Here is a 144,179-nt window from a genome sequence, read left to right on the forward strand (position 1 = left end):
ATCTCTGTCTCTCAAATGAATAAATAAAATCTTTTAAAAAATAAAATAAAAATAAACACAGACCTTACCACCCTTCACAAAAATTAACTCCAAATGGATAATAGACCTAAAGATAAAATATACAACTATAAAATTCCTAAAAGACCAACATAGGAAAATACCTAGGTATGGTGGTGCCTTTTTAGATACAACACCAAATACATGATACATGAAAGAAATAATTAATAAACTGGACTTCATTAAAATAAAAAACTTCCACTCTGTGAAAGACAACATCAAGAACATTTGAAGACAAGTCAAAACCTGGGAGAAAACATTTGCAAAAGACACATCTGATAAAGAACTGTTATCCAAAACATACAAAGACCTCTTAAAACTCAACAATAAGAAAACAACCCAATTACAAATTAGGCCAAAGACCCTAACAGACCCCCTCATCAAAGAAGATATACAGATGGCAAATAAGCGTATGACTAGATGCTTCACGTCATATGACATCAGGGAAATGCAAATCACAACAAGATACTACTACATGATTAGAATGGCCAAAATTCAGAACACTGACAATGCCAAATGCTGATGAGGATGAGCAAAAGAGACTTTCATACATTGCTGGTGGGAATGCAAAATGGTACAGCCACTTTGGAAGACAGTTTGGTGGTTTCTTACAAAACCAAATACACTGTTACCATACAATCCAGCAACTGTGTTCCTTAATATTTACCCAAAGGAGTTAAAAACTTCTGTCTACCCAAAAACCTGCACATAGATGTTTACAGGAGCCTTATTCATGATTGCCAAAACTTGGAAGCAACCAAGATGTCCTTCAGTAGGTGAATGGATAAATGAACTTAGTACATCCAGACAAGGGAATATTATTTAGCACTAAAAGGAAATGAGCTATCAAGCCAAGAAAACACATGGTGGAAACTTAAATGCATATTACTAAGTGAAAGAAGTCCATTCGAAAAGGTTACATACTGTATGATTCCAACTGTATGACATTCTGGAAAAGGCAAAACTATAGAGACAGTAGGAACAACAACTGATCGTGGGGGTAGTTAGGGAGTATACGGGCAGAGCACAGAGGATTTTTCGGTCAGCAAAAATACTCTGTATAATGATGGACATATGTCACTGCCCATTTGTCCAAACCCAAAGAATGTATAACACCAAGAGTAAATCCTAAGGTAAACTATGGATTTTGAGTGATTATGATGTTAACGTAGGTTCATCCTTGGTAAAAAGTGTACCTTCTGGTGAGTGATACTGATGATGGGCTATATATGTGTGAGGTAAGGGGGTATATGGGAAATCTGTACGTTCCTTTCAATTTTGGTGTAAACCTAAAACTGCTCTAAAAAAAAAAAAAAGCTTAAAGGGAGGGGCCCCTGGCTGGGTCAGTCAGTAGAGCATGTGACTCATGATCTCAGGGTCATGAGTTTAAGCCCCACGTTGAGCACAGAGCTTACTTTAAAAAAGAAAAAAAAAGACTTAAAAGGAAATCTCTAAAACACAATAGTAGTATCTCCAGATTGCAAGATCATGGGTAAATATTTTTCTACAGCTTTCAATTTTCTATAATTGTATTCTATAATATATATCACTAATTTAAAAAATATAATAACTACCCTTTGAGGGGGAGGCCTATGAAGCCTCTCATACTCATTACGTCAACCTCAGACTCCTATGCAGTCTCTTTATGGTTGCAAAAATTGCCCTTTGCAAGTGCATGTCATCTGAATCTAACATCCAGGTCACAGGTAACATTCCTTACCATGCTAGTAGAGCCACCTTCTTTGGTGTTTTATGTGTTAAATACATTGCCCACAGATTAATAATTAGAAAAGTCACACTGCAACCAAGTAATGATGACTGTCTGTAGACTCTGTAGTTAAGTTATCACCTATGTTGTAAGACTTAGAATGGCCTTTCACTTTCCATTCCTGGTTGGGAATTATGCCCTGCTCCCTGATCAACCATCTCTAAAGATATGGACTCTGAGGTGGTTAAACTTGATTACATTATCACTTTGTGGCTAATTTAAATAACACCATGAGCAACATCATACCAAGTAAAAACTGCAAATTCTTTAGAGTAACTGCTTGTGGCAACTGTAATTACGCTCCATAGGCTGAAATGAATACATAATGAGAGCTTCCACACCAGAGGCAGTAGTGTCCAGGACTGTATCTCCTGACCAAGAAAGTCAGTCCTACCCACAGTGAGGAAAAGAGATTCCAATGGACTGGGGGCAGAGAATGGATGTCCTCTACACTGGGAGGTGAAGTAGATACATGATTCACAGGAAGAGCAGCACGATTTCCTTGACAAAGTGACTGTGCATCTCAGTTCGTCTAAGTGATTTGGGGAATGGGCTATGTACACTTCTCTTGCCATCGATTTATTTTGGGTCTTTAATTTCAATTAGGTGCTCCCTGTTATGCCACATCCCATGCTTCTAGCATCCATGACAATGACCACTCACTTTCTTGGGTTCTATCAGAAGGCTGACACCATCCATACCATGGCAAATTTAATACAACCCAGAATTCTCACTTCACATCCAACCTCTCTCTGCTTTATCCCTATATTCCCCAGCTTCTGAATTAAAGTAAAATCAGGTATTCTCCCCCCAATTGTGAAGAACAAAGTAATTTTTAGAGTGAAATCTGAGTTAACAACTCCTACAATCACAACCTCTTGTTTGCCAACCCAGCATTATAAGCTGCCCATCCCAGAAGAAAAAAAATTAAGAATTTTGTGGTGTTATGAATTGAGCCTGACTACAGACTCCAAAAAAGCTAGATCCGGTGTGCAATGTCCATCTTTGGTCCCATGCCTATCTCCTCATTCTAGCAACCAACCAACACCAAGGAGTTAGTGTTTTTCCCTATGCTTACTACTTCAGATAGATATACATGCCAGTGTCATAAGATGGACACTATATTCACACGTCCATTTAACAATTGAATCCACCTTTAAGTAACATTGGCCAACAGAAGGTAATACTCTAGAAAGGAAATCCGGACACTATTAAGGTCTTTGTACCAGTTCTTGGTGTCTTTGGCCAATATGGTGATGCCATGTGCCACTTATAATTAGAATAGATACCACTGTAGCCTAAGCAACTTGTTTATGCTGGTTAGGTGTAACCCTTGCCAGTGCTATGCTGTCTCAGAATACTGATCCATGTTGAAACACAAGTTCTCTAGCAAGGAGAACTTGCTGGTCTTTAGGACTGAAGTGACTTGGCCTGCTGTTAGTGGCTGCTTTATGCTTGGGTAGTGGCAACACGTAGTCTCAAGCCCCACAAAACACATCATCCCAGCTACCTTCTCTGATTGGACATGAACCTAGTGTGTTATTTGAACTGTCTATGCAAGTACATCCACTTTAGAATTTCATAGGGTGGAGATGATCTGTCCTTTTAATGTATTCATGTTCCTTATCAAATATTAACATATTTGGTCTATCTCTGAGTGCAGACTCTGGCTCCAAAATGGAATTTATTAATGGACAATCTTGGGCTTTCCATGGTCCAAATTACTCAGGCAAACCCACTGCAACTGTTTTGAGTCTGTTGAAATCATCACCTGGGGCACTGAGTTACACCTCACTTGATACCATCCAGGATGCACATAATTTTGCACATTAAATGAACTTTCTAGTTCCCCAGTGAGTAAGCATTTTTCTGGATTGATGATGCATGATATCTATCAGTGTTTTAAGTCCCTGATGATACTGAGCAAATCCATCAGCAAAAGACCATACTGAGGATTGCTTTTTTTTTTTTTTTGGTAATAAATCTTCAAACACGGAGATTTATGCTATCCAGCATGGGGGGACCTTAGGCAAGGTCTGAAGTTTGTTTGTTTTTAAAGATTTTATTTATTTATTTGACAGAGAGAGACACAGCAAGAGAGGGAACACAAGCAGGGGGAGTGGGAGAGAGAGCAGCAGGGTTCCCGCTGAGCAGGGAGCCTGACGCGGGGCTCGATCCCAGAACCCTGGGATCATGACCTGAGCCGAAGGCAGATGCTTAATGACTGAGCCACTGAGGCACCCCAAGAGGTCTGAAGTTTTAAAGGGATTTCAATACTTAGCAAATTATCCACATCATTATATAATGCATAAAGTAAGTGAATAAATTTGACCAGGCTCTGAATTTTTTTCAGGTTGACTTCCTAGCCCAGCAGCTAAATATGGATTACTACTATATTTACAACAGTGGTTTTTCAACCCTGGCTGCATTAGAACAATCTAGTAAGCTTAAAATTTTAAAACAGAAGCAAACACCAACAAAGAAACTATACTCGAGACCTACCCTAAACAAATTAAATCAGAATTTCCAGGAATGAGATTCAGCCATTGGCGGTTTTATTATGTTTGCTTTGTTTTTTAACCGTCCAAGTGATTCTAATATATAGCCAGGGTTGAGAATCAGGAATCTAGAGCAGTGGTTTTCAAACTTTAGGCTATATCAGCATCACCTGAAGGTGATCAAAATGGATTGCTGGGTCTTGCCTATATCTACAGTTCCTGATTAGGTCTGGGGGGAAGCCTAAGAATTAGTAGGTTTCCAGGTGATACTATGCTGCTGGTTCAAGGACCACACTTTGAAAACCACTGATCTAGAGCATGTTTTTCAAATTTTAATGTTTACAAATTATCTGAGACTATTAAAATACAGTCTAATTCAGTAGGTCTGGGGTGGAGTTTGAGATATGCATTTTTTTTTAAAGATTTATTTATTTGGGGGGCGCCTGGGTGGCTCAGTCAGTTAAGCGTCTGCCTTGGGCTCAGGTCATGATCCCAGGGTCCTGGGATTGAGCCCCGCATCCGGCTCCGTGCTCAGCAGAGAGCCTGCTTCTCCCTCTCCCTCTGCCTGCCTGTCTGCCTACTTGTGATCTCTCTCTCTCTGTGTGTCAAATAAATAAATAAAATCTTAAAAAAAAGATTTATTTGAGAGGGAGAGAGCGCGTGCATGCATGTGTCCAAGTGTACGCGCGGGGGAGGCCAGAGGGGGAGAGAGGGAGAGAAGGAGACTTCCCGCTGAGCGCAGAACCCCAACACAGGGCTCAATCCCATGACCCTGAGATCATGACCTTAGCTGAAATCAAGAGTTGGACGCTTAACCGACTGAGCCACCCAGGCACCTTGAGATCTGCATTTCTAATCAGCTCCCAGGTAATGCTGAAGCTCCTATGAGGCCCACACCTTTGAGTAGCAAGGAGCTAGAAATGACAGTCATGTGCCATCTATCACACAAACTAAAAGCTGCTGGAAAAATCCTGAAGAAGGCCAGTTTTGTATACTAATAAAGAAGTGACTCATTTTGACCTCCTGCTCATCCCTGTTCCAGCAATCACCTGGACATAGTCTCCTGGAAAGTCTTGTGATTATAATGTAATTATTGTAAAACAGCTAGCATCTCCACTAAGGTGAAGCATTCCTCACTTTACTTGATATAGCTGATCACTTCCTTCTCTTGAAATACTCTTTTCATTTGACTTCCATGACCCCACACTCTTTGGTTTTCCTCCTGCCTCTCTGGTCACATTTTTTTTTTATCAGTTCTTTTTCAAGTTATACATTTAAATGTTGGAGTGCCACAGGAATCCATTTTTTTTAGATCTTTTCTCCATCTATACTTAATCCCTCAGTGATCTCATTCAGGTTCATGGCTTTATTAAACATTACCTATATACCAATAACACCTAAATTTATAGCAGCCTAGACTGCTCCCCTGAATTATAGACACATGTTCAACTGCCTAATTTACAACTCCATTTGATTGTCTATTAGTATCTCATATGTAACACTTATAAAACAGAGCTCATGATCTTTCTTTTCTCCCAAAACAGAAAATTTGCCCTTCCCACAGTCTTTCCCAATTCAGTAATAAGAAATTTCATTCTTTCAGTTGTTTCAGCCAAAAACATGATTATCATTGACATTTGTTCTGCTGTCACAAGTTGTATCTGATCCATCAGCAAATCATATTGCCTCTATCTTCGAAATATATCTGACCCTTTCTCACTACTTGCACTGTTACCACTCTGGCCCAAGCCACCCATATCTCTTGACTAGATTATTGCAACAGTCTCCTAAATGGTCTTTCTTCTTCCATCCTGCCCCTCTCCCTCAGTCTGTTCTGAACCTCGGAGCCAGAGTGACCTTGTTAAACCATTAAGGCAAATATGTCACTAACTTGATTCAAGTGTTCCAATAACTTCTGGTCTCAAATGGGAAGGCTAAAATAAAATCCTCTCAGCCCAGGAAGTCCTATGTAATCTGCCCCACCACCATCACTTCAGCAGACTCATTTCTTACTAATATCACCCAAATTCACTACACTCCAGCCACACTAGCTTTCTTACTTTGCCTCACACACATGAGGCATTCCACTTCAGGGCTTTTGCACATGATAGTTCCTTTGCTTGAAATGTCCTTCCTTTAAAATACCCACACAGCAGCACATTCCTTTATCTCCAAGTCTCTACTCAAGTGTTATACTTCACAGTGAGGCCTTCTTGACTACCATATCTAAACTCTTCCCAGTAGTCTCTAGTCCCTACCTCACTTTCCGGTTTTTGTTTGTTTTTTTAGCCCTTATATACAATATACACAGTTGGCCCTTGAACACGGATCCACTTATATGCAGATTTTTTTTCAATCAATATACTACAGGGCTGTATTTTCTCTTCCTTAGGATTTTTAAATATATTTTTTAAAGATTTTATTTATTTATCTGAGACAGACAGATGTGGGGACCAATCCCAGGATCCTGAGATCATGACCCGAGCCAAAGGCAGACACAACCAACTGAGCCATCCAGGCTCCCCTTCCTTAGGATTTTCTTAAAAACCTTTTCTCTTAGCTTACTTCATTGTAAGAATATAGTATAAAATACATACGACATACAAAATATGTATTAAGCAACTGTTTATGGTATTGCTAAGGCTTCTGGTCAATTTGTAGGCTATTGGTAGTTAATTTTTGAGGGAGTTAAGTTACATGCAGGTTTTCAACTGCATGGGGGGAGTCAGTGCCCCAACCCCTGCATTGTTCAAAGGTCCATCCCGACCTTTGAACAATGAGTCACTTCTTTATATATATAAACACCATATAATATATATATTATATACTACACAAACTATATATGTATATAACATATATGTATGTAGTATATATATAGTATGTATAGTATATATATTATATAAAAATATATATACACCAGATAATATATTTCTTGTTTATTCTGTATCTTCCCCCAGTAGATATAAACTCCATGAGGGTAGAGAATTTCATCTCTTTGGTTCACTGCTGTATCTCTAATGCTAAGAATAGCCCCTGGTAAATAATAGGTACTCAATAAATATTTGCTGACAGAATAAGAAATACACATTTCCATGCTAAGATGTGTCCCAAATGCCACTGAAGAAAGTGTCTTAAGAAGGTGAGAGTGACCAACTGTGGCAAATGATGATGATAAATCAAAAAAGATGAGAACAGAGAGTTAATGGATGTGGCAACGTGGAGATCATTGGTGACCTTGACAAGGGCTGCTATGGTGAAACAGAAAGGACTAAATGGGAGGAAAAGAACTGAAGGGGCACCTGGGCGGCCCAGTCAGTTGAGCTTCTGATTCTTGGTTTCAACTTGGGTCGTGATCTTGGAAACGTGAGACTGAACCCTGAATTGAGCTCTGCACTCAGCGTGGAGTCTGCTTGAGATTCTCTCTCCCTCTCCCTCCATCCCTCCCACTCTCTCTCTCTCTAAAATGGATAAATCCTTAAAAAAAAAAAAAAAAAAAAAAAAACTGAAGAGCGTGAGTACAAATAACTCTTCCAAATATTCTCTCTTAACATGAGACCACTGCATATGATGCTATACCTTCCCAGGATGCTATACTTTCGCTCATTTCTTTTGATGACATTTCCTCCTGTTTTCCTTAAAGACAGTTAAAGTACTATATTCACTAAGAAACATCATTTTGAACTGTTATGTCCCCATGTACATACCAGATTACAAGTATACCAGTGCTATCCCTAGTACACACAGTATCCTAAGTAATTCTTTACTGGACTGATTGTGTCTTTAAACTCAGAATATCTTCAGGCAGGATCCTTACACAAAGTTAATGCTCAATAAATACAGGTATCTCCCGTTTTTTTGAAAGTTCACGTTACGCCACCTGCTTCACAAAAGGCCTACATTAGAACCTGTTTTCACTAACTGAAAGGAATCAGAAAAGGAATTTAGCTTTTACAAAAAAAGGCGAAAAGCAAAAACAGCGTTTTGTTTTACTACTGCAAGCTGTTACAGAGCATAGACCCCAAGCAGGGAGAGTGGCCCCACCAAAACTCCTTGCTTGGATCTACACTCAGCGTCCCGGCATCAAGCCATCACAGCTCTGAACTGTGTCTGTGAGCACGTGTGCTTTGTATCTCAATTTAGTTTGTGCATCCATTAGCAAGATGTGTCCTAAGGTATCAGAAAAGCTAAGAGAAGTTATTTTGGGGGTCTAGGAATGCACAAAAATTTTTCCATATAAATTAATGGTAATTGCTTCTTTGCTTTATACCACTGTGGCTTAAAAAAGTTTCATGGGAACATGCTACTTTCAGATAGTGAGGAAACCTGTATTTCTTTGAGGTGTGAAAAGGCCTTGAACAGTAAGTTCTTAATGGTTCTAAGAATTTATTATTCTATGTTTTCTTTCATTTATATCCAAAATATACTTTGTTAGTTCCCTGCATATTCAATTAGACCTTATAAAACAATAGTAATTATAATGCAAATCTAAAAATTTGACTTTTCCCTTAATAAAGATACATTTTACATTTATGACAACTTGAATTATTCCAGATAATTCCTACCTTTCCCTGAAAACATCTTTTAATTTTATCCCTTAAACTATGCACTATTTATAAAACAAATAATAAATATTTTGATATCCAAACACATAAGAATACAATACAATAAGAATATAGAATACAATCATTATATAGTTTGTGAAAGTTAAGCTCACCAAATTCTAGTAACTTAAACATAGGAACATTTTACTAAATCTGTATATATTCTAATATATTTGGAAGTACTGCTTCTAGATATTACACAGCGCTTAAGAAAATTACGGTATTAGGTTTCAAGGGAGGGTTTATATCCATTTCTCAAACTGCTTATGTTAAAAATTCTAAGCATGCATGTTTTGGGATACAGACTGGCAGTGAGCTTCCCAAACAATCATCTGGGACACTTCAAAAAAAAAAAAAAAAAAAGATTTCTGGACTCCAACCCTAGAGGATTCTTAGTTCACCTGAGGAAAAGTCTAGAAAATTGGCAAAAAACACTTTAAATGATTCTGATGATCAGCCAGGTATGGGAAATATTGCCCATATATCTGAAAACATAAGTAGACAACAAGTAGATTTGTAGTAATTCCTTCCAGACCTTAAAAAGTTGCACCTTGAACCCATCCTTGAAAGAAAACACAAAAAAATATTAATCCACCATAAATCAACAGACACTCTGAATTGTTTTCCAACTACAATTTGACTTGTATTATTCAATTCCTATACCACAAATAGAGCTGTTAAAAACCACTTTTACTAGATTACAGTGAAGCTTGATCAGTTTTTTGTTTTCTTCTTTCCTTTCTTTTCTTTTTCCCCACTGAATCCATCAGAGTCCACTGCTTGGCCACCGCTGGGGAGGGAAAGCCATGAGGTTAGGCTTCTCCTCACTCACCAGGTTCTTACTGGTCAGTTAATTAGTTTTCTTTCTCAAGAACACCACCTACCACAATTGAAGAAAAGAGCTACTATACTTTTCATTTTGTCTAAAGAAAAAAAAAGTCCCATCCAAAAGGAATGAATAATTATCATCATTCTAACCTGCAACCATATAATATGGTATGCTCCCCAAAGTATCTCAGATGCATTATGTAATTTAGGCTCAACACTAATTTGTGAGATACTTTCACTATGTTTAGAAAAAAAGGGGGGGCGCCTGGGTGGCTCAGTTGGTTAGGATAAGTGTCTGACTCTTGATCTCAGCTCAGGTCTTGATCTCAGGGTCCTGGGATGGAGCCCCCCCTCGGGTTCCCTGTTCAGCAGGGAGTCTGCCTGTCCCTCTCTCTCTGCCCTCCCCCTACTCACGCATGCGAGTGCTCTCTCTCTCTCTCTCTCTCAAAACAAACAAACAAACAAAAAACACAAAAACACTTCAATTCTATACCTAGAAAATACAGAAACAATGGGCACAGGCAGTTCAATATGGAGGTTCACTTGCATAAGAAAACCAGAATCAAGTACCAAAATGCACCAAGCTAACAATAGTCCATCAGTGGTCTTCACTGGTGATAAATAATTTGAAAATGGCCAATAATATCCACCACTTCAAGAACGAACTTGACAAAAAAGTGTTGGGAAGTAACTAGAAAAATAAATTTTAGGGGTGCCTGGGTGGCTCAGTTGGTCAAGTGTCTGACTCTTGATCTCAGCTCAGGTCTTGATCTCAGGGTTTTGAGTTCAAGCCCAATGCTGGCCTCCATACTGGGCGTGGAGCTTACTTCAAAAAAACAAAAAACAAAAAACAAAACCTGAAGTTATTGCATCCTTTGGGAAGACAATTGGGAAAAGTTTCAAAATATAGACCAAGCTATAGATGTGCATCCTGTGCTAAAACTAGTAGCCTAGAATTTTACAATTTTATAATTTAAACCTGTAACAAACACTTAACAGCTGGAGAATTTTATCAATAACTTGAAACACACACACACAAAAAAAACAAAGAAAAATTGACCCCAAGATTCCTGTATTATTCCTGACAGTGAAATGAATTTCTACATGATTCTGTAGTATTGAAATAAATATAACTAAAGGATAAATTACTAGAGAAGTATATACAGATACATGGCAAAAAGAAGACAACTACAAGCAACACAGATAAAATGGTAAGACAAGTCAGGTGGCACCACTATTGGCCATACGAGATGTAGTAAGATAGGAGAACGGTAAGCAAATGACAGTCTTTACAATCAATATAGCACCTACATTTTCAAAACCTAAGGACAACAATCTGCTCATTCTGGAATAATCTTAGCTCCAGACTAAGTCATATTTGACCAATAAATTCTACGTAAGTTTCAACCAAATATGGAACAAAACATGAAAAAACAGTATTGACTTTTTATTACTAAAGCTAACATTACAGCAACATTGTTTTCCAGCATGTATCACATTTATGAGTATTACATTTTTTTGTTGTGACATAATCGCAAAGTTACTGGAGTAGTTTCTATACTTACATTTCAAACCCTACATTGAAAAAAACTGAAAGGTTTGAAAATTTGATTTCACAAACAAGAATGATCTGTGTCATTATTGTTTGAATTAAAATTTCCAGAGCTCTTTCACTGATTTTTAAGTTATAATCTCAGTACTGTATTCAATACATGCCACCAATTTCAAGATGCTACATGATTCAGATTTCACTACCCCATTGCAATTTGGGGGGAAACCTTTTTGTTATAAATTATTTCAAGGATGAATCATTTGCATAAAATCATAAGCATGTATCCAATTACGGCAAAAATTAGAGTAGTTTGTCATTTTGAGATACATGTAAGGGCTGTGCAACTCTATATACCAAAAAAAGACAAACGCATTACCTTCCTTACAGTCTACTAAAACACAATTATAAAAATTCAAGCAGTGTGACATATAGCTTTAATTGCTGCTGGAAGAATAAACAAAACATAATTTACCCCATCAAATAAATCATATCTAGTTTCAGAAAGCCTTAGTACTACACTGCTCTCAAATACCAAGGAGCAAAAACAATAGAAGTGCACCGTGAGAAGACTTCAAAATCCTTCACACGTACCCCACCTACTGAATTCAACCCAACAGACAGTATCTGGAAGAGGGCTTCAGTCAAGGCTGCTTCAACTAAGTAAAACTACCCTCCCCTGTGGGGAGACCTAACTTCAGGAAAAGAAGAGAGAAACTGTAAACGACTGGGGAAAAGGACAAAGAACTGGGGTAAATTCTACTCTTGGGGTGAATAACAACCAACGAACAAAAACACCACTTCATTCCCTATTCCATAATTTCAATTTTTGCTCTCCTTATCTTTAGTCCATCTTGCTCTACCTTTAGGTCTCCTTTTCCCTTTTAAAGACCACAGTTGTACAGAGACACCACAAACTAGAACAACTTTGTTATTTACAGAATGTAAGTACCAGAGCATCTTGCCTACAAGATATCAAACAAAGATATTGGACTCGAAATGCCCAATTAAATCCTGTGAAACATAAATAAAGGAGTAAAACTGAGCAACCAAGTCAAATCACGGAATCTCTTTTAAAAACCCAGAAGCAGCACACAAACACAAAATTCTCAAAATGTTTTTAAATATATCCTCCTGTCAAGGACAAAAATGTTGTGCTTGAAGCATAATCAATGGCCTAGAATCATTTCTGCAGCTTTTAACTTTGTCAAAAAAGTTCCGCTGAGACACTGATTGGAAATTAAATTTCAAATATACCGCTCACTAAAATGTAAACAAGCACTCACAATTTTAACACCCAAAGAATACTTAAAATGGGGAAAAAGGTGATTTAAGTAAAAAGCACAAAACTGAACTTATTTAGGAGTCCTTTAGAGAAAACGAGGATTGGAAATCAATGGAATCATTTTCAGCTGCTGCTTCAGATTAACCCCTACCAAAGTGCCCTTAGGTGTGCAAATTTTTAATTTCCAATGAATCACCTGAAGGCTGCCGGGGTTTCTTTTCTATCTGCTGATAACAGTAGGCAGGGAAACCTGAACTCACTATTATGGCCACGAGGTGAGTGCCCTCCAGGATGCCACCTGGGCGCACATCCCAGGTCCTATGTTTTAGAGCGGACAGCTTGCGGTGCTTTTATCAGTTTCCTATTAGGTAAAGGATTTCCCCCTTGGCTCTTTAAGAACTCGTTTAATAAGAAATCTCTGGCGGGATTTAAAGGAATAAACTGCTTATCAAAAGAACCTTTTTTTGCAGTTTTCATAAATTTGAAGGAGGGAGAAGGGCACAAAGCCATAAAACCGAACGCCCAGGTGTCACCGCACCGACCCGAGGGAGAGACTCCAGAACACGGAGATGGGGAAAGGCGTTTGTCGGGTGTCACCAGGTCCGGGACAAGACACTGGCGGGTTTCTGTCTGGGGCGATGCTCCCTGCAGGAGCCGGTCACGGCAGGCGCCCAGAACGACGCGCAAGTGCCAACTCCGCGAGCGGTTCGCAGGGCTGACGGCCGCCCCCGCCCCCCGTACCTGATGATGTCGTCGCTGTGTCCCCGGTAGAACTTCTGCCGGTGCTCCCGCGGGCTGTACACCACGCCGACGCCCGCCACGAAGTACACGATCTCCTTGGCCGCCGTGTAGTAGAGGTTGTTGCGGCACTGGTGGCCCCGGTAGCCGTACACCCACTCGAGCCGCAGGTGGCAGTTCGGGGCGCTCCGGGCCGCCATGTCGGGGCGCCCACCCCGCCGCTCCGGCTCGGGCCCGCGGCGGCGGCAGGCGGCCGCGGCCCGGCGAAGAAAGCCCTGCCGCTGGCGGCCGGGACTTCCCGCCTGCCGCGTCCTCTAAGCCGCGCCGGGCAGGTGCATGTCGCTTCTTCTGGCCGCCGCCGCCTTAGCCCACGGGCGGGAGGAGAACCCTCGCCTCGCGGAACATGCTGAGGGCCGCGGGCGCCGCCGGCCGTCAAGTGGGGTGCCGCGCGCCCTGCGCCCGCCTCGGCTCGTCTCCGCGGCCCGCAGCTCCCAGGCTGTGAGCCGAGCCGAGCGAGGTCCCGCCCCCCGCCTCCACTCCTCAGCCGCCGCCCGCGCAGCCGGCTCCCCGCGCGGGTCACCCGCGGCGTTCGCGCCCGGCCGCGACCTCGTCCCTCAGCCTGGCGGGCCCGCGCCGCGCGCCCCCGAGCCGAGAAAAGCGGCGGCGCGGCCTCGCGCGGCCCCGCCCCCAGCCGCCGTCGCCGCCGACGCCGCCCGCGCCCGTTTCGCCCCGCCCTTGCCAGCGGGGGACCGTGAGGGCGGCTGGAGCAGCGGGCGACCACCGCCGGCCCGCAGCGATTGGGTCCCTACCCCCTCACCCTTACCCCGGCCGGGCTGGGCGTCGCCTGCCGGTCTCAGGCGCTGAGCCCTCACTGAGCCCCTCAGACCCCTGGCGGACCCTCGGCGATCCCCCGCCTCCTGCTGCTGGGAAACGGGGAAGCGCCACTGTCTGGAAAGGCCCCTGCCCGACCAGGGCTACGTCTGTGTCTGGGAGAATTACCACCAGGATGCTAATCTCATTTTTTTCCTGGTACTTCCTGTGTGTGTGTTTTTCTTGCTGCTTCATACTGCTCACTATACCAGACGTTGGGGAGAAAACCCGACTTTCTAAGTGTAGGTTTTCTTCTTTGTGCAGGTGACCTTAAAGCAGACAGTAGGATGTAGATCATAAAATGACACTCTAGGTCCGATTTCTTAATAAATAGCTATGGTACCTGAATTTATTTTTTTTAATTACTATTTCGAATACCAATAAACTGTTGATATTTCTTGCATTGTAGTAATGGTGAAGTAAGATGGCTTGAGTATTGTGATCCTGGAGAATGTTCCAGAAACAAAATTACTGGGAGCAATGAATTCCTCACTATGTCAGTTCAGCTCCTACCCAGCCCCCTTTCTCACAGGATTATGCAAAGATTTACCAATACCTGTAAAAGTAATTAGAAATCCATATTTTAATTTTTATTTTTTTATGTAGGCTCCATGCCCAGCATGGAGTACAATGCGGGGCCTGAACTCAGGCCCCTAAGGTCAGGATCTGAGCTGAGCTAAGAGACGTTCAACGGACTGAGCCACCCAGGTGCCCCTGAAATCTATACTTTTAAAGGTTTTAAGTGCAGGATGATAGCCACAAACAAATACTAACCCATAAAATACTGAGAACTCCATGTCTAAAAAATCAGTTTTGGTTTCCCTGGAAAATACCAAAACTTGGAAATCTGACAAAAACTAGAACAAACTTGTATCCTTTCAAGAAATGTGTCTGCACAAAAGTGTTGCTTTCTATAGGATACCCATACCTAGGAATGGATGTTACCCAGTCTCTACTTCCTCAAAGATGTAAATTACCAACTTGAGTCCAGAGGATAGCTTTCTACCTTTTGATTGTGACTTCTAGTCTACAGGAAGGGAAGGGTCATCTCATAGCAAGGAATTTACATAAATGTCATGAAAAGTAAACTCCAAAGGTGCAAGCAGATTTGGTGAACTCCACCAGAAAGGCTGGAAGTAAAAATCAAATCCACTGTACTTCCCAGTATGTGATCATCTAAACAGGGCAGTGAGGAACTACGATGCAGGAAAAACTGTGCATAAGGACTTCATATAGTTTCTAAGCTTTCAGATGTCCTCAAGCTTATTATTTTTGCTATTTCCAGAGTGATTAGCTGTAAAACTTTTGTAATGAAAAGGGCCCTTGTCCTAATTTCGAGGAGCAGCCAAGAATTAGAAGGGGGTGGTGAGCAAGACTGGGGGAAACGTGCCCCACTCCACAGCTTGTCTTTGACTCGGGATAACAACAATCTCAGGAGAAAAGAGGGATTCAGATTGAGCACTTGCTGAAGAAAAAAGAGAACCCAGACCTGAGAAGTGGCTCTAAGCCATAAAAAGGTTCTCTGGACAAAGGCACATACAATTTCTCTTTGAGGCCTGTATTTGTTTTTTTGTCTTTTTCTTAAGAATATGTTTGCTAAATCACTCTAGTGAGTTCCCTGAAAACCCCTGGTGAGAAAAAGAAAAACTTATTATTTAAATTTAAGCCATGAACTTAGAAAAGATGAAATATTTTGTTGCCATAAAGTTGTGGTACATTAATTCCTAGTTACATGTAATTTTTTATGATGTAGGATGGTGAGGAATAAGAAATACTCTTTTCCGTTTCAGATTTTTCAGTACAATGTCTTATGAATCCCATGATACATATTTAAATACTCATATTAATAAGAGATTTAAATAATTTATTTTTCCATTATCATATTTTCTGTTACAATTTTTAATGACCCAAGGGTGAGTGTGAAGCAAAAACATGCTTAATTAAAGCATCCTCAACTGACAACTAAAGACCAAAAGAGACAGCTGAGACAGCTGGCTGAAAAATGAAGCATTCATGAATGCTACCAGAGAAAAAAATAAACCTGATTAGTTCTTCCCCCTACAATTTTATTTTTATTTTTTAAAAGATTTTTATTTACTTATTGAGAGAGAGAGAGAATGATAGAGAGAGGGCATGAGAGGGAGGAGGGTCAGGGGGAGAAGCAGACTCCCTGCTGGGCAGGGACTCGATCCTGGGACTCCAGGATCATGACCTGAGCCAAAGGCAGTCGCTTAACCAACTGAGCCACCCAGGCGCCCCCCTACAATTTTATATAATCTGCTATTACTAACATCATATCAGAGAGTTTAATCAAACTTTTATTACTAGATGAGATTGCACCATCAGTAACCTTTGAAAATAGTGCAAATAAGGATGCAGGAGAAAGACCCCCCAAATTCTATACATCAACAGGTGGACATTTGTGAGACATTTTAAATAAAAGCTCTAATACCCTTTGGTAATCTATATCATGAAACTCAAGTTCCTAGTATGGATTTTTATATTCTAGACATCTGAAATATTTCTAAAATTCGACTAAATAACATTATTTGCTGGCCACTGATTTTGGTTAGCCTCAGGTCGGCAAAAGAAATATAAGTCAAAGTATATAAAAGATAAAAGCCAAAACTCATGATAATAATTCTAGCTAGCTAATTCAGCCAATTTATAAATTGTAGTGGTATTTTAACAAGCTGTCCGTAAATATATTTCTTTAACTATACCTTTAATTAACCTGTTTTATATGCAGAGCATAACACAGTGCCTGGCACTACAGAAGGTATTCCATACACACTTGTCGGCCACTAAATATAAAAGAGAATACATGTGTAGTCACAGTAGGATTCCTTTTAGTTTTATCTTTTTTTTTTTTAAGAGAGAGAGCATGAGGGAGGGGGTTGCGGGGGTGCGAGGACCAGAGAGAAAGGGAGAGAGAACTTAAGCAGGCTCCATGCTCAGCATGGAGCCCCATCCTGGACTCTATCCCACGACGCTGAGATCACAACCTGAGCTGAAATCAAGAGTCGGTTGCTCAACCACCGACTGAAGCACCTGGGCACCCCCTCTTAGTTTTTTCTTAAATAGTTGAAACTTTTGAAAAATGGAACATTTTTCTGATCCCCCATACTGTATTAGTCAGGACTTCTTTGGTTGTACATGACAGAAACCCATTCAAAATGGCTTAAGATAAAAAGGGAATTTTAATGCCACATAGGATTGAAACCTAGAACTGGCATCCTAGGACTCAAGTGAGGTTTTCAGAACCAGGTCATCAGTTCTATTTTCCTTTGGGTTGACTCCATTGGCAGACAAGAAAACTAGCTGCCAACATCTTCAATTCTACATCATATTCCCTTGGCAAATCCCTATGGAAAGAGCTTGTTTTTTGTTTGTTTGTTTGTTTATTTTTTTCTCAGCAGTTCCATTGGAAACTCCTAGACTTCAGCCCCATTGGCTCTGATTGGCTGAGTTTAGATATGAACCCACCCTTGGATCCATAGGGTAGTGCCAGGTGACTAAAACCCAGGAAGGGAGAATGGGAAAGAGGTGATGCTCCCAAGGAAAACTGAAGTGGTATTACCAGAATAAGAAGGAATGGAAGCCAGCAGTGTCTACCCAGTGACTTGGATGCTTTAGTACTACCCAACCTCCTTTTACATAACTGAATACACATGCAATCTAAGCTTTTGAAAAATAACAGGTGTTTGCTAAATAAATGCAGCTTTAAGACAAAACTTCTAACCAGATTGCCACCCAAATACCCTCCTCTGAAAAAAAATTCTAAAGCTAGCCCCAGATGCCAGGCAGACCAAAGCAACAGATGCTGTCCGTCAGTAACCATATTTTCAAGTACCTGTTAGATTTCACCTAAAGCCTCTAAAAACTGGTATATGATTTAAGTAAAAGAAGTCTCAAACCAAGTTGTCATCCACACTTCTACATACCTCGCCATTTTCTTTTTCCATATTAACAGCATCAGTATTCCTCCATGTAGGCAGGTTGGAAAGCTAGGCAGTTGTCTTTGGTTCTTTGCTGTTTCCCACCTTCCATATCCAGTTACCAACTCTGTTTGACTCCATTTTAGAAATATTCCTAAACTCCATCCCCATCTCTACATCCACACCTTCTCAATATCCATTGCCATAGCTTAGTTCAAATTCTAATGATCCAGTCCCTAGATTCTGCAGCCCGAGTTATCTATAAAAATCATGGATGCCTCTCCCATTTCAAGAAATTTTTCTAGAAGCAGTTTAGGCATCTTGCGCCTTGAAAGTTCTTATCTGAATAGCCAGGGGAATTTTGAAAAAGAAAACCAAAGGTGGGGGCATCACAATGCCCGACTTCAAGCTGTATTACAAAGCTGTGATCATCAAGACAGTATGATACTGGCACAAAAACAGACATCCCAGAGGGAGAACACAGGCAGTAACCTCTTCAACCTCAGCCGCAGCAACTTCTTGAAAGACACGACTCTAAAGGCAAGGAAAACAAAAGCAAAAATGAACTCTTGGGAGTTCATCAAGATAAAAAGCTTCTGCATGGCAAAGGATACAGTCAACAAAACTAAAAGGCAGCTTACGGAATGGTAGAAGATATTTGCAAATGACAAAACAGATAAAGGGCTGGTATCCAAGATCTATAAAGAACTTCTCAAACTCAACACCCCAAAAACAAAAAAATCCAGTCAAGAAATGAGCAGAAGACATGAACAGACATTTCTCCAAAGAAGACATATAAATGGCCAACAGACACATGAAAAAATGTTCCACATCACTAGCCATCAGGGAAATACAAATCAAAACCTTAATGAGATAACACCTTACACCAGTTAGAATGGCAAAAATTAACAAGATAGGAAACAACAATTGTTGGTGAGGCTGTGGAGAAAGGGGAACCCTCTTACACTGTTGGTGGGAATGCAAACTGGTACAGCCACTCTGGAAAACAGTATGGAGGTTCCTCAAGACGTTAAAAATAGAACTACCCTACGACCCAGCAATTGCATTACTGGGTAGTTATCCCTAAGATTACAGATGTAGTAAAAAGAAGGGGCACATGCACCCCAATGTTCATAGCAGCAATGTCCACAATAGCCAAACTATGGAAGGAGCCAAGATGTCCATCAACAGATGAATGGATAGAGAAGATGTGGTTCATATATACAATGGAATATTACTCAGCCATCAGAAAGGATGAATACCTACCATTTGCATCAACATGGATAGAACTGGAGGGTATTATGCTAAGTGAAATAAGTCAATCAGAGAAAGACAATTATCATATGGTTTCACTCATATGTGGAATATAAGAAATAGTGCAGAGGACCATAGGGGAAGGGAGAGAAAACTGAATGGGAAGAAATCAGAGAGGGAGACAGACCATGAGAGACTCTGGACTCCGGAAAACAAACAGAGTTACAGAAGGGAGGGAGGTGGGGGGATGGGGTAACTGGGTGATGGACATTAAGAAGGGCACATGATCTGATGACCACTGGGTGTTATATGCAACTAATAAATCGTTGAACACTACATCAAAAACTAATGATGTACTATATGTAGGCTAATTAAATTTAAAAAAAAAGAAATGATCTTATCCTTTGACTCACTAATTTCTCAGCTAGTTACCTGTCATAGTGTAATAATAAAAAAATGCAGATCAAGACACATGTACCAGAATATTTACTATGGCATAATTTAGAACAATAAAATTAAGGAAACCTAACCATCCAACAATAGATAAAACTTTAAGTAAACAGATTCAGCCCATATGAAAAATATTATGAAACCAAGAAGATGAGGTTTTCAAGTAAATTTTGGCAACATTAGAAATTTCCCATAATAGGATATTAAAGTTTTTTTAAAATCAGGATTTAAAAAATGTAGAAGAAAGAGGAAGAAGGGAGGATTTATTTGTCCAGCTCCATCCTCTCCCGTTGGTTAAAGTTTACCTCTTGGGGAGTTGGACTTAATGCCCACACTTCCAGGTTGCATCATCCAGCTTCTTCTGCGATCTCTGGGCCATGGGCTCCCTGAGCCCCAATTCCCAGGGGAGTAACGCAAAGAGTCCCAGATGGTAATTACACACACAGTGAGTTTCATTAAGGAAAGGAATTTCAACCAAGGTCAAAGAACCTAAGTCTTTTATAATGGGCAGTAAGCTTCTTTGACTCTTGTCCACAAGGGAGGCATCATCTTTATTCTACTGGACAATAAATAAACCTGCTTTTTGTTCCAGAGGGAGACACTATCTTTGTCTTCCAAGGTTGTTCCAACATCCTTGAGAAGATAGTCTGGAACAAAGGCAGTCAGTGCCTGTGCAAACAAGATGTGCAGAAACACAGGAGACCCATGGAACATTGTCTCCTAACATAGATCCAACCTGCAGCAGCCAAGTGCTTACTTCCTGAGTGCAAATGCTATCAAACTGTGATCAACACGTAAAATATATTTCTGCAGCAACTGAAAATATTGACTTAAGCTGGTAGTGCAACATATTATTGTCAAAGACAAAGCTATACACTTATTCTGAGGACAGATTTTATTCAGTAATACTAGTGCAATAGGGAAGAGGGTCCAGTGGTCATTGAACTCATCTTCCCTGAAACAAAAGGATAGAGATTTTTCAAAGGCTGGGTGTGCTAAGGAAAAGGCAGGGTGTTAAGAGGCATTAGTCCATGTGACTAGGACACCTGGATTTGTTAACTGAAGCTTATCTGGAGGAGAAATAAACTCAATCTTTATGGCAGGAGTCAGTGGTGCACGTTGAAGCAAGGCAGACACCAAAGTTAGGTCCTTATCCTCCATTTAGCACTTATCATATTGAATTTTAGGAAATCGTTTATTTATGCAGATGCAGGGACAGAGGGTGAGAGTTACCTCCCTGAAGGTTTGCATTTCAAAGAGACAGCTTTCCAGTCCTTCAGGAAAAATTTTAGGTGATAGATTTATATCTCAAAGGGCAGAAAATAGATTTATAATTGCAAGCTTTCTAAAGTAACTGCTCTAAGAGGGAGTTCACAGCCCTCTTACAAGGTTTTGGCTGGAACAAATGGTAAATTCTGCTGGCAGCAGTGATCTTTCTCAGGCAGGCATTTTAAGGGAGCTGGGATAATTCTAGGATCATGGCCTTTAGTTACTAAAGTTATGCTAGAATTTGTCGAGTCTCTTAGTGCAGAGGTTTAGATGGAGTTATTACATGCCAAGCATTCTGTGGTCCTCAGTACAGCGGTGTATAACTAGCTACCAGTAGGAAGTAAGAAATATATCTTAACATCAGTCTAATAAAGAAAAAATGAGACAATTTTGTTCAATGAACTTTTAATAGAACACCTTCAAGGCCATAAGATGCTTGCACAAATACTGAAAGATGTTATTTTATACTGTAGTAGTGATTCCTCTGTAATTATTGTTGACTTGTTTCAAGCTGCTTCATGTTTATAATGCCTTCAAATAGATCACCAAAGCTTCTACTATTTGAAAGCATGCCACAGAAAGAAGAAGGTTAAGAACCACCACCATAATCATTCCTAAACATAAATTGAGTGCCCACATGTGAATCACTGGGGTTGGTACTATGGAGGAGTAATCAAGGAAAATGAACCTGCAGTCTGTGCTTTGAAAAATTTATGTTCGAAAGAAGAAAACAAGATAAAGATATAGCTCCCCAGCAGCTATAAGCTCCTCGAGGACTTTCACGATAAAGAAATCAGAGCAAGGGCAGAGCAGGAAAACGGAGAATGGCCCCCTTCGTGGTGCAGGCACACAGGCTTGCTCGGTGATCCCCTGCTTCTGGGGGATAGGCAGAGAACTCTGCCCACTTACGTGGACAGTAGGATTCAGATAAGTACTTTTAAAAACAAGTGAAAAAATATATAAACAAGTGAATTAAATATAAATATATACACACATTTTAATAGAACTAAACACCATATCTTAAAAATTACAAAATAATTATAGAGTGAACATGCTCTTATCAAGAGACTTTTTTGAATTCTATTGATCATTAACACCTACTATATTTTTTAAAAATAATGTAGGAAAGATAAGAGACAAAAGTAGATTTACTATAGGTTGTGCAAAAAATTATAAACTTAGGTAAAAGTATTTATGAAAAGATAAGTCTTAAGCTGATTTTGATGTAGGAGGCTAATTCCTGGAGATGCAACCACAGTTTAGTTGTAGATAGTACAGTTCCAGAAAAAGGAGATACGATAATTGGAGCTAAAAGAAGATAAAGCCAGGATATATAAAAGACAAGACAGTAGTAAAATACCATATATATTTCAAAGTCACAGACTTTACTATCCTAGGAAAGTATTTTAATCAACAAATAAAACACTATCTCTAAACAATATCTTTACATTTTGTTATTTTCATTTTTATTTTGTTCTACGCACCCTATGAGCATTCAACAAATATCTGATTTACATATTTTGTAGCCCTTTAAAACTAAATATACTTGTAATAAATGTTCCTGAATACAGATTTACACATAATTTATTTTGCAACATAATGCCATGTATTTAAATGTGACTAAATAAGTTAATTTAAAATTTCTTTTGAATTACAACTTATATCCATCTAATACAGTGTAGACAGGTCACTTGCCAATAAATACAAAATATTGGCGTTATCACTGAGTAATTCAAATGTTATTTACTCTCTTATGTGTGGTTCCTTCTGGTACAGTCTGGTTTATCTTCAAGAACTTAAAGGCTTTAATATGCTAGCATAATAAAATTAAAAAAAATAAATTAAAAAAATACAAACATTGTAGGATCTCAACTGTATGTTGCTTAAATATTATTCTTTGCAAATCAAGTTATAGTTACTCCCCCTACCACCACCAACATTAGAAATTCTCCAGCAGCTTCCCACTGCTTAAAATTAAGACTAAATCCTTAACCAGGCCAAGAAGCCCAGCGTGGTCTGGCTCCCGTCTCTCCACCTTTATTTCTCTTCCAGCTCACTCGGCCTCCTGCCACCCTGGTCTTCTTGTTTTCTTTTGTTTCCTAGAACATGCCCTATTACCCTGCCATGGGGACTATTTATATGTTGATCCTCAGGTGCTGGGAGCGTGGCCTGCCTCTAGGCCCCTTAGCAGATTGACTGGTACTCTGTCGCCATTCTTGAGTCAATCCTTCTTGAAGAGGCTACTCTTCTCATACACTCTTATAACACCGGGTGTCTCTTTCTTAATACTTACCAAAGTTGTAATTTTATATCTCCCTGCATAATTCATTTATGTCGGTCTCCCCAGCAGCTATAAGCTCCTCGAGGACTTTCATGATAAAGAAATCAGAGCAAAGGCAGAGCAGGAAAACGGAGAATGGCCCCCTTCGTGGTGCAGGCACACAGGCTTGCTCGGTGATCCGCTGCTTCTGGAGGACAGGCAGAGAACTCTGCCCACTTACGTGGACAGTAGGATTCAGACAAGATCCAGTGCTGAGTTACAAAATCCATTAGTCCTTAGGGAGGGGCAGGGAATCCTCTTGGGCCCAGGAATACCATATAAATACCAACACAAAGCAGAGGTCTGATACTGCTGGGCTGGGAACAGAAAACTACCCCCAGAAAGACCACACAGAGATACAAGGTAGCATTTGACTGTCACGGGGAGAGGGCAAGAGTGCGAAAAAAGCCTTAACTGCCCGGGCCCAGACTCACAGACCTGCCTAAGCTCCAGAGGCTGGACAAAAAGGACCAAGAACATCTTTCCATTCCCACCACAAGCTTAAGAGTAACAAGCTTCAGGGGTTGACTGGGGCAAGGGCAAGAACATAGAGAGAGACCCCGCCTGATCTGTTACAGTCCTGCAGGGTCTACTGAAAACAGAGGGTGAAGCAGGAGCAAATTAACATTGATATAGTACCATTATTGAATCTACAAACCTTATTCAAATGTTGCCTTTGTCCAATTAATATCCTTTATAGGAAATATTTTAAAATTTCAAGATATGATCCAGGATTCCATTCACATATTACATTTTAGTTTCTATGTCTCTTTTCATCTGGAAGTTTCTGGGTCTCTCTTTATCTTCCATCATTTTGACATTTTGAAGAATGCAGATTATTTTGTAGAATGTTCTTCAGTTGGGTTTGTCTGATGTTTTTCCTCACTACTAGATTCATGTTATACGTTGTTGGTAGGAGTACAAAAAGCAATGTTGTGTCTGTCTCAGTACATCAGATCCAGAGGCAGATGATATCTATTTGTTCCATTATTGGTTATGTTAACTTTGGTCACTCAGTTAAGTTGGTGCCTACCAGGTTTCTCCACTATAAAGTTATAATTAATTAATTACTATCTTGTGGGGAATTAATCAGAAAATTCTAACATAAAATCTTGATTCATAAGCATTGAAAAATAAATTGATAATTAATATTTGCAGTTTGGTTCACATAATCTTTCAAGGTATGCTGTTCATGAAAGGTGTTTAAGGGATAATAAAAAGATTATAACCTGCTGATTTAGAAATATCACTATTTTGACCTCTGATTGATAAAAATACATGTGACAATATTTTTAGTCTGTTCATGATGTTCATTAAAGTCTGTAGAGAATTTTCTATGAATGCTTAGAATAAAAATCTCATTCTTAAGAGTAATTGGCTTTGTTCAAAGGACAGTCACTAGTTTATTATGCACTGAAAAAAATTTTAAAGGTCACAATGAGGCATTTTGAACACTGGCACATCTTTTTTTTTTTTTTTTTTTTAAAGGATTTGTTTATTTATTTTAGAGAGAGAGAGAGAGAGAGAGAGAGCACAAACAGGAGGAACAGCAGAGGGAGATGGAGAAGCAGGCTCTCTGCTGAGCAGGGAGCCCGATGTGGGGCTCGATCCCAGGAGCCTGGGATCACCACCTGAGCCGAAGGCAGACGCTTAACCGACTGAGCCACCCAGATGCCCCTCATGACCCCAAGATTATGACCTGTGCCAAAATCAAGAGTCGGACGCTTAAACAACTGAGCCACTCAGGTGCCCCTGAATAATAGCATATCTGAATGCATATTCTTTCCTCCAAATTAACTTTTGTTGTTGAAATTTTTTATCCTTTTCTATTAAATTTTAAATATCAGCTAATACACAGTCCCATAAATAAAAATCTAATTATGGAAAGCAAACATTATGAATATTTTATAATTTATGTTGATCCATATTCTAACAGGGTTGACACAATGACAGGACTCTTGGAAGACTTCAAGAGAAATAGGCTCATTTAAATCATTATTCAAAGAGTTATTTGAGTCCTTTCCTCTTTCCTCCTGAGCAAGACTGGGGAAAAAAGTTAAAATTAAAACTTCAATAAATGTGAACAATAATTTAGAGCATTAGCCTAAAAGTAGAGAAACAAGCAGAAACTAGACAGAAGGGGGAAAACTCTAAACAATTATGAAATTAGATTCTGAAATTTATCCGTAAGAAAAGCAGTGTTAACATTATAACATTGCTGCAGAAAGTAAGTAGTCAATTAAGAAGGCACATATGCAATATGCTCATTTCACAAGAGTTGTGGACTGGGGTGCCTAGGTGGCTTAGTGGTTGAGCGTCTGTCTTCAGCTCAGGTCATGATCCCAGGGTCCTGGGATTGAGCCCTACATCGGGCTCCCTGCTCAGCGGAGAGTCTGCTTCTCTCCCTCCTTCTCCCTCTGTGTGTGCTCTCTCTCTCTCTCAAATAAATAAATCTTAAAAAAAAAAAAAAGAGTTGTGGAATAGTCCCCCAAAAAGCAATCATTTGGCTAACTAATAATCCTTCTCAAAACAGGAATTAAATGAAAAAAGGATTAATTAAAATAATTCAGTAATTCAATGGCATTGATTGATTTCTTTGTTAGACAATAAATGAACTTTAATTGGGTTCCAGTGAACTGGAAGATCAAAAAGAAGACCAGCATCTCCAAAGGTATTATATAATACTTATTATTACATTGTTGTGGTTGTTTTTATCAGATGTGAAGAGTAAAGATTGTTTTAAACAATGTCACACACAGGGTGCCCGGGTGGCTCAGATGGTTAAGCGTCTGCCGTCGGCTCAGGTCATGATCCCAGGGTCCTGGGATCGAGCCCCACATCGGGCTCCCTGCTCGGCGGGAAGCCTGCTTCTCCCTCTCCCACTCCCCCTGCTTGTGTTCCCTCTCTCGCTGTGTCTCTCTGTTAAATAAATAAATAAAATCTTAAAAAAAAAAAAAAAAAAAAACAATGTCACACACAATGGTAATACATCTGCAGGAAAATCTGTGCCACAGAATGAAAGTTCATATTGGTTACACATAACCATGGGATTGGCCTTCTGGAATAACAATAATGAACAAATAAAAAATGGGATGGGTTAAGTACGGATTTCAGAAAAAGTGTCAGAAATAAAATATTCTGTGGTAGGAGGAAAACATGGGAAGGCTCTCAACTCTGTAATCATAAATTAAGGGGTTTATAGCCTTTGAACACAATACACCTTTAAGAAAGATTAGGAAATATACTGTTAAATCATTGACATCATCTCATACAAATTTTGAACATCATTATTTTTCTAATACTTATTGCCTCATATCTTGTGAAATATTGTGTAGACAAATTATAAAGGAGATAGAAACAACATGATCATAGAGAGTGTCTTACTGCATGTAACAGAAATATAAAAGTAGTTTTATGTTTATGTTTTATATAAATAAAAATTAGTTGTCTTCTTTTTGTGTCAGTGGCTTAATGTACAGTTGATAAAGTGATAGAAAAATATGTGTTAGCTTTGAACCTTTCCAAATGTTGAATGTTGTAATGCTCTGTTGTTTTGAAATTCCAATAACAAAAAACCCTGCATTTTCATTTTGCACTGGGGAAATTATGTAACTAGTTTTGGTGGTCAGGAATGATCACTCTAATAACATTTGATGTGGAACATGAAGGAAGAGAGGAAGCAATTCACATGGACATCTGGGAAAAGAGTCTTCCTGCTAGAGAAAAGAGTAAGTGCAAATAACCTGATACGGGACCGTGTGTGGTCCATTCAAGGAATAGCATAGAAGCCCATGTGACTTGGGTACAATGAGCCAATGTAAGGGGGCATTAGATAAGTTTAATCTTATCTAATGAGGTGGGTGAGGGGGTCTTATGAGTTAGCGTTCAGAACTTTGGCTTTTAAATCTGAATGAGATGGCCAACACTGGAGGGGTTTTGAGGAAAGAAGTGACATGATCTGACTTAGGATATTTTGAAAGAATCACTTTGGCTGCTGGGTTGAGTAGTGTCAATAAAGGGACAAAGACTAATGCAAAGCTCCCAGGAGCCTAAAGCAGTGATTGATATAAGAGATAAGGATAGTTGGGGCAAAGTGGTTTGGTAGAGGTGGATTCTGGATCTATTTTTGAGGTAGAACCAACACTGGGTTTGCTAATGAATTTGCATGGGTATGTTTGAGAAAGAGAAGATAAGCATATATGTAAGTCTTTTGGTCTAAGCAACTGGAAGGATGGATGTACCATTTTCTGAGATTGGAATGACTTCAGAAAGAACAGGTTGGGTAGCGTAGGGAGGAAATACCATGTTTATGATATGCTAAATCATCACATACGTGTAGCCATTTCTGGCTTTTCTATTCTATTCCATCAATCTACTTTGTGAACCTATTCTGGTACGACCTTGTTTTGATTATGTAGCTTCAGTGTACGTTTTTGATATCTTGTAGGGCAAGACTGTCCTTATCATTATTCTTTCTCAAATTTTGGGGGGGCTGTTCTTCCTGATGACTGTCAGATTCAACTATTCTAGTTATTGAAAATACACTGAATTTATAGGTTAATTTGAAGAGAACTGAAACTTTCCACTATATAATCTCCCTATCTAGGAACATGATATTTGTTTATGTTTCTTTTTATATGCCCTTCAGTAAAATTAGTAGTGTTCTTCATGTGGGACTTCTTCACATCTTGTTAATTTTGTAGAAATGGATATTTGAATTCTAATTATGGGAGAAAAAGGATGAGTATGAAGATATTAGCTTTGCTGCAATAAATGATCCAAGCATCTCAGTAGCTTACAATAACCAACATTTCTTTCCCATTCACATTGTTTGTAGGCAGTTGTAGGTCAGCTACTGTGATGTGGCTTAGCTGTACTTTGCTTTACACCTCTTCTCATTCTAGGTCTCAGGCTTAAGGAGCAGAGGGAAAAGGGCAAAGCCAACCACAGAAAGGCACTTAAAGTTTTAGAACATGTAGTGTACTTTTTCTGCTCATAACCCACTGGTCACAGCAAGTCATATGGCCAGGTTCAATGTCAATGGGGGCCAACTCAATGTCAAGTCACATGGCAACAATGGGTGAGGATGTTTAATCTTCTTGCAGGGGAGGAGTGAATGAATAACCAGGGATAATAATACAGTCTGCAACAATATCCTGAAGGAAAAGGAGTCATGTAATGGAATTCAACAGCCTACAAATGCTTAGAACTTTAGAACTTCCAGAGTGGGGGCACCTGGGTGGCTCAGTCGGTTAAGTGTCTGCATTCGGCTGAGGTTATGATCCCAGAGTCCTGCTCAGTGGGGAGTCTGCTTCTCCCTCGCCTTCTGGTCCCCGCCCCCCCCCGGCTTGTGCTCTCTCTCTCTCTCTCAAATGAATAAATAAAATCTTAAAAAAAAACAAAACAGCTTTAGTGTGAAGTGGACAATTTTTTCAAGATATTGAGGAAGGGAAGGGGAACGCTAGTAAGTGTAAATATGACACTTTCACAAGAAGACAAAATACGTTCCACCATGCAGCTCTAGACATTCTCCTCTTCTCAGAGCCAGTGCGGGGTCAGGGATGGGTGGTCAGGATGTAAGTGAGAGGAGGCAGTCTGCTGGGCAGATGACTCTTCTGGACTCATTCTTCATCACGTCTGTGCTAAATTTGTCTAGTAATGAATACCATGAGGGTAGCACTCTGCTATTGACCCTAACAGCAAAGAGAGGGCTGAGGCCAGAGATTATGAATAGAATGGGATAAAGACGCAGAAGTTCTTGAGATGACAATTTTCTGTTTGGTTTTATGAGAAGTATAGATATTATGTTCAATTAAATAATCCTTACTACCAAGTGTCAATATTTATCAAAATGCTAATCAATAGTTGGATCGTTAAACTCAAATAGTAACCTACAACTTGTATTATTTAGTACAGTATTATTGGAAAGAAAGCAATTCATTCAGCAAATATTTTTTTGAGGACATATTATGTGCCAAGCGCTATTCTAGGCACTGGGGATACAGCAAAGTGTCAACTCTTGGTGCTTGCGTTCTGGGGAAGAGAAGGTAGGGGCAGACATAGATGATAATGTATAGGTGCATACTTACGAAATCTGTTAAGGGTAGGTACTACAGAGAAGAAAGTGGCAGGGAAATGAGATGGGCTGGTTTGTAGGGAGGACTTCTTTAATGAATAACATTTCAGTGGGGATCTTCCTGAAGTGACAGAGTGAAGGGAACTCTTCATTAAGTGACAGAGTGGGTATGTGGGGGAAGAATGTGGCTGTCAGCAAAGACTAAGAGCAAAATCGCCCTGCTAAGCCCAGTCAAAGACCAGCAAGGGGCCAGTGTCGCATGAGTGGAGTAAGCAAGTTGATAAGGGGATGAGATACTGTCAGAGAAGTAGCCAGGAGCTACAGGACTTTTGAGTCTTTTTTTTTTTTTTAAGATTTTATTTATTTTTTAACAGTGAGAGAGACAGTGAGAGAGGGAACACAAACAGGGAGAGTGGGAGAGGGAGAAGCAGGCTTCCCGCTGAGCAGGGAGCCTGATGCAGGGCTCGATCCCAGGACCCTGGGATCATGACCTGAGCCGAAGGCAGACACTTAATGACTGAGCCACCCAGGTGCCCCCTGGACTTTTAAGTCTTGCTGCGGAGTTTGGATGGTGGTGTTAGAGCATTTCTGGAACTTAATTTTTTTAAAAATGAGCAGTACTCTAGCCAAATCAAAGACACTTGCCCTCCTCCCATACATGTATGTAACTGACCTTGTGGCAGATCAGAGTAGAAGGCAGCGATGTATTAATACAGCATGTACCGCATTTCTAAAATCTGTACTTTTATTTTGTATTTTTAAAATTTGAAATATATTGAAGTATAGTTGACACACAATGTTGCATTAGTTGCAAGTGTACAACGTACTGATTTGATAACTCTATGTTACACTATGCTTACAAGTTTAACTACCATTCATCACCATACAACACTATTACAATACCATTGACTTGATTCCCTATGCTGTACCTTTCACCCCTGTGACTTATTCATTCCATAACTGGAAGCCTGTATCTCCCACTCTCCTTCACCCATTTTGCACATCCCCCTACCCTTGCCCCTCTGGCAACCATCCGTTTGTTCTCTGTATTTATGAGTCTGATCCAGCTTTTTATTTGTTTGTTTTGTTTTTTTTTTTAGCTTCCACATATAAGTGAAATCACATGGTATTTGTCTTTATCTGACTGACTTATTTTATTTAGCATAATATCTTCTAGGTCCATCCATGTTGCTGCAAATGGCAAGATCTCATTCTTTTTAATGGCTGAGTAATATTCCAACATATCTATACATATTATATGTACACACACACACACACCCCCCACATATTCTTTATCCATTCATCTATAGATGGACACTTAGGTCACTTCCATATCTTGGCCGTTGTAAGTAATGCTGCAGTAAACATAGGAGTGCATGCATCTATTCAAATTACTGTTTCTGTTTTCTTTGAAATATCCAGTAGTGGAATGACTGGATTAAACGGTATTTCTATTTTTAATTTTTTTGAGGAAACATCATACTGTTTTCCACAGTGGCTGTAGCAATTTACTGTACTTTTATTTTATATTTTAAATATTTATACTAGGATTCTCTATATGTAAATGTCATATGATAGGTAGATTTTGTTTTGATCCTTGTCATTTTTTTCAGTGAAAAGAATCTAGGTCTATTTTTCTTTTTTTTTAAAGATTTTAAAGAATCTGGATGACCCCTTACCAGTGAATAGAAATAAGGTACTCTTTCATATCATGTCCAACTGCATGAGGACAAGATGGAGTCAGAAGTGGTTGTCTGTCACGTAAATAGAATTTACACCAACAGAGGTCTAAGCCTATTTCAATTGTTAAGAATTAACTCATTTTTCAGACTTCAGAATCTGATTTTCAGAGTACAAGAAGCTTGATGGGAAAAGCAATTGAATGTAATCAGGCTCTCTTTATGTGCTTGGTTTAAAATTGTTTAGGCTGTCGTATGTGATATGAATCAAAGGGAATTGATAAATATTTCTAAGAACACCTAGATGGCTCACCTGAGTGGATGCATAATTGCTTGTGAAATTCAGACTGAAACAAGCAAATTTAGAATAAAAGGGAATGTTTAATAATTGTATTTTCACTTTTTTAAAGCCTTTGCCAAAATAACAGGTAATAGCTTCATTCAAGAGCCACAAGAAGAAAATAGATCCTGGCAGATGGTCAGTAATTTGAGGTTAATGGAGGGCAGCTCAGGTGCAGAAACTGAGAAGCATTATCTTTATTTTCAAGGAAGTCACTGGTTTTATAGGGCTTTTTTGATTTGGGGTTTACTATAGTAGCAGCAGAGTATTAAGAGAATATTTCCCAGTAGGTTAGGAAAAATTATGGTTCAAGCATTTGAAACATCAGTAATATTGGAGTGTGACTACCTTTCATAGCATAAAATAGCTTTTCTATGAATAAAGGCTCACGTAAGTTTGAAGACTTGGACAAGATGTGTGAAGACTGTGAAAAAAGATTTGTAAATAGAGCTACAGAAATTAAAACTGTGCTATACTTTCAAAAAATATTGACCTCATGTCAATGACCCTGAACAGACCACCCAGAAACAGTATTCCTTCTATTCTAGAATTTATCATATAATGAAGGTAGCATTCCAAGGCACTGATTCAGAGTGTGCAATAAGTTACAGAATATGAAATATTAAAAAAACAAGAACTTTACAAATAACAAAATTTCCTAGAAAGACAATTATCTGCAACTGGCAAACAACAACATTTTGGCTCTGCCTTTCCAATAGCCAAACTTCTTTGTTCATTGCATTGACTATAATTTTCTGAACAACATTAAATAATAGTAGTGCTAGCTGTCTTATTCCAGATTTTACTGGGAATGTTTCTAAGGGTGTATCGTTGAGTTGAGTATCATGATGTTGGCCATGGTTTAGGATAGGTATATTAGTAGTTTACCAATAGTTGTAATCTCTTCTCCCATCCATGATAGGACAGAGCTCTAATAATCACTGTACCCATAGCTTAGAAAGTGTCTGGCACAGGTAGGCATTCAATAAATGCTTGGTGAATAACAAATTATCAAGGGGATTGTATCAGAAGCTATGTGAAGTGTCAAAGAAATCTGAAAAAAATAAAAAAGCTTATTTGAGATTTTAAGAAAAATTTATCTAGCAAGATTGGAATTACACATATAGAAAAGGATTAGAAAAAATACCCACTGGCTTAAAACAAACGAACTTTTTGATAATTTGTACTATATATATATATATATTAAAATATGTAAAAATCTTTAAATTGATCATTTTAGAAAGTAAAGACCAAAAATCAGTTTGATAGACTTTTAACCCTTTAAGGATTATCCCTTTTTAATTCTTTTTGAAAAGAATCTTCAAATTGCTTTAGGTAGACTATATTTATATAGACTGATCTTCAAAGGCTTTGGCATTTTAACGAAAACAAGTTGTATAGCACTAAGTTTTGACACGGTCAAAATTAGTTCCCTAAGCATTTAGATAGATGTCAAAATGCATATTCAAACATTAAACTATTTATTTCAAAATATAACTGTCAATTTTGAATTTGGTAGAAAAGTATAGTATTCACTGAACTTCATTCAACGAAAATCTATGAGATGTCTATTATCATGCATCCACATGTGCTAGGCTTTTGGGAAGGTATGGATAACATTAAAGTTTACTAGGGACAGGGATATTAAAATGTAGCACAACAGGTTTTATATAAGAGGAGTATTGAGAGTATCCTATAGACAGGTCTTTGGAGAATCGGTAGAGTTCTAAAGAGAGTTGAATTTTGGCTTTGATCTATGCCAACCAGACAAAAGAGATGGGGGAAGGAGATAAGACACTGCAGCTATGGGACATCATATGCAAAAGCAAGGAAGGCTGAAAGTACATGAAGTGTAGAGGGAATAGGAGAAATTCGGTGTGGCTAGAGCATCTTGTACACTTGAAAAAATACAAGTTGCACATTTGGTGGGGGGTGTGGGATCTTGACTAAATATGAGGTCAAATCTTGGTTCCGCCGCAAACTAGCAGGATGACTCAGCAAACAACTAAGTCTAAGTTTCCGTTCTTTCTTTGTAGAATGAGGACAATAATAGTACCAAGCTTGCAGGGTTAGGGGGGAGAGTTAAGAGCATGTATAGAACCTTATATTGTGTCCAACCCACCCAGAGTGAGAGTTCAATAAGTGATAGCCATTGTTATATTGGTAAATAGATACATCTGTTAGTGACTACTCTATTTTTTTAAAAGATTTTACTTACTTATTTGAGAGAGTGTGAGAGAGACAGAGAGTGAGAGAGTGAGCGAGCATGATTGGGCAGGGGTCGGGGGAGGGCAGAGGAAGAGGGAGAAGCAGACTACCCCCTGAGCAGGGAGCCTGATGTGGGGTTCAATCCCAGGACTCCAGGATCATGACCTCAGCCGAAGGCAGATGCTTAACTGACTGAGCCACCCAGGCACCCCAGTGACTCCTACTTTAATACTGAGTAGCATTTGCTTATATATTGCTGAGAATTGTTCTAGACTCCATGGCTTTTTTTTTTTTAAACTTAAAAAGTAGAATAAGTACCATCCTGGTGCTAATAATGAGCTCACTTTTTCAGTAGAGTCCAGGAGTATAAAACTATCACTTCTCCCTGAGCAAAAACAGGGTAAACATGTTACTTCAGATCATATCCATTTTAGAGAAAAATTTCTACTGCAGAATCTAGTACAATATATGCAACTATCAGTAGTAGAATCCTATAGCTTAAAAAAATCTTACAGTATCTATTATATGGTGAAACATCATAAAGTATAAACTTCTATTCATTCAAGCATATGCATGTGGCTTTGCAAGTATTTTAAAATCATTTGCATGAGTGACTGTTCCTTGAAAAGAATAACCTAATATTCCCGTGTCTATTTCTTAGGTCTGATTCTCACCTCAGCCAATTGCACTCAGATTTCTTTGCCTGTTCTCTCTTGACTCCACTGAAGTATCACTGAGAAATATTGTAAATAGATGACTAATGGCCAAATCTGGTAATTTTTTTTTTTTTTTTTAGTTCCCATCATCTCTTGCCAGAATTTAACATGGTTGAACTGCTTCTTCTTTTTTGAAATTCTCTCTGTACTTTGGCTTCATGATGCCACACTATCTGGTTTTCTTGTATCTGGTTTCTTACATGTCTGATCGTTTCTTCTTGCTATGTTTTATCTTTCCTCTTTCATTACCTGTCTGTTTTTTCCTTTTTTTAAAAAAATTAGTTTCAGAGGTAGACTTTAGGGATTTATCAGTTGCATGTAACACCCAGTGCTCATTACATCCAGTGCCCTCCTTAATGCCCATCACCCAATTATCCCTTCCCCCCGCCCACCTCCCCTCCAGCAACCCTCAGTTTGTTTCCTAGAGTTCAACATCTCTTATGGTTTGCCTCCCTCTCAATTTTCATCTTATTTTTCCTTCCCTTCCCCTATGTTCTTCTGTTTTGTTTCTTAAATTCCACATGAGTGAAATCATATGGTATTTGTCTTTCTCTGACTGACTTATTTCGCTTAGCGTAATACCCTCTAGTTCCATCCACGTCGTTGCACATGGCAAGATTTCATTCTTTTTGATGGCCGAGTAATATTCCATTGTATATATAGACCACATCTTCTTTATGCATTCCTCTGTCGATGGACATCTGCATTACCTGTCTCTTAATTTTGGTAATCTGCAGCGTTCTGTCTTTGGTTCTTTTCTTTTCTCATTCTACTAACTCTCTATGGGGGGTAATCTCATCCTCTCCATTGCCTTCAATGAGTAGATACAAAATTATATGAGTCTCAAATTTTATCTTCATCCCCGACCTCTTTCCATGGCCTCTTACATGCATCTATTTCCAGTTACTAACAGAGTATCTCCATCTGGCTGTCCCAGAGACAATAAAATCATTATGCCCCAGACTGAATTTAGTATCTTTTTTTTTCTCAACCCATTCCTTCTCCTTCACTCTAATCTTGATGACTGGCCCCCCATCCATACACTCACAACCTAGAAACCTGGGAGTTAGACTAGCTTTCTCTCTTTCCTTAGCCAAATGCCCTCCACCTATCCAATCAGTGTCCAGGTCCTACTGATTTTATTTCTTTAACTTTTTTTTTTTTTTTTTGCCTCTTCTGTCCATGCCCATTATTTCCAGAATCTTGTACCTTAACTATTGCAATAGTATCCTAAGTGATCTTTCTGCCTTTACTATAAGTCATTCAAGTTGTTTTTATTTCCTGATAAAATTTTCCTGGTGGCTTTTCATTGAATGTGCAAACTCCATTATGTGATATTCCACACTCTTTTATTTTTTTAAAGATTTTATTTATTTATTCAACAGAGAGCCATATATATAGAGAAAGCACAAGCAGGGGAAGCGGCAGGCAGAGGGAGAGGGAGATGCAGGCTCCCCGAGAACAGGGAGCCTGATGTGGGGCTTGATCTCAGGACCCTGGGATCATGACCTGAGCCGAAGGCAGACGCTTAACTGACTAAGCCACCCAGGTGCCCCCATAAATTTCAACCTCCAATTTCTTTGGTATTGTCTCAAAGTACTCTTTCTCTGGCATGTAATAAATGTGTCTGACTGAAAATTGAGGTGATCCCTGGTTACATACATTGTTGGTTTCCATCCCAATGTGTTTCTGTGTTCTTTGAAAAGGTGATGTAATTATGCCTTACCTAAATTAAATTGGCTTGATCTCTATAACCATCCCATAAGATAGTCACTACGTCATCATCATCGTTGTTGTAGTCATCATCGTCCCCATTTTATATGTAGTGGAGAAATGCCATGGTGGCCTCTAAGTACACAAACTTGAAGGCTAGCCCAGAAGTCCTGGAATTGAAAGGTTCATAGACCAAATTAAAATGCTCAAACCAGCTAGTTTGTTGAATCAACTTAAAATCTACAGCAAAAAGCAAAGGGAAAGGTTAAGAGTTTAGCGCAAATAGGTGGAAGGACCACATTGCCTGTGGGTCGCTCAAAGTTCCTATGTCCTGACTCTCTTTGCACCACTTTCCTTTACTGCAGATGGTGTGGTTACAAGGAGCAGAGTTAAGGGCAGGCAAGAAAGTTTAAAGATGGAAGAAGCTTTGTGGTGCCAATACATGCTTGCTCTGTTGGAGAGATGAAGAGGCTTCTAAAATATGCATGGCTATGGCTGTAGCTCTGTGATAACCCAGTGAGCAGCAGTATGTATTTTAAGCAGAGGGCAAGTGTGCTAGAATGTGTGATACCAATGGGTAGCCAATTTGAGTTGATAAAGCTGATCCATGCTTTATGAATATTTAAGGTTTATTTTGCTTTCCATCTCTTTCTATCCGCAAGTAACACTTTCATTTTTTTCATCCTTTCAGTGTGTTTAACACATAAATGTCTATTCTATGTTTAACATGTCCTATAGTTCTATAATATACTTACTATCTATAGTTAACATTTCTTATGAGTTTCATCCATCCCGTTTGTTTTCCTTGTCCTTTAATGCAGAATCAAAAATTCTTAAAGAACGCAGCAAACACACATCATATTATAGATGAAGCACATACGTGCGGCACAGGACTACTATACCACTTGCCCAAGATCCCCACATTTAATGTCTGGGAGAGTCAGGAGTTCAAATATAGGAAATGCCGCTCCACAGCCCACTTCTTAACCAGCAACCTATATTGATTCCTAATTTGCCTGAGAAAACACAGCTAGTAAGTCTGACCTCAAATCCAATGCTCTTTCCGCTAAGTACCCTTGGGGCTGGAGGCCCCTTTTTTTAATCTCTGTGTTTTCACCAAGCATAGGGCCTACGCAAATACTTGTTGACCAAGAGAAGATCCCATTTTAACTTTGCTTTTCTTTTGGGTTAAGTTTAAATGGCCCGAATAATACCCGTTTAAGGTTGAAGAAAATTTAAACTTTGGCGTTTAAAGTTACATTATCTTTGGCATTTGACTTTAAACCGAATTAACCTAAAGAGATACCTAGTTGCTGGAGAGCAAAAGATAAGGATCCATGAACTGAGATCTAGCTCTGATTGTGAAACTGACCCTTTCAAAGGGATTAAGGTATCTCTCTGCTTCATTTTCTTCAGTACGAAAATGGCTCTAGTAATTCCTATCTACCGCTTTCACTAGGAACTGTTACATTTGCTATTCTTCCCGTTAGTTGCATGCCATTTAAAAAAATGGCTTCTGCATTATGGATTAGAAATTATAAAAAATGTAATAAAGTCTATCTATACATTCATACAATTGATTAACATATTTACATGATTAAAAAATAACAAATGTTTATAACCTTTTAAAGGCACAGTTTATGCTACATTTGGACATGTTTCACATCCAGCAGTTTGCTAAGTAATCCACAATTTTCCTCATCCATTTGACTTCTCTAAAAGAAAAACAAATAGCAGACTTTTGAAAGAAGCTAAGATGAATTATTAAGGCCCTAAAATATTTTTAATGCCTCTTTTTAAATTCCATACTTATTTATATATTTATGTATTTATGTATGTATGTATTTATGTATGTATGTATTTATTTATTTATTTTCCCACTTACAAAAACCTCATTCCTGTGTAGGAAGTTGGCAATAATCTCAATATATGCAAGACCATGTAGAACTCAACATGGTGTTCAACACTGGCTGCTATTAGGATCGACTGGGAAACTTAAAAAAAAAAATACTGATGCTTTAGCTCTATATCAAACCATTTATTTATTTATTTAACATCAAACCATTTAAATCAGAATCTCTAAGGATGGAAATCGGGCATCTGTTTTTAAAAGATTTCCAGACATTCTACAAAATACTTGACCAGTACTCTTCAAAACTGTCAAGTTTATTATAAACAAGGTCTGAGAAACTGTCACAGACCAGAAGAAGGAAGGGAGACATAATAACTAAATGAAATAACATATCTAAAGTAGGATCCTGGAATGGAAAAAGGATATCAGGGAAAACCTACTGAAATCCAAATAAACTGTGGAGTTAATAGCAGTGTGCCAATATTGGTTCCTTTGTTGTGATTTTATGTACCATAGTAATATAAAATGTTAACAATGTTAACAATAGGGGAACTCTAAAATAAAAAATTTATTTTAAAAATCTAATATGGAGCTGGAGTTGAGAATTACTTATATAGCATCTGCTTATACTGTATCAGAAAACAAAAAGTCCCTTTGAAATATTGAGCTCAAGTGCAATTGGCAGCATGTGTGGTCCTAAAACCTGACTCCCAGAAACAAGAGTCTGCTTAAATACATTTCTAGAGGCACTTTGAGGGAAACAAAAATGGACTAATTACAATAAACATAACTATTTGCTTCTGAGATGCAAAAATTCAAGAAAGACTGCTTAGTAAAGGAGAAAAAAAACCACCCTCAACCCATTTCTCAGGTTAGAAAGGTAGTTTTATTTTGATATCTATGAAAGATATAAGTATCTGGCTTAAATATAATGTCTGCATTATGGTACCCTAGTAGTTTGAGAAAATTGTGAGTGATTTATCTTTGCTAAGAGTTGTTGTTTCTTATCTATAAAGGAGATTTAGACCTGACCAGAAAGTTCTTCAGTATTAAGTTAATTTTTCCTCTCTTGCCTCTCCCGCTGTGGTAGGAAGGAGGCAAGGAAAAAAGATCTGCTAGTCCTCCATAATGAAGTCTACCTGGATTTAGCCCGGTCACACTTCTTTTTTTCATAACCATTAAAGATATTTGTCATCTGTGTAAATCTCTAGAGGGAAGTCAGAATTGTGTCTAAAGAAATCATTCTGCACAAGTAAGCATTTGACAAACAGCAATTGTTTGGAGATGGCGTTTCAAAAAGCTCCCTTTTAATTTTTTGTGTTGCATTATTTTGTTTGCAAAAACGTCACCAATTTGTAATCCAGAATCTGCATGCATCGTTGAATAAACGGTATTAACAGCCTGTAGTCACCCAGATCACAGTCCAGCTCCCTAAATTCATGAGACTTCAGGTAAATAATTTCTCTCCTCTGAGCCGATCTGTTTCTCACCTGTAAAATGCGTCGGTTGGACTAAGCCGTATTCAATGCCCCCTTCTATTCGAACACAGATTTTTTTGAGGACTTGAAACAAACTAGGTCTTTGGGTTCTGGTGGGCAGTATGGTATTGAAGAAACTATTCTCATGCTTGTGTTTCTAGAGTCTGAACGGTAAATGACAGGAGCAAGGATGCGTACACGGGAAGAGTAGGACAGTGACCCGTATGAGGGTCAACTCCTGAGAATCTTAGATTCGCTAAGTAAGCAGAGCGTTCGGCTGCTAGGCAACCGCTCCTCCTTTGCGAGAGTGGAGGACCCCAGTCGGAGGTGTCTAAGTCACTACCTCTTAATTTAGCCATGGTGCCTTCTTCTCGAAATTAATGAAATATGTATCCTTTAAAAGCACACCCTTTTTGCAATCAAGGTTTGACAAGCCTTGTAGCTGAGTTCTGCTCGTGCTGGGTTTTCTTTTTCCTGTTCTCAGGCGCGATGCGGGCACCTCTCAGGCAAGGCCCTTGCCGCCGAGCGTTGCCCGGCAGAGCTGGACGCCTCCCGCTCCCCGACCCCGCCCTCCCTGGCCCGGGCCCCGGTCGTTCGTGGGCCGCGCTCCGCCGCCATGGGCTCGGAGATGGAGCCGCTGCTCCTGGCCTGGAGCTATTTTAGGCGCAGGAAGTTCCAGCTCTGCGCAGATCTGTGCACGCAGATGCTGGAGAAGTCCCCTTATGACCAGGTACCAGCCGGACCCCGTCAGCCCTGTGGATCCCAGCGAGAGGCAGAGGACACTGGGGGTGCCGGGTGGGGGCTCCAGGGAGGAAGGCCCAGGGCCAAGTTGACCGTGTGGTCAGCACAGGCATCTGGAACGAGACCCCCTAGGGCCGTGGCCGGCTCGTCCCTGTCGGCGGCGTCCCCGAGTCCCCGCGGGACCCTCGAGTGCTGTGTCTTGGCCGCCCCCTCCTCAAACTTCAGCAGCTCCTTTCCTTTACGGGTCCCTTAAAGGAACACTTAAAAAGTCACCGAATTTTACTTGGGTGCAGAACTTTGATAATTCATTTATACTTGCATATGGATGGACTCGGAAGCTCGCTGCGTGTGCGTTATTAATTTCTAAAACAATGATGTATAAACAAAAATCTGTAACTTCTCATCTCTTGTTGAAATAGCTAGTTTTGTTTTTTGTTTTTGATCAAACGTTGTGATCTCTCCACTTCATCTTTTTTTTTTTTTTAAAGATTTTATTTATTTGACAGAGAGAGACACAGCGAGAGAGGGAACACAAGCAGGGGGAGTGGGAGAGGGAGAAGCAGGCTTCCCGCAGAGCAGGGAGCCCGATGTGGGGCTCGATGTGGGGCTCGATGTGGGGCTCGATCCCAGGATCCTGGGATCATGACCTGAGCCGAAGGCAGACGCTTAACGGCTGAGCCACCCAGGCGCCCCTCTCCACTTCATCTTAAGATTGTTGTCCCAAGAGTGAAGGAGGCTTTGATTCTGGGACATGAGTGCATTTTGAGGCAAATAATACAAGTTAGAGAAATGCGAATCTAGGAGGGGAAGAGATACATTTACTATTAGGAGTGGGGAATGGGGGAAAAAAAGACCCCCTAAAGGAATGATGACAATGGTTTTAAGAAAACTTAAACTTTTACTGTACTACAATAGTAAGATGAATTAAGATATTAAAGAGAGAGAATGGTCATATACTCCCGTGGTAGGTAGTTCCTGGAAGAGGCAAAAAGGAGAAAAAAGAATAAGAGCAGAGCTGTGGCAGTTTGTCAGTGCTTCTAGTAAAAACTGGTTCTCCAGCTTTTCCTCTAGTGGTGTTGCCTCGGAGATGTTAGGAAAAAGGGGCAATTGAGGGGAGTTACATAAGTGGAGGCATATGTGTGAAGACTGTTACTAGGCTCTGCCTTAGTTCCCAGCAAGGGGATGGAGGATAACCTGTTGAGGTGAACGTTTTGACTTTCAGATAGAACAATCCACGTTAGTGGGAATACTAAGCTAGATTCTTTTTTTGTGTTAGTTCATGTTAGTTAATAGGACTGCGTTTTTGTTGGAGAAGCTTTTTTTTTTTTTTTAATTTAAGATTTATTTCAGAGAGAGAAAGTGAGAACATGCAGGGGGGTTGGGGTGGTGCAGACAGAATCCTCAAGCCGACTTCCTGATGAGCGGGAGCCTGATGCCTGGCTGGGTCCCAGGACCCTGACCATGACCCCAGCAGAAATCAAGAGTTGGTGCTTAACCGACTGAGCCACCCAGCTGCCCCAGGAAGCATTTTTCTAAGTGTTTCTTGCCACAGTAGTCCCACAGATGCTGCTCAAACCCCCCCCCAAAAAAATTCCACAATCAAATATGTCTGGGAACGTTACAAAATCTTGACCCCTTTACATTTGTACAACAAAAGTTTGTTAAAACTCTATGTGATGTACCAGACATTGTTCTAGGCACAATGGTTTGCAATGTACATGCTGTACAATGTAAAGTACAATGTAAAGTACATGCTATTTCTGTTTTTCCATCGATTTAGGGCAGTTTCCATTCTGTGTTCCACACAGCAATAGTCCCAAGAACTGTTGTTCAGTGAAAGGAAGTTTCCTCATTCAATGCATTTGGGAACTGTATATTCCCTACTGAGAGATTCAAGATTCATACTAAAGGCCCTGGGTTCTGAAGAAAAGAAACTTAATTTTGCCTAATTTTGATTAATACAATAGTTCTGAAACTTATTTTTGGTAGTGGGCAAGGGTCAGATATCTTCATTGTTATCATACTAGGGAGACATAGTCTCCTGGGGAAACACTGTTATAGGCAAAGCAGTACTATTTTTATTAATGGTTAAGATCCTATAATCTTGGGGCACCTGGGTGGCTCAGTAGGTTAAGCGTCTGCCTTCGGCTCAGGTCATGATCCCAGGATCCTGGGATCAGCCCCACTCGGGCTCCCTGCTCAGCGGGAAGCCTGCTTCTCCCTCTCCCTCTGCCTGCTGCTCCCCCTGCTTGTGCTCTCTCGCCCTTTCTCTCTCAAATAAATAAAAAAATCTTTAAATAAAAAGATCCTATAATCTTAGTAACATAATCATAGTGCATTCAGTACAGTACTGTGCCTGTGAATCCAGATTTAGTTTGTGCTAGGCACTGTGATCAGAATTTTATATGTGTTCAATTAAATGACCTTTTGTTGAGTGCTTATTACTTGCCAGGCATGAGTTGTGTGAATTATATGGATTTCAATGCTTAGAATAACGTTGCAAAGTAGGTGACAAAAATAATAGCTAACATTTATTATTTACTCTGTGTCAGGCTTGGTTCAGAGGGTTTTATAAGTCATCTCATTTAATCCTCAGCCATCTTAGGAAGTTGGTACTATTTCCCCCATTTTACAGATTGAGTACACTGGGGCACAAGGTGAAGTAATTTGTCTCAAATTACAAAGCTGGTACACCCATTCTCTTTATCTATATTATGCTGCCTCTTTGGCCCTTACGTAGCCAGATTTTTCAAAATGGTGTGTTTCTCAACTTTTCTCAGTACATTTTCCCATCTACTGTGCCTTTTTCCAGATTTTAGCTAAATGGTAAAGAATTTTGACATATTTGTGTACTTGTATTAAAGGCTCTGGAAAGTCCTGAAGGAAGGAAACCTAACCAATTTTGATTGAGACAGTATTCTGAAACTTACGTGATCTCTGGTGCCTTTTTTGGAGGCAGAGGGACAGATCTCTCCCTTATTATCTTGGAGAGATCATTTTGGAAAGTGCAGGGCAAAGCAGCAGTGTTTTCATTAATGGTTTAGATGGGGCTGTAGAGATCTTCTTGCTCCTTTTTATCTAGGAAGAGTAAGATAAACAGATTAAGGACTTTGTCTACAACTCCTGAATTAGCAGCTAAATAAGGTAAGGGCTTGGGTCTTTTTATTTGGTTTCTTGTACAGCTATCATTAGGCCTTATGGGCCCTCTTGGCAGATTAAAGACTTGTTACAAGGTATGTTTGGCGGAACTGTGATTTTGATAATGATAATGAAGAAAAAGACACAGGTTTATATAGGGAAATATTGCTGTTGGCATTGGTTAACCATTTGACATGGTTAAGATCATCAGGGTAGTAGGTCTTGTTAGGTCCTGGCCTATTCTATTGGCTTATTTGTTGTGGATTTCAAAGAATAGTCTATAATGTGATACATAGTTAATGTCTAATACCACAGACATTAAAAAATCTTATTCTTTGTTAGTATTTTCTTGTTATGAGCAGGGGTTGATAAGTTTAGCTCCTACAAATATCAGAGTAGGCCTAGGAGAATCAGTACCAAATCTAGAAGAAATTTATGATATTCTTTTCCTTTCTAATCCTTTTTATTTGTTTTGCTGAGGTAGTTAAGTAGGAACTATATATATTGCCAGAATAATGCAGTATTTTGTCAGGAATAGAAGTTTAACTTGAGTTACCTTACCAAACTGGGCTTTTGATAGCTGGATAGGGCTGCTGAAAAGTTTATAGGGTTCATTCATGTTAGTTATTTTTTAAAATTTTTTATTTATTTATTTGACAGAGAGAGAGCACAAGCAGGGGGAGCAGCAGGCAGAGGGAGAGGGAGAAGCAGGCTCCCCGCTGAGCAGGAAGTGGATGCAGGGCTCGATCCCAGGACCCTGGGATCATGACCTGAGCTGAAGGCAGACGCTTAACCGACTGAGCCACCCAGGTGCCCCTTATGTTAGTTATTTTTTGACTCAACCTTTAAACACTATGCTTTTCCACTGTGTGCTTTTCTTTTTTAAGTAATTATTTTTAATTTTTTAGTATGAGTATAGTTGGCACACAACGTTACATTAGTTTCAGGTGTACAACATAGTGATTCAACTTCTCTATACTATGCTGTGCTCACCCCAAGTGTAGCTACCATCTGTCACCATACCGTGTTATTACAATATCACTGACCATATTCCCTATGCTGTACCTTTTATTCCCATGACTTATTTATTTCATAACTAGAAGCCTGTATCTGGCACTCCCTGTCACCCATTTTGCCCACTCCCTGCACCCCTTCCCTCTGGCAACCATCAGTTTATTCTCTTTATTTGAGTCTGTTTCTGTTTTCTGTTTGTTTGTTTTGTTTTAAATGAAATCATATGGTATTTGTCTTTTTCTGACTTGTTTTACTTAGCATCGTATCCTCTAGGGTCCATCCATGTTGTTGCAAATGGCAAGATCTCATTCTTTTTTATGGCTGTGTAATATTCCATTGTACATATATACCACATCTTCTTTATCCATGGATATGGTTGGTTCTATATCATGGGAATTGTTTTTTTTTATAATTTTATTTTTTTTAGAAGATTTTATTTATTTATTTGACAGAAAGAGAGACAGGGAGAGAGGGAACACAAGCAGGGGGAGTGGGAGAGGGAGAAGCACTGGCTTCACGCTGAGCAGGGAGCCCGATGCGGGGCTCAATCCCAGGACCCTGGGATCATGACCTGAGCCAAAGGCTGACGCTTAACCGACTGAACCACCCAGGTGCCCCTATATCATGGGAATTGTAAATAATGCTGCCGGAAACATCAGGGGTGCAAATATCTTTTCAAATTAGTGTTTTCGTTTTCTTGGGTAAATACCCAGAAGTGGAATTACTGGATCATATAGTATTTCTATTTTTAATTTTCTGAGGAACCTCTATACTGTTTTCCACAGTGGCTGTTCCAACTTACATTCCCACCAACAGTGCATGAGAGTTCCTTCACTGTGTGCTTTTCTTATCACAAATTTGTGTATTTTGTACCCATATGTTATTTCATTTTGGAAATATTTCCTGGTATGATCCCCCCCGGTATGTAGAAATCTTCCCTTTTTCTTATTTAATTAAAACATTTAAAAATATTTATGTTGGAGTGATGATACAACTAATGAAGAGCCTTAGGAAGCTTAAGAAGTTTCCTTTGATTAAAAACTTGAAAATTCTCTTTCCTTTCCTTACAACATGAATCCAGGATGGCGTATCTGCCTGGCTATGGCACAGAGACTGGTACACAGGGGCTCTCATTAAGTATCTGCCGAATGAGTGTATTGATTGTATTAGTGTTTATGTGTGTGTGTGTGTGTGTGTGTGTTTTAAAGATTTTATTGTTAAGTAATCTCACACCCAATGCGGGGCTCGAACCTACAACCCCGAGATTAAGAGTTACATGCTCTTCTGACTGAGCCAGCCAGGCACCCCTATTGTGTTTTGATGGCATTATCCATGTGTACCACCTTCCCTCCTGTTTACAAAGATCATCTTAGTTGCCTGAGGACCTTTGTGTCCTTCCACCCCCATAGGTTCCTAAACATATATTTACCTTTTCAAATAAATGTAATTGCATTATGGACATTCTTAACTCATTTCTTGATTTGAGGGTCAGTTTTTTGTTTTTGTTTTTATTATTCCCACTACAAAATAGAAATGATAATTATGTGATGTGCTAGAGGTGCAAACTATCACCATAATGGTAGTCTTCTTACAATATATAAATATAGCAAGTGAACATGTTGTACACCTTATTATTTATTATTATTATTTTTAAAGATTTTATTGATTTATTTGAGAGAGAGAGAGAGCATGAGCGGGGGGGGGGGGGGGGGAGAGGGCAGAGGGAGACAGAGAAAGAAGCAGGGAGCCCGACGTGGGCTCGATCCCAGGACCCTGAGATCATGACCTGAGCCAAAGGCAGACGCCCAACCAACTGAACCACCCAGGCACCCCCACCTTATTGTTTTTTAATCAGTTAAGAAAATTCTTCCTAGATTCCTCCACGAGAGTGTTTCTGATAGTAGTTATCATCACTGGCATTTCTTATGATACTCTCATTGTTTCAGTGGAGGAAGTTAAATGATGGTGAGACTCCCAATCTATGAAAAGCTAACAGAAATGTGATCAGAGAAGAAGCAGATGGTCCTCAGCTCTGCAGTTAGCTGATTTATCTTCACATGCTCCTTTAGCCTCATGGGCTGTTTTTTTTGAGGCTTCTACATTTTAGAGTATTTTTTCCCCACTTTGAATTACCATTCCTGTGCCACCAAACTGATTTTAGAACAAATGAATTACTTTGAAGCACTGTCTGGACACACGGAAGAGCAAGGAAGTTAAAATATTTTTATGTGTGCCAAATGGATTCAGTTTTGCTCTCCCAAGACAAAAATAGCTTTTGTTTTGGATGTTATTTTTCACTTTTGGTTTTGCTTATTTTTGTCCCAGGTGAGGAGAACCTCTCTAAAGTGATTTGTTATTTGTTAATCTTTCTTTAAGCTGGTCCAGGGAGCTTCTCAACCCATTTTGGTTCTGATACATCAGGCTTTTAGGATAAGCCCACCTCTGAGACTATTCCTTTTACATTTATTTCTCCTTTAAGAGATACAATTTTGGTATACTATCATCAAAAATATTTAAGTTGTGCCTTGTACTTTCCATTAGGACATCTGGATTTTATTCAGTTCTGATTCTTGCCAAAGTCAGGGTAGTTAGGCTAGTCAGGGAGGTATACTATGGAATAGCATGTTTCCTTAGAGTAATACATTTTAATTTGGACACAAAAGGACTGAAGGATAGGTTGACTGTAATAACATGGTATTTGGTAATGGGGAAAGGTTCTTGAAGAAGATGGATTGTGAACTGTTTTTCCCAGGTGCAGAGTAGTGAGAAATAAGAAGGCAGGGTCTGTAAGCATGACTTTAAGGTTCTGATCTCTTGAGAAAAAAGAAAGAAAGATAACTGGTTAATTTATTGTAGCCTCCCTGCTTGATAAAATACAGTAAGAGCAAGAAATTCATAGAGAGGCATTGTCTTTTTTCAAAGTGTTCTTTAAATCGTGATTGAAAAAGTGGTTATAAGTTGTAAGATATAAAAGGGAGAAATGCAAAATGGTCTTCCTTCCACACAGCAATGTGACCTAGAGGGAATGCTTGCTGTTACAGCTCATGTCCATCATCCTGATTAGTTCCTTAATCTGATTACTGTTCTTTGTGTTCCATATGTCAGATGCGTGGCTTTAAAACCAGCCCCAGTTTTTTTTAGCTCCATTATAATTAAACAGTTCATAAAACATGCAGGTTTTTCAGGCAGTGAGGTTTTTAAAAGACAGTATGCTTTTATTATAGGGTAGATTTCTGATAGATTTTCAAATTATTAAAATCAGTGATTCTGGGAGTGGGAGTGTTGGCTGTATATCAGAATGGGAATTCACATTCTCCTCCCCAATCTCTGCTTATAATGAGAGATGTTACAGAGAGGAGGGGATTATTATTGTAAATGATTTGAAGATAGAGAAAAGGCTGAAAGCCACTGGCTTAGAGGAAAGACATGGAACCAGGGGTCCCCAGTGAGCTACATCTTAGCAGTTGATTGAGACAATGATCTGGTGCTCCAAGCCTAACAAAACAAAACAAAACCATCTTTCTGTATAATTATCTAATTTATTTCCTCTTTGGGGCCATGGAGACAGCCAAACTTAATCTTTTGATTCTTATACTCTGTGGAGCAGTTCATTTAATGAATTTGTATTCCCGCTGAATTATAGATTACATTCCTACTTGGCTACTTGGTCCCTAGATCTCCCTAAACCTTCTGACATCCATCCATTTCTCTGTTCTCTTACATTTTTTTTTTCCTTCTTGTTACTGTTAACTTCTGAATAATGTCTCAGTGGTTTCAGAGCAAAGCCGGGTCAGACTCATTAGCCAGAGTAAGTATTGGTGGCAATTAAGAAGTCACATTCAGAATTATCTAGAGATTTGATTCCCTGAAGTAATAGCAACAACCTAAGAGAGAGAGCCTTACCCTGGGGAGGAAGGAAGGAAGCAAACTGATGTGATGCTAATTAGTATTTGCTGGTTCTAGGCAGTGTCACTCCGCTCCCGTCCTCTCACTCACTCACTTTGAAGCAGAGTCAAAGGGAAGTCTTAATTTGATGTGCCACGACTGGGAGTTAGTTCTGAGTTCTGAGAGGGAAGTAATAGCGAGTTTGGTGCTTTTCTGTTCATTATAGGATTGTTTTTATAAAGAAATTCTATGTGACTGATACTTCTTATTGAAAGTGATAGCACCTTACTTTTCTTTAACTATGATAGCATATGTGAAAAGACTCTGAAAATTATGAAGTATTCTTAAAAATGCAAGGTTTTCTTTTTAAAACTATCCTATAGACACTATTGCTCCAATTTGAGAGGAGGACTAGTTTACAGAGGTTGTATGATTTGTTCAAGGTCATGCAGCTAAGTGACTCCCTGAGGATCAAGCCTAGCTCTTCTGACTCTAGGGCTAGGCCTGGTGCTTCCTTTTTTCTTTTTTTTTTTTTTTTAAAGATTTTATTTATTTATTTGGCAGAGAGTGAGAGAGCACAAGCAGGGGAAGCAGCAGGCAGAGGGAGAGGGAGAAGCAGGCTCCCTGCTGAACAGAGAGCCCGATGCGGGGCTCCATCCCAGGACCCTGGGATTATGACCTGAGCTGAAGGCAGCCGCTTAATGACTGAGCCACCCAGGCACCCCCCTTTTTTTTTTTAAGAGGGAGAGAGAGAGAGAAAGTTGTTGGGGGAGGGGGAGAGGGGAGAGGGGGAATCTTAAGCAAGCTTTAGCAGGCACTAGCATGGAGCCTGACACAGGGAGCCTGGCACGGGGCTTGATCTCACAACCCTGACCTGAGCCGAAATCAAGAGTTGGACACTTAACCAACTGAGCCACCCAGGCTCCCCTAGGTTCAAGTGTGTTGATACCCATGGAAATAATCTGCTAGACCAAATGAACCTAACTTGTGATTCCCTATTTGGGTGGATTAATTTAAATAACAGACTATAATTGAGAGACCCAAAGATGAAAGTCCCAGTGATTAAAAAAAAAAAAAAGTTTTGCCCTATCTTTAAATTAAAACATCCTGACTCTTCCTTCTTAGTCCTGCTACTCCTGATGGATCTCCAGTCCAGACCAGCCATACCCGGCCTTGGTCTCCCTCACCATATAGTAGCCAGCTTTCATGCCTTGCTATGATCTCACATACTCAGCCAAGTGCAGGCTCTTGACCCGGAGTGTCTGGGTTCAAACACTGCCTGTACACCTTGACCTCAGGGTTTCCTCATCTGTAAAACGGGGATAATAATATGCCTCAAAGGGTTGTTGTAAGCGTTAAGTTCAGTAAGTGATCACAAATGTTAGCTGCTATTTTCTCTATATAGCTAGAGATATTTGCAAGTAGGATTCTCTCATTGATATTTTTCTGAAAGGATTGTTGGTAATCTGGGAAGCATCTGTGAGGAAAATGTTCAGTGAAATTGATGATAAAGTGATGTTGAATATAGTTCATAGATCCCTGGCACTCAGTAATTTCCAGAATAATCTCTCCTTCCCTTTTCTCTGACTCCCTTATCTCCCATGTATTCCGTTTTTCCCCTCTCCCTCTAAGTCATCTATAACTGGCCCCTAATTTGAATATAGCATCTGATACATTGTATTGAAATTTATATAATTCTGTGCCTTCCTCATAGAATGTTTTAAGCACCTTGTGGGGTGCCAGGGATGTCCGGGGCATGTTGCGGAACTAACGTGTTCTCTGCCTCACTCCTGGTTCCAAGCCTTTCTCCTTCTTCCATCTAAGCAACTTCACCTGTCTCTCCACCTTCCCATCCTCTGGGCCTCTCATTGTCTTCTCTGACCTTCTCATTGCTTATCATTTCCCCACATGCTCTTTACCTGCATGGTAAATCACAAATGTGTTCCTGTGGGGCAGAACCACCACATGGAGCACAAAGACCTTTATCAGTGAACGGAACACTGAGGCTGAGCTGGCAGTTTGAGTTTGGGCCACTGGAAGCATCTTCTTGCCCTTGGCAGGATAACAGGCTTCCAGCTTTTACTTACGATTAGAGGCTTCTAGCTCTTATACCTGTTTTGTGTTCCTTTTCAAGTACTGTCTGGTCAACGTTTTTTTCCCTTTCTGTATGGAACTTATCTTGTACCTCTCCTACACTTTATGCTTCAATCCTGCCTTATTATGTCCAGCTCATTTTTTAATCTCCAAGATGCACTGGCAAGGAAGAGCTCTGGCTTCTTTGTGTGACCTTGAGCAAATTATATGACCTCTCTGAGCTGGTTTTCCTCATCTGTCAAATGGGTAAGAACACTGACTTGCATCCCTCCAGTGGTTGTCTCGAGACTCAAATGAGAGACATGTCTCATACAGACATGACTACAAATAGAGGAAAGAATAGACAGGTTATTTCTTCCGTCGTCTCATTGCCTGTATCGGTATGTTTAAGTATGGACTGTGGGTTCTAGGCAATCTGTACTTTTCCAGATCTTCCTTATACACACTGGAATTGAAAACCTCCAATTGCCATGTATTCTTAGCTGCTGTTTTGTGTTTGGTTCAGCTGCTTGCCAAATATTCTCTAAATCCCACCCTCTGAGGCCTTCACTTTTTCTAGCCTAGCTTAGCCTTTGCCTCTCATGTTCCTACTGTGTGTTGTGCTATCATTGTGCTGCTTATCATTGTATGGTGACCAGATGGCTTACACATTTCTTGTGCACATAATATATTCTTAAAAAAATATTTAGGGTATTCTTCTTGGGTTTTAGAGCTGTAGAAAGCAAGGCAAGGAAGGATTTTTTTTTCTTTCTCTGTTTTGTTTCTTAGTAGCTTCCCTAATAAAACATGCTGCCAATTAAGTGTTCAATGCAGGTTGCTAACCGTAGATATATAAATGTAGATGTTTTGTAAATAAATTTGTTACAAGTCTGACTTTTTCCTAGTGGATTTCTATTTAATTTGGACAGAAAAAAACGCTGAGCTTATTAGCACCTGACACTAATATATATGACATAGTCTATTTATAAACATTTCTCAGAGTACATTACAGTCAGAATTAATTTTTTATCTTCAGCCACTAATCCCATTATATATCTGTGGAGCAGAAAGGTTTATAGTATGTGGATTTTCTTCCTCCTCCCCAAGTGATTAAAGTCTGAATGTTTTAACCACCATGAACTTATTTTTGAGTATAAAGAAATGTTTCCTTGGTATACTTGTAAAATTATTTTAATTTCTGAGAGTTTGTGTCTTCATTAAACAAGTAGTTAAGATAACTTCTCTGTGCTTTAAATGAGGTTAGAGTAATTAGAATTTCCTACATGTAGAAAATCCAGCACTCTTCAGTGTATATTAGTTTTACACTAATACCAATATTAGTATTAGTATATCTCAAACTCTTGAAAGCAGTTGTGGAGAAAGATTAAAGTTAATATTTGGATTTTTATTGAATGAGTTTGAGTCCACCTACACATACCTAATTCGTCACTAAGACTTTTTATTGTAGAAACTGTATTTCTTAAAAATGTTTACTACCTTCTTAATGCTTTCCAGGAACCAGATCCTGAATTGCCAGTGTCTCAGGTAAAGGTTTAGCTGCAACCTTTAGTTTAGAGAATACTATAGTTCCAATTGCTTACTTGTTCCTGTAGATTAGAAAGCTTGCTGCATATCTATTAATGCCATTATAAAAGTAGCCATCTCTACCAGACATTCTGTACCTTTTTATGTAAAGTATTATATTTCCAATATTTTTATGTCTATGGATGAGTAGTCTTATGTTCTTAGGACTTGGAGCTTAAATAGAAATGACCAATATTGACCAGAGGATGAGAAAAATAGAGGAGGAGGCAAGGGGAACCAGGAGCTTAGAAAGGGAGCCAAGAAGTCAGCAGAGCCCCAAGTGTCCAAAAAGTCCGTGATGGATAGGACAATATGTTTTGAGTAAAGAGTGGGCTGACTCTGCTTGGGAAGGGCTTGGTTTTAGACAGTGGTGCCCGCCACCACGAGGAAGAAAGGAAGGGACACTGGCCAGATAGCCATGTCTACTAAACCATTGTGGTTAGAGATAGGAGGCGGCCACAGAGACCTGCTAACTGGATAAGACACAGTGAATGAGTCTGGAGGGAACCCAAGGAGAGGAGGTGAATCTTTTAACTCAAGAGGGTTTCCAGTAAGTCTGGGAATAAGGCAAAGGGATGAAAGTGCTACAAATCAGAGAGCTTAAATATTGCCAGGTGTTTGCCCTGTCACATAAGAGAGAATTGTAACAGTAGTTTTTAGGTAAATAAACAGTTTGGAACCTCATATGTGGTTCATATGAGTAATCATCCAACCTTTTAGAAGAAAGCAAGATACAAAGTACTCTGATAGAGGTCTGTGTGGCATTAAACAGGCACCGTAAATAGGTTAAAATGTAGCACTCTGTTCTTGAAAAGGATTTAAACATTGTCTACAATGTTCATAATCATGATTTCCAAATTGATAGATGGTACAAAGCTGTTTTTTGCATAATATATGTACAATTCGTTTGAGAAGGACCTAAATTATAAATAGAGTAAGTAATGTGCTTTTTGTTTTCAGTAATTTTGGAAGATTTTGTTAAAATTAAATTAAAACACCAGTAATTGCATTGTTGGTATGGTTTTAAAACTGTAAATGGTATTTGAAAGTTTCCATCCAGCGCAGGGACTTGATGAAGGATCTGTATTTAGTATTACTTTCCTGTTCTGTTACCGTAGACTGAATTATCCACTGGATAGTGATGTAAAAGAATAAAAAGGGAACAAGTCTGACAGGATTCTTTTGAGCTCATTATTTACACATTTTGCCTTCCTCCTTTGCACATTTTTACAATTTCAAAATAAATGAGGCTTTACAGTAACAATTTGACATTTTGTGTCTAAGTTTTCATTTTCATAGAGCAGGCAGAGTGTCACATGTTACTGATTCTTATGATGGCTCAATCAGGTTAGACAGGCTGTTCTTTGGAGGCCTTATTCTAATAATAACCTAACAAAATTGTTTCTTTTATGTCTTAAACTAGTGGCCTCAAATTCTGTCTTAAAAGGAACAGGACAATTTAAACGTGTTTTGCTCAGTCACTAGAGTTTTTACCTTTTCATATATTTATTTTCAAAAATTGGATCAACCTCACAGAAGATAGTACAAGCAAGGCATTATATCCCTGATGATATTGCCTCAAGAGTAATGTCATGTAGACTGCCTCAGTAGGTGAAGGAGATGGGATTATGTTTCACAGACAAAGAAGGACATAATTGACATGATGATTACTCACTTAGATGAGGAGAATCTATGCTTTTCCCTTTAGAAAAGTTCCTACACTTCTATGATTTTTGTTGATTTCACTATACTTCCAATGGATAGGTATTCAAATGTATTTACTACATGACCCTATCATTTAGTAACAACCTAAACATATCTGATAGCACCAATTTATATTTTTATTCAGATGCAAGGGGCAGTTTGGGATCATCCATTGTGCCTTGTTATGCATTTTACTCTAATCACTGATTAGTTTTGAACTTTTTTTTTTTTTTTTTTAATTTAAACAGGATTTTAGGGCTGTAAAACATACTTGGCTTGTTTCCAAAATAAAATAAAAAACTTTTTTTTAAAAAAAGCCAAAGCCCCATCTGCTGTTTTCATCAAAATCCTAAGAATTGTTCACATTGCCAAGAGCAGTTCTTGAATACAGTCTGATGTTTAATCAGGCAGTGATATGTGATTTTCAAGGTCAGTTTTGTTAGGACAGAAGGAAAATCAGGAAGATTAATATTCTCAAATACTGATGAAATTTAAAATTAAGTAATGGTTTAAGTAGATTTTACTATAGATCTTTAAATATACAAGATTCCCACCATTATTTCTACTTCTGAAGAATTAGGTTCTAGAAACTGAAATAAATATAGATCTATTTACCTTTTTGGAAAAGTGAATTCTTATGGAATAACATTTTTAAAAAAATGTGAAGCATTTATTCATTTGGTGGGTAGGGAACAGTGGATTTACTTTGTTTTGCTTAGCCTAATATTAAAAAAAAAGTTGTACCTTCTTAATATTTGAGAGGTTAGTAGGCAGATGGATGTCAGGAAGCATGATGGAGTGGACTATAACAGTAGATACATGCAAATTGTTAAAAAGATATGTGCAGGGATAATTAATGCCCAGCTATATAAATGATACTATAATAATAAAAACTTGGCTTTTAAAAAGTCGATTTAACTAGAATTCCAAGTCATAGTTTTGAAGCTTCATGAGCTCCTCCTCATCAGGATGAAAGTCCATATATCTCACTGTGGCGTACAGGGTCCCTCATCCACCCTTTGCCTTTTTCTCCAGCTTCTTCCCTGATTGCTGCCTCAGCTGAACCTGATTCAACCATACTCAACTGATTTGGATTTGCCAAACTTGCCACCAGCCTTCAAGCTAGGCTGCTCTAGTCCCATTGCTTTGCCTAGTAAACGCTTTCCAGTCTTGGCCATTAGCAAACTCTTTTCTCCTACCTTTCTTCCACCCCCCACCCCCCACCCCACCCCAGGCAGCTGGGTGTGTCTTTCTCTCTTCCCATAGTATGCTCCAGACTTTTATTATTGCGCTTTTCCTACAACACTGAAATTCGTGTGAACTAGAAGACCTGTGGCTTACTCATCTCTGTTCCCAGGACCTGGCATGTATGTAGCAGGTGCTCCCTGGTAATATGGGAGTGAACCAGCGGAGCCCACATCCTGCTTTACTGTTTCAAAGCAAATGCTGCAGGTCCTTCCTGTCCATCAGACTGCTGAACAAGGAACACCCTTTTGAGAAATGAAAGCCATCAGATCCTTGCAGGGCAGTCTGAGCTGTGGGGACTCAAGATAAATCAGGATTACTTATTTCCATCTTTGAAGTTAAATTAAACCATTAGTTCAAGCCAGGGATGACTTCCCTGACCCCTGAGCATACTTGTATAGATCTGCCAACCTTCCTGATCTTTGAGGATTGAAAACCTCCAATTGTTTCCACACTTTAGTGGATCCCATAATTAGATGCAGTTCCAATTGGAATTGATTTTTTTTTTTTTTTACGAATTAAGTCTTTGATTCCATATTCTGCTCATTCAATTGTGTTAAATCCACACAGTTGAAATATTTTATTAAAAGTTATCTGATGAGAATCCAGTAAACCTTACCCAGGAAAGTATAAGCTAAAAAACCCAATCATCTAACCAAATATAATTTCATTTTAGGAACCTAAGGATGCAATGAAGGCAGCCTTCTTTATTCCCATTAAAGTGAAAGTATGAAGAGTTTCTTCTTTCCTTACAAATTTTTGTCTAATATATGCATTCCAATTATTTTAGCCCACAAAAAGATCTCTCCTTTTTAATTCCTATGAAACTATTTTCTATACCACACACCGGTCACCTATCATGCGCTGCTTTGCCTTGTCACTTAATTCAAGTAGGTGATGTGTTCAGGGAAATTAGAATCCCAAGTTTTAATCTTCTCATGTCTCCTTTTTAGAACCTAGCCCAGTGCTATGTAACTAGGAGGTGCTCAATAGATATGGACTGACTGACTGAATGCATCTCGGGTTCTTTACATGAGGACTTATTTGTTCTCTGCTTCTAGTCTCTAGTGAAGCGGAAAGGTAAACATTTCTGATAAGGCTGTTTTAAATGTTTAACAAGATATGTAACTGTGCAGACCTTGACATCTAATTTCTCAAGGTAGAGCAAAGCTGATATCCAGATTCCTTAATTATGTTTTCCATTCCCCCTCCCCCCCATAGCAGTTTTTCTACTGGCTAGATCACAAAGCAACCAAGATTGTGTTGATTAGTTACTGGGAATTGGGAGAAATTGATCTTCGTTCAATTCAACGTTTTTGGAATACCTAATGTGTGCAAAAACCATAGGTGTTATGGAAAATTCAGAACTGAACAAGGTAAAAAGGCTTGTGTCTGGGGAAGGGAGGGCTACCCTGTGCCCAATAATTACAGAGTTTCTCGAATATGGTAAGTACATATAATAGAAGTGTAAAGAGAATGCTCTAGGACAAAGACAAGAGGTAAGTAGGTTTAGTAGGTTTAGTAGGTTTCCCCATCAGGGAAGTCTTCATGATGGACTTCTGGTCCTGAAGGCAGAAAGAGCACTGTGGTCGTAGCTTAATTAATTTGTTTTCAAATTACTATTCCAGTAAAATTTTCTCTAAAGATCTTCTTTTACTTATAAAAAGGCATGTTAGAAGACTACCACGTAATACCACACTTTTATTTACTAGATAATTGATCTAATGGGTATTTCTTGATTAGTAATGACCTTGCCTTCCTGTCTTAGTTTCTTGACATAGTCCTTTAAATTAGTATAATGCACTAAGTGGTAAACATGCCCAATACAAAGTTAGACAATAATAAAGCTTCTATAGGCAGTACTTCTTTTTTTTTTTAAGATTTTATTTATTTATTTGACAGAGACACAGCGAGAGAGAGAACACAGCAGGGGGAGTGGGAGAGGGAGAAGCAGGCTTCCTGCCGAGCAGGGAGCCCAATGCGGGGCTCGATCCCAGGACCCTGAGATCATGACCTGAGCTGAAGGCAGTCGCTTAACTGACTGAGCCACCCAGGCGCCCCTATAGGCAGTACTTCTAATACTACTTAATATATGCTTTATTTTATCCATGCTTATAGGCAGCTTGGATTTTAAAGGCACGAGCACTAACCGAAATGGTGTACGTAGATGAAATTGATGTAGATCAGGAAGGAATTGCAGAAATGATGCTGGATGAAAATGCTATTGCTCAAGTTCCACGTAAGTATTGGTTTTTCCCTTAAGTAAATGAAATGCCCTTAGGAGGAAGAATACTATTTGTATATAAAAGAAACACAAGACATATACATGAAAAAACATTGTATCAAGTAAATGGTCTCTATCCTGCCATATAGTACAAAGACTTTCCTTCCCCAATTCAATTATATTATCTTAAACTTAAGATGTGAGATTGCTGTATAAAGCCATTTTTTAATAAAAGCCATATTCTGCATTTAAAAAGATTTTATATTTAAAATGCATTCTAGCTGAACTGCTTATCTAAGTATATCAGAAGATTGTTTATCTGAGAGTTGCAACCCAGGAAGCACCCAAACAACAGAAGTGTTCTAAAAGGATTTAAAAAAAAAAAAAAAAAAGATCACTGGAAAAAATCACTTCACTGTAATAATTGAAGGTGATTTGCTCTAATGCTTGATGTGAGGTGACGGGGTGATACGCTGGCCTGTGAATGCTGTTGGGATTGTCACAGAAGCCCAGTCCCCAGCTTGCGGATGTGCTGGTGCAAATGGTATTTAGTGATTACCACATTTGGTGGTCTTGCTGGTATTTGATAGTTATAACAGTTATCAGTCATTTATATGTTTTGAAAGATAACTTTAAAGCTTCAAATGAAAATTGAGAAAAAAATACGTATGGTTCATGTTAAAATTCTTTTTTCCCCATCATTTTGCTCTTTTGGAGCTAAAATGTCTCAATTCTATATTTTATATCAGAAATAAACTGAGTACAGAGCTGTCTTTTGGTGCTTTGGAGCTTGCTGGCCTTGAGTTTGAACCCCAGCTCTACTAGCAGGTTGACCTCTTTGCTTAACCCTCTAAGCCTTTGCTAAACGAGTGAATACTGCCTACCTTACAGACTTAGTGTGAGGATTACATGTGATAACATAAAATAACATGATAGATGCTCAATAAATACCAGTCTCAAACACATTTCCCTAAAATACATTTCCTGTTATTAATGTCCTTTGCACCAGGCCGGCGCATTTCTGAAAATTACGTTAGCTGACAGTTTTTACAGATTAACAACTAATATATTAATTGATTTTGCCATCTCATCTCACAGGCCCTGGCACATCTCTGAAACTCCCTGGAACTAATCAGACGGGAGGGCCTAGTCCAGCTATCAGGTGTGTACTTCTGTTTCTTTCTTTTTTTTTTTTTAAGATTTTATTTATTTATTTGACAGAGAGACACAGCGAGAGAGGGAACACAAGCAGGGGGAGTGGGAGAGGGAGAAGCAGGCTTCCCGCTGAGCAGAGAGCCCGATGTGGGGCTCGATCCCAGGACCCTGGGATCATGACCTGAGCTGAAGGCAGATGCTTAATGTCTGAGCCACCCAGGCGCCCCTGTACTTCTGTTTCATACCCTCTGTCCTTAAATAGTGACCAGACTGTAGAAGAATCTTCGTTTATTGACCTTCTTTGTATTTTCACAATGTACACTTTTCACAGGCCAGTCACTCAAGCTGGAAGACCCATTACAGGTTTCCTTAGACCTGGCACACAGAGCGGAAGGCCTGGCACCATGGAGCAGGCCATCAGAACTCCCAGAACTGCCTACACAGCTCGCCCTATCACCAGCTCATCTGGAAGATTTGTCAGGCTGGGAACGGTAAATTCTGTCAGCTTTACCATAGTTTGTATTACCAAAGTAACTTTATGTTATATCATTTTTTTGCTATTGTTATAGTGGAAAGTTATATGGAAGATTTTTTACAGGTGATTCTTTTTTACTTATGTTGCCTTTATAACTTTTATGCTCATTAAGCTCAATTTATGTTTTAAGAGAAAGTCTCAGATCTCTTGTTCTGTCATTTTTCCCCATAGGCTTCCATGCTTACAAGTCCTGATGGACCTTTTATAAACTTATCTAGACTGAATTTAACAAAATATGCCCAGAAACCTAAATTGGCAAAGGTATGTACTTAAAATGATTGTATGTTATGAAGTAATGTTAGATGTATTATCATAACAACATTGTAGGAAATAGAAAAAAAGTTATGAAGAAAAGGTGATGGCTTGATTGAAATGGAAATGTATAATTACTGAACTATGTAAAATTTCTTAGTCTTTTGAGTTAAGGAAAGTCAATCAGAAATAAAGTCTATATACCATTATTATAGGAAATTCTTTTTCCTCTGATAAACAACAGCAACTTTTAAAAAAATTTATATTCTAGTTAGTTAACATATAGTGCAATATTGGTTTCTGGAATGGAATTCAGTGATTCATCACTTACATACAACACCCAGTGCTCATCCCAACAAGTGCCCTCCTTAATCCCTGTCACCCATCTAGCCCATCCCCCATCCATCTCCCTCCATCAACCCTCAGTTTGTTCTCTACCGTTAAGGGTCTCTTATGGTTTGTTTCCCTGTCTTCTTTTCTTTTTCTTTCCCCCTTCCCATATGTTCATCTGTTTTCTTTCTTAAATTCCACATATGAGTGAGTTCATACGGTATTTGTCTTTCTCTGACTGATTTGTTTCACTTAGCGAAACACTCTCTAGCTCTATCCATGTCATTGCAAATGGCAAGATTTCATTCTTTTTGATGGCTGAGTAATATTCTATTGTGTATATATACCACATCTTCTTTAACCATTCATCAGTCATTGGACATTTGGGCTCTCTCCGTAGTTTGTCTATTGTTGATAAAGGAATAGCAATTTATAACAAAGAAAGCAGATATGCAGCATCATCTTTGTGGAAGGAAGCTTAGAAGGTCATCACTGTGTGTGTGTGTTTTCCTTTTTCATCTTGGACTACTCTCAGAAAAATAATTTTCTATCCTTGTAGAATTTTAGGACTGTCAAAAAGGAAGATAAAAAAATATGTACTTCTAATTAGTAATGAGGCAGGCATCTCCCTATCACTGACTGGCTTGAGTGATCCTTATTGAGAATTACGTTAATAATTCTAACTACTCAAAGACTAGTTGCTTGGGGCACCTGGGTGACTCAGTCAGTTGAGCGTCCGACTTTTCCTTTAGGTTCGGGTCATGATCTCAGGGTCATGAGATCGAGCCCTGCATCTGGCTCTGCACTCAGCAGGGAGTCTGCTTGAAGATTTTCTCCCTCTGCCCCTCCCCCCACTCGCGTGTGCATGCACGCTCTCTCCCTCTCTCTCTCAAATAAATAAATAAATCTTAAAAAAGATTAGATGTTCCTTTAAATTAAAGAGAGAGAGTGAAAGTAAGTGTGTGTATGTGTGGTGAGAGAGAATGAGAAAGACAGAGAGAAAGAGCCTGAGAGGTCCATAACCTTTTCAGTGTAAAGATAAACTTGGAGTTGAGCTTGGAATAGTTCAGAGACATGAGCACTTAGCTGGTGCTGAAACTGGTCTAAGCCTAGCCCAGGTTCGTAGCTGTAAACTCTGTGAATTCTGTGCATGAGTGCTGAGTTCATTCTGAATCTTAGTTCTAATGGTGTTTAACATATTTACTAAATGTCAGACACTAAGGAATATAAGAACGGATGCTAGCCATACAGAGTTGAAATTAAAATCAGAAAAAGAAATGTCAGTTGATAGGGAATTAGCCTATAATAACACTGATGACATTTTTCTTAATTTCTTATTTGACAGCAATCTGGTCAACTTCATTTTACTAGAATTGTCAAGCTATACTTATTTCCCTAACCTTTGTGAGAATGGAGTATTAACAGCAACTCATATGGAATATCTGGTTCCCCTGCCTTTTTAGGCCATTTACTTGAGGTAGCTGGATGGCTAGTTGGCACCATTGCTGTTTTCTTTTTTAAAGATTTATTTATTTGAGAGAGAGAGAGAGAGGAGGTGGGGTGGTGCAGAGGAAGAGGGAGAGAGAGAAACTTAAGCAGACTCTGCGCTCAGTGTGGAGCCTGACGTGGGGCTCGATCCCATGATCCTGAGATCACAACCTGAGCTGAAACCAAGAGTCAGTCGCTTACCTGACTGCGCCCCTCAGGCACCCCACCCCCCCATTGCTATTTTCTGTCGGGGGAGTGCAGTCTGTGACGGCATCTCTCTCAAACTAAGATGCTTCTAGAACAGACCTGGTCTGTGGTAATAGATTTAAACTGAACTAGATTTTGTGCTTTTTTAGTGTGTTGTAGAAATAATGCCCACCTTTTCTGTCTTTGGTTTCCAATTCGCCTTTACTCATCAGGGCTCATTTCTCATAAAGATGGCTTGAGTTGTCTGTGGTAACTTTTCACAGCAATGGTAGCACCAACTGCACTCTTACCTTTTCTTCTTTATAACACAAGTGGAGGTATAGGTATAGTTTTTAGAAGAAGGGCCTTGTCCTGATTTCTTTCTTTCTTTCTTTGGTTGCCTCTTAAGTCTTCTCTGGTAATAACCCTGATACGCTAGCCTCTTTGCAAGTGTTCAGTAATGGCTTTACGGACAAACGTGATACCACCAAGGGGTAGTTCAGGAAATGCTTATTTATCCAGATGAGTTGAGTGAAGTCATCTACACCTCCCATTTTACACTTAAGCTCTACTTTGTTTCAAAAGGAACTTCCAGATTTTCCCCATGTCTAACATGTCATTATCCATATCATAATCACTATATCATATATGTAGAGTGTGTGAAAGAATGGGCTGAATCTGTTTTAGGATAATTCCAAAGTTGGTCTTTTCATTTGTCTCTTTCTAGTAAAACAGTACGTGTAATATGAAAAACACTGTTTAGTTCTTTGAGTTTTCCAGTTTGTATTCTATAAAAACAGGAATCAGGTATAAATTGCTGTATTTTAAAATGGTGATTGTAACAGATAATGGATAGACCATTTACTTATAAAGGTACTTTGAAAGTACCTTCTTATTTTGGTTCAACCCAGCTGCTGTCAAAATGGTCTCTCAGTTTTGATATAACAATAGAGTGCTTTTGTTAAAATAAAATCTAATGTATTTTTGGCATTTTTTTTCTTCATAGGCTTTGTTTGAATATATCTTTCATCATGAAAATGATGTTAAGACTGTAAGTTTTGAATTCATGCTATTTTCTCTTGTTGTGATTTTCCTGACTTTGGGGATTTTGATTCTGAAATGTTCTATTTCTTACCTTATAAACAGAGGGAATTATTAAAAATTGGAGCATTACTAATACTTTCAAATCCACTGTCAGTTTCAATAGGAAAATTTGTTATAAATATAGAAGTGGTAAGAACTGTGCCTGGTCCATAGAGTATGTAGATATCCATTGAAGAGCAAGATACAGATAATTGAGAATATTGCATAATGTGCTTGTGCTACAGGTTATTTTTCATCCTAATAGTTGGTACTGTTGATCCATTCCTTTCCTGTAGTCCATATAGTGTATTATTATAGGTTTACTCATATGAGTATTTCTGGTTTCTTTGTAATGCATCCCTTCCCCCTCCTTCAACATTTTATGATAGAAAAATTCAAACACACACAAGTAGAGAGAATGATATAAAGTGCCAGTATCACCCATCACCCAGCTTCAGTAATATTCAATCATTTTGGTAGCTTCTTGGCAGAGTTTTAAGGGTATATGCATATGACTTCATTTGTTTCACTTTTTACATGCAATATGCAAATGACCAGTTACCTCACAAATTCTGTCAAATTGAATGTAGTTAATTCCGCAGTGTCTGATGATAGTATTTTTCCTCATTTTCTTATTAGTTTAGGGAAAAAGCTTTATAACCATATGTTAAATATTCAGGAAAATAAAAACGTTTTCCTCAGTTGTGTTTTCTATGTGTCAACCACTGTGCTATGTGCTAGGAAAACTAATAAAAATATTTTTTTTTCCTGACTCTATAAGCCATGCAATCTAGCTGAGAAAATAAAATTGGCATAATGAAACAAAGCGGCAATTGCCAAGCTGTGAAACTGTCAACAGGTAGTAAAGGGAAAAAAAACCAAAGGGGTGATATTAGTAAAGAGCCACAAAGTCAGTCAGATTTTGGGGGGAAGGAGGGAAAATAAATGTAAAAAAGTGTAAAAACATGAGCAAGGTATGAAGTGAGAAATAAATTGTCCATCTACTAAGAAATGGGAGCATCAAAGAGACATTTTATTTTTATTTATTTATTTTTTTTTTAAAGATTTTATTCATTCATTTGAGACACAGAGATACAGGAGAGAGCACGAGCAGGGAGAGAGGCAGAGGGAGAAGGAGAAGCAGGCTCCCCGCTGAGCCAGGAGCCTGATGCGGGGCTCGATCCCAGGACCCCGGAATCATGACCTGAGCCGAAGGCAGATGCTTAACCATCTGAGCCACCCAGGCGCCCCCAAAGAGACATTTTAAAGAACGAAGTGGTGGAACATGATGATAGATTAGATGTGGAGGATAGAGGAAAGACACACATCAAATCTGCCTCCTAAAGGTGCTACGAGAAGGATTGTTTCACTAACAGAAATGGGATAATTAAGGAAGGAAGTAGTCAGTTTCTACGGAAGCTGGGTAATTCACTTGAAGGCATTTTGAGTTTGAAATTGTGACAGACTATCCAAGTGAAGATACCACTGCACGTCTTGGAAGATGTGGTACTAACTGTTGGTGAGAGCCTGCACCCCATACACACAATGTGGAAGTTGTCTGTCACGAAGTGCTAGTGCATGTGGCCATGTAGGGAAGAGAGGAAACCCAGGTTGGAGCAGAAATCATGCATATTTCTGTAAGTAAGTGGGTTTAGGCCATTTTTACTTAATATAAAGGTGGGCAGAGGCTTTCAATGTGACATGTAAAATCATGTAGTTAAACTGTCCTTATAAAGAAACATCCAAATTGAGAAGAACCATGAGAGACGATGGACTCTGAAAAACAAACTGAGGGTTGTAGAGGGGAGGGGGGTGGGAGGATGGGTTAGCCTGGTGATGGGTATTGAGGAGGGCACGTTCTGCATGGAGCACTGGGTGTTATGCACAAACAATGAATCATGGAACACTATATCTAAAACTAATGATGTAATGTATGGGGATTAACATAACAATAAAAAAAATTTAAAAAAAGAAACATCCAAATAAAGGAGTCAATCTCTACATAGCATAAAGCTGTATCTTGACTTTTTTTTTATTATGTTATGTTAATCACCATACATTACATCATTAGTTTTTGATGTAGTGTTCCATGATTCATTGTTTGCATATAACACCCCGTGCTCCATGCAGAATGTGCCCTCTTTATGTATCTTGACTTTTTGAGGATTAATTCATTTATTGAAGAGACATGTATTCTTTCATCTAAAAACGTCTGAGCCAAGACAGTGTGCCAGCCACTGTTCTAAGGCCTTGAGATCACAGAGTGAAGCAGGCAGACAAAATCTCTGCCCTTTTGGAGATCATACCCTGGTTGTGCAAGGAATAGAGACAACTAGCAAATTTAGAAACACATCACGTGTCATGGGATAATAAGTACTATGAGAGCAACAGAGCAGGAAACCAGGCAGGGGATTGGACAGTGCTACAGGGGAAGATGCTATTTTGGATGGGGTGGAAGGTGGTCAGTGAAATCCACTCCGAAAAGACACTTAAACAGAGACCTAACAAAGGGGGGCGGACCCTACAGTCTCATGTAGGAAGAATATGTAAGTCAGAGAGAACTTTAACTGCAAAGCCCCTGAGTGGAGGCACGCTTGGATTGCTCAAGAAACAGTAAGGAGGCCAGGGTGGCTGGAGTGAGGTCTGTGAGGGGAGGAGTTGCAGACAGTGGGTTCAGAAAGTAGACAGATTGTACACTGTTTGTAGATCATGGTGATGGTGTCTTTATCAATAGATTCATCTTGAGGATGTCGCTCTACATCGTGGCATTGATATAATGGTGTTGAGGAATAGGAACCACATTGAAATAAAATAGGATTTATTCTCTGCACTAACTGAACTTATATACTAAAGATTCTAAGGATTCTAAGGACTCTAAAGAGTCTAACAGACTTTAACCTTTACGTATTATGTGAGTATTTTAGAATGCTTTCACTGTTCTTCATATTCATTGATTGAAAAAATATGTGAACATCTTAAAATCTTAAAATTTGAAAACGTTAAACAAATAGAGCAGTGACTTTCAAATTTTTTCTTTAAGCAGCACAACCTTTCTCTTCAAATGACATCTCATGCAGACCCTGCTGTATAAAACAGACAAAAGCAGGGCTGCTTGAATTTAAGCAGAAGTAGCAGACCAAGAACACACCCACCAGGACTCCTCCTTACTCCTCCACCACGTGAGCTTCAGCCCCTCAAAGCCTAGGGCTCTTAAGTAGTTCCTAAATCCTACTGTTTCTGCATCACCTGGTGAATTTTAAAATAATGGATTTCTGGATCCGTGCTTGACTTCCTGAATCAGAATCCCCATGGGTATGTCTGGTAAATCTGTTGTTAATAAAAGCTCCACAGGCAATGTGAGTTTTCGGCCAGGATTGGGAACTACTGCTGAAGAATATGGTTTGAAAGGCAATGATTAATAGAAGGCTGGAATGCTAGGCCTTCTAATGTAGGAAAATAGAGCTGGGAGCATGAACAGGACTTGAAGGCCAGAGCTGTGTGTAACAAATGAATAGGAGGGAGTGTGTCTCCTGGCTTAATGGAGGAAGTCCACAAATTAAGAGAAAAGGCACAGCAAAAGTGATTGTCAAATAGATCTCAGTAGCAAGGAAGTGATACAAAATTCTGTTTGAGAGCTAAAGTCCCCACCTACAAATTTTATATTTTTATTCTTAGGAACAGTGAAAGACTCTTTAATACTCCAAAACCAGGCAACATTGTATGCAATTTTTGACTCTTCTTGAAATAGATCCTTATGCTTCATTAAACAACACTGCTGAGAAGATTTGTTTAAAGACTTTCTTACACACATTTGATTAGTGAAGAATTTTTTAAAAAATTAAACCAGTAAGCAATAGAATAGTTCACAGATTTGGTTGCATTTATGAAGCAATCACAAAGGATAAAGACTTATTGATTCATATATATCTCTGCACAGTGAACAGAAACAAAACAAACGAAACATAGAAGGAGAACGGAAGGGTGAATTATGTACATGAGCACGATTTAAAAACGTTAGTGTTTGTTAAATAGGAAAAAGCTTATCTGACTTTGTCAGGAAATGTTTTATGGAAATGGAAATGATCCAGTAACAGAAAATTTACACTAGAGAAAATGCCAGTAAACAAGCACATTAGAGATGCACTTTCTAACAGAAAAATGTAAATGAAAGACATTTTGGACTTGCAATTTTGCATTTATGAAATTTAGGGAGAATGCTGGGAGAGAGTAGAGTAATTGTTATACTGATATATTTTAGATGATATTTTAAATGGTATTACTATAAACATACTTATTCCATTTGTTTCTGTAATTTCCCTTCTCAAGAAATTTCACAAAGAAGTGCTGTATTTGCAAAGATGTTCACTGTAGCATTGGTCATAGTAGCAAAGCAAACTGGACGATAACCTATATGTTCAATGATAGAAAACGAGCTTAGTAAATTATAATACACTGCATGCCGGGCTTTTATGCAGCCATTAAAAATCATAATTATAAAAATTAGGCAGAAACAGAAAAGTGTTTATAATGTTAAGCCAACAAAGTATACCCTTTAGCACGTACGTTAAATTGAATTATCACCCTAAACATATGTAACATGTACTAGAAGGTATTACCAACAAATGGAAATAAAAGTATTACAGGGTTGACATCTATTAATTCTACAAATATTTGTTAAATGCCTACATCCTGCCAACAGCTTACATTACAACAGTAAATAAAAAAGCTATTCTTCATGGCACTAATGGAAATTATCCAATTTTACCAAAATTTAATCCATTTTTTCCCAAAATTTTCAATAATGTTATAGCAACTTTTCATTTATAAGTTTAGCTACGGATTAGGAGCAGTGATAAATTTAAATGCTTGTAATTGTATGCTTCTTGTTGTTTTCATCTGCTTACCCTCAATACACATATTTTATAGAAGATGAAATTAAGCAATTTTTGTTTTTATTTAGTAAAAAGCACAAATTGTTCATTCCTCTGTTTTCCTTTTATTAATTTATTGATTGGCTTATTCTTTAAACAAGGAATTATTGAGCGCCTGTGTATTGGTGCTGTGATGGATGTGAGCAGTATCGAGTAGGACAGATGCCCTGTATCTGTTTTTTTACTCTGTTATGGGCTCATCACATTAAAGTTCTGTTACGGATCAGCTTGTTCCATTAAGATGTCATTTTAGATTTTTACCACAAATGTTATTTTCTCAATGGAAGAAGGATTTAGGTAATGAGCAGAAAGCATGCATTTGTGCATTTTTATACCTTTTTTTCCAAACTATGTTTTACAACTGTAGCTGGAAAAAGAAAAGAGAAATTGTCTTTTTAACATGTTGAAGAAATCAGAGGTACTTTTGTTATTAGTTACTTTGGGTGGCCTCCAAATTTCTTTTTCAATAAACTATTTCACACAGATACAGAGAATATTATTGACAAATAGGGAGGGTACTGTAAAGTCGTACTTAAATGTTAGTTAAGAAAGAATGAAATTGATCTTCCATGGAAAACTATACTCCTGTCTTTCCATTCTTAATGCTTTTTCCATTTGTGTGGGCAATACTGACAAAACTAAGTGCCATGTGGGGTGGTGATTCTGTATTTGTCTACAGACAAATCTGGAGGATACTGTAGGTAACTAGAGAGAATATTCTGAAGTGATAGTTAAGCGATAAGTAAAGTTGATTTATGGAAAACTGTACTTCTGCCTTTGAGTTCTTATTAACTCTCTTCCCTCCTCACTTGTGCCTTTTGGGGTGATATTGGTAATACTGGCAAAACTGAAGTGGCATGTGGGCTGATTCTGGGATCTTCATTTCCATATGCTCCTTAATCATCCTAAAGTTGTTGCAGCTGTAACAACAGCTAAAGGATGGCTGGTTTTTAAAAAATATTAGTGGTGGTAGCACTGATACTTAGAAATACACTGGGACACTCGGTTGGGTGTATTCACAAACATTATGTAGTCTAGATCTGCCAAGGTCCCCTCTCCTTATGGACTTTTATAAACTTATGGCTTTTATATGACATTCTAGGCCTTCATTAATATCTAGATATTAGATTGATTAAATCATTCAAAGATTCTTAAATATTATGTAGTCATTTATTTTTAGACATTGGAAAAGACTTTAAAGAAATATACATCTGTCATTACTTTAACATTTTAAAATGTTAATAGCTTTTCATTATGAATCTTATTACTATGACAGTTTTGTTTGGCTCTTAAGTTATTTTCAATATAAGTCAGAAATAAGGAGTAGAATTAATTCAATCAACACATCATTCCTGAGTGCCTCTTAACAGCATAGATACATATCGGAACAACAGAGATGTGTAAGAAGGGGTGCCTGTCCTCAGGGAACTTAAGGCCCATTTGAAATGGTCACAAATAGTTTTGTCTAGTGAATCCTCAGTGTTCATATGACGAATGATCACTAAAATGTATATTTTTTTTTTACAATTTTTATTCTATATCAACAATTCATGGTAATTTCCTTAATCAGTTCAGCACAAACATAGACGTCTTACGTAGGAAGACTTGTTTTAGGACCATAAGCAAAATCGGCAGCCTGTAGTAAGTGCTAAATCTAACCTTGGGCAATTAGAATATGTGACAAATTTAGAGTGACATATTTTTCTGAAAAACTAGAAGGTCTGTTATATTAAATAGGAGAGTGAATATGATCTATCTGCTGGAAGAGTTCTTTATAAATATTAAGTTAAAATTAATATGTTCAGATATTTACAATGCAGTCCTGAATTGAGCTGTTCGAAAATATGGTTTTCCAGTATTTTCAGAGATAATGCTAATGAAAGTTATACTTTTTCCCTGCATTTTTTTGCTTCCACTTTTATTTCTGGCTTGGGGAAAAAGGAAAATAAGCATATGAAAGTAGTGTGTGGCTTGTTTTTAATTCCCATAGCTTTCAAATAGAGGTGTTGATTTTTTCAGGTCCATTAGAACATCAGTGTGGTGACATCATCTCTTTATAAGGAGTTTGCATATTTAGAAGTCTCCCCTGGAGCAAGAAGAGATGGGGAAACACAAGGAAAAGTTATTAATTCTGCGGTAGGAGATCGAAGGAACTCATCTGGCTTGCATTTCAGGAAAGAGTTCATATTAAGACATGGACAGTAATATGGGATATATTCTGAGCTAATAGAACTGAAATCTGAGAGTTACTTTAACTATTGGATATCATGGTTATACTAACACTGGCTAAAGAATAAGAGCTTTCTAACCTTTTTTTTTTTTTTTTTTAAAGATTTTTTTATTTATTTGATAGAGATGCAGTGAGAGAGGGAACACAAGCAGGGAGAGTGGGAGAGGGAGAAGCAGGCTTCCCGCCAAGCAGGGAGCCCGATGCGGGGCTTGATCCCAGGACGCTGGGATCATGACCTGAGCCGAAGGCAGACGCCCAACGACTGAGCCACCCAGGGGCCCCAAGAGCTTTCTAACCTTGAGACAAAGAATAAATATAATAAAACATGAGAATTCTCTTTTAACTAATAACCCGAGTTTTTATTCACCAGATCTTCACCTGAGCTTCAAATTTGTGTAAAGATGGATTGCTTTCCTTTTTGTCCAAAAGGTTTCCACTTCTTCTGTATAAAATCCTAATTCCTATTTAGTCATCTCATGTCTGATCTCGAATAAACACTAGAAGGAACAAACTAGAAGACATTAGAGAGAAAGGGATAAACACATGTAAAATAAGAAAGCAGCTCAGAAGATCTTTTTCAGTCTGCAGCAAAGGCGAGTCTGACCCTCAGCATCACTAGATGTGAGCTGGGGTCAGAATGATAGAATAGTGGTGGTGGAAGACAATGGATATCCAAGTGCCTTTGCTCTTTTGACGCTTCATGATCCTGTTCTCTAGACCTCCTTCTCTCTGCTTACTTGCTCTTTCTCTATTTCTCTACATCTGTCTTCAAGTGGGGCCTGCAGTTGTTCCTGGCTGACACACCAAAGGCTTGGCTGCCACTGAGTTTAGAGGCACTTTGAATCATTGGACGGTAGATAAAGGGTGGGGAGAGCATACAACTTAGGAGATTTTTTAATATCCATTTTGTGCCTTGTATATTAAAATTGTATTCTAATATATGGTACATCTGCTTTTCTTTGATCAGTTTTTACTATTCATCTGCTGCCAGCCCTCCGGTCTGGAACTGATTATTTAGGGAAAATTGGTGGAGCCATCTGGAAACATGAGCAACTTGAGTTTCTGTCTGATTTCTAATGCATGTTTTGATTGATGCTAATTATATGGTTTATTTCATTATTTATTGTTTCTGTTCATTGTTCGAAAAGAAAATCCTAATCCAAAATGAATTGTTTTCAAAGGCTTTGGACTTGGCTGCCCTTTCCACAGAGCACTCTCAGTACAAGGACTGGTGGTGGAAAGTGCAGATTGGAAAATGTTACTACAGGTAAAATTTTGAGTATTTGTGAAGGGCTTAGACATGGTGGCATATTTTAGAGTCTCAACCCTGATCGTTACTTTTTTTCTGGGTCGATTTCCTTGGGAAGAAATGAGAACTATGTCTTTGACTTAGGTGAGAAAGCATTTAAACATGGTAGCACTAAGAACTGATACCTTTGGAATAATAAAATGGTAGTGCTGGGCAGAGGAAACTCTGAGACCATCAGATCCAACACCCCTTTTCAGATGAGGAAGCTGAGGCCAGAGAGAGCCTGGGATTTGCATCAGGAACTACTTAGTGAAAGACTAGTTAGTAACGGACCTGTTGGATCTGAGTCTGTTGACTCCCCTTCCTCTTCTCCAGCTCTCAAGTCTTTTTATGTCCCCTGATGCCTCCCATCCGTAAAGTGCTTCCCAGCTGAGAGCTTCCTTGTCCACATGTTACATTGTCTCACTTAAATCTCATAGCACCTGGAGGTAGTTGCTATTATCATTAGCTCTTTGTCCAGATGAGAAAAATTGAGCCTCAGAAATATAAAGTGACTAGTCCAAAGTCACACGGCCTGTAAGTGGCAGAACAAGAATTTGAGCTCAGCTTTCTGATGCCAGTTCTCTTACTACTTGCACAATTCTAGTGTTTCTCTAGGATCTGAATACTCTTATATTAATTCACTTAATGTTTAAACACATTTTTTTGGAGGTAGGGAGAGTGCACACGCAAGAGGGGGTGGGGCAGAGGGTGAGACTCTTCAAGTAGATTTCCCGCTGAGCATGGAGCCCCACACAGGGCTCGATCTCATGACCCTGAGACCATGACCTGAGCTGAAATCAAGAGTCAGATGCCTAACTGACTGAGCCACCCAGGTGCCCTTAAACACATTTTTAAGCAAGTTAATTGAGAGGTCAGAAAAGTTGTAATTAATTTTATGAATATTATACAGCAACTAGTAAATGAGATCTAAAACGTGTTGCCTGGTATTGAAATGCATTTGGAGCATTTGAAAAATAGAGACAAACGGGCAATTGTATTTTATAAATATAAATACATCTTTTAGTATTCAAAACAAGGTAGACCAGTTACTATGAGCATCCTTTAGTACTTATGAACTTTACTTATCAAACACTGTGAGGAAAAGGAAATATATAAATGGAATGAAAAGGATGTTTATTCTTTTTTGGTTGAAATTAAGACTACTTTCCACTTAGATATTTTACATAGAACTTAAGTGTTTTTTCTGTTAGGCTGAGGAAGTAGTTTCTACTAAAAGGTAATTTTATAGCATTATACCATTAAACTTTTATGAATATAATTTCTGAAGGCAAGCTTGAAATCTGAGCTTCTAAACAAATCTTAAGAAATCTTTAATAATTAAAGAAAAGCACAATTTGGATTCCTTCTGCCATCTGTATAAGATGGCATTTAAATGAATGTACCTTGCCATATTAATCACTGCTCCCCTCTGTCCCTTAATAGCCTCTCATCTTTAGTATGTGCTCAGCACTCCTGCATTCACTGACTCACTAAACTATTTAACGAGCCAGGCACAGGGGTGCAAATATTTATTAGATAGTCCTTCCTTCATATGGTTTACAGTCCAATGGGGGAGAGAGGACAGTAAACAATCATAAGCATGGCTCCCACTGTGAAAGAAGCAAGTGCAGGAGGCTCAGAGAAAGAGCTCCTAACTTGGACTGGAGAGGTCAAGGATGGAGCCCCAATTGACTTGTGTCTCTTGCTCCTGACTGGTAAATCCTGCCAGTTCTTTGTCTACAGTAGCTCCCTACTGCCCCATTCCCACTCCAATGCCTGAATTCTGACTTTCGGTTTTTTTGAATTGTTCCATTAGCTTCTTATCTGGGTTCTCTGCCCCCCTCCCAAATCCTTCTTATATACTACCATCAGAATAACTGTTATGAAAAAACAGCTCCTGTTGAATTCTTTGACTAATCTCCACTACCTCTAGGATAAAGTCTGCATTTTAAGTGTGGCATGTCTGATCTTGTCCCAGTCCATGCTTGCCCCTCTCACTCCCTTCTCCCATTACTTATTGTGTCCTTCTTTCCAGTTAAACCAAACAACTCAGCATTCCCCTCCCATGCTGTGCACTCTGTGTGTCTGTGCAGATAGTTTGCTTCCATCTGAGATGTACACCACCCACCCCACCCTGTCTAGCTCTCAAAATCTTGCCTGTCACTTCCTCCCTGAAACTATCTTGGTTCACTCCTCCTCTGTGCTCTCAAAGCACTTTTTTTTTTCTTATTAGCCATAATATGTTTCCATTTATTTGTGAACATGTTTTGTTCCATTCTTATTGGTGCCTTTAGGACATGTTTGTGATCTTCATTTTTGCGTCATGAAATGTGCATGCGTTGGTGCTTGACAATATTTACTGAATTAAATTGGAGAGAAAAAGTTGGCAGTCGGTGGGGTTATCTTGGGACTTTGACTCTCTGATATTGGCTTATATTCATGAACTTGACTGACATTTTCCTTATTCCTAGACTTTCTTTGTACGTGGCCCACTTAATTCCTTTGCAGAAGAACCCATGTGGTTATTCCTTTTTGATAGTATTAGAAGTTATCTCTTGAGGATGCAGTAATAAAAAAATGTATGACCCATCCTTCCTTCCTTTGGTTTCCAGGGTAGCTAAATGGCTTTGATTGCTTTTTTTTTTTTTTTAATTTGTTTATCTTTCCATCACCATTGTTTAAAAAAATCTATTTCTGTTTTCATATTATTGTTTTATATGTATCTTATAGGATTATATTGTAATCCCTTTTAAATCATTTTTGGGAAGAGACATCATAGTAGATAAAAATACACAGACTCTCATGGATAATTAAGTGTGGCTGAACTTCAGCCACATGCCTAAGATTTGAATGCTCAGTTGAAGCTTTATATAGAACTATGCTGTTTTTCAGAACTTGAGAGTTCTTTGATAACATTTTGTGAATACTCCTGGTAAAAGTTGTGGGAGCTTTGAAGGGGGGGGCTTCTGCCATTTCACACATTCTAACTTTAGGGTAGTTTGGGGGGTCCCTTTTAACCCCATTAATCCTACATCTCCCTACAGCTGCTCGGGTGTAGCCACACCAGTGCTCGAGGCTTAGACAACCAGCTAGAAGGTCAGAGTTCTTCTGTCAAGGCTCTGAATGAAAGTAGCACAGTGGAACATCCTGTGAAACACTCATTTCACAAAATGAAAGCATCATCAAGTGCCTAAGCAGCTCTTAGCTGGCTAGGGATGAGTAGTTAGGAGAAACCCGACAGATCTAGAACAGGCTGAAGTGTGCTTTAATGACTGACTGAGCTTTAATGCTCTAATGATTGAATCAGTAGTAATAAAATGGTCCCTGGGCAGAAGAAGCGGGGCTGATATCAGGACAGTTGTAGTTAGGCAAGGAACAACTCTCAAATCTGTAGACTAGGACAGTCTGTATCAGATACAAAGATAAAAAAGGAAAAGAAAATGTTTCTAGAATCATAAAATGGTAAAACTATATCACCGAAGAAGCAATTACTACTTACATCAAAACTGTTTAAAAAGGGCTTTAAAAATGGGCCTTTGTTGGGGCGCCTGGGTGGCTCAGTCGTTAAGCGTCTGCCTTTGGCTCAGGTCATGATCCCAGGGTCCTGGGATCGAGTCCCGCATCGGGCTCCCTGCTCATCGGGAAACCTGCTTCTCCCTCTCTCCCCTGCTTGTGTTCCCTCTCTCGCTGTCTCTCTCTCTCTGTCAAATAAATAAAATGTTTAAAAAAAAAATGGGCCTTTGTCTCAGAGTAGATGATGTTTTCAAAGAAATGCCATCTCTAGGTTCTTCCAATAAAATGGAGACCCACAGCGTTTACTCAGGTCACCTGTTGTATGTCCAAGCTGATTATAAGCTCTTTGGGTGGTAAACTGATGCGCCCTGGCTCGATGGCAGCTCTGTTAGTCCTGCTGTGTCCAGGCTGCAGACAGACTTGTGACACACCACTGGAGGGTTACATGGACAGTGAACATGGGAAATAGGCAACTTTGTGCTCAACTAGATCAACATGATGCTGATAATAATTTCTATGTGTGTATGACATTAGCTTCTTTAGTACATGCTTACTCTTAGAGATAGAAATGTGATTTGTCTCTATTCATATCCTCAGTGTGTGAATAAGTGCTGTAGTATTTATTTTTAAGTTGAATGTCTCATTTTTAAAATGGCTGTTCTTAGGTTAGGAATGTATCGTGAAGCAGAAAAACAGTTTAAATCAGCCCTGAAGCAGCAGGAAATGGTAGATACATTTCTCTACTTGGCAAAAGTAAGTATTCTTGCCTGGAGTGAAATCTGTCTTCTCAAAATAAATGTTCAAATTCTGGCCAATATATACGGAGAGTTGCCAGTTTCTTCAGGAATAGTTGGCAAGTTAATGTGCTCAGACTTATTTTTCTTTATAGCGAGTGGAAAAGTGAGAACATATGGAGGGTAACTGTCTCAGGAGAAATTGATTGCCACGAAAAAGAAGAAAACCCCTTTGAAAGATTGCCCATTAGAGCAGAAGAAACTGCCACGAGCTTATTACCACCCCTGTGGGTAACGGGCCCCAGAGAGGTCTTCTTTTCTACAGCATGCCTGTCTCCCACCTAAGCAGACTGCAGAGAACCGGAATTGTTTTTATGTAGGTTCTTGGCTTCTTGGCTCTGCCGTAATAACAAAGACAGTATTTCCCCTTGATTGAACACCTATTCAGGAGAAGGTATTATATCCGATCTGTTCTACCCACAGGTGAATTTAAGCCTCATAGCCACCCCGCAAGGTAGATTTGTTACATTTCCTTTGTACTCTTAGGACAGTGGAGACTTAAAGAGGCTAAGTAGGATTTTCAGGGTCACTTGGCTGTTCAGAGCCAGCACTCCAACGCAGGTCTTCCTCCTCACTGCCCCCATACTGCCCCCCACAACCACAGCGGAAGTGAAGGGCTGCCAGAATTTTCAGTCCTGGGAAAAAGTTACTTCTTGGCCCTCTCCAGGGCTACTTGAAGCATCTGATGAAGTGCTGGTTAGGACATCATCTTGCTGTATCTTGACTAATTTTTTAAAATTAAAAAGTGTGCGAAAGGGGGTTGAAAGAAGAGCTATAAACGGAAATGCCACTACTTCCTAAATATGGCTTTATTAAGAATTTGCACACTAAAAAAGAAACAAAATGAAAGTTACACTCTATAAACTTACGGTGCTAAATAATCTTGATCTGTTTACCGTAGTTTTCCATCTTCTGTACATTATATATAAAACCTAAAATTCTTAAAGAAGTTTCTAAGCATCACAGTAGACTTTTAAACTTTTCAGATACCTTGAAAGTAAAACTCAGGTCACACTATTTGGCTGTCATCCTCTTAACTGATAATCGCCAGGTGTTTTTAAAAAATGTGCTTTTTAACTATTTCGTTGAATACATGGTTTGACATATTTTTCCATAAATTGATTTTCTTAAACCTATTATTGCCTACATGACTGTCTCAAAGTAAAATTTACTTATTTTCTTTAATATATGAAAGAATAATTGCTATGAAATAGAGATCAATCTGATTGAGGAACAATATTATTTCTGAAAATATTGGATTAATTTTTTAAAAATTAAATGTTTTATATTACTTGGTATATTTTGTTGTATTTAAAAAAGCAGTTCAATGGTGTATAAAGTAAAAGTTGAAATATTTTCATCCATACCTCTCCCTGTAATCTCATACTTTAGCATTAAACACTATAAACAGTTTTTCTGTGGATCCATTTGGGCCTTCTTCAAAGCACAGTCTATTTGAAAAGAAATAGAGGATCCAAGATCATGAAGAAAAAATGTCATAATCTTATGTTTCCATGTGTAAAACTGTAATTCCCTATTTTAGAAATTCCCATGAAGTATATGATTTATTTATGCTAATGTTCTAATTGCTAATTAAGTGGAAGCCATCAAGTGCTAACTTTCTCAACCCCCTGACCCCATTCCTCACAAATCTGTTCCTCCTCTATTTCCGAGGGCCCTTTTCCAAAACCAGCTTCTCCATGGGTTCTCCACTGCTGCTCTTTCTCAGACCTTCTTGTTCGTTGGTCCTCCCCTCTTTCTCCTGTGTCTCCAACTTCAATCTCCTAATTGGTTTCTTTGTGCCCGCTTATAGACATACTCCCGTCTGTTCTATCCTAAACAGATTTTCCCTCATTCCTTTCTTATTGAGTTACTGCTCAATCTCTAAGGTGATAGCAAGCCTACAAAGAGCGTTTGTTGAAGGAATAAATGAGTGGATGCTTCATATATGACATGTGAAGATAAAACGAACATCACTATTGAAAATTAATCCACGTTTCTGAAAACTTTTTACTTGTCATCTCTAGGAGATAATCTGTTACTAAGCAATAATTACAAACTTGTCATAACAAATACTGTTATTTTAAGAACCAGTACTTTTATTGAAATGTATCTTGGTTTTAGGTTTATATCTCATTGGATCAACCAGTGACAGCTTTAAATCTTTTCAAACAAGGCTTAGATAAGTTTCCAGGAGAAGTAACCCTACTTTGTGGAATTGCCAGGATCTATGAGGTAAGACTTATATTATTCAAAAAGTTGATATGAAATTGAGGTTATATGCAACTTAAGTAAGTTCATAGGCCCTTGGGATCCTAGCAAGGAGAACAATTTGTAAAATTATGATAACTGGCCTGTGGTTTACTAACAGAGTAAGAGATTTTAGTGTATGCATTTAGTCAAACTAAGTTTTTATTATGATGTATTTCAAACATACAGAAGAGTAAGGAGCGTGGTATGAGATAGGGATTTAAATGAGTTTCCCACTACAGATAGCTATTTGTCCAGGGGCGCCTGGGTGGCTCAGTCAGTTGAGCATCTGCCTTCAGCTCGGGTCATGATCCTGGGGTCCTGGGATCAAGCCCCGTGTCAGGCTCCCTGCTTAGTGGGGAGCCTGCTTCTCCCTCTCCCCAACCCCACCCCCTGCTCGTGCTCTATCTCTCTCTCTCAAATAAATAAAATCTTAAAAAAAAAAAAGATAGCTATTTGTCCAGCACATCTATTGGTCCTTCTCCCAAGGTCTGTAATGTCAAATATCAACTTTTTTTTTTTTCTATATATAGTCAATATGTTTTGGGGGCTTTCTATTCTTTTGGTCTGTTTGTCTATCCTTGTACCAGTATTATAACATCTTAATTACTACAGCCTCACATACTACCTGGTATGGTTCTTTATCAGGAATGTTTTGTCTATTTTGGGCTTTTACCTGTTCTTACAAATTTTAGAATCATGTTGTCAAATTCCATGGAAAGCCCCATTGAGGTACCCTTCCCACTGCCTAATTACTATAGCTTTACAGTAACTCCTGATCTCAAGTTGGACAAATTCTACCACCTACTCTTCTTCACAGCTGGTTATTTTTGGCCCTTTGCTCTTCCATATTGATTTTAGGATTGACTTATCATGAACCATTAAAAATCACAACAATTCCTACAGGCATATTGATTGGAATTGCATTGAATATATGAATGATGGGGGTGGGTGGGCTGCCTTTCTTCCCACTCTTCATCATGGTAAAATTCTCCATTTATTTAGGTCTTCTTCAGTGAATATTTTATAATTATCTCCATGAAGATGTTATATTGGGGGTCCCCAAAACCACCCTGCGTTTCAATGATTAGAAGGACTCAGGACTCAGCATTCAGTCGTCCTCACAGCTAAGATTTATACCAAAAGGCTATAAAGCAAACTCAGTAAAGGGAAAAGGTACATGGGTCAAAGTTCAGAGGAAATCAGGCACAAAAGCTTCTAGGAGTTGTCCCCTAGTGGAATCACACAGGACACACTTTATTCTTCCAACAAGTTGTGACAACATGTGTGAAGCACTGTCCATCAGGGAAGCTCATGAAAGACTTGGTACTCAAGGTGATTCCTAGGGCTTGGTCATATGGGCACCTTCTGCCTACCATGTACCCAAATCCCAGACTCCACCCAGGCACCCCCACATTAATTTTTTAAAGTTCATTTGATACTAGAAAACAGGCCTAATACTGGGGTGCCTGGGTGGCTCAGTCAGTTAAGCATCTGCCTTTGGCTCAGGTCATGATCCCAGGGTCCTGCGATCAAGCCCCACGTTGGGCTCCCTGCTCAGCAGGGAGTCTGCTTTTCCTCTCCCTCTGCCCTTCTCCCCTGCTCATGCTCTCTCTCAAATAAATTTTAAAAATCTTAAAAAAAAAGAAAATAGGCCTAATACTCAAATTTTTAAGTTTTAATACCTTATCCTTAAATTCTCTTAGATTTTCTAAGTAAATAAAATAGTCATTATCTGCAAACAGTTTTATCTCTTCGTCTCAATTATTTTGCCACTTAATAAAAAAATCTTATTGTTTAGGACTTCCAGTACAATACTGACAAGAAGCATCTCTATTCTTAAATTCCTTGAAATTCTAGGTACAATATTTTTAAATTATTTTGTTAGGAAAAGAGTGGAAGATATTAATAGTTGCTATATCTGGGTAATAGTATATGAATGAACTTTTATTTTCTTTTTCATACTTTCTGTATTTTCCAGATTTTCTGTCATGAACTTGCATTCCTTTTAAAATGAAAATCAAATTTTATTTTTAAATTGTCTAGAAATACTGTTTCCCCTTTTGAAATATAATTCTGATAAACACAGAAGCAGAAGGCTTTGATCATTCAATAAAAATAAAATACTGTATTTGTATCTCTGTATCTGTCCTTGTGTGACCTTAAATTGAACATGAACAAAATTTTGACCAAGAAGCTTAAGAAATAGAACTGTGGTATTCATACAGATCAGTGCCTGCCTCAATATGATCAGAGCTCTCGGACCTTTAAGCTCCACCTTCTGCACATTTCAGTCCTTCTTCTCAGGCAGAAAGCACTGGCAGAAAGAGCTAGACATCTATGGAATCTTTGATGGTTGCTAGTTGGAAGAATTCCTGCCAACCTTCTGTTATAGTCACTCTGGCTGAGACAGGGAGGAGACCCTTAACAGCTCCCTTCATCCTTCCGTGCTCACGGTCTGACCAGGACTTGAAGGACCATATCCTTTTTTAGAAGTCTACAGGGGAAGGTTTGGGGAGAAAAGTAGAATTGGAGTTGGCTCTCAAAGTGGAGAAGAAAGCATCCAAGTTGTGGGGACAATTTATCATCCACAGAAAGCATGATCAAGGACTAAGTGCAAATTTAAAGTAGTGAGACGCAGTATTTCCCCTTGAACCTAACTGCTAATTTCCCTTGTGCCAAAGTTTACCATACGAAGACAGATTTCCAGTGTATTCCTTTTCTCTTTATGTGACAGTAAATTTGGAGTTACTTAGTAAAGTTTGTCCCTTAGCACTGCAGCCTACAATACATATGCCTTAGGGATTTTTGTATGTACATCAGACTTCCCTGGAGGGAGCCTCTTCCTTTATGTTCTTTTTTATTTATCACATTCATTTTGATCTTGTATCTTTTCAGTGTTTTCCTGTTTTAAAACGAACATGTTGTGCTGCCTAGTGTTCATTGCTTATTGTTTAAAATGATTTATTCTTGCTAAATTTGGTGGTGGTTTTAATTGTTCTTGAGGAATTCTGTTTATCCATTCAAAAGGCAGGTCTCTGAACTGTTTTTATTGAAGATATTTGAAATTTGAAATGTTACCCTAGAAGAGATTATTCTAGTAGTCCTTGAAGTTTACTGTGTGTTCAAATAACTTTAGGAATGGTTGAGAAGGGTGGCCTATCCTCTGCCTACTGAATCAGATATCCTGGAAGGCAGGACTCAGGCAATTATTTGTATGTTTGAGCTCACTAGGCGTTTCTGACATATAACAGAGTTTGAGAACCACTGCAACATTCACCTCAAGCTATTTGCAATTTTATTTTAAATAACTTAAATTATAGTATTTTGTGAATTTGTTCCAAAATAACCACTATCAACATCACTTAAATGATACCATAGTTATTTATATACTTGAGGTGACATTTATAGATTTGAAAATATTTTTTAAATCTACATTAACAAAATTTATTCTAGAGTTACTATAATTTAAACAATTCTGATGCAGGAATAGATTAAAGGAGCAAAACAGAGTCTATGTATGTTCATACATATGACAATTTACAATGTTTTTTTAAAGACTGCCTATTTAACCAATTGGATTATTAGATTATTTAAAAAAAATAGAGCTGGAGGAATAATGATTTCTTATACTAAAAGAGTCTATTACTGCCAGATGACTCACAGATTTAAAACCATGAAAGTTCCAGAAAAAAGACACAGATGAATTATTTGTATAAACTTGGAATAGGAAGACCTTTCTAAGTGTGATAGAAAGTCGAAAGCCATAATAGAAAAGACTGAATTTGAGAAGATAAAAGTTAAATTTTCTATAGAGTTAAATAAGTGTTCTATAAAGTTAAAATTTTCTATAAAAACAAATAGAAATAAAACCAAAACAAACAGTATAAAAATTTCCAGCGGGGAAAATATTTGCCATACCTGAGACAGACAAAAGACTACTTTTAATTTCCTCAATCTATACATTGCTTAAAAGCTGCTGAATTTCAGGTGGTTTCCAGGTTGTGGGAGAATTACACACACACACACACACACACACACAAATGTGCATGAACACAAACTTACAGGTTCTCATTTAGTTAAGATTGTAAACACTTATGGAAACAAGGTGTTTCCTCAGAGCAGTTGTGGGTTGAAATCGTGGTGTGGCTTTTGCATTAGCCCTTGTTTTCCTACTGGCCTGCATTGTGGCTGCTGATCCTCTTCATGCAAGTAAAATCACCCCAGAGATGAGACAACAGCCAATTCCAGCTACACCACGGCTACACCACTGCCTCTCATACTGGGGCTCGGTAAGACCCATCTAGAAGACCTTAAACCATCTATACTTTTCCTCTGAAGGAAATGTTTATAAACACCAGGACTTCCTGGATTTTGAACTTAAGTCACATCAGCAGACTTGTTTAATCTGGAAGGAGAAAACAGAGTCAGTGCCCAGGGATCTCTGAGGCACACGTCTGCCCCCAGCTCTCCTGTATCCAGGAGGGCAGTTTCCAACCCAAGCCCCCATAACACAAGCTAATAGTAAAAGAACAAAAGATAGGATAGAAAAATGGGCAAAGGACATGAATCGGCAGTTCACAGAAAAGGAAATATAAATAGGTGTGTATTAAATGCCTAACCTCAGTCATAATTGAAGAAATAAAAACTAAAATAATGAGATGCCTTTTTTGACTTAATCAGGTTGACAGAGATGGAGAAGTTCCAGGACATGTAGGGTTGTCAAGGTTGTGAGGAACACACCCCACATACGAACACTGATGCTGGGAGTGTATGTTGGCACAACCCATTTGGAGGCTGTTTGCGATTACTGATGAGATTTCCAAGCGTGCATACTCTTTGGCCCAGCAATTTCATTTGTAGGAATTTTCCTTAAGGATGCTTTCATATAAGTTCAGAAAATATGTACAAGGATGATTTTATAGTATTTTTTATAGCAAAAAAAAAAATGAAACAAACGAATGCTTCATCAAAAGGGGGCTGGTTAAATAAACTATGGTCTATGTATTGATAGAAAACTATGCAGAAATAAAAAAGTAATGGGGTAGAACCCTTTGTGCTGATATGGAAAGAGTCAAGACACTGAGAGTAAAAACAATGAACCGTGTATCAGAATGTGTAGAATGATTATGTTATGGTAAAAACTTGCATACATGTATGTCTACACACATATGAACAAAGTTTCTTGAAAAATACTCAAACTATTCACAGAACCTCTGACTGGATTTGGAGAGGGGACTATTACTTTTCATTTTATAACCTTTTTCAGTGTTTAAATTTATTTAGCATAAGCACATATTTTACAATAACACGTTTAAAAAACTACATATGGGGTTGCCAAAAACACAAATTAGTTTCAGTCTAAAATTCCTCAAGATTACATAATTATGTGCCCATCAATCAAGTATACAAACATTCCAAGGTAATTTTATAGAACTGAAAGCCTTGAAACAATTATCCATTCAGGCTGGAGTCTTTTTGCATTGGGCTGAATCGTGTTCCTCCCAAATTAATATGTTGAAGCCCTAACCCCCAGTGTGATGGTATTTAGAGATGAGGCCTTTCGAGATAGTTACGTTTAGATGTGGTCATGAGGGTGGGGCCCTCATGGTGGGATTAATGCCCTTAATAGAAGAGACACCAGAGTGTGCTGGTGCTCGCTCTGCCTTTTGAGGACACAGTGAGAAGGTGACCCTTTGTAAGCCTGTAAGAGAGTCCTCACAAGATCCCCGCCATGCTGGCACTTGACCTTGGACTTACAGCCTCCAAAACTGTGGGAAAATGAAGTTCTGTTGTTTAAGCCACAGTCTGTGGTATTTTGGTATAGGAACCCGAGCAGACTAAGACACCAACTTGGACAACAGTAATACTGAAGCCTTGCACTATAGGATGTTGTTGCCCTGGAAACCAGAAAAGTCATGTTCATGGGGACCCAGGCTGCTCAGGGCCATTAGGTTCAGTGGTCAGGTTGCTGCCTAGGTGTGGAGATTATTCTTTGGAAGGACAATATCTTAGTTTTCTCAGGCTGCTGTAACAAAATACCACAAACTGGGAGGCTTAAAGGACATAAAATTTATTTCCATAATTCTGGAGGCTGGGAAGTCTAAGATCAAGGTGCTGGCCAATTCATTTCTGAGTGAGGGCCCTTTTCCTGGTCTGTAGACAGACACCTTCTATCTATACCCTCATATAGTAGAGAGAGAGATCATCTCTCTGGTCTCTCTCTCTCCCTCTTTTTTTTAAGATTTTATTTTTTTTGAGCAGGGGGAGAGAGAGAGAGAGAGAGCACGCACGAGAACAAGCAGGGGGACGGGCAGAGGGAGAAGCAGGCTTCCAGCTCAGTGGGGGCTCGATCCCAGGACTCTGGGATCATGACCTGAGTGGAAGGCAGACGCTTAACCGACTGAGCCACCCAGGCGCCCCTCTCCTTGCCTTTCTTCATATGTTATATTTGCCTGACATTATATTACCTATTTGTTCATTCGCTTGTCTTCCTTACCAGCTGTACCCTCCTTGAGGATAGCAGCTTTGTCTTTTTGTTCGTATTGTGTCCTCAGGGCCTAGAACACAGTCTGGCACATGGTAGGCTCTCAATATTTGTTGAATGAATGAACATAAATCAGCCAGAAGAAAAATAATTTCCTGGCACTGAAGTACTGCTCTTCTGTCTTATTGGAGAATAGGAAATGAACAATATTTCATCAGCAGCGGAATACTACAGAGAAGTTTTGAAACAGGACAATACTCACGTGGAAGCCATTGCGTGCATTGGAAGCAACCACTTTTATTCTGATCAGCCAGAAATAGCTCTTCGGTTTTACAGGTGTGCTTTACACTCTCTGCATAGAACTTTCCTGTGAAATATTGGTGCAGCAGCAATAATGATGGTGTGAAAATGTAGACACATAATATATAGGCCATGTCTGTAGGAGACTAAACATTCAAGCACCCAGAGGTTTTATGAGCATTCAAGTGACATCTAAGAATTTGAAAATGTGCAGATACTTGGCATCTTGCAGAAACATACCTGGATAATTGAGTTTTTAATGCCACGTCATTGTATGAGTTAGCCATTTTCTTGTCAACGAGTAACTGTTTAATAGTTCCTGGAAACACTTCTCCCCATCACTGCTTCCCTTAATACCACCACATGGCCTATAAAGACCCCGAAGCTGAAACAGTGACGAGATTTGCAAAGAGCAGTGGGTCCCAGGTTCCAAGCCCTGTCGAGGACCTGAAACAGGTTTCCCTGTTCTGTGAAGTATTGTCAACTCTTGTCCAAATAAGTTTTCAAAGCCTAAATAAGTTCTGGTCTCTGGTTCTCTTTTGAGCACATTCTTATTTCATCCTACAGATGGCTTCTGAGATTAATTTTTAAATTTTGATTTCCTCTTCTGCCGTTAGGTAATATACAAGGAGATAACTGGCTGCTGATGAGAGTTCTTTCCAAATATATGTCGGCAGCATAAAATATGATAAAATGCGTGTTGTTTTAGGCACAGGCAGTTGCCTCTGCTCTCCCACCCTGAAAATGGGTCATGGGTTCCTCAGGGCTGCTGAAGTGGATTTTCATTTGCTTATGTGAATGGTCTTGTCCTTTGGGATTAATGATGCATAGAAACAAATGGGTTTTTTGAGCTCTAGCATGAGAGCTGAGTGGATAAGGTAGGGATCGCACTGATGGTCTTGTCTTCCTTGGTGGAAGCTCACTGGAAGGTCAGTAGACACAGCTAAACCACAAAATACTACAGATAACCAAAACCAAGATTCAATTTAGCTGAGAACTTGAAGGTAAATCCTAAACACAGCCCTCAAATTAGATTAGAACGTCTCAGGGGTTTACTGCTTGACACCAAACCTTTATGAAGCAAAATGTTGTGGGTTTTACTTTATGTGACACTTTTGTAGCTTGGTTTTCTCTAGCAGAATTTTTTTGGGGAAAAGAACTTACGCAAGCTGATTCTGACCTTGCCTCTGGACACATTACCCATGACCAGTACCCTTAAAAAAGACATGCTTTTGTGTTTGCTTTGACATTTTTTTTCCATTTCCTGTAATACCTTCTATTCTTTGGGGATGTTAAAAATTATAAAACATTTCTAACTTTATAAGAAAAATAGGTCTTAATATTTATCAGGTTGGTCTGACACCAAAATATGTGTTCTCCTTTTCAAAAAGGCGACTCCTGCAGATGGGTGTTTATAACTGTCAGCTCTTTAACAATCTGGGGCTCTGCTGCTTCTATGCCCAGCAGTATGATATGACTCTGACCTCGTTCGAACGTGCCCTTGCTCTGGCTGAAAATGAAGAAGAGGCAGCCGATGTCTGGTACAACCTGGGCCACGTAGCTGTGGTAGGTTGTTTCTCTCATGCAATTTCTGGTATAGAAAAGGGAGCCGCAAGTTTGAAGGAATGTTCGGGTATCGTAAATCCAGGTTTGGTTAGTTATGGTCTTCTGTAGCGACTGAGCGATTTCTGAGAGTCACCCTAGAATGTATTTTCTCAGGTTAACACCTCGTATATACGATTCACACTTGATTATGATCAGTACTTGTTGCTTGGTAGCAGAAAAGACACACTCGAGGCAAGAAGGGAGGAGATGGCGGGCGGAAGTGTATGGATCTGTGTGTGCGAATACATGCTTTTCTGTTCAAGGGCATAGGGGATATGAACTTGGCCCATCAGTGCTTCAGGCTCACTCTGGTCAACAACAACCACCACGCCGAGGCTTACAACAACCTGGCCGTGCTGGAGATGAGGAAGGGCCACGTCGAGCAGGTCAGTGAGCTACTGGGGCACAGCGGACAGTCTGCTTTCTTCAGAGAGGGGCTGTCAGGTGTAGCTGTCTTTACATGCTGCAGTTTATTTTTAAAAGATGTCTTTGAGAGAGAGAGAACACAAGTGGGAGGGGCAGAGGGAGAGTGAGACAGAGAGAGAGAGAGAGAGAGAGAGGGAGAATCCCAAGCAGACTCCCTGCTGAGCACAGAGCCTGGGCTTGATCCCAGGACCCTGAGATCAGGACCTGAGCCAAAATCAAGAGCCAGTCTCTTAACCCACTGAGCCACCCAGGCCCCCCTTACATGCTGCAGTTGAGAAGTGAGCTCTAGAGTCTGACTGGCTAGATTTGAATCCCGGGTCTGGCACATATTAGTGATGTGACGTTGGACAAGTTACTTAATCTTTCTGTTTTCTCTTACCCTTTGGTTTTATCAGGACAAGTCTGTACGTCCCTGGTCTTCCCTGCCTTAGTGAGCTGTTGCCCCGTTCCCGGTCCCCCATCCACCAGCTGGGTGCTCCAGCCAAAGTCCTAGGAGCCCCACTTGAAACCTCTCTGTCCCAGCCGCCTCGCGTGGCCACCCCACACCCCATCGCGTTCGGCAGGCCCTGCCAAGTTTGACCTCCAAGCCCCACCCCGGACCTGGCCGCTTTACCCCACCTCTGCCACCCTTCTCCAGACCCCACTCCTCTCTTGCCTGGACTCTACGACAACGGTCTCCTCGCTGGTCTTTTTGTCTCCACTTACGTCAGCAAGTAATTGTACCCTGTAACACGTCCTCCTCTCAACAGCGGAGGGATTTTTTAAAAAAACAAGAATGATTTATCACTGCTTTGCTCAGCATCCTCCGAAGTCTTTCCTTTTCATTTGGAATGAAATGTGGATTCAAATCTTGGCCTACAGGGTCCCACATAATCTGGCCCCTAGCTCCCCCTCAGACCACATCTTTCATCACTTCTCCCTTCTCACTGACTTCCGGACACATCAGCTGCCTCCCCGCTCTGCAAATATGCTGTGCCCGTTCTTACTTTACAGCTTTTGGAATGTTCTTCTTTCAGAACCCGCAGTGACTTTTCTCCTTGTCAGTCGGGTCTTAGCTTAATCACCACCTCCTTGGAAAGGTCATCTCAAACATCAGTCTAAAGGAGCCCTCAGGCACTATCACATCTCCGACTCTATTTTTTCTTCACCATACTTATTTTATCAGATATGTTCATATGTGTATGTAGAATGGAGCATGGCAGCCACGTGAAAATAGGGACCTTCTTTGTCTTCCAAGTGCTGTATTTTCAGCATCAAAAACAGTGCCTGGCGTGTGATGGGTAGTGGGCCCGTATTTGTGAAGTGAACAGACAGCACATAAAGTGAGTAACAGCAGGACCTGAAAGTGTTCTGTGAGGATAAGCAGATTATGCATGGAAAGCGCTGGACATGGTAGCCTAGGACTGAGCACACGGTAGATGCTTAATAAATTATATTATTATTAATAAGTTATATTATTATATATTTATAATAATAAATTCTATTACTAAAAAGTTTAAAACGCTAAATATACTCCTACAATATTACTGACAATCAAGGATAGATAAGTGCTACACTCTAGACTTTAAAGATGAAGAAACGGGGACTCAAGGAAGGTAAGTAACTTCACCTGCAGAAGTTAACCTTCTAACTTTATTTAAAAAATAGGTCTTAATATTTATCAGGTTGGTCTGATAAATATTAAGGGATATATAGCGTTAAATATAACACTAAATATAGTGTTAACCTCCCGCCTGGTCTCCTAAGCACCGTGATGAACTTGTAACACAACAAGAAAAGAAACATCCTTGGATGTTGCCTTTATTTCGTAAATTCCCCCAAAAAAGATGGGTTTGTATTTTGTCAACAAAAACTAACTACAGAGGACTCTTGACCAACACAGGATTAGGGGTGCTGACACCCCATGTGGTTGAAAATTCAAGTATTACTTTTGAACCCCCCAAACTTAACTACTAAGAACCCACTGTTGACTAGAAGCCTTACCAAGAATGTACACAATTAACACATTTTATGTCATACGTACTGTATTCTGTATTCTACAGTAAAGTAAGCTAGAGAAGATAAGATGTGATTAAGGAAATCATAAGAAAGAGAAAATACATTTATAGTACTGTATTTATTGAAAAAATCCACACCTAAGTGGACCCATGCAGTTCAAACCCGTGTTGTTGAGTAACTGTACTCTAAAATGGGAACTTGTTCTGTGATGGAACTTTACCTATGTCCATATGAAACAGGTGTTTTTGTGATCTTCTCTGTTCCCATGTTGGTGCTTTTGTTTCCTACTTGTTACAGTTTCTCTACTAAACTGATTTGAAAGGTTTTGGTGAAAGTTTTCATGCTACTAACCTCTATTTTATTACTAAAAATTATACCTCGATTAAAAGAAAAATAGCTAATCATAAAACAAAAATCAGTATCTACCATCCCATTGGTTATTTTCCATTAAAAAAAAAAAATACACACATTTGTCCATAGGTCATGGGTAGAGGTTTTGGATTTAGTTAGAAATTGGAGGGATGGTCAGCAGCTTGGAATGGTGAGTTTGTGGTCCTAAGGATCCTTTGAGCCTGTAGGGGATGCCAACTTTGTTTTTTGAGTACTTGAGAGAACAGAAGGCTTGTCCTTTTCAGTTGCATTCACATGTTATTTTGAGGTCAGCATTGTAATAAATGCTCATCACAGTCTTCTAGCACAGAACTTGGAGCTTGGAAATTTATTATTATTTTTTTATTGTTTTTGTTGTAGCATTAGAGAACAGGTAATTAGAAGCCTAAGAAACCAATCAATAGCAATAAAAACGAGGTTAATAAGGCTTTTTTTTTTTTTAGCATTGAAAGGATTATATTTTGATTTGTCATATTGAAATACAAACTTTACAAGAACCGTGGTTCTCGACTTTAAATCTACTCTTAAGTTTCTTCATATTTTGAAGCATTTTTATCATTAATTTTGGGAAGATGTAAGTATTAATTGTATTTCAGTAAGTCATATTTCACAAGGAATGTCATCTGTATTTATCACAGGATCATGTTTATTAAGGTCCTATATCTTGGGTAAAGGATTCTTTTACCAAAAAAAAAAAAAACAAAAAACAAAAAATACCAAATCACACACACACAAAAAAGTCACAAATATCGTGCTGATAGATGCTCATATACCTTTGGTTTTCTCCCCCCCCCTTTTTTTAAATACAGGCAAGAGCACTGCTGCAAACTGCATCATCTTTAGCACCCCATATGTATGAGCCACATTTTAATTTTGCAACGGTCTCTGATAAGGTATTCTCTTTATCAATTCATCATCTGATCTGTTTCTTTTTCTTTCCTGGTTTTAAAAAAAATACAGCTAAATAAGGAAAGATAAATAAGGAAATTCTAGTAATGTTTTGAAAGAAATGGTTTTATAAATATTGTATCCATCTGTCCTTCACTTCAGGGGACAGTTTAATAAACCTTAAAGAAATTTATCACTGAATATGGACTAAATATCACAGATTGCATTATAGATTATTATCAATTGCAGAATTATTTTATTTTTAAAATAGGACATTTAGTCATGAAAAAAATACTCATCGGGCGCCTGGGTGGCTCAGATGGTTGAGCGTCTGCCTTCGGCTCGGGTCATGATCCCGGGGTCCTGGGATCGAGTCCCGCATCGGGCTCCCTGCTCAGCGAGGAGCCTGCTTCTCCCTCTGCCTCTCTCTCTCTCTCTGTCTCTCATGAATAAATAAATAAAATAAAATCTTTAAAAAAAAAAAAAAAGAAAAAATACTCATTAAGTAATTCCTGGTTGAGGAAGGATTTAGTAATTGGCTTTTATAGCAAAGAAGTCTGGTATTTTATCGTAGACCTTGATGCCGCCGTCAAGGCTCTGGCGTAATTGCTATAAAATTAGGGATATGAGAGGAAGCTATTTTAGCTGTGAACAATGTGGGCAAAATAGAACTGTTAATACTGTGTTACGAGTCAGTTAATATCCAAGAGCTAAAAGGAATCATGCCATTTTCAATAAGAACAACAAATAAAAGGTATCCAATAACTAACTTTTACTGAGAAATCTTCCTTTAACATGGAAAGTGAGTTTGAAGGGTAAGGAGATGGCTAAAAGTGTTTGCTGATGTAAAGACTCTTGCTAGACCAGAAGACGTTATGAAAATGTCATTTTTCAAAGCACAAACACAAAGCCATCCTCACTTTCATTTCTGCTTTGGAACTAAGCTGTCATTCCTAAGCTGTCATTTTTGAGGACTTGTCCAGTGCCAGCCACTGTCCCTGGGGCTCTACACACCCTCTCTGATTCTCCCAACAACCTGTCGCGTAGGTTTCCCTCACCTTCCTGACTCCTTTCTTCATACAACTGATGTTTCATTTATGGATCCTCTGCTGTGTGCCCGGCACTGTGGTTGGCACAGAGGATGTTAGCAGTGACTAAAACAAAGCCTCTACCTCATGCAGCTTACATTCGAATGGAACCCAAGGCTGGTCGAGCTTAAAAGACTCCCCTAGAGTCCCCTAGGGTCACATGGCTGCGGTGGGGTCGGAATTTATACCCAGCACCCAATGATACCCATGTGTTTTCCACTGCTCTGTGCTGCCATTTACTTAAACCACTTTCACTTTATCACACTTTAATAATATATAACTCAAAGGAGATTTTTTTTCAGCAAAAGGTTATATTTTCCATAAAAGAAAATGGTATCTTAAAAAGAAATGCTATGGGTTTTAAAAAAGGAAACTTATGTTTTTAATATGTATTACGTTTCAAAAACAAAAAACAAAAAACCTGCCAGAATTGAATTATCTAGGTTTTTTGTGTCCATGGACACACTAAAAAGCTCTTGGTTTTTATAAATGTATGCGTGAATCCAGATCTATTCAGAGGGATCCAGATACTGTGTGCTTTTCTTTGGGACTGGACTTTAATACCAGCTTTATTGAAAATCAGAGATACCCTTAATAAACTTCTAAAGCCAGATGTCTTCCCCCACATTACTCTGCTAGCTCCATTTAAAACCTCCCTGAGCATGTTATTGTATCTTTTTTTTCTTTAAAGATTTTTATTTATTAGAGAGAGAGAGAGCAAGAGAGCACAAGTGGGAGGGGGGAGCAGCAGAGGGAGAAGGAGAAGCAGACCCCCTGCTGAGCAGGGAGCCCGACGCGGGACTCGATCCCAGGACCCTGGGATCATGACCAGAGCTGAAAGCAGACGCTGAACCAACTGAGCCACCCAGGTGCCCGCATGTTATTGTATCTTATATACAATCATTTTTGCTTGAATTTTCTGTCTAAAAGATAATGCCCTAACCAAAAAATCTTTATGGTACATTACAAATAGTTGTCCTAAGGCTTTTGGAAACTATATAGAGCTGGCTGGTGTAGTATGCCAATGTTATTTTATTTTTATAATACTACCTATGAAGGGAAAAGAAAACAAGGTTTACGAATTCATAACTAGACAGCCGTAATGGAGCAGAAATTATTTGTATAATTGGTTATTTTATTTTTCTCGTATTTTTCAAGATTGAATTGTAACCTAGGTGAAAGAATTCTAAAATCAAAGTGGCATAATCAAACGCTTTACCCTTAAAAACCTTTGATTTTCTACAGTGTACAGATATTATATCTTTTTTTTTTTTTTTTACTTTCTTACTCTTTTTTCCTGATCTCACTCTGTGGTCTTATTCCGGTATTTCTTACAGATTGGAGATCTACAGAGAAGCTATGTTGCTGCTCAGAAGTCGGAAGCAGCATTTCCAGATCATGTGGATACCCAACATTTAATTAAGCAGCTAAAGCAGCATTTTGCTATGCTCTGATTGTCCCACAGACCAAGTATATCCTTATGAGGGGGCATTACACAAGGGAAAAAGTAGTGTTTATATATATATATATATCATATATATATATGATATACAAACCTGTGCTTGATATTAGTGAAGAGGACGTAAGGGAGTTTACATAAGAATTTATAATGCAAACATTATAATAACTTGTATAATATTATAAAAGATAGGATTTAATATTTGTAAGTAGATCGTGAAAACTCCGATATTTTATGATAGATGTTTATAAAAATGTTTACAAAACATTTTCATGAATTTCCTCAAATTTTTATAAATGCATATTTTTAATGTCGTTAATTTGTCCATTAGCTAACATGTAGCTTCAGAGGTCTGAAATCTGCCATTAAAATTGCACTTTTATGGCTAGAAGTGTGTGTATTCATCCCAATTAGAACTTAAAAATTGTACTTAAAACTATTTATCAAATGCTTTTTAAGACACTGTACATTTTCTTATATATTATGCTTTAAAATAAATCAGTGTATAATACACCATCATTCTGTCATTTTTCATGAGTTTTAATTTTAGGCATCTCAGATAAAACAAGTTTTTCAGAAGTCCCATGACCTTAGAAATCAAATCATAATTTTACTTGATGTAGCACCAATTTTGTATTTTCCCGAGAAGCTACTTATGGAATATCACATTGTCAATGTAAGAATATCAGGATTAGAAATGGAGTCACAGGCCCAGAGACTCACCGGCGGTCAGCCCTGAAGTTAGGTCAGATCCCAGGACTGTGCATTGCAAAATCCTGGAAAGGCTCTTGAACTCGTCTCTCCCATATTTAGTGGAATTCGCATCAATGTGTTCACATGAGGAAATGTGTCCAAGGGACAAAGCCACTCAAAATTGGAGTCTGGACTTTGGGACCCCTCCAGGTTATTTTTTCCAGTTTTTAATGTCGTGAAAACTATTTTACAGATACTTATTTCTGTTTAGATTCGTGTAAGTAGTACTACTTAGCTGACAGAACAAAAAGTTGGGAATTCGAGGAATTAGAGCACATTAGAGGCTGGCAGGGACTTCAGAGGATGTGTAGACGAAGGTCTTTGCGGCACAGATGACCAAAGCAAGGCCTGGGGTCCCACTGCTGGGTGGTAGTACCGTGACAACTAGAACCCAAGACCTTGTTCTTGTGCTTTACCTTTTTCTGCTTCTCCAGCATATGCGAGTGCTAGCTTTTGAGCTCATAAGAATTTCCTCAAGCAGGATCCAATGTCCTAATACTGCATTCAATATTTAGGTTGAAATTTTGTAATGTGAATCATTTTCTTAGTTAATCTAAAATAAAAGCCAACAGCTTGCATCTATGGAGGATGCTGTATGTGTCCAGCACTGTTCTAAGCACTTGATGGGGATTAATCCTTTGATTCCCGCTCCAGTCCTATAAGGTGCTGTTATTCCCATTTTACTTAGGAGAAAAATGAGGCACAGAGAAGTCAAGTAACTTGCTCAGGGTTATAAAGCGAGTAAGTGGCAGAGCTGGGATTCAAATGCAGGCAGTGTGGGCCCCGAGGATGTGCTCTTACCCCTCAAGGGAAATCACCTCAGGGTTTCTCCTGTCAGTAAAGCTACTCCCATTTAAAATGAATGTTCTACGCATTAGTAAAATTGGATAATAAGGGAATATTAACAGCAAAAAATAAATGAGTCTGTATTCCTAAGGTAATCTGGAGATATTTTTGTCTTGAGTTTATGTTAATTCGAGGTGAACACCAGTGCAAAGAATGAGTCAGATGGCTCCAGGCGGAAAGATGGCAGAAAAGAACACTGTGCAGCCGAAGCTACGTACATCTTTGTAACAAAATTATGTCTGGACTGCATCGCTGGCTTTAGTGCCAACATTTCCACAGAAGGAAGGTTAACGATGGTCTGCTACCCTGGCTAAAAAGGTGTTCAATCCATATACAAATTGTTCGACCAAAATAACGTCATTGAGCTTCCCACTGATGAGAAGACCACTGCCAGCACAGTAATTGTTGGGGCTGGAAGTTCTTCCTTTCCAACAGGTCACATCTGAACCAGTCCCCAATGGTACTCATTGTTCTGTTACATTTCTGAATGGCATGTCCCAGCATCAGAGCACCCAGCATAATTTATGGCCTAGAGACAAGAAAATTCATAAAGAGAACACACCCCTACACTTTTAATGTGGTTTCCACCACTAACTCTTAACATGAGGGATTTCTATCAAGAGCTTTCAACTGGGGTTGAGTTTAAGCATTCCGAAAAACCACAAAGATTTTCGAAATACAGTGGTAGGACCCAACACTGGAAAATAATGAACCCAGAAATGGAGTTTAGTTAAAAAGCCATTACTGGACAGTTTTAAGTTCTAGGGAATAAATGGGAATGGTCCGCGGATATGCTCCAGACTCCCAAAATGGTTATCTAGGCTCAGATATTGGGAGAAAAAATTTGATTTAGCAATTTGAAAACAACTGCAGTTTTACATCCTTCCACATAGATGGCATTAGTCCTATTTTTGGCTGACTAAACACTTAACATTTTTGAGAGATGCTGTGATTTTATGTCCTTGATATTAAAGCCAAATTCTTGAGATGAAAGAATAAGGATTAATAAAGGTTAAATTATAATCCTTGGGGACTATACTGTTTCCTGCACTGTGATCCTTCTCCTTCCCTGAATCCTGACCTATAAGGAGTAATTTGTTAGTGAAGTGTAAAGGACGGAAAGTCTTGGAGAAAGCAACCACGTTATCCTAGGGAAGAGAGGGCCAAACCTAGATAGATTTGAGGGAGAAAGATTTTTTTCGTATTTAAATAAAGTGGACCCTTTTCTGGTGTTTGAAACTCAAGTTTCTGTGGGCTCCAACACTTTACAACTGCCCCTGCCTCACACCTCACATGCTGCTCTGATCTAATAGCTTCAATTTCTTTCTTTACAGGATTGTTTCTTTTTTTTTTTTAAATCACAGTCCCTTTAAACCTTCTCCCTTTCAAGCACTACCCTATCTCCTTTGTCACAACATTTTGAAAAGGCAGGTAATGTTTGTTGCTTACTTCATGTATTCCTTGACCCTCTTCAGTCTGGCTTCAACTCCAATCACTACTGCAATTCCTCCCACTGAGGTCATTAATAACTCCCAATTAGCAAATCCAGAGGATTTTTTGTTTTGTTTTGACATAACAGCTTTTTTTGATATTATTTATATACCATACAATTCTCTTTTAAAGTGTACCATTTGATGGTTTTTAATGTACTTACAGTTGGGCAACCATCATTATAATCAATTTTAAAAGACCTGTATGCTGAAACTATAAGAAAACTACAAGACATTCATGAAAGACACCGAAGATGTAAATAAGTGGAAAGATATTTTGTGCTCATGAATTGGAATACTGTTAAAATACCCAGGCTACCCAAAGCAATCTACAAATTCAATGCAATCCCTATCAAATTTCCAATGACATTTTTTTCACAGAAATAGAAAAAACAATCCTAATATTTGGAACCAAAAAGAGCCCAAAAAGTTAAATCAATCTGGAGAAAGAACAACAAAACTGTAGGTATAATGCATCCTTGACTTCAAACTATATCACAAAACTGTAATCAAAACAATATGTTTTGGCATAAAAACTGGTACACAGATGAATGGAAAGGAATAAGGAGCCCAGAAATAACCCACACATATATGATCAATTTAGGACGAAGCAGTCAACAATATGCGATGAGAAAAGGACAGTGTCTTTAACAAATGGTGCTGGGAAAACTAGACAGCCGCATGCGTGAATGGAACTGGAACACTTTCATACCCCATGCACAAAAATCAAGTCAAAACAGAATACTTGACTATAATACCTGAAACCATAAAACTTCTAGAAGAAAAACAGAGGCGGTAAGCAACTTGACATTGGTTTTGGCCATTTTTTGGATCGGACACCAAAAGCACAGGCAACAAAAGCAAAAAATAAACCAGTGGGACTACATGAAACTAAAAAGCTTCCGCACAGCAAAGAAAACCATCAACAAAATGAAAAAGCAACCTACTGAACAGGAGAAAATATTTGCAAATCATGTATATAATAAGGGGTTAATTTTCAAAATATATAAAGAACTCATACAACACAATAGCAAAAAAATCTGATTAAAAAATGGGCAGAGAATCTGAAGAGACATTTTTGCATGGAAGACATACAGGTGGCCAATAGGTACACGAAAAGGTACTCAACGTCACTAATCATCAGGGCAATGCAAATCAAAACCACAGTGAGATATCATCCCATACACGTTAGAATGGATATTATTATATGACAAGAAATAATAAGTGTTGATGAGGATGTGGAGAAAAGGGAACCCTCATGCACTGTTGGTAGGAATGTAAATTGGTACAACCAGTATGGAAAATAGTATGGAGGTTCCTCAAAAAATTAAAAATAGAACTACCCTACGATCCAGTCATTCCACTTCTGGGTATTTATCTGAGGGAAGCAAAAATACTAACTTGGAAAGTTATCTGTACCCCCATGTTCACTGCAGCATTATTTACAATAGCCAAGACATGGAAGGAAACTAAGTGTCCACTGATGGATGAATGGATAAAGAAAATGTGGTGTCTATATACAATGGAACATTATTCAGCTATTAAAAAAAAAAAAAAGAAATCCTGCCATTTGCAACAACATGGATGAACCTTGAGTGAATTATGCTAGGTGAACTAAGTCAGAGAAAGACAAATACTATGTATCATTTACATGGAGAATCTAACCCCTGCCCTCCCCAAAAAACCCCTGAACTCATAGATACAAAGAACAGGTTGGGGGTTACCAGAGATGGGGATGGAAGGTGGGCAAAATGGGGGAAGGTGATCAAAAGCTACAAACTTCCAATTATAAAATAAGTCCTAGGGATGCAATGTACAGCATGGTGACTATAGTTAATAATGCTGTGTTGTATATTTGAAAGTTACTAAAAGAATAGATCTTAAAAGTCTTCATCACTGAAAAAAAAATGTTACTATGTGAGGTGATAAATGTTAACTCCTTATTGTGGTGATCATTTTGTAACATATACATATATCAAATCACCACGTTTTATGTTTGAAACTAATATGTTCTATGTCAGTTATATCTCAAATTTTTAAAAAATTTAATGGAAGTTTTAAGGTTTTGTATTATGAAATGATGACTTTTTGCCTTTTAAAAGGCTATCCTACCAGATCAGACACGTGGAAATTTTTCCTATAGGAAGTGCTTAGTTATTCTCACTAGTTTTATATCTTAGAGCCACCTACTTTATTGTATTTTGACTTTTTCTTTTCTGTGGAAAACAGGTGTAGGTAAAAGCCAGGTGCAAGTAAGAATTTTGGATGGCATTGGCAGAGTAAGTACAGGAAAAGTTAGAGAAGCACTTTTTCTTCCCCAAGAAAAGACTTTTTTCAAAGTTATGTGTTGGCTGAGTTATTAATTTCCAAAAATTTCAAGAACTATATATAGCACTTAAAGGCAAATGGATTTTGTTATAAATTGAATTCTCTCAGCTCTTTGCATCCTCCCGGCGTCAGGTTCAAACCTACTTGGAATTCTGCAATTTTCACGCCTTCCCTATATGCCACCTGTGCTCCAACCAAACACAATTAATAGTTTTCAGCATATTCGGTGCATTTGAGGTTTGGGGGTATGGTTTTCTCTCAGCCTTGAATGCTCCTAACCTCAACCTCTGCATGTCCAAAGCTTAGGATGCCTTCAGATGCAGCTCCCTCAGAAGTGCACCCTGATCGAGTGGAATGAACATCCCTTACCTCTGAAGTCCCACAACAGCATGCCTGTACTATGCAGGTAACAAAGGAAGACGATAAAGAGGGACACGGGAACAAAGAAGAGACAGTGCAAACTGAAAACAAACAGTACGGTAGATTTAAACTTAACCACATCAATAATCGTATTAAATGTAAATGGCCTGTCTTAGCGCAGGTGGCCACAATAAGCCCACCACAGACGGGGTGGCTTAAACAAGAGAAATTTATTTTCTTACAGTTCTGGAGCCTGGGAAGTCCACGATCAAGGTGTGAGTCAATTCCGTTCCTGGTGAGAGCTCGCTTCCTGGCTTGTAGATGGCCGCCTTCTTGCTGTGTCCTGGCGTGACAGAGAGAAAGAGAGTTCAGGCTGTCTTTCTCTTTTTATAAGGGCACCGGCTGTATTGAATGAAGGTCTCAACCTTATGAGCTCATTTAACCTTCATTACCTCTTTAAAGCCAGATCTCTGAATGTAGTCCTACCAGGGATTAGGGCTTCATGGATGAATTTGGGCAGGCACAATTCAGTCCATAGCCTGGTCTAAATTAAATGCAGTTATCCCCAGTTAAAAGGCAGAGATTTTCGGATTGGACAAAAAAGACCCAGATACATACTACCTACAAAAAACACACATTAAATGTGAAGACATGAATAGGTTACAAGTATAAGAAAGATACACCAGGGATGCCTTGGGGGACTCAGTCGTTAAGCTTCTGCCTTCGGCTCAGGTCATGATCCCAGGGTCCTATATTAATTAATAGTCAGGTGAAGAAGGTTTCTGAGCAGCCCGAGGAGAGAGCGGGTAGGGAGGGGCCTTCCAGGTAATGCTAATGAGCGAACATATTTGGGGGCCTCTAAAATATGAATTTGTCTGGGTGAGAGTTGGGCAGTAGCCACAGGAGTAGGGTAGGCATGAGAGCAAAATTTGGAGGCACAGGGAGAACTGGAACGCAGAAGGTTTTGAATCCGTAGTTAAGGAGTTCAAGCTTTCCCTGAGTTCAGGTTGATGAGGAGGCAGGTGTTTTGTAAGAACTGATCTGGAGGCAATGTTTAGGATCAGGTGGAGAATATAAAGTTGGATATAAATTTTAAATTAAGTTTTCTGGGAAGAGTGTGAAAATGGATACACTTATATTAGATAATAAATAAAAATTTCTCAGCTGCATAGTACATGCAACCAATCAGATATGCCACACTTCTGTGTGGTTTCACCCTTTTGTCCTCCCATTTGCACTCAAAAGCATAAAAATGGCCTAGATAGCCCCAACTCATGAAAAGAACACTGAATATCACAGATGGTGCTTCATTAATCATGGTTTGCAACAATAGTTTTCTTAGCAAGATTGCTGTCTTTTTATAAATGCAGGGCTACTAGTTATGTGATACTTTTGTATTTCATGAAACAGGAATTTGGGGGAAATAGAAACAGTAATACTTCCCCCAGGCTACAGTTTTTTTCCATTATGATATTTGTTACAACATTAGAATTAGTGTCTAGAGGGAGGCTGTGGTTACTCTGATGTATTCTAAAGTTTGAGAACCAATTTGCTAGGTGTTTTTTTTTTTTTTTTTTTTTAAGATTTATTTATTTATTTTGGCGGGGAGAGAGTATGGGGAGAGAGGGGTAGAGGGAGAGGGAGAATCTCAAGCAGACTCCCCACTGAGTGCAGACCCCCGACATGGGATTGGACGCCAGGCTCGATCTCATGACCCTGAGATCATGAACTCAACCAAAATCAAGAGTTAGATGCTTAACTGACTAAGCCACCAAGGTGCCCCGCTAGGTGGTTTCTAAGAGCACCTTTACCTTTAAATTCCTCAAAAGACACAAACTATTCAAGTTCCCTCAAGAAGAAATAGATAATCTAAATAGGCCTATATCTATTAAAGAATCTACCTATTACTACAATTCGAATGAGAGGTGTCCAGTAGAGGTCCAGTGGGAGGTGTCCCAGCTTCCTTTAGAGAGAGGACTTCAAGCTGAAGGATCCAGACTACCCTTCGAGACCCTCATGAAATACTTGTGATCAGAGGTAGGGAGAAGGAACATCATAAAGAGAGGTAATTACTACGAATTAGGTGCCCACTGCTTGTAATCTTTACAACTCTACAAATTAACTGTCATGATTCCCATTTTCCCGGTGATAACCTCAGAGGGGTTACATATCATGCCCAAGGTCACCTAGATAGTAAAACGCAGAGCTGGGGGGAGGGGCGCCTGGAGGGCTCAGTCGGTTGAGTGGCTGACTTTTGATTTTGGCTCAGGTCATGATCTCAGGGTCCTGAGATTGAGCCCCAAGTCAGGCTCCATGCTCAGTGGGGAATCTGCTTGAGGTTCTCTCTCTCCCTTTCCCTCTGCCCCTCCCCCTGCTCTCTCAAGACATGAGGGTACAAATGGTTCACACACGATGAGAGGTCTCCCATCAGAACATGTCCTGATATTTCCATGAGTTCTATAGGTCACAAAGTGCCTTTATGATCTTCTCTGACACTCTCAGCAACCCTGTGGGCCTGGCCGTCCAGCAATTCAGATCCCCATCTTACAGATGAGAAACAGAAAGTTCAGAGACATAAAATGGTCCCCCCACAGCCACACAGCTGGTAAGAGACTGAAAGAGGACTTAAATACGTCTATTCCCCACTATACCAGTACATTTCCACTTTCCCAACCATGCAGCCTGCTAAGAATGTAGACACTAACTGGAAGGCAAAGCAGAATGTATTCAACTTCCCAGGCTAGGGAGTCCTGTGATTGGAAATGGTCACCTCAAACACCACTGAGCACGTCTTAGTTCCGTTACAGTGAATAAGCATGCACGATGTTCATTCATTCGAAAGGAAGTGGGAGAAAATCCCAAATGACTCTGACAGAAACGGGATGCAGTACACCCCCTCCATGCTGACCTGCCAGGCTTACAGGGAGCTTATTTTGGTTTAATAGCCCCCGATAGGATGTCAATCGGAAAAAAATTTCTCAGGAACTTCCATCGAAAAGAACACGATTTCTCATGACTGCACCGTGTTCTTGATTTCCCAGGACAAGACTCCTTAGTTTCATGTCCTTGAAGCTCTTTAGCCAGTAGCTTTTCCAGGTGCACAATGACAGTCACTAACAGGGGCTGGCGAGATGGCAGAGCTGAGAAAGTCACCCCAAGAGGTCCCCAGTGAGCATGACATTGAGGCTGGAGCCTTCTGGTTTGTTCTCTTTAAAATAGCCACGTGGATCTTGCAACTAACCCCCAAGCATATCTGTATTTGTTTTAATATAAAAATAACATATCCCTCACATTTTCACACAAAGCAGCTGTTCCAGGGCGAAGGTCTATAATTTAGCCTGAGGCTTCTCCAGCGGTACCCACACTATCCTTCTATTTTCTCAGCTTGAGGCAGAAGAATTAAGTGGGTGGAGACTGCCCTGTTTAGTGCCTCCCTCCCCTCCCCCTCCCCCTCTGGCTCACCCAGCCTCCTTTCCTGCTGCTCAGGTCTCGGAGTTCTGCCCTACCCTGCCCAGCGGCATCTCCTGTTCTAGACTTTTGTACCCCTTCCCCAATATTTGCCAGTTCTGTCTTCTTGCCTCAAGATGATGCTAAAATTGCTCTTAACATTGGCCGCTTGATGCGTTTCTCTCTCCTAAGTAAAATACTTGTAATTTTTACATGGGACTTCAGGCATCATGGCAGAATGATATGAGAGACATTTGGGGGCTGGAGGAGCCCCACGGCATCCCTAAGCTCACACCATGAAAGCAGCCACCTTGCAGGGGCACTGCTCTTGCAGATCCCCAGCCTGGGAGGGCGGCTGGTGACGTTAGCACAGCAAAGAGCCAGAAAGCTTTAGGTTCTATCTATTCAAATAGCTTTTCTGGGCTTTCACCATGGTATTGCTTGGAGCTGTACTCAGTGCAGTTTAATTTTCAAATGGGATACAGGGATAGGACAACGATGACAGCAGGATTCAAAGAAAGGTTGACCTAAGCCCATGTTTCTAGGAGACCAGAAAATGGTGGCTCTACTTGGGTTTATCCTTCAGGTGAACCATTGCTCATTGAGATTTGAATCTGTTTCTCGTATATCCTGTTAAAAAAAATCTCAGGGCCTACTCTCCCATGAATAAAAGTGTTAATTACATTTTCAAAGCTGTAAACTCAACGCAATGTGTTTGGAAGGGGGTAGGAGGATGAATAAGTGTTTGGAGACACTTTCTGGGCTGGCTTTGCTCGCACATCCATTTCTGCCCACATGGTGCCACACAGATTACACCTTTGGGGTTCTGCAGGGTATTTTCTTGGTGTGTGTGTGTGTGTGTGTGTGTGTGTGTGTAGGTATAGGTGTATATATGGTGGAGGGGATCATATTCTTTTTTTTTTTTTTAATTGCAAGTTAATCTGAAGATCCTAGAAGTTACTATGTAGAGACCATTTGGGAAATCAAAGTCTAATATTTGTTTTTTTTTTTTTACAAAAAGATTTTATTTATTTATTTATTTATTTATTTATTTGAGAGAGAGGGAGGACACACGTGTGTGCATGAGTTGGGGGAGGGGCAGAGGGACAAGCAGACTCCCCACTCACTGAGTGAGGATCCCAGGACCCTGAGGTCATGACCTGAGCAGAAGTGAGATGCTTAACTGACTGAGCCACCTAGGTGCCCCATTCTAGTAGTTTTAAATACAGAAACAATCTTTATAGCCTCATATTAGCTGCCTCAATCTATCACATTGAATAAACATATTTTTATGGTGCCAGCAGAGCCCATGATGTCCCTTGGAAGTATCTGCTCCTTATCTGCAGACATGCTTTAAACAACACGTCCCTGTTCCCACCCCTCTGTCATAGCCAGTGGGAGTGAGTAGCAAATTCCTTGACCAGGAGCACTAGTCTGGTTCTCCCACATGCTGTTGGTGCTAGATCTGAAAGGCAGTGAGGAGTTGAGGTGGCCCTGGAGGAGAGCCAGAAAATATTCCTTTTCTTTCTTTCTTTTTAAAGATTTTATCCATTCATTTGAGAGAGAGAGAGAGAGAGAGAACACGCCGGAGCAGAGGGAGAGGGAGAATCACGCTCCCTGCCGAGCAGGGAACACAACATGGGGCTTGATCCCAGGCCCCTGCGATCATGACCTGAGCCCAAGGCAGACGCTTAACTGACTGAGCCACCCAGGCACCCAGAGAATATTCCTTTTAGCGTCTCTCTACTGATTTGGAAGTTTTACAAGCTCTTTCTGTGTCTTTTTAGTAGTTCTTCTTCTTTTTTTAATATTTATTCATTTATTTTAGAGAGAGAGTGCATGTGCACGTGAGCATGGGGAAGGGCAGAGAGAGAAGGAGACAAGCAGACTCACCCCACCCCCCACAGGGATTGATCCCAAGACCCCGAGATCATGACCTGAGCCAAAACCAAGAGCTGGATGTTCAACCGACTGTGCCACCCAGGCGCCTCCATAGTTATTCTTAATATTAAAAGGCATCCTCAACTTAAGCCTCTATTTAATATTTCCAGTCTTTTCCTATGTATATCAAACCCCTCCAATCTGACACGGTAACATCTAGCTCAGTGCTCTACTTCATCTTCTCCTTCCTTCTCCCTCACTCCCCTTCCCATAATGGTCCAAGCCTTTGTTGACCTACAATGTCATGGCACAAAATCCAGAACCATGTTATCTTATCTTAATATACTTTTATTTGGGGGAATCCCACATTGCAGGAAGAAGTCCCAAATCAAGCTATCAGCAAGGTTCTGCTGCCTCTGAAAGCTTCTTCCTCGGTGGCCAGCAATCCTTGGCATTCCTTGGTTTGTCGCTGCGTCCAGATTTCACCTTTACTATCACATGGCCTCCTTCCCTGTGTGTCTGCATGTGTCCACTCTCCTCTTATAAGGACATCAGTTATTGGATTTAGATTCCACTTTAATATGACCTCATCTTAACTAATTACATCTGCAAAGGCCCTATTTCCACATAAGCCATATTCTGAGGTTCTGGGTGGACATGAATATTTGGAAGACGCTAGTCAACCCACTACAGGGGATCATGTGTACAGGGTTGAATGGTCTCATTCTCTGAATGAAATCTGTCCTTTCCCATCACCTTTACTGGGGCCAGCCCTCTCTGAAAGAGGATGTTCGGGTCATCTTGGGAACAAAAGTCTTGCTGGATTGTGTAGGTAGAACGCTGCTCTGGGCACAGTGGGTCAGGATGGGGAAGTGCTCTTATAAAAGAGAGACTGAAGTTCCCTTCTGCAAATTGGAAAAGCATGGGCTGCACGCCCCGCAGGGCCTGGAAAAATAAACCACATCCTCCCCCTCTTTTTTGTGTCCTTGATAAAGGGCTCTGACTCAGAGGAAAAATACACAGGCTGCCAGGGGCCATGTTTACACTGAAGTCCACACGGGAGTAACAGAAGCCTGCTGGGAGGAATTAGGGCTGTTATGTATGTGGCAGAATCAGTGTGAACAGTGGCCCATGCCTTTGTCTGTGCTGAACACGTGGGCTCAGAGTTCTGGGCCATGGCTGGCACGTGAAGGGACATTAGCAGGCAGTGAGAAAAGGTCTGTCTTGGGAAGAATATTTATTTATTTATTTATTTATTTAAGTGTGCACGTGCACGTGTGCGGGGGGCAGGGGAGGGGCAGAAGGAGAGGGAGAGAGAGAATCTTTTTTTTTTTTTTTAAAGATTTTATTTATTTGACAGAGAGAGAGATAGCGAGAGCAGGAACACAAGCAGGGGGAGTGGGAGAGGGAGAAGCAGGCTTCCCGCTGAGCAGGGAGCCCGATGTGGGACTCGATCCCGGGACCCCGGGATCATGACCTGAGCCGAAGGCAGACGCTTAACGACTGAGCCACCCAGGCACCCGGGAGAGAGAGAATCTTAAGCAGACTCCTGCAGAGCGCGGTGCCCCATGCCGGGCTGGATCTCACAACCCAGAGATCATGACCTGAGCTGAAATCAAGAGTCGGATGTTTAACCGACTGAGCTGCCCAGGAGCCCCTGTCTTGGGAAGAATATGTAGATGGCAGCTATTTATTTATTCAACAAACCCTTACTGAAGTCCCATTATGTACCAGGCACTGTCTTATACTGTGTCTCTTTTTCAGTATAACTCAAAGACTATGTAGAGGCATATTTCCTATGGTTAAATCCTCAAAATGTGTGGAAAAGCTCATGTGAAGATGACACAGCTTTGCTTCAAGCGGTGTTAACTAAAGCACAGGATGTTGATATAAAATAACTAGGCATTGGGCTCAGAGTTAAATGGGAAATGTCAGAGTTTGTATGAGGCTCAAAGAGTCGGATGAAATCAACATGAAGTACAGAGCAGATGACACTGAAATCTACTAACCTAAGATGATCCCTTAGCCAGGGTTGCATTAGGTGCTGTGGAAAAGCCTAGAAAAAAGAAACAGTGAACTTTATCATATATTCAGGAAAATGTGTTGCTTTTTGGGTTTATGTAAACGGAATTGCTAAAAGGAAAAAAGTTTTAACATCTTCCACTAAAACAGCTTTGCTCATATACCTTAACAATGTGCTTCTCCGCTGGATAATTTTTCTTTTTTTTTTTTTTTTAATGCTTCCATTTACAATTGCTTCAAATATTTTAAAAAAGATTTTATTTATTTATTTGACAGAGAGAGAGAGCACATGTGGGGAGGGGCAGAGGGGGAGGGAGAGGGACAAGCAGACCCCACAAGCAGCCTGATGCGGGGCTCCACTTCAGGGCCCTGAGATCACTATCTGAGCCGAAACCAAGAGTCAGACGCCCAACCGACTGAGCACCCCAGGCGCCCCTGGATTATTTCTTTTATCTCAAAAGTGTGAATTTCGATACAGGCTCTGGGTGCTCGTGGAGGCCCAGGGATTTCTTTCTCTTTATGGGCACCTAATCCATGTAATCATTCATTCACGCATGTTTTTGGAGTGACTACCAGGGGCCAGGTACTAGCTGCTCATGGAGTCATAGCATTCTGCAGCCAGAAGACCTCGCACAAAGTGTTTAGTCCCTCCCCTTTATGTCTCAGAGAAGGACATTGCTCACAATGTTGAAAGGCCTGCCTCAAAACCACCATCGCCCGGGGGACCAGGTCTGCTGAGCCATCTTGAATGCTTTCTTTTTTTTTTTTTTAAGATTTTATTTATTTGAGAGAGAGAGAATGAGAGCATGAGGTGGAGGGGCAGAGGGAGAGGGAGAAGCAGGCTTCCCGCGAAGCAGGGAGCCCGATGAGGGGCTCGATCCCAGGACCCTGAGATCATGACCTGAGCCGAAGGCAGATGCTTAACTGACTGAACCACCCCGGTGCCCCCATGTTGAACGCTTTTTGTGCAAGGCCATTGTTATGGACTGAATGTTTGTTCTCCCCCCCAAATTCGTATGTGGAAGCCCTAACCACCCAATATGATGGTATCTGGAGGTGGGGCATTTGGGAGGTGACTAGGTTAAATGAGGTCATGAGGATGGAACCCCCATAATGGGATTAGTGCCCTTACAGGAAGAGCAAGAGACACTAACACACACTCTCTCTCAGCCATGTGAGCACACAGTGTGAAGGCATGCTTACGTGCCAGGAGGAGGGCCCTCGCCATTAATGGAATCTGCCGGCACCTTAATTTTGGACTTCCCAACCTCAAGAACTGTAGGAAATAAATACCCGTTCTTTAAGCCACCTAGTGTATGTATTTCGTTATAGCAGCAGAGCTAATCTTGCCTTATTATCCCCTACTTTTTTTTTTTTTTTCTAAAGTCCTGGTATCAGCTTGTTTTTCTATTACTTCAAACAACTCCCTCCATCTGACCCCATTCTCTAAAGCAAACCAAACAAGAAAGCAAAACAGGGTTTGAAATGTACTTGTAGAAGTCAAATCCAAATACTGAAAAATGAAGCAACAAACAAAGTCTAAATGACAAAGATAGTGGACCCATTTCAAATTATTATCAGCATGGTAAAACCCAGAACAATGCAAGAATTCAGGTGGTGCTGAGAATTTTGCCCAGGTGTGACAATCAAAATCTGTGAGTGTAAATAATAGGAATGGAGCATCTCTTAGGGCTTTTCCAACCTAAAATTCTATGATCCAATTTTTTCTTTTCTTTTTAAAACCAGTAATTTTGTCTATATGATATAACTGACCCACAGGTTGCTCTTTTTCAAGGGATAATTAGCAACAGGTTTAATTAAATTCCAACAATTAATTCAATTCCATCCACTACTCTGCAGCCCAATATACCATATACGTAATGATTTTATGTCTTTCACCCAAGATACACATGTATGTATGTACCCTTACGGCAAAGTAACAAAAGTTTCCATAAAACCTATATGACTTCTTATTACAGCAGCTCTGGAGATGTCAAGAGAGAAAATCCATTTTTTATGCAATCTCAGCATCTCAAGGAGATTGGGCTTTCTTTTCACACAAGAATGGGAATCTTCTCTCCCAAATCATTATTACAAGGTTTTTGCAAAAGTAATGTCTATTTTAATATGAGCCCGTCCGGAATTAACTTTGTCTGCCTGTGCCTATGTTTGATATTCAGGGTGTAGTAATTTCGTATCAGGTACTCATAAGCATTCCAGATATGTAACTAGCTCAAGAGCACCCAGTTAAGTAGCAGACCCTAGTGCAGCCACATTTTCCTACCCCAAGTCAGCTGAGACTCACTGGCACATCACCGAACCTGTACTCATACACTTCCTATAAGAGCTTAACCTTACTCGTGGGGAAAGCTTCTGGCTGCGCTGTGTTTCTTATAGTGTGGTGTGAAGCCCATCTGAATGAGAATCTCCCTGGGGAGGGTGTGCTTTTTAAAAACCATATGAGACTCCTGACTCTGGGAAACAAACTGAAGGTGGCAGAAAGGGAGGTGGGTAGGGGGATGGGGTAAATGGGTGATGGGCACTAAAGAGGGCACGTGATGTGATGAGCACTGGGTGTTATACACAACTAATGAATCATTGAACATTTTATCAAAAACTAAAGATATACTAAACGTTGGCTAATTGAATTTAAATTTTAAAAAATTAAAAAAAACCCCGCGATTCCTAGGCCCTATATCCATCTCTACTGAATCAGGTCCTGGGGAAGGTCCCAGGCATAAACATTGTAGGCATGCTCTGTGGTTGATGCTGAGGCTTATTAAGGTGTTAGGACTGTTTTTAGAAGGGACATTGATTCGTAGCAAGGTGATCACCATAGCAACCTAGGAACCCATCACCTGAACTGTATTCCATATGATTTCATGTTTACTGTCTTCTACTTTAAATGATAGATCAGAGAGAAATAAAACCCACAAGGATCTGGGCAAGTCATCATTTATTCATTAACACAAGTCCATGTCCAGAAACAGCCTGACATGACAACTTCTCTAACCAGACAACAGAATGACAGGGTCGTGGATCCCCTTCAACAGACCAGAGATGTGCTTGCTCTTATTGTGGCCTCTTCGGGGACACATCGTCATTCTGCCAGCTTTCCAACGTGCGACATGGCAGGGTGACCCCCGAGGGAACTGCTGTGTGCTCATTCTATCCCAATCCCTCACCTCATCAAGTGCAAGAATCCATGAATCAGACCACAAATCAGAGATGGAAATAAAAAGACATTCAGAATAATTTTAGGAAGAGACAGGACGGGTCACTTTTAGAACTCCAGTACCAAAACACAAGAAAGGATGAGAAAGAGAGCGAGAGGATGAATTTTCCATCTTCCATTTTCTGAGCTTGGGTGCAACAATTCACTCCCCATAAAGCAGTTTGAATAAAGCTCAGGTGATGGGCCTTCAGTTGCCATGGCAATTACTCGGCTGTGTGCAGCCACCTAATGCTTCTCTAATTTCCCTGCAGAAATGCACCCAAGGTCAGCAGAGAAAACACAGGGCCTGTCCCAGACTCCCGGGGACAAAGTTGGACTCTGCCTGGCACGTGACCAAACTGTCTTTGAAATCCATTCCATTCCTTGAAATATTAGTAATCATTTTGACATGACATAAAACGAGGCAGGTTGGAGCTTTGGCTTGCAGGAAATAGAATTTTATTTTTACAGAACTCAAATTTCCATCTTTATCCCAATGGGGTGGCGGGAAAATCCAATCAGTCTTTAGGGATCACTGCACTTTCTCGGGGTTATGTGAAGGTGTCGGTGGGGGGCGATTACAGACGACCCGTGTGGGGAGGGGACATCTGGGCACAAAGGCTGCTGCTGAGACCTCTCTCCTCCTGTCCGCGGGGCTGTCCTCAGTCCTGCACCTCTCTCTGCTGCTCCAGCCCCCCCGGGTATGTACCTCTCGGAGAGGCTGTTTTTCATCCCCTCTGCACAGATGCAGCACTGGGCATCCCCCATCAGCGGTCTTGAGGTTTCCCTGAGACTCTGCCCATGAGGCAAAATGAAGGGTTCACTCTCTAGAACTCACCAAACTCAGCTTTCATCAGTTTCCTTCAATCCCCTCAGATGTTTTTCTAGTATGTGGGTAGGGAAGAATCCTTCCCCCTTTCAAGTTTCTCCCATGCATTTTGTCTACACCCTGTCCTTTCTCTTGCCCGTGGGCTTAGAGTTTTAGAAACTCGGGAAGACTGTTTTCTGCCTAGCTGTACTTCGCCCCTGAGACATTTAGTCAATAAATGTTTATTGAGCATCCAGTAAATGCTAAGTACTGATCTAGGCTATGGAGACGTAGTAGTGGGAAAAATACGTGAAAATCCTTGTGATTATGGGGCTTAGGTTCTAGCAGGGGAGACAGACAATAGTCAATAAATGTAGCAACAAAGGAGAAGTGTGGAAGGGAAGCAGCAAGTTGCAATTTTAAATAGAGAGGATGGGGTAGGCCTTGTGGAGGAGGTGACATTTGAGCACAGACTTTGGGAAGCTTGAGGGAGTCAGCTAAGTGGGTGTCCTAGGGAAGAGTGTTCCAGGCAGAGGGAACAGCTCAGGCGAAGACCTTAAGACAGGAACATGCTTGGTGTTGTTCAAGGGCAGCAAGCAGACCAGTCTGGCTGAAGTGAGTGAGGGGAAGAGTAGCGCAAGGTGAGGCCAAAGATGCGTGTGCACGTGTGTAGGAGAGTGGAGGCGGATGATGGCACATCATAGGGTCTTGTACAAGCCACTGCAAGGGCTTTTCTGCGTGGGGCGGGGGCGGGGAGGCATCATTGCAGAGTTCTGCTTAGGAACATAATTAGGACTTCGGTTTTAAAAGGATCACTCTAGCTGCTGTGACGAGAACAGACCCTAAAGAGGGAAAATAAGGAGACAGAAAGCCATTGCAGAGACTCCAGGTGTGAGATGGCGCTGGAGGAGATGAGAAGTGGTCGGATTCTGGGGTTCCGACCCTCCTCCACCTCCGCCTCCACCAGATTTTTTTATCATGGTCTCTAAGTTTCTTCTTTTCCCCCACGGCTGGGCGGTCGGCACAAAGCGGTGTTTTATAGATAACATGTGATCGGTCTTCCCGCAGCTTTGCTTCCTGACAAGCAGAACGCCCTTCAGGGATCACGCAGGCTGTCCTTTGTACCATAGCCCTTCCTGGTAACATGAGTCATTTTCAAAAATGCTGTCTAGAAACTTGATTTGCAGATGACCTCACCATATGAGTCCTATGATCTACATTTCTTTAAATCCAGGAGGATATGTCCTATTACATGCTGTATCAATTAAGCAGTTCTTTCAATAAAATAGTTTGACTTCCATGTTCTGTAGCAATTTGTCTCTCTTAACTGCTATATAACAGCCCAACTATTATCTCTGAGGGCCTCCTATGACTTTCGAACCAAATCTCAGCTATTTGCTGGGCATATATCGGTGTCCGTCCTATGCATGACTTGGGAGATTGTTCCTCTGGTTTAAACCACAGGAATATCGGGGGTAGTGGGGCAGGAGGGACTGGCATCTTACTATTACTTCAGCGCTTTTTGGTAACATTCATTCAGAATGTAGCAGTTTCTGCTTGGGAGCCAGTTAAAATGCAGTTGCGGGGCGTCTGGGTGGCTCAGTCATTTGAGCGTCTGACTCTTGATCCTGGCTCAGGTCATGATCTCAGGGTCCTGAGATCGAGCCCGGTGCTGGGCTCTGTGTTCAGCAGAGTCTGCTTGAGATTCTCTCTCTCCCTCTCCCTCTGCCCTTCCCCCACCCCCGCACCCTGTACTCTGTCTCTGTAGAAGAAAGCTTATCTGTCTATCTTCACTACTTCAAAATCCTCAAGTAACAATCCAAATATCTTGGTTTCATTCATTTGTTTTTGTTCTGGGTCTCCTTTCCTAAGTCTCTTCAGTTTATTAGGTGTTGAGTCAGTCAGGGTTCCTGGCTGTGAACAATAGAAATCAAGCCTGGCTAACTCGAGTGAGGGTGAGTCACAAGGATGTGAGATGCAGCCTGGAAATGATGAGATGGCTGGAGAACCAACCTGGAAGGACAGGCAGGGGCTGGCGGGGAAAGGGACGGTCAAGGCCACTGCGATGCACCGGATTTTTGTGTTCCCTCCAAATTCATATGTTGAATGCCAATGTGATGGTATGAGGATGTGGGGTATGCGGGAGGTAACTAGTTCATGAGAATGGGGACCTCATGAATCAGATTAGCGCCCTTATAAGAGACCCCCTAGAGCTCTGTAGCTCTCTTCCCACCATGTGAGAATACAGCCAGGACACAGCAGTCTGCAGTCGAGAAGAGGGCTCTCACTGAAACCCAACCATTTCCTTGGACCCCCACAGCCAATCTATCACCAAGTTCTACTGAGTCTTTAAAATGTCTCTTGGCTCCTTATTGGTCATTGTTAATTATGCCATCTTTGTCGACACCCTAGTGACATACTGCCTGAGATCCGTAAAACTCTTAAGTATTCTCCTTGAGTCTAGTTCCTCCCTGCCCCAATGCATCCACGCCACCCGATACAGCGTTTGCCAAACCCAGATAACCACCTGGCTTTCTTAAAAAGTCCGCAGCAGACCCAACACAAGGTCTTTAGCCTGCTGTTAAGTGCCTCTCTCTCCCTCATCTTCATCCCTGCAGCTTTAGTCTGCACACGTCGTGCTCCCATCTCAGTATACTTCCACCTGTGGTTAGAACCTTGCAATCACCCCCTCGCTCCCTGCAGGAATGAATTCCCCTCTGCGGCACAGCACGCGGGGGTCTCCTCGCCTGCGCCTGCCTATGGTTGGCCTCTCCCGCGTAGTCCCAAGCTGTTTTTATTCCTCAGTGCCTCTTCTGTTCTCTCAGACTAGGATGCCTGCCCATATTGTTCTTCTTTACAAACTCTTATTTATCCTTAAAGATTTAACTCATTCCTTTAGTCCATAATTACTGAGGACCTAATGTATGTCACATATTGTCCTGGGTGTGGTGAGCAAGTCAGACAGGATTTCTGCTCACGGATCTTATGTTTTAGGAGGAGAAGACCAACAATTAATTGGAAACAAATAAATGAGGTAGCTGATGATAATGGTAACAATGCTTAAAGAAATAAAACAAGATGTGCTGGAGAGCAGAGGGAGGCACGTGGCCTTTACCCTTGTGTTTCGAGAAGGCTCTCTTAGAGAAGGTGCCATTTTATCTGAGACCTGAATGAGAGAAGGAACTAGCATGCAAAGTTCAGGGGAGAAGATCATTCCAGGTCGAGGGAACAGCAAGTGCTAAGGCCCTAAGGCAGGAAAACTAGCTACATTGGAGGAACAGAGAGGAGGCCAGGGGGCTGAATGAAGGGAAGAATAACAGAAATGAGCCCAGAGAATTGGTAAGGGTCAGATCATACAATGTCTTATAATGCATTGAAGGAATCTGGATTTTTTGCTTTCTCCAATGAACCTTCCCTGACCTTCTTTCACTAATTTAAGCACCATTTTTTATCCTAATTGACTCTACTACTGAGAACACCTAGCTGGCCACCAGCATTCTCATCTCAACTTTCTTTGTGGATCTCTGGTCATTGTTTCATGTATTCTTAGAAAATGAAGCAAACTGTTTCTTTGTTTTAAAATGGCACTAGATTAAGAGAAAATATAAATGAAAACTGAAAAGGCAGTGAGGATATGCATAGGAAACATGTCAGAACAGGATTCTCAGTGAACACATTATATGTATTTGCAAATTTGGGGACTCCAAAGTCTCCAGAGACTGTCCTCCTGAATGTCTAAAGGTCTACTCAGCCATGACTTACCAACTTTGGTTATAATCTAGTGGTCTATTTTTTCTTTCCTTTTTTTTCTTTTTTCAACTAAATTATAAAATCCTTCCAATGTAGATTCCATGTTTGAAATTGCTATACACATAAACTTCCACACAGCACCAAACACACTTCTGGTTTCACCGTAGATGCTTACTAAGTATCTAAACAATTCTACTTCAGAAATCTTTGCTTACACTGACGGAGGGATGGTGTAAAGATAGCGTATAGTAAATGATGGTGGGGGGTTATGACCATCCAGCATTTGGGGGAGAATGTCCTAAAATATAAATCCCTCCCCCCCACAAGCCAAATAGAAGCCATCCTTCCTTTTCCACCTGCGCTTGCAGGTAGGGTGCAGACACGTGACCTTGACTTCTCCAATCCGATGTGCCCACGTGACACTTTAATTTGGAAGAAAGCAATGGGAGGAAACAGCTGTCTCCCAGAATCCAATTTTCAGATGACAGGGCAATGAAGGAATCCAGCTTTCAAAAAGCTGGAGGGAGCAGGAAGGAGAGGTCTGGCATCCAGAACCTGGGGTAAGATGTGGCAGCCATACATAGTCTCTGTATCTAGTGATAGGGACCACGTCCTTGCCTGAGCTGCCCTGCAGCCTGGCTCCCATGTTCATCGACTCTTATTTAGCCTGACTCTAGCCCTCCGGGAATTTCTGTAAGCAATCTCATCTCCTTTAATAAATTCCGTTTCTGTGTAAACTGCTGGTATACCTTCTGTTTTTCTCAACTCAGAACTCTGGTTGCAGGCAGGGTAGAGTTAGCAGGGAGACTTTCAATTAAGCATTAGGGTCGAAAACGAATCAGGAATTAAAAACAAAAACCTCCACAAGTTATCATTTAAGCCAGTGGGGGCACGGTAGCTGATTTATAAAAATTCAATTTGCTCACTGCTTCTTAGAGAGCAAAACTATTGAAGTCGCACTGCTTTAAAATGGAAGGCGGGTATGTGGCAGCTGGAAACTCGTAAAGACATTTTGACTGTAGAGGACCCCAGTGGGATGGATGCATAGACAGAATAAGGCTACTCTCTCACTTACTTACACTGGCTCGCTGCTTGATGGTATTACATCCTTTTCCAACACGAGCTGTTTCTCCTCACCTGCAGACCCCCGAGCATGTGAGTGTTTCTATATTGAATTCCTGGCAACTGAAGGGGAGGTTTTGAACTCCTTGGCAGAGCTGGTATTCTTGTATTGTAAACGGTTCAGGGTTACCCCCACGCCCCGCCCCCGGACTGTTTTCATAGCCTGTTCTTCATTTTTTATGTAATCACAGTACTAGGTATGATGGGTTCCAGGAATATAAGCCAGCATCAGTCTTGGGCTAAACCCTGAGCTAGAATCAATCCTTACGTACGTCTATCAATAACCCTATAAAGGGGGCGTTATTTCTCCTACTTTCCAGATGGGAAGGGAGACTCAGGAAACTGGCGTTTCTTGCCCAAGTACTTGGGTTGTGGAACCAATATAGTAGGAGGTCACCATCGTCATCTGTTGAGGCTGCTAGAATAAATTAGCAAACTTGAGGTGGTTTAAACAACAGAAACTTGTCTCTCACATCTCCGGAGGCTGGAATTCTGAGATCAGGGTGCCTGCACAGTAGGGTTCTGGTGAGGCTCTTCGACTGGGTTGCAGACTGCTGACTTAGCATGTCCTCACATGGTGCAAAGAGACTGGGAGAACTGCCTGGGGTCTCTTTATAAGGGCACTCACCCTGTTCACGAGGGCTCCACCCACGTGATCCAATCACCAGCAAGACTCTACCTCCAAACACCATCACATTAGGGGTTAGGATTTCAACATGTGAACTTTGGGGGAAGTCACGCATTCAGTCCGTAGTAATTACCAAGAGCGTTTAAAAAAATAAACGGAACATCAGAGTACATCGTGCTTCTCCAGGGTCTTATTTTATGAAACCCTAGTCTTAGTTTTTTTATATCCATGCAGATGTAAGTACTGGGTAGTGATGTAAAATATATTTCTTATCGTGAGTTGCAGCAAAAGCTGTTTGAAAGCTAATGGTTGTAGTCTAAAGTCTTCAAGTTACAGGGGAAGGAACGAAGGCATAGAAAGATGAACTAAATTGGCCAAAATTACTCAGTTGTTAAGAAGAAAAGATAGACCCAGCCATGAAACTCCTGCTAGTCTGTTTTTCTATCCCCATACAAAAATGTTCACTATAATCCCTGTCTTTTCAACCTTACAGAATTATTATAGAATTTAACTAAGATAATTCAAAAGATTTTTTTTTTTTAAACCACAAACGATGAAACAAATACAAGGTACAATTTGTATCAGTCAGGGTTATCAGTCCAAAGACAGACACCGCTCTAGGTCTTCTGGCTGAGAGGAATTTAAATAGGATTTAGGTCACAGAGTTATTGGAAGGGCGGGGGGAGCAGAGAGCAGGGAAGGATGATGGTATCTAGAGCCCAGAAAGCTCAGAAACAGGCTGCCGGCCCCGCAGGGTCCCATGGTCTCTGTGCTTGCTGGGTGACCGCTGACAGAGGCAGAAGAATGGTTTCTGCTCTCTTCCTCCCTTCTAACCTTGGTCCGTGCTTCCTGGCAGCAGCACCTAACAGAATTGTTCTGCTTGTTGGGGTACAGGAGACCAAGTCAGGAATGTGGCTGCACACCACAGAGGATGCCCAGCATAATGTTTAATCCAAATTTTCTCTTCGCAAAAACAAATAGTATTTCTCTGCCCCCTCCACAGTTAACGGGGGCTTCAGCTCTCACTAAGATACCCTCCTGCTATTCCTATGGGTCCTGTGGGGTGTCTCTGAGTGCTGGTGAACACACCACTCCTGGGTACTATGTGTCGCTGACCCGGTCTTCTCTGGAGCCCCGGTTCATGGTATCTGCTGCTGGCGAATTTCGTGGTACCTGCTGCTGGCGAATTTCGTGGTATCTGCTGCTGGCCAATTTCGTGGTACCTGCTGCTGGCGAATTTCGTGGTATCTGCTGCTGGTGAGTTTCCAGGCTGGTGTGGCTGTGGCTCTCCCACGGGCCCCACCACTAAAGGGTCCGCACCCCCTAAAGCTCAGGGGCTGCCGTCTGTGCTTGTGCCCATCACCCGGGGTGCTGCTACCACCGTCTCTAGGAGGCGTCAGTGCCTCCAGGATCTGCCAGCTGAAAACAACAGCATCAGCTGCTCAGGCCGTCTGACCCACGGCTCTGCCCCCGCGAGGCTCTGCTCCTGCCATCTGCCAAGTCTGCGTGTTATCCTGGGGCCAGCTCCCCACCCAGCCTTACCGCTCGTGGCCGCGTCCAGCAGCAGGCTCTGTGGATGTCACGGGAGCCGTCTTGTACCCATTCCACACTCCACTGCTTTGTTCTGGACACGGCTGTTTTCGTTGCCCTGGGGGTACTGTCACATGTGACTCTGCTCCCGTATGTCACAGTTTTTGTTTGAAAAAGTGATCTTCGGGTACTCTTTGTTTTTAAGTTCATTGCTCATTTTTCTCTGAGAACAGGACCAGGGGAGCCTGGGCTCAGAACCGTACACCCATGCCTTTGGGTCAACAAATAGTTGTTGAGACCTGGCATTGCCAGCCCCATTCTAGGCTCTGGAGGTAAAGTAGCGAACAGAACAAAGTTCTGGCTCTTGTGGAACTTACGGTCAGATTGGAGGTTGACAATAAAGGCAGACCATAAACAATTTTATAATATATCAGGGGGTAATGAACTGTCATGTATCCCAATGGGAAATCGAGAGAAAGAGAAGGGGGGGGGAGAGATTTTAGCAGTGGTTAGGGAAGACCTCCATGATAAGGTGACATCTGAGCTCTGTTTTTGCTAGGGACTAAATTTTTGTGTACCCCCACCCCCAGCAAATACATATGTTGAAACCTAATCCCTAATCCCCAATATGATGGTGTTAGGAGATGGGACTTCTGGGAGGTGATTAGGTCATAAGGATGGAGACCTCATGAGTAGGGTTGATGCCCTTATAAAAGAGACCTTGGAAAGATGATCTCTCTCTCAGCCATATGAGGACACATCAAGAAAGCAGCTGTCGGGGCGCCTGGGTGGCTCAGTCGTTAAGCGTCTGCCTTTGGCTCACTCAGGTCATGATCCCAGGGTCCTGGGATCGAGCCCCGCATCGGGCTCCCTGCTCCGTGGGAAGCCTGTTTTTCCCTCTCCCACTCCCCCTGCTTGTGTTCCCTCTCTCGATGTGTCTCTCTCTGTCAAATAAATAAATAAAATCTTTAAAAAAAAAAAAAAGAAAGAAAGCAGCTGACTGCAAATCAGAAAGGGGGCTCTCATCAGACGCTGAATCTGTGGTATCTTGATCTTGGATTTCCCAGTCTCTAGAACTATGAGAAATAAATGTTTGTCGTGTAAGCCACCCAATCTGTGGGATTTTTGTGATAGCGGCCAAAGCCAACTGAGATAGCTCTCTATCTATTGGCTCTTGCCATTTACGCTGTTTCTGTCCACATCCAATTATCTCAGTGATCCTCCAGCAGCCAATCCTCAGGGATACTCGGGGCACAATATCCGCTGGTCAAAGAGAATATTAGACGACCACAACAACCACAATCACAACTCCAACAGCTAAGATATTTTAAGCATCTCTTATGTGCCAGACACCGTCCTAAGTGCTTTGCATATATGATCTAATTTAATGCTTATCTCCATTCTATGAAGAAAGTAACATTGTTATTTCCACTTCATGATAGGAAAATGGAAACATAGAAAGAGGGAATTCCTCACTCAAAGTCAAACACAGACAGTCTGGCTTCAGAACCTATGATTAGGGGTTGTCCTGTATGACATGAAGGCTGACAGAATGAGCTGTGGGAATATCCAGGTGAAGGAGGTTCAGATAAAGAGAACAGCAAAAACCCTGGGAGGTAAGGCTTGGCATCCTGGAGAAACAACTGGATGCCAGTGTGGCTGGAGTGGAGTGATAGAGATGTTCTGGGCTGAGTTGTGATGCCCCCCAAATCCATGTCGAAGCCCTAACCCCCAGTACCTCAGAATGTAACTGTATATGGAGATAAGGTCTTTAAAGAGGTAGTTAAGTTAAAATGAGGTCTATAGGGTGGACCCTGATCCAATACGACTGGTGTCTTTGTAAGAAGAGGACATTTGGAAAACAGACATGCACGTGCATAGAGAGACAAGCAGGTGAAGATACAGGGAGAAGGTGCCATTTGCAAGCCAAGGAGAGAGGCCTCAGAAGGAACCAGCCCGGCTGACACCTTGAGGCTGGACTTGCAGCCTCCACAACCGTGAGAAAATAAATGTCTGTTGTTTTAGCTGCCAGTCTGTGGTATTTTGTTAAAGCAACACAAGCAAATTGAGATAGGAGGGGGAGAGTGGAATGAGGTGAGGACAGGGGGCCCCAGCGCAGATCCCTCAAGGCCTTGGTGGCCATGGTGAAGACCTTAGATTCTGCTAGTATCCAAAATCTATAAAGAACTTATCAAACTCAATACCCAAAGAACAAATGATCCAATCAAGAAATGGGCAGAAGACATGAACAGACATTTCTGCAAAGAAGACATACAGATGGCCAACAGACACATGAAAAAGTGCTCAACATCACTTGGCATCAGGGAAATACAAATCAAAACTTCAATGAGATACCACCTCACACCAGTCAGAATGGCTAAAATTAACAAGTCAGGAAACGACAGATGTTGCCAAGCATGTGGAGAAAGGGGAACCCTCCTACACTGTTGGTGGGAATGCAAGCTGGTGCAGCCACTCTGGAAAACAGTACGGAGGTTCCTCAAAAAGTTGAAAATAGAGCTACCATACGATCCAGCAATTGCACTACTGGGTATTTATCCCAAAGATACAAATGTAGTGATCCAAAGGGGTACATGCACCCCAATGTTTATAGCAGCAATGTCCACAATAGCCAAACTATGGAAAGAGCCTAGACGTCCATCAACAGATGAATGGATAAAGAAGAGGTGGTATACACACACACACACACACACACACACACACACACACACAATGGAATATTACTCAGCCATCAAAAAAATGAAATCTTGCCATTTGCAACGACGTGGATGGAACTAGAGGGTATTATGCTAAGTGAAATAAGTCAATCAGAGAAAGATAATTATCATATGATCTCACTGATACGTGGAATTTGAGAAACAAGACAGAGGATCATAGGGGAAGGGAGGGAAAAATGAAACAAGAAGAAACCAGAGAGGGAGACAAACCATAAGAGACTCTTAATCTTAGGAAACAAACTGAGGGTTGCTGGAGTGGAGGGGGGTGGGAGGGATGGGGTGGCTGGGTGATGGACATTGGGGAGGGTATGTGCTATGGTGAGAGCTGTGAATTGTGTAAGACTGATGAATCACAGACCTGTACCCCTGAAACAAATAATACATTATATATTAATAAAAAGAAAAGAAAAGACCTTAGATTCTGTCTGAGAGAGGCAGAAAGTGATCTGGGGGTTTTGAGAAGAGGAACGACACAGTCTAACCTGAGTTAAAGTCTCATCCTGCCTGTCAGAGGCTAAAGGGGGAATCACAGGGTGGAGGACAACGATCGGGGTGAGAGATGGTGGTGGCTGGGATCAGGGCCATAGCCGTGGACTGAGGGAGGGGTGAGCAGATGCTGGATTATTTTTGGAAGTGGATTTGCTGGTGGATCAGATGTAGAGAGTGAGAGAAAGGAATTACAGATGCCTCTGTGGCTTTTTGGTCTCAGCAATTGAGACATCTGATGGAGGGGAGACATCAAGAGTGAACTGTTGGTCATCCAAATGGAGACGTTGAGGATGCAGCTGGACATAAGAGTTGGGGTTTGGGCTGGAACATGTGGGGGTCCTTAGTGGATAGATGGTACTTAACTCCATCAGATTGAGATTTCCTAGAGATCCTCTAAGAAATGCATGTAGCTAGAGACAAGATGTCCAGTGACTGTATCCTCCAGACTCTGGGGATGGGAAAGCCATGGGGATGCGGCAAGAGAGGCTGAGGAGTCGCCAGTGAGTAAGAAGGAAAGAAGAGAGCGAACGGTGGAGCCTAGCGAAGTGTATCTCAGTGGGGAAGGTGTTCGGCGGGGTAACATGAGTCTACTGACGCAGTAAGAGGAGAGCTGAAATAGACCACTGCATTGAGAACCCTTTCACTGGTGGGTAGTGATGAAAATCTGACCTGAAGGGGTTCACGAAAGACTGGAAGGAGCCAGCGAGTCTACTTCTGTAAAAGGGAGAAAGAAAGGGGCCGTACTGGGATTGGAGATAGGAGGTCAGTGGAGGTTTTCGCTTCCATGTTTTGTTTTGCTTTGCTTGCATTTCATGTTTGTACACTGGTGGGAACGGTCCAGTGGAGAGGGGGATCTTGGTGAGGCAGGAAAGAGAGGGGTCACTGCAAGAGGAGAGAGGGAAAGTGTTGCAGGGAAGGGTCTAGCTTTAGATGAAGTGTAGAGTTCTATCCATAGTAACTGGAGGGAAGACAGAGCGCAAGGGCCTTAGACACTGCCACCTAGACAGATGTGTTGGTAGGAGCATATGACTTTTGCCTCTAATTACTCCTATTCTTTCAGGGAAATGTTTATTTCCTAGGTTAGGGTCCTCGGCTGATAGTAAGGAGAAGAGAGGAGATATCGGAGGTTTGAGGAAAGAGGAAAAGGTGTGATTATTCAGGTGAACGCAAGATGGGATTGTCAACTGGCAGTGAGAGACCCTGTGGGGACAGATGAGGCCTTGAATGTGAGAACAGACAGCGTGGCCACGGGCTTCTCTCCCGCCACAGTCACTGGTTTGGGCGCAGGTGCAGAGCAGGTAGAGGAGTGGGCTTTTGTGAGGAAAGAGAAAGAGAGAATGGCAGAGGCAAGGCAGTGACCATGATGCGCTGTTGGATTTCAGCCTGGAGTGACAATAGGCAGGTCACCGGTGAGGGACAGTGGGAGAGAGGTAGGACCAATGGGCTGGGGGGCCAGTGAGTTTGAAGTGAGGGGATAACAACACGTAAGTCATCTTCCATCCATTACGGGGGCCAGGTGACTGGACCAACCTTATGATCCATGTTTTTGTTGCTGTATTCCTGAGAGACTGAGACCCCTCATACAAACAGGATTCTGACATTCCCTCCCCTCCACACACGGGGTGCATTTGGGCTATCTGCTCCATATTTTGAACTCTGTATATCCAACTTGGAATTTCTCGTTAACACGCTATGTCTGGATCTACCTTTAAGTGGACCACTTATAAAGATGTTTTTCCCCCTGTAGCCCTAAATACCTCCTTACAAGCAAGGTGACTCATCTGAGTTGGCTGTCTTATTTAATCAAGCTATTAAAAACCAAACTGCAGTGTGAAAAAGTACAGGCTCAATTTAGGTGCCAACTCATTGAAAAATTGGCCCTTATAGGCTATAATTAGGAGAGAAAGAACCCGCGATTGATCCAAATGGAATAAAGGATCAGGAGAGGGACCTGAGGGCCCAGGGGACAGGGAAGTGCCATCTGTGGATGCTACCCTTCGCTGAGGTGCTTCATTTTCCTTCTCTCCTCATTGTCTCTGCCAGCGACCACCCCAACCCCCCAGGAGCTGCCTCTATCTTTGTAGCCCCTCCACTGAAGCCTGAGGGTACAGGGGGGTTAGGGCAGAATCTAACATCCAGGCAGAACCTAAGCAAGGGCTGGTGTGAGTGGAGTGAGCCTGGGGCCCTGCTGAAACCACAGGATAAATCACTGGGGAGCCTCCCCTACTCTCTGTTCCTCTCCCCTTCCAGGACTTTGATCCAAAGCAAAAGAGGCTTCACTGACCGTCAGGGTCAACCTTCAGAGGAAAGAGACACAGGAAGTGCAAAAACAGCAGGGATGGAGGTAGGAGTTTTGTAGGAGGCCCTGCCCACTGCAGTCCTGTAGAGCTGGCTCTAGTCCCCGACCCTGGAAAGAGAAAACCCCAGGGGGCTGCCTTCCTTGGAGCTCCTTTCAAGTCCCCCAAATGATTTTCACACCATTGTACTGAATTCCCCACCCCCAGCCACAGCACTGAGCAAAGGTGACTGTCACCTAGTTCTTGGTGATCCCTCACTGCCATGGTGGTTACAGCACACTCAGGATGGTTGCGAGAGGCAAAAGGCAAGCCCACTTTTCCTTTATCCCCTCCGCACATCTTTGGTTCTTAATAGTCACAGAGGAAAATGAATTCAGCTGGTTTGATCACCAAACAGAAGGAAACACACCTATAAGCAAGCGAGTATCAGGTGCAGCCTACCAATAGGTGGGGTGTCCGTGTGTGTGTGTGTGGGGGGGGTTGGTTCATGTCTCACTGTCTTTCTGATGCTTCTCCTACACTGGGGCCCGCTCTGTCTTAAGTCATGGAATGGTGTCTGAATTGCCAAAGTGGTCTCTCCTCCTGTGTATTGCAGGGAAGGTCTCCTCGGAGAAATGAAGCAAGTTTCCCAGGTCAGACCTCATAGTAGAAAATGGAGAGGAAAAAGCATTCTGGGGCTGCAAATGAGAGTCCTCCAAATAAATTCGGAATTACATTGAGTACCATATCCTCTCCCCGCGGTTCCTATACCCAATGGTATGTTAGTAAATGTTTAACAATTGGCTCTCTGGGGGGTGGAGGGGAGGATTTATAGTCCGTGCTGATTGCTGTGGTATAAATCCTCCCACCACGGCCACTTCCAGACTTTCCCACGGGAGGTCACTGGATGCAAAGTTGGGAAGAGACGCGTACTGTTGGCTCCTGAGAGTCACTGTGAGGTGGCTGTGGCACACAGGGTTTTGCTGGCGACAATGTGAGGGCAGGCGGGCTTCATCTCTGGCTTTAATTAAAGCTGCGGTAGGACCCAGAGAAGCAAGTGGTATAGCGATGTCAGCCTGGAGAAGGAGTTGGGCAATAATGTGATTCTGAACCCAATTCCAACATGGGATGGGAGGGTTTCCTCACACCACCAAGCAATGCTCCAGACACCAGCTGGGTGTCTTATAACTGAACTCAGTTCTGACACTACCTATCTATCTATCCAAAGATACCATCAGATTCCCTAGATTAAGGGCTCAGTCTCAAAGACTGTCCCCTGCCCCAATTCAGATGTCAGTTGCAAGCCCCGGTTGTCACCTGTACTTCTGACCAAATGAGTATAAACCAGCAGTTGCAACAACCCCCTCCTTGGGTTTGATTAATTTGCTAGAGCAGTTCCCAGAGCTCAGGAACCCCATTTACTCATCAGATTACTGGTTTATTATAAGATGATAGAACTCAGGAGCAGCCAGAAGGAAGAGATGCATGGGGCGAGGTGCGGGGAAGAGCACAGAGCTCCCGTGAATGGTGCTCAGCACACACTGTTTGAGTGTTGCTGAGTGGCTCTCTAACACCTCTCTAGTGCTCCAACCCAGCACAGCCCAATAGAATGTTCTGTAATGATGGAAATGTTCTACATATGTGCTGTCTGAAAATGGTAGCCACTAGCCACAGGTGGTTACTGAACACTTGAAATATGGCTATTGCAATCAACAAAGTGGATTATAAGTTTTATTTAATTTTAATAATTTAAATCTAAATGGCCCCACATGACCGGCGGCTACCATAAAGGATGGTGCAGCAAATAGCTTGCAACTCAGTTACGACCTATGAACCAGCAGCTATGGCATTAGCGTCTGCAAAGCACAATGACACAAAATGCAGTAAAACAGGGCATGCTGGTACCTGGGAGCCTGCGAGACATTCAGACTCTCAGGCTCGACCTCTGACCTACAGAATCAGAATCTGTGTTCCATTCCCATGTGTTTGTGTACACATCAACGCCGGACGAGCTCTGATCTAAAAAAAATGGTAGCACTTTCACAAACTTTATTTCACCTGATCCTCATATAAAAAAATCCACATTGTGGTTATGACGCTTCCCATTTTAGACATGAGGTCATTAAGCCTCTGGAAGGTTATGTGATCTGCTCAAAATCACTAAAGGGGAAGGAGAGACTGAAACTCCAAGCCCAGCATTGCTTCTGCTATGGCACATAGTAGAAACTGTCTAGTCCCAGGCAATTTTGTCACCACTGTTTCTTCCAGTACTGTTTTAAAGATTTTATTTATTTATTTATTGGGGGGGAGGGGCAGAGGGAGTGGCAGAGGGAAAGAATCTCAAGCAGATTCCTGGCTGAGCACGGAGCCCTCAGTGGGGCTCAATCCCAAGACCCTGAGATCATGATCTGAGCTGAAACCAAGAGTTGCACACTTAACTGACTGAGCCACCCAGATGCCCCTCTTCAGTACTGTTTTAGATGGAAGACAATCACAGCACTTTGCTGCTGGAATCATGAGCTATAGATGTGATAGTGGAGATGGATTGTGGAATGAGATAGAATTGGAGGGGCAGGTAGGGAATCAGCCATGAGTTCCAGTCTCTTCAACAAGTACATCGAGTGAGGAGGAATGAAGACAGGGCTACCGGTAATGTCAGGCTGGCTTTTAACCAGAAAAGGAGGTCATTTTGCTGCCCAGGTTCTATTTAGATGCATAAGCCAAGCTGCAGCTCCTTTTTTCTTTTGTTAGTTCATCATGTGAAAGGGTTACAGAGATTTTCAACAATTTGGAAATTAAATATTGATTGGCTTGGTTAAGAATTTCCTCTGGGAAGTCCCAGGAATGAAGGGTGAGAGTGCTTCCTCCAGAATGGCTGAAGGTGAGGTAAAATGACAGAGAAGAATGAACAGTGGTTTCAAATATGAACCCCATGCCTGGCCAGCAGTCAGTAGAACATGCAACTCTTGATCTCAGAGTTGTGAGTTCAAGCCCCACATTGGGTGTAGAGATTATAAATAAATAAACTTAAAAAAAAAAAAAAACCCTGGAAACCCCAAAGACGGACCCCAAATCAAAAGGTCACGAAGACTGAGACTCTAAATTATAAGACTTTTTTTTTTTGCTGTACAGCAGGGTCTCATGGAGGCATCTCTCTGAAGGAAGCTCCAGGTTCATATTAAATAAATACATAAATGTATTTAATGTTGATAAGTGAGTCTCCCAAGCAAAATAAAGAAGTCTGCAATATGTATGTGTTGGTCAGTTATTGAGTTTTCTTTGTGGTCACTTTCTTCTTCAGAGGAACACATTCCCTGATCAGCTTCACACTATTTCATCAACCCTGTCTTTATAGAACTCACACCCTTAAGTGAAGAGCTAGGTTACAAATAATAACAGCTAAAGCTAGGGGTATGTAGTCCTGGTTTGCAAACCAGTAGTGAGAGAGCAAGCAAGAGAACAAGTAAGTAAACAAAGAGGAAAAAAAGGAAAGTAATAAGATTCAGTTATCAACCAAGCCCTGAAATGACAGGCATCACTTCCCTGTGACCCACCTACCCCATGACCTGCTTGCTTTTGCTCTGTTCCCCTTGCATGGAGAATGGCACCCGAGCTCAGAGCCCTGTGGTCACTATGGATTCATCTCTGTAGGCATTCTTGACTCATCTCTCCTGCAATTTTCACATGTAATTGATCATCAAGTCTGGCCAGCTCTCGCTTTTAAATAACTCTATTATGTCATTTCTATTCTTACGGTTATAGTTCAGGTCTTTATCATTTTACCTGGAATTCTGCCTCCTAACTACCCCCTCCCAACTCCATCTTTAATCTCATCCCTTAATAATCCATCATTTCTGGAAAAACAGAAAGCTAAGTACCAAGGATAAACAATCATCTATATTTCCATCATCCATAACTGTCATATTGCATTAAGCCATTTATAAATGATATAACAGTCTAGATAACATCCCCTTTATTCACTAACTCCTGTTTGCTTTCCCCTTCTTGCTCCTCCAGAGGCAATTACCATCATAAGTTTGGTGTGTATGGCAGATTGAATTACTTTTTTCACAGTAATTTGTTGCCTCCTCATCCTGTTGTTCTCCCTGGAGGCAGAGTATAAACCCACCATAGTCCAACAGAGCCTGGCAGAGCTGAGCAGAGCCATGGCCAACCTATAGCCTTCATGTAATGTGAATTAAAATAAATATTTGTTATTATAATCCACTAAGATACTGAAGTTATTTGTTACCCAGCAAAAGCTAACTAATTCAAAATATTTATGTATGTGAAGGTTACAAAATGAACACAAATGTATCTATTGTGTTCATTTTGTGTATTCTGATATATATGTGTTCATTTTGTATATCTTGATATACATACATACGTATCTGCCAGCAGTATATGGTTCTGCTTGGTATGTGTTCCAAGTTTTACACAAATGGTTACATTCTCTGTGTATTTTTCTATACCTTTTTTTTTAGAGGTGGGGGAGGGGCTGAGAGAGGGAGAGAGAATCTCTAGCAGACTGCCCGCTGAGCGAGGAGCCTGACATGAGGCTCGATCCCATGACCCTGAGATCATGACCTGAGCCTAACTCAAGAGTCGGACGCTTGACAGATGGAGCCACCCAGGCGCCCCTATATTTTTCTGCATCTTGATTTTTACATTCAAGATTTGTTTTGGGGCGCCTGGGTGGCTCAGTCGTTAAGCGTCTGCCTTCGGCTCAGGTCATGATCCCAGGGTCCTGGGATCGAGTCCCACATCGGGCTCCCTGCTCAGCGGGAAGCCTGCTTCTCCCTCTCCCACTCCCCCTGCTTGTGTTCCTGCTCTCGCTGTCTCTCTCTCTGTCAAATAAATAAATAAAATCTTTAAAAAAAAAAAAAAGATTTGTTTTGGATCTCTCTCCATGTGGATGTGTATGGATCTAGATCATTCCCTTCAACAGCTGTCAGAGAAATCTTTCCAAATCACAAATTTAGTTCTGTCAGTTCTCTGCTATGAAGAATGACAGCTGAAGGCAGTCACCAACAACACTCCCAGCAGTGGGGCAACAAGCCTTTCCTGAAAGTGATCTAGGTGATACCTCACAGCCCCCACCACCCTTTGTAGCTAGATCCACTCTCATGTGCATCCTGGAAGCAGCTCCTTCCAGGGTCCAGGGGGCCTCTTTCCAGGGGGAAACTCAGAAAAGGAAGGTTTGTAAGAAGAGCTAGAGTCCCTGGTCTGCATCTGGTCTTAGAACCACAACAGATACTCATCATCTCTCTCCTCTACCATCCATTCTATTCCTCCACCACCCATCTTCACACCCTCAGCCAGCATCTCTGCTGATCTTGAGGGCTTACTCAGCAGTGTGACCCAGATTTGCATCCCTGAGGGGTCTGTGCCCCTGGTCACCATGCCCTTCTCAGGCTGGGCTTGCTGCCCTTGTGCACTCATTGTTAAAATGGTGCACGTACCAAAAGGCGCTCAAGTGGATTGGCTGGGTGCCAAACATATTCCTCCTTGCCCCCATCGCATGGTGGCAATCCAAGTAGGTTTTGCACAGAAAAAAGTGAGTAAAACCCAGGAAACTAATACTAAATCATTTCCTAACTCCATCCTCTGGTAACCAGTCCATTATTTTGATTTCCTCTCCATTGTTCAAACTAGGCTTATTTTAAAATTCTGATAATTATATGTAGGTGTGTATAAAATTATACATATATGTGTATGTCTATATATCAGAGGCTTTAGAAAAATATAGGGACACCATAAAAATCACCCAGGACACCACCATCCAGAAGGAAATAGTAGTATCCTTTTGTTACCTTTCTTGGCGATCTCTTTCTCTATGTACTTAATTTTTCTAAAATGAAAAACTACACATAAAAATTAGTCTCCTGGGGCGCCTGGGTGGCTCAGTCGTTAAGTGTCTGCCTTCGGCTCAGGTCATGATCCCAGGGTCCTGGGATCAAGCCCCGCATCGGGCTCCCTGCTCTGCGGGAAGCCTGCTTCTCCCTCTCCCACTCCCCCTGCTTGTGTTCCCTCTCTAGCTCTCCCTCTCTGTCAAATAAATAAATAAAATCTTTAAAAAAAAAATTAGTCTCCTGCCTCTTTTTCAAAAATGTGGCAATATATTGTGACTACTTCTCAAACCCTCTATCTTTATACTATATTCAAAGGGCAAAAGAATCAGGCTGATTGTGGTTACTTCCAAACAGCATCCCTTAAAGTAATCTTTGTGATAAGAATTGATTGACTTTGAAGAACTACACAACGTTATTTCAATTTGGAAGGCCAAAAAGTAGCATATACAGTACGGAGCATAATACAATAATAACTACCATAATAATAGGTGCATTATCTCATGTAAGTCAGCAGCTACATTATGAGTTCCGTGTATGTTATTACTGTTACTGTAGATGAGAACTGAAGTGTAGAGAGATTAAATCACGTGCCACGGGCACACAATTAGAACCCAGAACTGAAGTTCAAATCCAGATTTCCTGCCCTTAAATCCCACACTCATAACTACTAAAGGAGGTTAAGACGAATTTGCTGGGGGGGACAGAAGCCCAGGGGACACAGCTACCAGGGATGGAAGAAGTCCATGGTATCGAGTGAAGACAGGGACGTGCCAAAGAGCTGGCAGGGAGGTTAGGTGTCTGATTTCGTGGGCTTCCTGAGGGCCCAGGAACTCTGACCTGTAGGTCGGTGGAAGGGACATGGCAGCACGCCGGCACAGCAATTGGAGCCCCGGGGGGCAAGGGCCTCAGCAGGAAGGCAGCCGATGGCTGGGGTAGGTCAGAATGCCAGGTGTGAGGGAGCCGGTGGAGGAAGGTGGTTGGGAATGCAGGACGGTGGGAGCTAGAAGTCAGGCCATCAGAATGTCCTCTTCCTTCTCTTTTCCTACCCACCACCCACTCTGGGTTACCCTGCCTCACTGTGACAAGGGAAGGACCCTTGGCAGAAAAGAGGGAAGACAAACCGGCGGCACAGAACAAGACCGATGACACACCTTTACCAGAAGACATGTACCAGAAGGTTCCAAAAGCACCATTCAATATAGCCCCAAACCAGAAACTATTCAGATATCCCTCCAATAGGATGCATAAACAAATGGTGGTATAATCACACAATGGAATACTACACAGCAATGAGCCTGAACAAACTACAACCACATGTGCTAATAAAACAGATGAACCTCACAAACATCACGTTCAGTGAAAACAGACCCGAAACCATACATTTGTAAGATTCCATTAATTCCATTCCATATCAGAACAGTCAGAACTATTCTAGACCCTTGAAGTAAGGTCATGCTTGGGGGTAGGGGGTACACAGAAGGGGTCATGACGGGGCTTCTAGGGGACTTGTAATGTTCTTTTAAAAAATTTTGGGTGCAGGTTGCAGTTGTGCATGCTATTTTATCTAAAACTCCAACAAAGATTTATTTGATTAAAAATGAGAAAAGAAGGAGGAGAAAGAAAAGGAATGAACAAGAGCAGCAATGATAACAGACAGAAAAACTTAAATCATTATGATGAAAACATCAAATTTCACTCCACTTCCATCTATGGGTAGAAAATTGCACTTTTTCGGCCACCTGTTTCTATACAGTTACCCCAAAAAGTGTCCTAGCCCAGCGATCATAAGAGAATCAGCAAGGGAGATGTTTCGTGTAGTTAAATAATTTACAAATGTTCCAGCCCACTCTGGAAGGTTCAGAGCTATGGGCTGCAGGGCACAGTTCCAAGTAGCTTTGAAGTCCTATTACATTATTTCTATGTAATGCAAATTGACAAGGTCTCTCAATTAGGCAACTAACTAGAAAATGAGGTCTGAAAGGCAGCTTTATTAGCAGCTAGGAGTCTGGTCGGAGAGACTTCCCTGTTTGTGGCCAGGGCATGGGTGGGGAGTACATTTTCCATGCAGGGAATCAGGATGAGAGCAACAAGGAGGAGAAGATCAAATGGAGAGGCCAGAGAATAAACCTGGGGGTTGATAATCTTTCTGGGTTTTACTTAACAAATATTTGTAGAGTGGTTTCTATGTGCCAAGCACTAAGTACTCACTCTATAAATAAAGAGTCATTTAATCCTTCCAACAAACCTATGAGGTGGGTGCTATTACCATTGCTCTCATTTTAAAGGCCACACAGCTGCTAAGTGGCAGAACCAGAATCCAAATCCAGTTAGATTCCCGTGTCCTCATTCTCACCTCTGAGCTCTGCGGCTTCACCCAGCAAGATGGCAGCATGACTCTGAGGATGAGGACCTTGGTTTTTCTTGCCGACTTCCCCACTGGCAGACTCTGGTGGTGGATCTGGCATCTGCCTGCATGCTGTGATGAAAGATTGCTAAGAAGACCGCCACCCCCCCCCCCCCCGCCCCGCAACTTCTGTCCCTCCCCCAACCTATCTTCCATGTTGTACTATTACTAATGCCTGAACTTCCATCACTGATATTTATTCTTTTGGGTTAGTGCTCTGTTGCCCCCAGGGTACCTGATAAAAGTGCAGATAGCCCTGCAAAATGTCTGGGAATCAACATCTGAGTGTAAAACTTCACCTAGTTTTCAGGAAGGGATGAAAAAGAACACTGAAGGCCCAGCAGGCTAGGAAGATACCCAAACTGGTGGCGGGGCCTCACTGTTCTGGCTCAGCGAAGTGGGTCAATGGCATTTCTTCATCCATCCACTCAGCTCCTGCATTTGAGTCCTTAAATAGATGCCAGATCTCCTTCTAGGTGTCACATGGGACACGACGGCTTCACAACCCTCATTATCCTTTACGTGCTGCCTATTTAATTCACAAAACCCTTTCTCATGCAATCCTCCAGGGTACTTCTTATTATTCCCAATTATCCGTGAAGAAAGTTAGGTTCACAAAATTTTCGTGAACTTCCCAGGGTCACTTGGTTTCTGAACAGCTGCTCTGGGATTAGGATCCATGTCTGCGACATCTCAGGGGAGTAGCTGGGGAAGGAAAGGGGAAACCATTCAACCAACCAGGGGTGGGTTTTTGGTTTTGTTAATTTGTTTTTACTGTGGTAAAATACACATAACATAAAATTTGCCATCCCAATCATGTTGGAGCATATAGTTCAGTAGTGTTCGTGGCTTTACACTGTTGTGTAACCCATCTCGAGAACTCTTTTGATCTTGCAGAACAGTAACTACACCCACTGAATAACAACTCCCCATTCCCCTTTGCTCCGCAGTCCCTGGAAACCATCATTTCACTTCTGTTTCTGGGAATTTGACTACTCCAGGGACCTCACATAAGTGGAATCATATACTATCCGTCTTTTGGTGACTGGCTTCTTTCACTTAGCATCACGCCCTTGAGGCTCATCCATGTGGTAGCCTGTGCCAGCGTTTCCTTCCTTGTGAAGGCTGAACAGCATCCCCATTGCTTAACCTTTTCTCTGCCGATGGGCACCTGGATCATTTTACATCTTGGCTGTTGGGGATAATGCCACTATGAAAGGACAAATGTTTTTAAGATCAAGTATTAACATGAAGATGATCAAGCCTGGTATGAGACCTTAGAAAAGGCGCTGGGAAAGCCAAGGTCAGTCTGAGGAGTAAGTGACTGAGTCTTTAGGGGTCAGATCACGAGACTTCCGGGGCAGCAGTCAGAGTGAGGCGCCTTCCTGCGTTCTGTGCTGGGGTCCTCCCCCTCCCGCAGTGCAGTCCCTGCCCCTGGACTCTCTTCTCTTCATGGGAGGACTGGCCAGGGCCTCCAACACCTAGTTCAGTTGAGCAACTTGTCCGTTTGGAGATACGGTCCAGGATGCCACGGGTTGCCCTGAACTTCTCAGAGGACTAATTCTTGATTGTCTGTTTTCAGGCCCCCGTGGCTGACCCATCACCTCCAGCTTGACCCCCAGCCAACACAGTTGGTGTCACAGCAGGTGACATTCCCTCGGTAAAGACACTCCACAGCTCAGGCTCCACACTGGCAGTGCCAAAGGACCACCATCCACATCCAAGTGAACATTACAGTAGGATAGAATGTCGGATAAAACTAGCTCTTAAAATTCCAAGAGGAGGGCGCCTGGGTGGCTCAGTTGGTTAAGCGACTGCCTTCGGCTCAGGTCATGATCCTGGAGTCCCTGGATCGAGTCCCTGGATCGAGTCCCGCATCGGGCTCCCTGCTCGGCAGGGAGCCTGCTTCTCCCTCTGACCCTACCCCCCTCTCATGTGCTCTCTCTCTCTCATTCTCTCTGTCTGAAATAAATAAAATCTTTAAAATAAAATAAAATAAAATAAAATTCCAAGAGGAAGAGAGAGAAAATAATGACTTTACCTAACTCTCTATTATCTATAACGGGCAAACTTTAAGACTCCCATTAGACACATTGTGTTTCAAACACAAGCTGTTTATGGTGTAAATGAGCCAAAGTCACATTTCCCATTTCTGCCTTGGCCACTTAGCTTGGCAGGGAGGAACATGCCTTTTTCACCACCACAGAGTTAACAGACAAGCTGGGATCCTCCAAGGACCAGGCTGGCCAGGGGACGGATGGAGAGGGAGGAGTGTGGATGGCTCCAAGCACACATTCTCCCGAAAGCCAGGGATGCCTCTGTGACCTTATGAATGCCTTCCACTCACTTGCTTGGACAGGTGAGTGTGGGCCAGTTTGGGAAGAAGGCAGGGCTCACACCCATGTGTCTTATTTCACTGTGGGCACATTTTTTCATCTTATCTCATGACAAGATCCATCTTTGTAGCATCTCAACATGGCAAGTGGCCTCCAAAAGGACAGTCCATAGACCGTTTCCCTTTCGGGTCAGAAGTCCCAGGCAATCCGTCAGTGGCCTGGTCTTTGATGTACACAGGCTGCAGAATTTTGACCAATACTCTACATTTCCTTTCCTTGGATCCTCAAGACCGCTCTGCAGGCAAAGGAAAGCACTCGACAAGGACAAGGAACCAGGGAGGGGGAGTTGCCTAGTTACAGCTCTGGAGTGAGGGTGCAAGGCTCCGTCCTGCATCCGGGGTTTTGGCTGTGGACCCTCCACTTGGCTCTTCGTCTCTCGGACTCTTCTTTGTGTGGTGGAAATACAGTTCTTTGGAATCAGCAGATGGAATAATGGGCCGGAGAAACATAGGCGGCGCCTGTGCTGTAGGAAGGTGACCGTGAACCCCTCCCTGAGAAATCACCGGGGTTGTTTTACGGCCCTGAGTCTGCAGCTCTGATCAGCCCTCCCCGTGAGCACTTGGACGGGCCCAGAGCGTGCGCTGCCACCGTCTCTTCCAAAGCGAGCCCAAAGTCCTCTTTGGGTCAAACAGAGATGGGGCTTCTGCAGAAGGTGAGATTTAAATAAAAAGCAGAAATAGACACTTGGAGAAAGGGCACTTTATTTTTAGAAAAGAAAAGGAATTAGGAGATTAATGGTTGCTATGGCAACAGCAGAGCACTGCATATATTCTATAGGCCCCGCTTCCACCAGGATTCAGGGAACAAAACGGCTTCCCTGGCGACTTCCTGAGAAAATATAGATGACAATAAAAAGGCCGCCCAGAAACAGTCTCTGCCGTTAGTTCAAGTGCCATTTCCCTGCCACCTTACTCCTGTGGAGCTCCGTGCTCCACAGCCCTGCCTTCACTTAAAAACCCATTTTAAGGTTTGGCACAGAATCCATGGTCAATGAATGTCTTCGGGTTTTTTTCTCTTCTGTGTTCCTAATTGTGCTTTCAAAATTGAACGGGGGGCAGCAGACTGAGGAGCAGGGCTTGGAAACCAGTGGTTCTCAATCTAAACGGGGAGATGATGTGGGCAGCATCCGCAAGCCTCTACATTAACTGAGAAGGATACACACATGGATTGGTTGCTAACATTTAAACAGATGCAGGTTGCACATAAAAATTCACATTTCTGTCCTTTCTTGAAGATTTAGAAAAGCTGACCCTCCTGGATCTTCCTTTTCATGTAGGAAAAACCAGCCACAGCTCACTCATGTCTTGATCACAATCCCTTCTGTTTATTACCCTTGGTACTACTGCCTGGTCTCTGTGGGCATTCTGTTTGGAACCCCCACCTAGTTACAGCCAAAGTCCCCCCTTCAAGGCTTCTCAAACTTTAGTACACATCTGAGTTACCTGGAGGGCTTGTGAAAACAAATTGCTGGATCCCACCCCCAGAGTTTCTGTTTCTGTAGTTTTGGGATGAGGCCTGAGAATCTGTGTTTCTTCCTTTTTTTTTTTTTTTAGTGGGAATTTTTTTTTTTAAGATTTTATTCATTTATTTGTCAGAGAGAAAGAGAGAGAGAGCACAAGCAGGGGGAGCAGCAGGCAGAGGGAAAAGCAGGCTCCCCATTGAGCAAAGAGCCCAATGTAGGACTCAATCCCAGCACCCTGGGATCATGACCTGAGCCGAAACCAACTGAGCCACTCAGGTGTCCTGAGAATCTGTGTTTCTAACAAGTTCCCAGGGGATGCCTTTGCCCCTAGTCCAGGGACCACACTTTGAGAACCACTGCCCTAGATTAAGGGTTCTTATAGTCTTGTTAGTCAAGACTCCCCTTTTTTGAATGATTTTTCCTCAAAGAAATTTACATCAAGTTTAATAAGGTGGGGAAAAGTTTTCTTCCTTGCCATTCGCTGGAGGAAGAGAGCCATATTGTGCAGGGGGAGAAGAGACAATGGTCTAGCTACAAAAGCCGTTGGCTGGACTGCTTTGCTGAGACAAAGCCAGAAATGAGAAAGGAAGAAGAGAAAAGGGAGACAGAGAAGAAAGGGTTTTTTTTTTTAATGTGAAGTCAGTAAGAGGAGGGGTCCTGGCCAGTGACACCTCCATTCTTGTGACCCTCAAACCTCAGCAAAGTTAATTAAACCCAAAAGTGCATGGTGTGAGTGGATTGTGTGTGCATGTGTGTGTGTGTGTCTGTGTGTAAATGGTGACAAAGCTCAGACCGAAGTGGAGTCAAAGGGGAACCAGCATGGGAGCCAGTGTGGGTAAGGTCACCACAGAACCAAATCCCCAGAGGTCTGCAGATGCCTAATGAAGGCTTTGGACTTCCTTAACTATGGAATTGAGAGATTTGAGGCAGGTTTCCTCAGATCTCAGAGCCCCCAGCTGACCTCTGGATTCCATAAGAAAGATTCCACCCATGCTATGGTCTGAATGTTTGTGCCCCCCGCCCCACATCCCTTTGTTGATATCCCAACCTCCGAGGTGATGGTATTAGAAGCTGGGGCCTTTGGGAGGTGATGAGGTTCTGAGGGCAGAGCCCCCATGAATAGGATTAGTGCCCTTACAAAAGAGACCCCAGAGAGATCCCTTGTTCCTTTGGTCAAGTGAGATTACAGAGAAGTGATGTCTGTCTAGGAAGTGGCTCTCACCAGACACTGAAATCTGCCAGCACCATGACCTTGGACTTCCCAGCCTCCAGAACTATGAGAAATAAATGTTTGTTGTTCATAAGTCACCCCGTCTATGGTATTGTTGTTATTGTCATCTGAATGTATGAAGACAACCTGAGTAAAAATGTATAATTCGTTTTGCCCAATTTTAATCATCAAAGACATGTATGGCAAAGAATCTGAGCTTCTGCTCAACATGAGTTAACACCTGGGTTGACTTAATTTCAGACAAAAGCCACAGCTCTTGAACTTTCGATAGTCTGTGCAAGTTTATAGAGCTATTTCTTTTCTTGAAATACCAATGATAGCTCTTGGGAAATCCATTATTTCCTTTGCAGACCTTTAGGGGTCTGGGGAGGCCTGGGGATGTCTCCTGGCCCGGTGTGGGGTCTAACACAGAAGGGCATCCTGTGATGATGGGCCCTTGGAGCTCCATGTTGAAGGCCTGGTACCAGGAGGGATATTCAAAATGATTATTTTACTTGATGTCTCCAATATGTTTTGGTCTTGAGCATATACAATTACATATATGAAAGCATTATGTAGATAACATGTTAGTCACATACCTTTCCTTTACTGACCACCTACTATGTGTCAATGCTTTATGTGTACTTTCTTGTTTAATACTGACAAAACCCGGAGACGTAAGCATTTTATTTCTATTTTACAGACAGAAAACTATGCTCAGAGAGGTTTAGTAAATATCCAAAGGTCATTCAGCTGGTAAGTGGTGGAGGTGGGGATTTGAACCCAGATCTGTCCAACTCCAAATTCTCCATTGTTTTCTTATAACCACCCCACTGCTCCCTCCTTCTCAAATGAAAGGGACTGACTTTCTTACTTCTACAGGTTTTGAGTGTGGTAAGCGATATTCTGGTTGACTTACATTTTTTCAAAGTTTAAAAACTATCCCCCAGCTCCAAGGAAAGCATAAAATAAGAATTTGTACTACATCTGTTTGAATAATAACACTGCATTCCTGAGCCTAACCCTAAAGGAGTCTTCTCTGTAATGACGGTATTTGAAAATGGCTGTGTGTTCCCAGCCCTCTGTGATTTTTTTTCCAGGGAGCAGTTCCAGCAGAACATAGATTTGCTTTGCAAGTAAGAAAGTTCCACTTGGCTCACAATGAATTTAATCTCTCAATTTTCCTCAGTTGTGGACATGCAAGAATGAAATTCAAATGAGATGCTATGATAATGACCCTTCTTTCCTTAGCCTTTCTCACAGCTGGGCTTTATTTATGTGCCCATAAACCAGCTCCTCTTTGCGGCACGGGAGTGACTATGAACTGGGAAACTGAGCTAGACCCAAAATAGTAGCCAAACCCTCCCGGTTCTGCTGCGCTCATCTCTGGTTGCCATTTTGTTTGGAGGGGAAGAAAGAGTCCACGTAGAGGGGCAGCTGTTGGTTTTTCCTCTACATAAAATACTGTGTGACAGAACTGAGGGGAACGCTGTCATCTTGCCATGAGGTTTCTATGGAGAGAGCTCTCTGGCATTGGGCATCCTGTTAACCAGAACTCCCAACAAATAAGCATTCCTGCTTCTCTAGAATAAACTATGTAGAGATGCTTAGAATTTGGACGCTGAGGAAGAGTCTGAAGTATTGTAATGGTCACTCACCTGTATCCCTCCCATCCCACTCTCTTCAAGGTCACTCTCCACAGTGGCCAGTATGATCTTTCTAGCATATGAAACTGAGCAAGTCACATCCTGGCTTCAACTGTCCCCCTCTAAGGTCTTTTATGACCATAGCCCTGCCGACTTTTCCAGTCATGTGTTAACATGTCTTCCTGCTTCCGCATGCTTTGAACAGCCTAAACTGGATCATGTCGCCCCCCGCTGCTCAGACTCCCTTCACCACCACTGCCGTGGCATCCCCCTGCATGCAAAACGAAACCCCAGGTCCTTACACTGGTCTGGGAGAGCCTTTTATTGGCCATTTTGAGGTTTTTTTGGGGGGGTGGGGTGGGGCAAAGTCCCTGTTCAATTCTTCTGCCCACTTTGTCTATTTCTTTTAAAAAATTTATTATAATTCAATTTAGTTAACATATAGTGTATTATTAGCTTCAGGGGTAGAATTTAGTGATTCATTAGTTGCATATAACACCCAGTGCTCATTCCATCAAGTGCCCTCCTTAATGCCCATCACCCAGTTCCCCTCCCCGCCCCTCCAGCCACCCTCAGTTTTTTCCCTATAGTTAAGAGTCTCTTATGGTTTGTCTCCCTCTCTGTTTTTATCTTATTTTTCCTTCCCTTCCCTTATGTTCATCTGTTTTGTTTCTTAAATTCCACATATGAGTGAAATCATATGGTATTGATCTTTCTCCGACCGACTTATTTCACTTAGCATAATACTCTCTAGTTCCATCCACGTCATTGCAAATGAGCACTCTGTCTATTTCTTACTGATTTTCTGGAGTTCTTAATACAGTGTGGATACAAGTTCTTTGTTGGATATATGTTACGTATCTTCCAGCCAGTGTCTCGCCTTTTCACTCTTCCAATGTTCTGTTTTTGCCAAAGTTTTAAATTTTAATTCAATTCAATTTATCGTTTTTAAAGTTAGTAGGTTTTTTTGTGTGTGCTTTGTTTAAGGAATCTTTGCTTATCCCAAGATCGTGAAGATATTTTCCTATCTTTTTTCTACATACTTCACGGATTTTACTTTCACATTCAGTTCTATGATCTACCATAAAGTAATTTTTGTGTATGCTGGGAAGTAAAGATTAAAATTCATTTTTTTCCCCCTGTATGGACATTCCAGTGACCTAGCATCAACTACTGAAAAGACCAACACTTCTCTACTGAATTGAAATAAAGCTTTTGTTGTAAATCCGGTGTCCATATATGCCACACCTCTGTGCTTTTGCTGCACGTTCTTCCCTCTGCGTGATAGGTCTTCCTTGCCCTTGTCTATTATTTGAGTCTTTCTCATCTTTCAAGACTCCTCCTAAATATCATCATGCCTGCGAAGGCTCTCCTGTCCTCGACACCCACCCCGCTGCTCCCCAAGCAGTCTCCGATATTCTTGGCCACTGCATCATGCCCGTGCTGCCCCTGCCCACTGCCTTATGTGTGTGCCTCCGTCACGAGACTGAGAACATCTCCAGGGCAGGGTCTGGGCAGTATTCATCTCCAGAGCCTGTCCTAACACTGTACCAAACGTAGATGACCAGTCAATGTTTGTCCAGTGAGTAGAGAACTTCTGAGCAGCTAAAAATAAAAAGGTGAAATTCCCTTCAGTGAATTAAAAGTAATCTGTGCTGGGAGTCTCACTCTTCGAAAAAAAATCAGTATTCAATGACCAGTATGTGGTATAGCCCAGTGTTCAGGGATAGAAGGGTAGTTTGTAAGCCAGTCACTTAGATGATAAAAGAGAAGGCTTAGTCATGAACGGGGGAAAGAAGGAAGGAAAGAAGCAAAAGCAAGGTGTTTAAACCAGAATATTCCTAAGGACATAAAATAGAAAGTATCTGACTAGTGCTATATGAATTAGTGTATTTTTCCTTGTTCTCTGCCAAGTCATACCTCAATTTGCCATCCACACCCCCACTTGTAATTGACATAAAGCACTGTATTAGTTTAAGGAGTACAACGTAATGATTTGGTATATGTATATATTGTGAAATGATTACCACACTAAGTCTAGTTAACATCCACACCTAACTTGGTTACAATTTTTTTTTCTTGTGATGAGAACTTTTAAGAGCTACTCTCTTAGCAGCTTTCAATATATAATACAGTATTGTTAAGTACAGTCACAGTGCTGTATATTACAACCTCAGAACATATTAACCTTGTAACTGAAACTTTGTACCTTTTGACCACCTTCACCCATTTCCCCCAGCCCCAGATCCCTACCTCTGACAACTACCAATCCACTCTATTTCTGTGAACTCAATTTTTTTTTTAGATTCCACATATAAGTAAGGTCGTACAGTATTCGTCTTTCTGTCTGTTTCACTGAGCACGATGCCCTCAAAGTCCATCTATGTTGTTGCAAGTGGGAGGATTTTCTTTTTTTTATGACTGACTAAAATATTCCTTTCATATATATACCACATCATCTTTATCCATTCACCCACTGACAGACACGTAGGTTGTGTTCATGTCTTGGCTAGGGTAAATAATGCTGCAGTGAGAACGGGGGTGCAAATATCTCCTTAATGTCGTGATTTCATTTCCTTTAGTCAAATGCCATGCCATAGTTCGTAAGTGCCTTTCATCAGAGTCATAATTTCGAGGAGCCATCATATGGTGTCCCTGGTAGAAGGATGGAATTTGGAATCAGGTCTGAGTTCTAATCCATCATAGATACCTGTAACGTGATCTTAATTTCTCTCTCCCTCAGTTTCATCATCTGTAAAATGGATTGTTGCAACGCTTGCATGAGACAAGTATGCACAGCACAGATCACAGTGCCTGACATAGTTGGCACTCCACAGAGGGTGCAAATATTTGGGAGCTCTTTCCCCAGTGCCTCATTCACAGTCTGCAAAGATGAGAAGCCGCAACAAGGACTTTTCCAGGAAACTTACAAAACTACAAAAAGATCTTTATGTTGCCGTCATTTCAACGGAACCAAGGCAAGAGCCGACATTCATCTCTGTTCATTTATCTCTATTTGTTAGCGCGATGACAGTATAATTATGTGCTGGGAGTGCTTCTGCTTTGTGGCAGAGACTGTGTATCCCAATGCCCGTTCTTTCCTCCGCCCTTTTAGAGTAGAGCTTGTTGCCACTCCCATATAATTTGTCGGAGCATGTGGCCGTCTTGCCGAAGGCTGCATTTGCCAGCCTCCCTTGCAGCTGGGTCTGGCTCTGTCATTAAGTTCTCTCCCAGGGTGCTTGCTAACCGCTTCTTTTTTTCCCCTCTGGGCTGAAATGCTGATAGGATTTCCAAGGTGAACCAGCTGCGATTATGTGGATAAGGAAAACACCCTGTGTCCCAAGGGGGAGGGCTAAGCAGTAAGATGGAAGACACGTGGGTCTCTCAATGACCTGATGGAGCAACACTGCCTATTCTTTCTAGATGGTTCTTATGACAGAAATGAAGAAATTGCTATCATTTGAGTTGTGTTCGGGGAGTCTTTTGCCATAGCAACTTACTATCAACCTGAACTACTGCAAGTACCGTGTATTTTTTGGCCTGTATGTATATCCTCCTCCACCTCCGCCAGAACATTCTCCCTCTACCCTTCTACCTAATTAGCTCTTTTTCTTCTTTCAGATCCCAAAGACCTCTTTCTTTCCTTTCTCCTTCCTTCCTTCCTTCCTTTTCTTTCTCTCTCTCTCCCTTCTTCCCACTCTCTCTCTCTCCATCCCTCCTTTCTTTCTTCTCTTTCTTTTTTTGAAAAACTATGTCCTCCAAATTCAATCCACCCAGTGTGAGCAAGCTAGGGAGGGAAAAGAATTCTGGAGAGGAAGTTCAACTTTGCACCTTCAAGGGGAAGGCTGTGGCAGACTGCAGCTGCTGCACAGACACATGGGGAATGAGGCTTCTGTGGGATGCAGTTTGTTCTTGGCCTTCAGTACCGAACTCCTTAGCGGGGCAAACGCATCTCTTCCCAAGACTCTGCTGTCACAGCATGGGGCCGTTCAAGGGACTGAGAGCCTCCAGTGTATGGACAAGAGTTCTGAGGACAATCACCCAAATGGCAGGGCTGTCTCCCTGAATCCACTCTTGAGATGGAAGCTTTTGCCAAATGCAAGCTCTTCTGGTGGAGCTGGAAAGGCTAAAACCGGGCCATTGCACAAATGTGGCCACCTTGAGCCCCTCTTCCCTTCATTTCTGGGGGAGATGAAGCCACCCCAAAGAGACACCGTCATCCCTTTGCCTCCCACCAACCTGCCGCAGAGATGCAGAGCTTGGCCATGGGAGGGTAACAGGGCTACAAGCTACCTGCTCCTGAGGGCAGCCTGTGGGACATGATGTCCTTGCAGGAAGGAACAAGCAGTTGCTTGGGGCTGCTTCAGGGCTATCAAATTATGTGTCCTTGTGAGCGTCCTCCTGGGAATTCTAGAGGTTCCAGCCTTGCAGGGGGTGAACTGGGACAGGACGGAGCTCTGGCCTCCCATCAAACCCCCAGGTCGGGCCAGAAGGGCCTTGCTACTGCTTCCTCAGAAACCAGGTCCTCTCGGGCTTTCTCTGCTGGCTGAGTGGGCAGCAGGCCTGGTGTAGGGACAGTACAAGGATTGACTTGGCCGCACCTGTCCCTGTCCAAGAGTCAGGAGGTATGTGTTCGAGTCCCAGTTCCCAGCCCTACAGCTGAGAGAACTTGAGCAAATTCTTCCAATTCTACACGCCTCAGTTTCCTCATCTGTAAAGTGAAGGTAAAAAAACTGGCCCCACCTTTAACCAGTGAGACGGTCTGAGAATAAAACCAAATAGTACATGTGAGAGCACTCTGCTGGCTGGTTCAGTTGGTGGAGCGTGCGACTCTTGATCTCGTGGTTGTGAGTTTCAGCCTCACGTTGGGTGTAGAGATCACTTAAAAATAAAATTTTATAAAAAATAAAGAAAACACTTTGTAAGTTTAAAGCCTTGTGCAGATGCAAACCTTAGGTCAAAATAATGCATCTTATTGTTGGGATATTAACAGTATTCTATGAGCCCGTTCAGAGAGCTGTCCCATGAATTTCACTGGGTAAGCAGATCCATGGAATACTTCAGGGTTCACCTGACAACCCATCAGTGCCCCTGGGAATGTCTAGGATAAGTTACAATAAAACAATATGAATTCAGTGACGTGTAGGTGAAATTGGCAAAATGCGTCTTCTCCATTCTACCAAAGTCCTGACTTTGTTTAGGATTAATTAGTTTGGTAATACTGGAGGCGTAGTTAACCCCCAAATCTCAGTGACTTAACCACTCTGTGTCCCATGTGATTCGGGAATTTAAGTGCTGGGCCCTCATAGTTTTCAGATTCTCGTCTTTGATTAAATTGCGTTTATCTTGTCTGCAGTGACTGTATTTTTTCTTTCTCTTCTGCTGATTTCAGGAGGGTAATCAAGGGCAACTGATCCAACTGTGTGACTGGACATTTTGGTGGTTTCCTACTATATTTTTCTATTATAAATAATGCCTCACTGAACATTCTTGTCCTTAAGTCTTTGATTTAGTATTTAGTACAAAATGAATGATTAAGATAAATTTGCAGAAGTGGAGGGACAGGATCCAACAGTCTGCGTGCTTTTAATGCTTGTGATAAGATTTGCCAAACTGTCCTGCAAATGGTACCATCAGCTCTAAGGAGGAGTCTTTTCTACTCCCTGTCAACTCTGGATAGCGCAGGGGAGTTGCATTATATACGCATTTACTTGGAGGAATGCAATTCTATGTGCGCAGCAAATCTTCCACACACACACACACACACACAAACCATTTTCAGGACAAACTGGTAGTTCAACTGCTGCCCTAACCTTGTTGGAAAGGCAGTCTTACTGGAAAGAGGGTCTCCTGAGAGGTACTACAGTGATCAGTCCACACAGCTGCCACAGAGGTGTCCCTGTTCGTGTCCACAGAGGTCCTTCATGTCTGGGGGCTCTCCCCACGACTGCCAGGGCGCAGCCAGCCGCCTGCCTCGCCTCACCAACCAGCCATCCCCTCTTCGGGTCCTGCTGGCTGTAGCAGGAAGCCGACCGCAGGGTCCCCTGTTTAGGAACACACCCGTGCCTGTGACTTCATCACTGACCCTTCATTTCCTCTTCCCACAGTCTAAGGAACACCCGCTTGGTCTTCAGAAAAAGCCCCCCTTCATCCAAGATTTGGTGGAGTCCTTGTCTTAATCAGCCCCGGGCTGGGGGGGGGCCTAACAAAAATACCAGAGACAGTGGGGGAGGGGGAGCTGATGGACAACAGAAGTGTATTTCTCCCAGTTCTGGAGGTATAAGTCTGGGATCAGATGCCAGTATGGCCGGGTTCTGGTGAGGACCCTCCTCCAGGCTGCAGACGGCTGGCTTCTCGTTGTATCTTCACATGGTGAGAGCAGAGAGGGAAGCAAGCCCTCTTCCCGGGCTTACAAGGGCACAGATCCCATCATTGAGGGCTCCACCCTCATGAGCTCATCTAATCCCATTTACTTCCCAAAGGCCCATCCTCCTAATCCAGCTCCGCATAGGGTCTCAACAACATATGAATTGTCAGGGGACACCAACATTCATAGCGGTTCTCTCCAACCACCCACCTAGCCAGGGCCTCAGGCTTTTGGAAACCAAAGCCAGGGGGAGGCTCCTGGGTCGTTGTCACTGGGAAGGCCTGGCTGCTTGAATGAGAAGGGCAGTGAAAGAAAATAGCAGGATAAACAAAGTTATTATTAAAACAAAATGCTCCTGCCCCACATCTCTCAGCTTATAGCAAGCTGCTCCTCTGGGACACCTCGTCTTTTCATGGGAGGTCATAGTGTCAACTCTATTATCATTTGGAACCTATTATTTTCAATGACCTAAAATAAATTTAGAATATTAGATGAAGCAATCATTCTTTTTCTTTTTTTAAAAAGATTTTATTTTAGAGAGAGTGCACGCAGGCATGGGGAGAGGGGCAGGAGAGGGAGAGAATCTCAAGCGGACTCCCCGCTCAGTGAGGAGCCCAGTGTAGGACTCGATCTCATGACCCTGAGATCATGACCTGAGCCGAAATCAAGAGTCGGATGCTCAACCGACTGAGCCACTCAGACGCCCCTTAAGCAATCTTTCATTCAGATAATAATTATCAAATTATTTTCTCTACAGGCTTTACAGCTTTGAGTTTATAATAAAATTAACATGACTTGAATTCTTACTCATTTTCAACATTGTATAGGGATGCAGAAGAGAACTCAAAAATTTTTTGAACATCAACGTATTTATTATGAAAATTGAAATGTGTACCAAAACATAACAAACCTCAGAGGGGAAGAAGCTTGTCTGAATTCTCTACTGCTTCCTTTTTTCTTCCCTTTTTTTTTATTGGATTAAAATACACATAACATGAAATTGACTGTCTTAGCCATTTCTTAAGCGTACACGATGTACACTAGGTACATTCACACGGGTGTGCCACCATCACCACCATCCATCCCCAGAACTCTTTCATCTTGTGAAGCTGAAACTGTACCTATTAAAGAATAACACCCCAGACTCCCCTCCCTCCCCAGCCCCTGGCAACTCTCATTCTACTTTTTGTCTTTGTGACCTTGACTACTCTAGGTACTTCATGTAAGTGGAATCCTTATCTGCCCTATTGTGACCAGCTTATTTCATTTAGCATACTGTCCTTAAGATCAATCCATATTGTAGCACATACGCTCCTTTTTAAGGCACAATAATATTCCATTGTGTGTATATACCATATTTTGTTTATTCATTTATCCATAGATGGA

At 41.0% G+C, this 144,179-nt stretch overlaps 2 protein-coding genes across 9 annotated transcripts in view; one reads left to right on the plus strand and one right to left on the minus strand.

Annotated features, from left to right (window-relative positions):
- The window catches only part of EML5 (EMAP like 5), a 168,586-nt gene extending 155,043 nt beyond the window's left edge, over window positions 1-13,543 (minus strand). For 3 of the 5 annotated variants that reach the window (XM_032405737.1, XM_032405736.1, XM_032405735.1), the window contains exon 1: window positions 13,328-13,543. In XM_032405737.1, coding sequence (XP_032261628.1) covers window positions 13,328-13,524 — 197 coding nt within the window. In that variant the 5' untranslated portion in view covers window positions 13,525-13,543. The remainder of the gene's footprint in view (window positions 1-13,327) is intronic. The other 2 variants (XM_032405738.1, XM_032405742.1) reach the window with 1 other exon arrangement.
- A 26,494-nt stretch (window positions 13,544-40,037) lies between these two features.
- On the plus strand, window positions 40,038-92,274 carry TTC8 (tetratricopeptide repeat domain 8). 4 transcript variants are annotated; one of them, XM_032405754.1, is made up of 16 exons: window positions 40,038-40,217; window positions 51,854-51,883; window positions 56,990-57,110; window positions 58,194-58,257; window positions 58,582-58,741; window positions 58,957-59,046; window positions 62,048-62,092; window positions 64,859-64,930; window positions 70,461-70,552; window positions 74,755-74,842; window positions 77,008-77,118; window positions 83,817-83,956; window positions 85,312-85,486; window positions 85,789-85,911; window positions 89,149-89,232; window positions 91,653-92,274. In XM_032405754.1, exons 1-16 carry the CDS (start codon window positions 40,104-40,106, stop codon window positions 91,767-91,769), a joined length of 1,626 nt encoding a protein of 541 aa, XP_032261645.1. In that variant the 5' UTR covers window positions 40,038-40,103; the 3' UTR covers window positions 91,770-92,274. The 4 variants fall into 4 exon arrangements, with proteins under 4 accessions (XP_032261645.1, XP_032261642.1, XP_032261646.1 ...); XM_032405751.1 differs by lacking the exon at window positions 64,859-64,930 and having other exon boundaries at window positions 40,039-40,217; window positions 70,467-70,552; XM_032405755.1 differs by lacking the exon at window positions 51,854-51,883 and having other exon boundaries at window positions 40,039-40,217.
- The last annotated feature ends 51,905 nt before the right edge of the window (window positions 92,275-144,179 follow it).

Source organism: Phoca vitulina, unplaced genomic scaffold (genome assembly GCF_004348235.1).
Source record: "Phoca vitulina isolate PV1807 unplaced genomic scaffold, GSC_HSeal_1.0 scaffold7, whole genome shotgun sequence".
Classification (NCBI taxonomy): Eukaryota; Metazoa; Chordata; class Mammalia; order Carnivora; family Phocidae; genus Phoca; species Phoca vitulina.

Excerpts from the sequence above, each read along its gene's own strand:
- TTC8 (XM_032405754.1), top strand. The coding sequence starts at position 40,104 with ATGGGCTCGGAGATGGAGCCGCTGCTCCTGGCCTGGAGCTATTTTAGG. Across the intron at positions 40,218-51,853 it reads AGAAGTCCCCTTATGACCAG|GAACCAGATCCTGAATTGCC; the intron begins GTACCAGCCGGA and ends AATGCTTTCCAG. Across the intron at positions 70,553-74,754 it reads ATTGGAAAATGTTACTACAG|GTTAGGAATGTATCGTGAAG; the intron begins GTAAAATTTTGA and ends GGCTGTTCTTAG.